General features: G+C 50.8%; 3 protein-coding genes across 4 annotated transcripts; 1 reads left to right on the top strand and 2 right to left on the bottom strand.

The window, feature by feature from the left end:
• The first annotated feature begins 13,672 nt into the window (after positions 1-13,672).
• FBXW8 (F-box and WD repeat domain containing 8) lies at positions 13,673-66,037 on the top strand. Its single transcript, XM_069030442.1, has 11 exons — positions 13,673-13,984; positions 16,859-16,963; positions 23,166-23,330; positions 23,574-23,662; positions 38,211-38,368; positions 45,997-46,193; positions 47,609-47,818; positions 57,088-57,215; positions 61,480-61,653; positions 63,666-63,782; positions 64,454-66,037. The coding sequence occupies exons 1-11, from the start codon at positions 13,697-13,699 to the stop codon at positions 64,596-64,598; spliced, it is 1,776 nt and encodes a 591-aa protein (XP_068886543.1). The 5' UTR covers positions 13,673-13,696; the 3' UTR covers positions 64,599-66,037.
• A 4,787-nt stretch (positions 66,038-70,824) lies between these two features.
• On the bottom strand, positions 70,825-77,262 carry TESC (tescalcin). 2 transcript variants are annotated; one of them, XM_069031117.1, is made up of 8 exons: positions 77,127-77,259; positions 73,590-73,659; positions 72,407-72,487; positions 72,042-72,181; positions 71,895-71,956; positions 71,717-71,824; positions 71,247-71,294; positions 70,825-71,073 (listed from the first exon to the last, which is right to left on the bottom strand). In XM_069031117.1, exons 1-8 carry the CDS (start codon positions 77,182-77,184, stop codon positions 70,996-70,998), a joined length of 645 nt encoding a protein of 214 aa, XP_068887218.1. In that variant the 5' UTR covers positions 77,185-77,259; the 3' UTR covers positions 70,825-70,995. The 2 variants fall into 2 exon arrangements, with proteins under 2 accessions (XP_068887218.1, XP_068887219.1); XM_069031118.1 differs by lacking the exon at positions 71,895-71,956 and having other exon boundaries at positions 77,127-77,262.
• Positions 77,263-80,629: 3,367 nt separating this feature from the next.
• FBXO21 (F-box protein 21) lies at positions 80,630-100,518 on the bottom strand. Its single transcript, XM_069030799.1, has 12 exons — positions 100,276-100,518; positions 97,405-97,540; positions 95,204-95,298; positions 93,440-93,561; positions 91,634-91,780; positions 91,000-91,133; positions 90,653-90,789; positions 89,993-90,169; positions 89,172-89,304; positions 86,668-86,858; positions 85,626-85,783; positions 80,630-82,295 (listed from the first exon to the last, which is right to left on the bottom strand). The coding sequence occupies exons 1-12, from the start codon at positions 100,488-100,490 to the stop codon at positions 82,117-82,119; spliced, it is 1,824 nt and encodes a 607-aa protein (XP_068886900.1). The 5' UTR covers positions 100,491-100,518; the 3' UTR covers positions 80,630-82,116.
• Between the last annotated feature and the right edge of the window lie 607 nt (positions 100,519-101,125).

Raw genomic sequence — 101,125 nt, 5'->3', positions numbered from 1 at the left:
TACAGGGGATTCTGGCTACAAAACAACTTCACCCTTGGCTCATGCGAAACATCCAGTTTGGAACTACAGAAGTGAAGCAAATCAGGAACAGAGCAGGATTTGGGGTACCAGACCTGCTCTGGTTTCCATGTGGGAAGCACCACAGATGTTCCAAGCTGGGCAGGACAAGTCTTTAACATTTTTTGCTGACTGTTTGGAGCCCCTGAGGAGAGCAATCCCCTGGGAGCTCTGAGATTTGGGAATTTTTACAGACAAGCCTGTCCATGGAGGGTTGGGACTGAGGGAGATCAGCCAATCCCTGCACTGGGGCTGATCACAGATTTGAGGGCTCTCCCGAGGTGGGGCCTCGATGGCAAGGACAGAACTTCCTTTCCTTTTCCTTGGCTGTGCTGTTCCAAGGGAATTGAAACACTGGGAGCAGCCCCCAACAGCCAGGACAGCAGGAGAGCCAAGGGCAGTGCCAGCTGTGTGCACAGGGCAAATGGAATAATGCCTATTCCAGGTGGGAAGTTTATTACATTCAGAGCTGATAGAGGTGAGGAATCTGTGGCAGAGCCTCTGAGGGATGGGACCCAGCTCCGGGCCTGTCCCAGGGCTGGGGAGGATGTGCAGGGCAGAGCTGCAGGGGGTGTCCCCCAGAGCCAAGTGTCACATCCATGGTTCCTGTTCAAGTGGGACTTGTGCGGTTCCATACACACAATTTCACTCCCACACTCCAGGGATTTCCAGAATCTGGTTTTTTTAAGGCTCTGCCCGGCACTGGCAGCACTGCTGGGATCAGCTGAGGCTCCTCCTTTTGTTAGAAGAATTTGTCCTTGTTTCTGTAGGAGACTGAGCCGGGATGGGGTTCAGGATGCTGAGGATTACTGAGCATCAGGCCAAACATGGCAGGAAAATGTTTCACTGGTCCCTGTGGCTCTGAGACCATCCCAGGGGTATGGACAGACAAACTACACGGAGCTACACCACCCCTCCCAACACTGCACATCACCTACGGCAGGGCAAGGTTCTTCCCTAGGAACAATCTGCTCTTCCAGCAGAGCCCTTGCTGCTGTTTGGGAATGGACTCGGATCAATAACACCCAGGAAAATGTGTGCAGGGGCTCCAAACGCTGCAGTGAATATTTGATAAAGGGAGAATTTAGCTTTCAGATTGCTTAGAAACATTTCTCCTGCAGCACTGGCAAATGCAGGGTCTGACTGGACACAGCGGCCACTCGGCTTCTTCCTGGGCTGGGCAAGGGGTGGGGGAAGTATTTTTAAAAGACAAGGAGCCAAATTTCCTTTAGAAATCGGGTTCTGACATTCCTTTATGCCTTTGAAAATGCCCTCCCTGCCATGGCAGGGTCGATTTTCTGGTGCAAATATCTGAAGGTAGGAAAAATGTTTCTAAAAAACTGTGCACAGTCACTGCTGCATGTGGAAGGTACCCGAAATCTGACAGGTAGTTTTGGCTGCAAGGAAAAAAGTGCTCAGTACTAGACTGAAAAAAGCCCTTTGACTTCTAAGGCCAAGTTCTCCTGTTATCCCCTGCTCTAGTGATCAGTCTGGATAAGAGTTCTCTTCCCTGGTTCACAGGATTTGGGACTGAATAAATCACCATGCAGGAGAATTCCCAGCTCTGGAGCTGTAGGAAGTGCTGCTCTAGCAGACTTTGATGTGCACACTGCAGTGGAAAGGGCTCTGTGTCCTTTCCACCTCAGTGCCTGCTGCTTCCCAAGCTCCACACTGTCAAAAGAAAAAGAACTGCTCCAAAGAAAAGGAGTTTTATAAAAGTTCTGGGGTAGATTATTTGTTTTGTCTTAGTTTCTGCAGAGATTGAAAGAAAGAAAAAAAATAGCACCTTCTCAACAAGTCTTATTTTTTTGCTATCTTGTGTATAAATATCAATAACCAAAATAGATCTTTCCTTGTCCCACGTTTCAGAACATCCTCTTGGGGAAACTGTAGCACCACAGAGAGGCAGTTTAGCCCCAGACAAATATTAAATGTAGCACCAGAGAAACTAAAGTCATAGGAAAGCTGCTCTCCCCTGGTGCCAGAGCATGAATATTTACACACACAAACTGCTGTCCGAGCTGCTCCGCACCCGCTCCCCGCCACGCCTGGGCCGTGCCCGCGCTGCAGCACGTTTGGAATTCTCAGGATTACTAATCTGGGTGTAGAGATTCCTCCTCATCCTGCTGCATAAATGGGGCAGCAGGGCAGTGGGTGGTGTCCAGCAGGGCCAGCAGCAGTGCCAAGGCTTGGCCTGCAGGAGCAGGGCTGCTCACAGCAGCGATCTACAGGGAATGTCGCTTACGCTCTCGACAAGGCATGCACGCGTCCACGTCTGCATACACAGGGTTACATTCTTCTATATATAAGCAGGTTTTGTGTCTCTGGTTTGCTGCTGGGCCCTTGAACAGCTCCTTCCGGGCAAATCCTCCTTCTCATGTCGCCCAAAGCACTTCCAGCATCTCCCACTTCTTTCTTTCTCTCCACTCTTCACAGCTGCTGCTCAGGCTCTGGATTCCCTGGAGGAAAAGGGGAAACAATTTTCTCCAAGGGCACAGGGTTTGCTCCAGCCTAAGAAAGCAAAAGAATGGGGTTGGGTGTTAATTATGTTGATGCACTGGGTACAATAAAAGCTTCTTTTAAATTTATGCTTGAACCCTCCTACTAAATTTACGGACAAGAAGAGGTGTGGAATTTATGGGGAGGATGCTTTGTGGCTCAGACAGGAGATGATGCCTTTGGCCCTGGGTACTGCAGATTTCTGGGAGTTCTCCTCCTTGCAAGGCTCCTTTTGGCTGCTCCATCTTCATTTACATCACGTTAACAAAAATGTGAACTTTTAGGGAAGCCATTAAATTTGTTCCAGGTAGGCAGTGGGGGTGCATGGAGTATCACAGGAGACTGGAAGAACTCACTCATTCCTGGCTCTGCCACTGATTAGATTTGTGGCCTTGGGCAAACCACTGCTTTCAGTTCTGCTGGAAAATGAGGGCACTAATAACTTCTTTGCCTCACAGGTGGGCTGCGAGCCTTAATTAATAAAGTGCTCAGAGAAAGGCACCCATCTAAGTGCAAATTAGCAGAAGAGGTGCCCAAGGGGCATCTGCTACCAAATTCCCATTTCCCAGCATTTAGCCCCCAGTTTGTTGACAGCAGCCCTTGCTGGGGCAGATCCCATGGATGTCTCATTGGCAGGCTGGGACAATGAGCGATCCTATAAAACCCTGCACGGAGAAATCTCCACTGGCTGCTGGGATGAGGTGACTTCACCGGCTGGGAGAGGGGAGGGGGAGCCGCTGACGGTGCAACTGCAGCAGCTATGAAGGCACAGCATAATCAGGGCTGGCAAACAGCTCTGGGGTAGATCCTGAGCTGCCTTACTCCGGAATCCCTTCCCTTCCTGCTGTTCTGGTCATGCCAGCGGGAAGGTGGCAGGAGGCAGCCTTGGAATGAGCTGAACCTCCAGGGAGAGAGGTGAATTCTGGTGCTGCCACAGACTGAGCAGAATCACAGAGTATCCCAAGTGGGAGCGTGATGATCCACAAGGATCATCAGTCCAACTCCTGACCCCAGGACACCCCAGCAATCCCACCCTGTTGCCCACATGCAGCCTTGGGGCTGTGACCTTTCCCTGTTCCAGCCACCTGGAATGTCTCTGGTTCCTCGGCAGAAGACTGAACCACGTCTGCTTTATCCCAATTCCTGCCAGCTGCACACAGGATGTGGCAATTCCAGCCTCTCCCTCCCTCATTCCTAGCCTTGCTTTCTAGTTTCAAGGAACCTGAAGCAACAGTGGGAATAGCTGGAAGGAGGAAGGCTGGGGTGAATCATCCACAGGTGAAGCACATTTCCAGTCTGGCCGTGATCAAGACTGTCAGCCAGCCCCATCCCAGCGCTGCTGCACCTCCGTGCTCCATCTCCCACATCTCACCTGCCCTCTGGAAGTACCACAGTATCCTAGAGTGGTTTAGCAGAGCTGCTTGGCTTTTTTGGCAGAAGGTAAACAGGAGAGGTGTTTGCTGTGTGAGAAGGGACAAACACAGCTACACAAAACCAGCAGCTGGGCTCAGAGTCACTGCAGAGCTGTCAGGGACAGCCCAGGGCTTGGAATGTGCCCCTGCTCAGCCTCCGGAGCTGCACGCCCGGGACGCAGCCCTTCCTGTATCCCTCACCGGCTCAGAGACAGGCACACAGCACCACGGGTTTCTCCAGACCTGGGAAACACCACGAGAAGAGGATTGAGGCACCTGCACTCCCCACACGATGCCAGAATTCCCCAGAGCAGGGCACAGCCGGGGCTGTGAGTGTGGCATTGTACAAAGCAGGAGGATGTGGCTGCCTCCACTCCAGAGGTGAGATATTTACTCAAGTTACACTGGAATAAAGAGTTCAGGAGTTGATTAAAGGATTTCCTCAGCAGCAAAACCATTTAATCCTTATTTATTATTTCTCCTGTAGCAGCACCTCCAACTGCCAAGCTCTGAACCCTTGTCCTGCTGTGCCACCCATGGCCAGCGACAGATCATCTGTGGTGTCACCGTATTTTACAAACTGTCTCTCTGTGTCACTTAACGTATAGAAAATCTATAAAAACCTGTAAAAGTTGATAAATCCTAGAACATCTTGAACTCCAAGTGATAAATCTGCTCCAGGGCAAGCAAAGAGCTCAGCACAATGTTTATGCATCTCACAAGCCCCATTCTAAGGGCTTAAATGGCTCTTAAGTTTTGCATCAGCCTCGTGCTGGCCTTCTGCAGGAAGGTGAATTTCATGGAAAGAATAAAAGAGAACCCCAGAATCCTGGCCCTGAGCCCATCTCTCAATAAACCAATTCTGAATATCCTAGGCTGTGTTAAAGCCACTTCTGGGTGCATATTGGCTGCATTGCCAGTATCTGACTCATTAATGGAATATACTTTGAGCCAATTCTGATCTCATTTACAGCACCGTAAATCCAGGGCAACCCAATTGACTCCAGTGGAGTTACTCCAAATTTCCCACAATAGGCACTCAGCAGACAGAGCAAAATTTGGTACTTTGGGTCTGTAAAAGGCTGAGGAAAGCCAAACTACATCCCATTTGTCCTGGGGTGGATAGTAAGTTGGAAAGAGAGCCAGCATATCCCTTCTGCAGAGCTGCTGAAAAATTGATTATTTTATGTGTCATTCTTAAAAGGCTGAAACTTTGGGGAAAACTGTCCACAACTATCAACATTTTAATTTACTCATAAAATAAAAGGAATTATGGCTGAGTTCCTATAAAACTGCAGTGTCTATTGGAAACATGGATGGAAGTGATAAGAAAAAATTAATTTCCTTTGAAATTTTTTCATGGGAACTGACATTCCCTTTGGTGATGTACCCCTCTCTGCCTGGGCATTTAGGGAGAGGCAGATTTTGCTCAGAATGTTGCTCTCAACCATTGCACAAACGAAGCAATAAAGTTATGAGACAACAAATCCCTTTGGTTGCTAAACCACCTCAGCCAACCTTGCCACATCCTGGTGCTTTAACACTCACAGGCAGCCTCACTTCCCAATTATCTGCAATTCTCCAGCCTTATCCCACAGCTCGCTAAGCTGGTGTTTACCAAAAAAAAACCAAGCTGCTTTCCTCATGGATGCTGAGTGGGATGGGCATGAAACGACTCAGGTAGGGGGTCCTGCTTCTCGTCTCAGCACTTCTCTGACTGATCTTTATTCAGGGAGAGAAGGAGAAGCCACCTTTGGGCAGCACCTGCACGAAGCCACAGCAGAGTTTGAGCTCCCGGCTCCAGCAGCAGCTGGAAAAAGGAGTTCTACTCACGGCTACTGTGTCAGCATGGAACTGCTCCATTTAAAGGGATTACACGGGCCACTCACTTGGCACACGTCCCACTGCTAATAAACTGAATAACAGTTATTGATATATTGAAAGGGAAAAATATATCCAGGGGCTTGCATCGCTGAGGGCACGCTGGAGGCAGGGACAAAACGAGGCACAGTCGCTTCCGTCCTCACGCAGCAGCAGCTTAATGAGGGAACAAGGGCTGGGCAAGAGCCCTGTCAAATTCCCAAGCAGCCCCATCCGTGTACACTCACACTTCATTAGCATCTCCGCGGGAGATGGAAGGGGAACTTGGAAGACCAAAAAACAATTAGGAGGGGGTTCAAGAGTACTAGGGAAGAACTGGGAAGAATGGTGTGCCTGGGAGATGTTCGCACAGAAAGACCAGGGAACCCAGACAGTAAAAAAATACATTGGGGCTCCAATCCTCCCACAGAGACTGTCCGGCTTGGCCACCGTCCACCTGTGGAATGAGCCATTTCTGGGCTGCTGTTTGCTTGTGCAAACTCTGCTGCTTGTTTATCAGGAGAGTTAACGTTGCAGGTTTATCTTTATGCAATTTAACTGTCAGGCTGGGGCGAGGGTGGTGGGGACCTTTGGCTTTTTTGAGCAGGATGCTTGCCACTGGGAAGGGCTGGCTTTTTTCTCATCCAGGAGGATAAACAACAGAGCCTGCCTCTTTGTTTGAGGGACACACACGGGGTGCACGAGGCTGGATGTTTGTCCTGGTGCAGAACCAGCTCTCTGCATCTCCACTGCCTCTGGTCCTTCGTTTGCTCTGCTCTCCTGCACAGCTCAGTGGGACACCTCCAGAAATCTTATCAACCCAGTTTTAATACAGATAATTAACTGCACTGAGACTTTGGACAGAGTGGCTCTGCATGAACCTTGCAGCAAACAGTGGGGGGAATTCCTGGCAACACAGTGGGCACGGAACCAGGCTGGTAGAGCTGGCAGGGACAAGTAGGGTTTGATTTTAATACACTGCCACTCCTGAACTAACAGAGCGCAATACAAGTGACACTGTATGCCAAACTGGCACCTGACAACTATACTTCATGCCCTGGTTGGATGTTTCAAGGTGATGTCAGATTACATATCACAAAACTGCCAGTTGCAAAGCATCCATCCCCAAATCCCAAGCACGGTCCACAGATGCAAGTTGGTCACACACAGCGGCCCTAATCCTGCTCTCACTGGCATCACCCAGGGCTGTGAGAGCAGGAGAGGTTCCCTGGAGCACAGGATTATTCCCTGAGCTGTGCTGTTGTGTGAAGCCACACGGAGCTGAGGGAACAAGCACCAACCTTCTGCCTCAGAAGCAGTACGTACACTCATGGCAGCCAGCGCCAGCACTGCTGCCTCTTGAAAAAGCAGGAGGGGAACTCGAGGAATAACCCAAGCTGAAACTGGCCTTTTCCTCTTTTCTCCATTCCTTCTGCAACCACCAGATCACGAGACAAAGGCTGACTCTGCAGGGCACTCATTAACTGTACAAGTTACTCTCCTCTTGCCAGCCCTTCCATGAAATCCCAAGATCACAACTGTTTAGAGGCTGGGCTTCCCAGCTTGTTGCAGGACAATGTTATTGTCACTGCAGAGTTCTCTGAGGATGGCAGAAAAATGCCTGTTTTGTTCAGAAATACTCTGCTGGGGTAATCAAATGCTGTCTTACCTCATCTGCAAGGCTAACCCAGCTTGCTGCACTATCACTGGGGCTCCGAGACTCTGCAGACAGTCAGAAACCTCCACTGGTGGGAGCAAATTACTACTCAGGATGAAAAGATTATTAATGGCCAGAATAACCCAGGAACTGAGGTGTAGATGACACAGTTAATTATTCTGAGCTTGCATCATATTTTCATCTGCAGCTTGGTCACTTGTGCCTCAGAAGCGTGGCAGGAGTGGGACAGGTTGCACACAGGAACAGCCAGGAGAGCGTCACCAGCCTGTTCATCCCCACACCTCGCACCTTTATCCCTGAAACTGCTTCCTATCACACACCGGGAGCTCCTCTTCAGCCTGACATTTGTATTTGTGTCCAAGAGCATCTGGAGGCAGCTCAGCACCTCCTGTCTGTGGCAGCCCTTGAAGCTGTGGGCACGAGGTGCTGCCCATGGAATTCGCCTCGGAGGCACCCGGGATAATGCTTGGCTTTTCCACAGCCTCTCATCAAAGCCATTTATAAGCAACTGGTGGGCAGAAACTGAAGTGAGGACTCCAGGATCAACAGCAGAAGAGATTGGGGAAAAGAATAGTGTCTGCCCAATAAACCTTCATAAAAATTAAGACTCCAAACAGCTTTGGCCTCGTGGGATTGCCAGGAAGCCTGGGCTGAGTGTGTGCATGGATCACCAGGGCCAGCTAACAGGCTCCCTCTGCCAGCCCTGCTCACCTGCCACCTTCTCTGCTTGGGATGGAGTCCCAGACTGGGCAGGGAGGAAACTCCCTGGCTTGGTAGAAAGGAAAGGACATTTGAGACATTAGATAAGGGAGATCACTGCAGTTCCCCCTTGGATTTCAACTCTGTCTGAGCTCAGAGAGACCAGCAAGCCAGACGGGTGGGTTTGCTTCCAAACACTGGAACCAAACTTGCCACAAACTGATGGGGAGGGAGAGATGTGTTTGCTCTGCTCCTGACCACAGTCCCACACCACTGACACCACCTCTGAGAGCTTTGCTGGACACAGCCCTGCAGGCACCATCCAGTGCCTGCTTTTATAGAAATTGAGGCTTTGATTCATCAAAACCCCACAGTTTTGCTCTGTTTTTGTTTCAAAGAAAGCTTTCCAAAGGTGACCAGAGGAACCTCCCACCAGACACAGCAGTTGTGGCTCAGATGGATGACAACAATGCCCCCCCCCCCAGTGCACAAACACACAGTGCAAACACACAGACCTGCTGGAAAACCTCATTTTTAAACTCTCCGATAACCCTACTTCCCCTCCACACTACACTATCCAAGCTGGTGGGAAACCAGTGCACACTGAAAGTTAGACATGCACTGAAATTGTTCCCTGAACACAGAGAGACACGGGAGGGGGTGTTTATGATGCAATTTAAAGCACCCAAAAGAGGAGCCCATGCTCCTTAGGTCTGTGGCGACAAATCCATGACTCGAAGAACACTCCAGAGCACCCAAAATGCCTGAGGTGACCCCATGTATCCTCAGTATCCCTGAGTGTTCCCAGGGCTGAGGATGCAGAGCTGTCGCCACAAGCCCCGGACCTGTCACCAGGATGACAACAACGAAGGTTACAGGACCAGAAAGGCCCTGGTTCCCTGCTGCTCGTTTGTTCAGTGGCTCAGGAGCACAGAACCAGCAGTAACTGGGCTTGGGGGCTTTTCCTGGCCACTGGCTTGGGACCCACCTCGGGGAGAACCCCCAGCAGTGGGCAAGGCATTATCCAAAACACAGAGCCAATGTCTCAGGCTGCCCCACTGCAAAGTCCAGTAGGGATATTCCACTACCCAGTGACTTTAGTGATGGGTGCCCCACAGCACCCGTGGGTCTAAAGCTCACCAGGGAATGGCAGGACACAGGGAAAGTTCCTCCACGCAAAAGAGGGCTGGAGGTCTGGCAGGCACGGGTGCGCGGGGCATCCTCCAGCTCTCGGGACCAGCAGCTGGGGCAGCACGGACCTGTTCGGATCCTCCCCCCGCACCGCTGCCGGGCATGCAGCTGAAACTGCCCCACGAGAGCACAAGTGGCGCGGGCGGAGGGAAGCCACAGGCGTGGAAGCCGTGAAAGTTTGGGGAAGAGGAAAGAGGGTTGTTTGGAGAGTCCTGGGGAGAGGGAAAGTGGGGATGGAGGGGATAGGGGGGAGAGGGGAGAGCGACAGGTCGGTGCGACCTAGCACGGGCAGTCCAGGGAGAGGAGGAGAGAGGGAAAGGAGATGAAGAGGGATAGGATAAGGAAGAGGGATCGGTGCGACCCGGCAGCGCCCGTACGAGCAGCCCGTGGCTCGGTGCGCTGCCGCGATCGGCCCCCGCAGCCCGGCGCGGCGCGGGTACCGCGGACAGCGCGCTCCGCCGGGCCGGACCGAGCCGAGCCCCCCGCGCCCGCTGCCGCCGCCCGTCCCGACCCCCCGCCGCACCGAGCCGAGCCCCGTCGGCCGTCCCGTCCCGCGCCCACCTGTTGCGCGTCCCGCCTGCTCCCCGCTCCGTCCAGCGCCCCTCTCCCTAGAGGCTCCTCCTGCGGATCAGCCAGGCCAGCGCGGCCGCGGGCGTGAGCGCGCAGAGCAGCCCCGCCACGGCGGCCAGGCGGCGGGCGGCCGAGGGGCCGCGGCCCCGCGCCTTGCGCCGCTGCTCCAGCTCATCGCCCAGGCGGCGCAGGCGGGCGGCGACCCGGCGGGCGGCGGCCTCGGGCCGGGCGGCGCGGCCGGGGCCGCAGGGGCTGCAGGGCGCGGGGGGGCCGCGCAGCGCGCACGGGCACATGGCTGCGTCCGCTCGCCGCCGAGCCCGCCGAGTGTGCGGCGGGCGGGACGCGGGCGGGACACGGGGGGGACGGGGGGTTACATCATCCCCCGCGGGGCGGTGCTCGGCCGCGGGCGGAGAGGGGGGAGCGAGGAGACGGCGCGGGGATGGGGGGCGGTGGGGGGGGGGACAGCGGTGGTGTGGTGGGACGTTCTGGTGTCCAGCGGTGGTGTGGGAGTTCAGTGCGACGGCAGAGGGATGGGGGGTAGGGTGGGGATGGAGGGGACAGTGTGGGGATGGAGGGACAGCACAGGGATGCAGATGACGGTGTGGGGATGGAAGGACTTGGGGGGAGTGGGGGGAACAGGGCTTGCGTGGTGCGACATTCTGGTATCCAGGGATGGGGTGGGAGTTCAGTGGGACAGCACGGGAATGGATGGATGGATGGATGGATGGATGGATGGATGGATGGATGGATGGATGGATGGATGGATGGCCAGTGTGGGGATGGAGGGGACCGCACGGGGATGCAGGGGCGCTGTGGGGATGTAATGACAGTGTGGGACAGGGAGTGGAGGGAACAGTGGTGGGACGATGTGGTGGGACATTCTGGAAGCCAGGCTGGGAGTACGATGGGACAGCATAGGAATGGGGGGATAGCATGGGGATGGAGGGGACAATATGGGATAGAGGGGACAGTGGGGAAGGTGGGACAGAGGGGACAGTGTGGGGATGGAGGGACAGTTTGAGGATAGAGAGGACAGCGTGGAATAGAGGGGACAGCATGTGGATAGAGGGACACTTTGGGGATAGAGGGGAAGTGTGAGGAAGGTGGGACAGTGTGGGATTAAGGGGAAAGCATGGGGATGGAGGGGACAGTGTGGGGATAGAGGGACAGTGTGGGGACAGAGGGGACTGAGGGACAGAGGGGACGGCGTGGGGATAGAGGGACAGTTTGAGGCTGCAGATGACTGCGGGCTGGAGGAGGGGACAGTGAGGAGATGCAGGGGGGCAGTGAGGGGATTACACAGAGCCGGAGCCGATTTCATCACCCTCAGCATTACGGATTCGGATCACATTTCGGGTGGCCGAGGCAGGAGCGCGCAGCCCCCGGCACTGACCCGGGGCACACGGGGCCTCCCCAGCTGCCAGGGCACAGGAGCAGGGCTGGCACCCCCGGGCAGGGCTCCCCGCCACACGCCAGCCCTGGGTGGACACGGGGGGCTCCCTGTGGGGCAGGAATCACCCCAAACTGGCATGTTTTCCCCCCTGCATTGCAGAGAAGCTGCTGGGAACCTCCTGGCAAATCATCCCGGTATTTCAAAGGGGTCCAGGGAGACCATCCTCTTTCTTCCCAGCCCATCCACCCTCCCTGGAGCAGCCCCACATCCCGCTGCAGGGGCAGCTCCTGCTCTGCAATCCCTCCCTTGGCAGGGCTCACCAGCATGTGCACCCCAGGGAGACCCCTCATCTAAGTCCCTCCAAGTGATTGCTTTATAGGGAAAACAAGTCATAGAGTCACAGACTGCTTTGGCCTGGAAGGGACCTTAAACATCATCCCATCCCACCCCCTGCCATGGGCAGGGACACCTTCCACTGTCCCAGGCTGCTCCAAGCCCCAGCCAGCCTGGCTTTGGGCACTGCCAGGGATCCAGGGGCAGCCACAGCTGCTCTGGGAATTCCACCCCAGCCCCTCCCCACCCTCCCAGGGAACAATTCCTTCCCAATATCCCATCCAGCCCTGCCTCTGGCACTGGGAAGCCATTCCCTGTGTCCTGTCCCTCCATGCCTTGTCCCCAGTCCCTCTCCAGCTCTCCTGGAGCCCCTTTAGGCCCTGCAAGGGGCTCTGAGCTCTCCCTGGAGCCTTCTCCTCTCCAGGAGAGCACCCCCAGCTCTCCCAGCCTGGCTCCAGAGCAGAGGGGCTCCAGCCCTCAGAGCATCTCCTCCTCTGGTCTCACTTCAGCAGCTCCACGTCCTTCTGATGTTGGGGACCCCAGGGCTGGGGCAGCTCTGCAGGTGGGGTCTCACCTGAGCGGGGCAGAGGGGCGGAATCCCCCCCTCCCCTGCTGCCCACGCTGGGAGATCAGCCCAGGACAGGGGGGTTTGGGGTCCCAGCACACACGGCCAAGACATGGCCAGCCCTCACCCACCTGTCTTTTGCAGGGTTTCTACATACAGGAGCTCCTCCCCTAAACGAGGTAGTTTGCGTTCTTCCTGGACACCTGTTCATGTTCATTAAGTTGGGTTTTATAAACAGCAGTAACAAGCTGCAGAGCAGAGAAACCAGCAAGTGGCCAGTGAGGAAGGTAGAGGTGGACACCAGGGTGGGGGTACAACTGCACAAGCTGCTGCTGAGAGCAAGGGCCATGTTTTACAGGCTGTTCTAGAAGGACTGGCTGTTTGGCTTACACCAACATATCACTCACCTGTTTTATTTCCTTGAGGGCTCCACAGGAATCATGCTGAAGACTTGAATACTCATGGCCTCCCTGCTCCCCTGGGCAACTGGACTGGCTGAAGCTGAAGAATCTCCACAGCTGTGGTTCAGCATCATTTGAAAGGCAGCCTTTGAGCACCAAGGTGTGTTGATACTGGAGATGAGTTGAGCCAACTTCATGTCCTCCCCAAAACGCCACAGAAGTGGCAGCTCTCGGCCTGTGGTGGCTGCAGGAGGTGGGTGTGATTCAAGCAGCAAAACACCTTCCCAGCAGGTGTGGTGGGCACGGCAGCGGTGGGGTCACCCCTGCCCACCAGCTCGGCTTCAGATTTGGCCAAGAGAAAGGAAAAAAGGTCTAAGCAGGGTACATCGGCCACCCAGAGCGGCCACTGCCATGGGCAACAACCCTCTCGTGGGAGCGGCTTCTCCCCGCGGGACCGGCCATGGCTGTGAGGGGGCTGAGGGCTCCCAGTGGGGCTCTGGGTGCCCAGCGGGACCCTGCCCTCACCCTGGCCACGGCTGAGGGGGCTCTGGGTGCCCAGCGGGACCCTGCCCTCACCCTGGCCACGGCTGAGGGGGCTCTGGGTGCCCAGTGGGGCTCTGGGTGCCCAGCGGGACCCTGCCCTCACCCTGGCCACGGCTGAGGGGGCTCTGGGTGCCCAGCGGGACCCTGCCCTCACCCTGGCCACGGCTGAGGGGGTCTGGGTGCCCAGCGGGACCCTGCCCTCGCCCCGGACACGCCTGAGGGGGCTGAGGGCTCCTAGCAGAGCCCAGACCCTAGACCGACCCTGCCGTCGCCGCGGCCTCGCTCGGCCGCCCGCGGCTCTCCAGAGCCAGGCCGGGCCCTTCTCGCGGTCCTCGTGTGGGGACCACGAAATGACGGCCGCGGCCCCAAGCCAGCTTCATCGCCAGCCGCGGCCCCAAGCCAGCTTCATCGCCCGGCGGCGGCGGAACCTTGTGGCGGCGGAACGCGCGGGCGCGGGGCGCGGTTTCCGTGCCGCGCCGGGCCGGCCCCGCCGCCATGGCCGCGGTGCCCGCGGAGCGGGAGTGGCCCAGCCGGCGGGAGGAGCGGGCCGGGGGGGCGAAGCGGCGGCGGCGGGAGGAGCCCCCTCAGGAGCCCCCGCAGAGGCCGGGAGAGCCCCCGCGGGAACCCCCGGCCGAGCCCGGGTACCTGGCGCTGGCCCGCGGGCTGCTGGCCGGCGGCGCTCCGGCCCGTCGCAGCCCCGCGCCCTCCCGCCCCGCCGGGGAGCCCGCGGGGGACGGAGGCAGCGATAGGGACGATCTGCTGGGGCAGCTGATCCGAGACCTGGTAGGGCTGCGCGGGGCCGGGGGCGGCTCTGGGGCTGTGCCCGGGACAGGCCGGCCCCAGGCGGGGCGGGCGGCCGCGGCGGGGCCGGTACCGGAGCACGCAGAGGGGCTCGGCTGAGGGGTCGCTGGGAGGCGGCGAGCAAAGGCGACGTTGAATTTGGGTTCCGCTGTGCTTGTTTATAACCTCAGCTTCTGAATATATATCCTCTTATAAAGTTTTAACCCTTCAAGATCTGCTGGTCCTATGTAATGGCACAGGGTTTGGGATTGTTGGGGTGTCATGTGCAGGGCCAGGAGTTGGGCTCGATGATCCTCGAGGGTCCCTTCCAACTCGAGATATTCCGTGGCTCTATGAAATAATATTTTTTTTCCTCTTTAAGATTTTTGTTGTTTACTCAGGCAGTTTGATGCAAGTGCAGTAATTAAGGATATCCTGCCTTGTGACACAGCAGCATAGTAAGAAAACAAGCTTTAATTCTTTAAATAAAGGAGTTAATTTGGAAATAGTCTTAAATACAGTTCTGAACCAGATAAAAGTTATTTTGGTAAATCCTCAATGCCATGGAGATTTTATTTACAGTATAGGAAAACTAGGGGGGAAACCCATTTTCTTATTTTTCACTAACCTCACTATGACTAATTACTCTTTGCTTAAAAAAATTAAAAGGAACAGATTAAATTTCTGTCTGCAAGGCACAAATTAATCCATTTACAGAATTAGTGCTCCATTAGCACACAGGAGCCCGAATCTGTCTCAGAGGGGCCGGTTGTATTTGAGTTTTGGATCCATTCCAGCAGACTTTTAGACAGGCTGGTGCTGACTTAACATCCCCGCTTCCTTGTGCTGAGGACAAGCTGCTGGGATTTTTGAGCTGTGGGAAGACCTGGATCTGTCCCTAATGTTAGGATTGCATTAGAATGGAATCAGTTTGAGTTTGTGCTGTGTTCTTACGTCCACTGTTTGCCTTCAGAACCTCAGGCAGATCCCAAGTCGGGATCATCCCCTGCCTCTTGGCACTTTCCTAACCTCTATTCCTTTGTTTCTTTGTAGGTCTCTTCTACAGCTACTCCTCATTTAAACCTGGACCCTTTGCAGCAAGAAAGTAGAAAAAAAAGGCAGTTCTGGGTTTATTTGAAGCAGGGTATAAACTGCTTGATCTCGCAGATCAGTTGATAATAAGCCTGCATAGCTGTTGTTTGCTCTTTTCCCCACCTTTCCTTAAAACACCGTTGGTGTTGAGTGTTGTGTCAGCACTGCTGTGTCTGCAGGCCCTCAGTCCTTCCAGTGAGACCTCTGTGTGCATCCAGACAGCCCAGGATCTGCTGCTTGGACGTGAGTCAAGTCCAATTTGGAAGGAGCACATCCACAGTGGGTCCGTGCCTGAGCTCATAAGCCTGGAGCTAATAATCCTTGCCCAATGGCTCCTCTTATTTGTTTGGGCAGCCTGTGGCTCCAGAACGGTTCCGTGGCTCCTGGATCCGAGCGGGATCACATCTGGGCAGCTTGGAGCCTGCCTGCATGTGGCCATGGAGATGTTCCCTTTGTGTTTTCCTTCGGTGTCCCCGTTGGAAATGGATGGGATTTAAAGCACACGAAAGCAAAACAGTCTTCCTGCAGATCCGCAGCGGGGAGTGGAGCCAGCGGCCCTGGCGCACAGGGGAGGGAAAAGGAGCTGTTTGTGCAGGGAAAGTGGGGGTACAGAGGGAGGGGAGCAGCAAGGTTGGCTGCAGGTCCTGCTTTAAGTAACTTTAGAACAAGTGGGAGGTTCCAGTGTGTATAAAGTGATGTTTTGTTGCTAAAAAGACCTGGTGGGAGCGTTGCCCGTATTTGTGTTGTCTAAACACTTGCCTAGTGTAGAATATCTTTTGCATTAAAAACCACACCACCACATTATGTTGTGATTTTCCTGAGTAACTCTGCTTTAAATAAACCCAGAATATCCTTTCTATTCTACTTTGGTGCTGCAAAGAGCCCAGATTTGAATGAGAAGGAGTAGTTGTAGAAGAGACCAACAAAGAAACAAGGGTATGAGGATTAGGGAAGTGCCAAGAGGCAGGAGATGATCCTGCTTTGGGATCTGCCTGAGGCTCTGAAGGCAAACAGTGGAGCTGGGTTTTAACTGAGCAGCCGATTTTGTGCATGAGGATTGATAGACAATGATCAGGAGCACCTGGGGGGGGGACAGAAACCAGAGAAAACATCAGAGAGCAAAACTGATGACATAGAAATGGTCAGAATCAGCTGATTTTACCCATTTTCTATTACATAGTATAAAAATGTTGAATGTCCAGACAGAATAAGAGAGAAGACAAATCTTCTTGTGATAACTGCAGAAAGAAGATGTAATAATTATGTAGTTAAACCAAACAAAATACATCTAGGAAAAATCTGTGTGCTGCATTTAGCTGTTAGCTTAAATTGATGGATTTGGCTTTAAATTTTTGTTTGAGATGCTCGATCAATTAAAGGAGGAACGTTTCATATTAAAAAGACATTTTTATGTTACTAATGAAAGAAACTTAACATCATCTCTGTTCAGTTTTATTTAAAATACTTGTTCATTTTTCCATCATGTGGGTTTGAAATCGTGTAAGTGAAATTCATAATGGGCATATGTCTTCAAAGTGCTTATTTATTGGGTCTTTTTGGCACTGAAACCTTCGCCAAACTGTTTTACTAGAACTGGTGTCTTGCCTTTCTCTGCCCTTTGAAGGGCCATGAAAGGGGGGAGAGGCAGAATAACTCCTGATGTTTTCATGGAGCTGTGATGGCACTGAGGACTCAGCATCCCTTCCCCACACCATGGTAACTTCTCCTGCTGTCAAACTCTGTTAAAGAAGCCTCACAAACTATTTTCTCCTTTTTCCTTTCCAGAATGAAATCAATGAGGTTCCTTTCTTCGATGTCCAGCTGCCTTATGAGCTGGCACTGAAGATATTCCGGTACCTGGGCAAGGCTGAGCTGGGAAGGTGTGCTCAGGTAAGTGCTGCTGGCAGTTTGCTGCTCTGATACTGCTTAAAATTGGCAGAAATGGTGAAAAAACAGGCACCTCGATGTAGGGCAGGGGGGTGGTAGCCCTAGGAACTCAGCTGGTTGTGCTTTCACTTACAAGAAACAGTTCCAAAGCTGAATATTGAAAAAGTAATGGTACATGAGCTGGGTTTACAGCTGCACTTGAGCAGAGTTAAATAAAACATCTGTGGCTTGGGCAGAAGCGAAGCCTTAAAATTAAAAATAAATAGTGCAAAGATATTTTGATTCAAGTGAGTGAGAAGCATTTTTGATTCAAGTGAGTGTCTTGCTGCAGTATTTAGAACTCAGCACTTGGCAGTGCTAAGGGCATGGCAAGAGCTGCTCCTCCCACTTTCCAGTGTGAGATTTGAACCACAGACACTGGAGTAGTAACTTTTTGTCTATAGTATTTTCACGTGAGGCTAAATTCTTGAATGACCCTGATTTCCTCCCCCCCAGCCCTGCAAGGGGTTTATATTTTTATTTTCTGATACTTTCAGATAATGCTCTCAGCAGTCAGTACTCAGGCATGGTCTGTAATTTAGGTGTAGTTGTAAGCTGCCTGTCTCTTCAATAGCTTTACTGAAACACTCACACTGCCTTCTGCTTGGGGTTGTTCAGCCCACACTGTTGGGCCTCTTTATTTCCTTTCTTCACACACTGAATGATGAACCCCCTCTCTGAATGAGTCTTCAAAGCAAACTTAATTGGCAAGTGCTGATTACCCTGTGAAGTCAAGCAGAATATCGTGGATATAATTCCAGCTTGTCCCGTGGCCACTATTTTGGGTTCCAGGTTGGTGTTCATTAACTCTTACAGACAAAGCACATCTTGCAACTTCACAAAAATCCAACCAAAGCCATTCTTTGTGTTACAAACAGTGTAGGGCATAGTTTGAGTGGAAGGGGAAAATGTTAATGTGTGAAAAGCGAGAAGTGACAGACAGGGTCTGTTGAGGATGGTAAACTAAACAGAAATATTCTGCAAATGGCCCAGGCTTCGAAAGGAAATTGGGCATTTAATGTTCAGTGTGAGTGTGTTGTGGTGTTAAATAGCTACAAGTGGCTATTGCTTAAAGCTTTGACTTGCTAATGCCTTTTAGGAATGGGGACTGTTAAAAGAGAATTAATTCCCCGTGCAGGGCTGCTGTTGCAGAGGAGAAAATTCTCTAGGATTATTTTTTGATGCTGTCCAGGACACACTGAAGCTTTCAGATACGCTCACATTTCTGTCCCTTGAGGTACAGATATGCCATCAGTAAAGGTCACAGCCCATGACATGGCACAGGGTTGCATTTTTGAGGTGGATTAGTTTAAATTTATTCTTTCATTCTCCTTTTCCTCCCTCTTTAGGCATGATCAGTTTACCTCATGGCATAGTGAAAAGATTGGTTGGTGGAGGGCTGCTCCTTTTCCCTGTGCTTGGGGCTGCACTGGATTTCTCTCTCCTTCACTTTGCTTTTTAGCTTGAACCTGTTCTCATAAGATGTGTTTTAACACTGAGACAATTTTCCACATTTCTCATTCTCCTCTTCCCAAGTCATTGTTCCTTTGTGGCAGCTGACAGGTAGCTGAGCAAGTGCCCGGTGTTTTACAGGGCTTTCCCAATCAGATGAATATGCAGTGCAGAGCTGGCTTCTTTTTAAGTGTTCAAATAAAAAGCAGAGCCATAAAAATAAATAGCATTTTCATTTTTCTCTTGGTGGTTTTGTTTTTGAAGGGGGGGAGCCCTCTTCTGTTCCATGGAAAACCCTGCTGCTTTATGGCGTTATCCTAGAAAGGGTTTTTTTATTAAGGTGCCTTGGGATTTCAGTGAAATTGGGCCAGTTGGTGGAATTGGCATCATGATCCATGTGAGTGCCTTTGGAGAAAACCTGTTTGCTTAGTTCTTTATGCCAAATTGGTAACCAGCTAACAGCAAAGGAGCCTGACTGCAGAGCCTCTCTGAGATTTAATCACACCACAGACTGTCTGGAGAACTTTAATTTCACCTTGATATTTCCCTCTCCCTCACTCCCCCACAGCTTTTCTTTGATTTTTGGAATTTGGCCTATTAAACACAACCTGTCTGTGTGGCACTGGAAATACAAAAGCCTGTAAATAGCAGTGTCCTCAGTGCCTGAGCTCTGGTGGGTCTGCAGTAGGGGGCTGACATTCAGTAGCACTCACCAGACCAGTCCCTGTTGATATCCCACATTTGGAATTCAAGGAGGAAAGTATCCAGGGCTTCATGTAGCACAGAACAGACCAGAGTGATGCAGAGTTTTCCCCTGTGAGCACCTCTTGATTGTGTTTGGACCACTGGCAGAAATATCTGTGCCATGAGTGACTGTCCTGTGAGCATGAGCAGGTTTGGGAACAGTCACTCCCTCCTCCTGGTCGTGATGTAGAGGGAAAGGAAAAACCATCCCTTGGGACACCACAAGTGTGACAACCTGAAGTGTCCTTGGGTTATTTGGGGCTGATGCTGTAGGTACATTAATTTTACCCATGGCCTGGGGACCTGGCCTTTATGGTGTCAGCTTTGGGATAAGGGGATGTGTCTGAATTCAGCAGCACTGAATTTTGGCAGTTTTGTTTCTGAACAGATCAGTGGGAAATTCCCATGACCTGTTAGGTTTTCATCTTAGAGAAGGTTTAGAAGTGTTTACCAACACAGGAATTGTGTATGTATCTGGGGCAAGGGAGACTGTTTCTAGGAATTTAGGAGTGAATTGTCGTGCATAAATCAAGGATTTCAGCTGCTTGCCTCCAGGGCTTCTGGGATTGTCAAACTGTTGAGGCTTTAATGTTTCTACATTTACAAAAGAAACTTGAATGTATATTTTTGAGCATGGTTTTGCATCAAGGTTGTTCATGGGTAGAAGCAGTCATCCATCCTCCTTGTGATTCACAGAGAGAGCAGAGAAATGGATGGATAAGGATATCCCTGCCTTGGGCTGATCCCCCAGCAGGGGAGATTCTGCCCCTCTCCCTCACTCAGGTGAGACCCCACCTGCAGAGCTGCCCACCTGCAGCTCTGGGATCCCCAGCACAGGAAGGACATGGAGCTGCTGGAGTGAGACCAGAGGAGGAGCTGCTCCAAGGGCTGGAGCCCCTCTGCTCTGGAGCCAGGCTGGGAGAGCTGGGAGTGCTCACCTGGAGAGGAGAAGGCTCCAGGGAGAGCTCAGAGCCCCTTGCAGGGCCTAAAGGGGCTCCAGGAGAGCTGGAGAGGGACTGGGGACAAGGCATGGAGGGCCAGGACACAGGGAATGGCTTCCCAGTGCCAGAGGGCAGGGCTGGATGGGATATTGGGAAGGAATTGTTCCCTGGGAGTGTGGGGAGGGGCTGGGATGGAATTCCCAGAGCAGCTGTGGCTGCCCCTGGATCCCTGGCAGTATCCAAGGCCAGGCTGGACATTGGGGCTGGGAACAGCCTGGGACAGTGGAAGGTGTCCCTGCCATGGCAGGGGGTGGCACTGGGTGGTCTTTAAGGTCCTTTCCAGCCCAACCCATTTTGTGCTCAGGGCTGTGAGCAGAAAGGATGAGCAGCTTCCATCAGAATGGGTTTGGATTAAACACTCCTTGGCACTGTTTGCTGTACTGAGCTCAAAGTCCAGCTAGCTCTAATTGAGGCCCCTGGTCTCAGCAAATGAGCCTTGACTCTGCCTTTGTGTGTCTGGGGAAGAAAATAAACCTAGTGAAATAAAAACCATTATCAGATGCAGAGGGATGAATAAACCTTCATTAGGATTTGAGCCAGTTGATTTAGATGGGATTAGAAGAAATTTTGAATTTGATGGAAGAGGTGGGGTTTTTTAGGGGAAAAAATATCCCCCAGGGGCAAAACCAAATAGCAAAGCCTATGTCAGCAAAAGCCTTTGAAGTCCTTCAGAACATTATTACTTGCTGAACTATAAAATATAAAACTGTCCCTGTGTGGAGCTCAGGGGAACCCAAACTTTCTTTGCTGAGAACAGTTGTAAAAAGATAATAGGAACACTGAAGACAAAATTGAAGTCAGGACTCCAGATCTATAAACAAGTCTGTAAGATGTTGTCATTGATCCTTGCTGGAGTTTCTGTGTAGTTTAGATTTGGAAAGAGTTTTAACAAGAGCTTTGCACATCTCAGCTCCTCTCCAACACCCAGCATTTGGGTGCATGTGAATAAAGCCATAACGCCCTGGCTTTGGGGGCCTCACCTGAAACTCCCAAGTCAAGCAGATCTAATAAAGCTGACTTGAAGCCAACGGCTGGTTTTAATGCTGCAGCCCACAGTGGTGCTGTAAAGTGAAATGCTTGAGACTCTTTATTAGTGATTTTGTGCAGCTGAGCCTCGCTCAGTGGGGTTTTACAAGGGGTTGGCATGCGAGTTTGGGGCTGTAAGAAAAGGCTGGGTTAGGGACCCTTTGGAAATCCAGGCTTGTAAAGCAGCAGGGTTCGCTGTAATTTGATTGAAAAAAAATCAGGATAGGATAGGATCTTTATTCCCCCTGAAAGTTGAAAAGGCAGTCGAGATTTTATGTAGCTTCCCCCCCCCCCCTTTTCTTTTGTTTTACTGTCTTTATAAAATGCTTTTAAGACCTTGAAACTTGAAAGGTCTGTGCAATATTGTCTGTTTTGGCAGACTCAAAGGTGTGTGTTTATTTTTGATTTTTATTTTGGAAAGCAAGGCAAAAGCTGGCCTGGTTTGGCTGTGCTTCCCTGTGCGTGTGCTCAGCCTGTCCCTGTCAGGAAAATGTGCTGCTGTTTGGGGAGGGGGCAGAGGTTCTGCCTGGGGAGCTCCTCTCCTGCTCCACAGCTGCTCTTTTGGTGTGTCAGCAGAAAGCTGGTTTAGGTTTCTTTTTTTATTCTTGGAGCAATAATACAGATATTTATCCTACTTTCAAATCAAATTGAGAGCAAATTCCTAATGGTTTGAATTTGGGATTGCCTCTTTTTGGTGCTTTTGATATTGCTGAGTGTGTCCCTCTAGGGACAGGAGCACTCAACACTGCTTTTGGGTGCCAGGGTGATGTGTATTGCTGGAGAAGCCTCAATGCTGGTTCTGTCATTTCAGGGCATTGTTATTGCCCTGTGCAGGTTGTTTCCTTTGTGAGAGGATGGAAGGGGATTGTCTTCTCCCTGCCAGTTTGCATCGAGGTCTCTGGGTGATTAAGAACATTCATTCTGCTGCATTTGGATGTTCCTGTTTGAGCACTGCTCTTCTCTGTAGGTCTCAAATCTTAAAAACACTTGCAGGTGACTCAGATCACCCCTTTTTTTCATCATATTAAACATTTTGTGTGTGTGTGACTATGGAAGAAATGGCAAATAAATATAAAGGCATGGTCCTGGGAGAGTTTGTGTCCGTGGGAGGCTTGGATTCTTGGCATAATCTGGGGACCGAAACAAACATTAGATGCTTAATTGTAACTTACTAAAAATGATGTCAGTCTCAGAAGGTTGTTTTAATCTTTTTAGAAACAGAGCACAATTGATTGCTGCTTTTACCAGTCATGGCTTTCATTGGTTACGTCTGTTTTTTTAAATTAAGAATTACAGAGGGAAAAAAAAAAAGCTACTTAAGTTGGCTCTTACCTCTTGAATCTTTAATTCTGAGCCCACAATTGATTGTGATGAAGCTGTTCTCTCTGGAATGGGCAGCAACTTGAGGCTGCTTGAAAAACTTAATAATTCATTCCTATTTATGCATACTGTAATACAATAGGTTATAAATCACTAATGTCATAGCCCTAATCAGGCATTGTCAGTGGGACTTCAGAGATATGGTGCTGTGATCTGAGAGGGTTTCTTAGCTACAAATATGAAAATAAATTCATCTTTTTGCTCTAAGCTCACAATTCTGTCTTAATTATTTTCTTGCTGCTTTTCCCTTCAAAATTTTCCAGTACCCTGATATTGGAGGTTGACAGTGTGGCCACTAAGCTGGTGTCCATGTTATGAGTATAAACTCAGTTACTTCCCAAAGAACCCACAGAAAACAAGCCTTTTGTTAAAGGTTTGGGGTTTTTATTCACTCAGTTGTATAAAGAGTGAACAAATATATTTGTTCAAGTAAGAATTTCGTCTCAGTGCAGGCCTGTATTGATTTATATATTTGTATTTCAGATGCTATTTAATGTTTTATATTAAATCTAATTTTTACTTATAAATTTATGAGAGATCCATATATAAACCTTGATTTCTAGGTCAGCAGGACATGGAAAATCCTTGCAGAAGACGAAGTGTTGTGGTACCGGCTGTGCCAGGAAGAGGGATACCTGTTGGATATGAGCATCTCCGACCATTCCTGCTGGAAGCTTGCCCTCAAAAACTGCAGAGCCAGAGAACACATGTTGAAAACCAACTGGAAGGTAGGAGGGAATTTCCTTAAAGGGATCCAGGTGCTGTGGAAAAATGGCAACCTGGCCCAAGCAAGTGGGAGAGGAGAGTTGGTGGTGTGTATTGAAGCTCCTTTTTGCCAGTTGAAAGGTGCTGGGGGGTTTTTGGGATAGATATGTTTTCTCTCAGCAGCAGGAACAAAGCTGGGAGTTTCCCAGCAGCAAAGTTTGGTGGGTGAAGCACTGGGAACACCAACCCCTGTGTCCTCTCTGCAGAACCGCGTGGGTGCCGTGAGCCAGCTGCGCTACGAGCCCGGCAGGGTCCTGTGCGACGTCCACTCCTGCGATGGAGTCGTCATGGCTGGGTGAGCACCGGGCTGGGCACTGCCCTCTGCACCTTCTGTGGAGTGTGTAATGCCCTCTGCACCTTCTGTAGAGTGTGTGATGCCCTCTGCACCTTCTATAGAGTGTGTGATGCCCACTGCACCTGTAACAGTGTGTAATGCCCACTGCACTGTAACAGTGTGTAATGCCCACTGCACCTTCTGTGGAGTGTGTAATGCCCACTGCACCTTCTATAGAGTGTGTAATGCCCACTGCACCTTTAATGGAGTGTGTAATGCCCACTGCACCTTCTATAGAGTGTGTAATGCCCACTGCACCTTTAACAGAGTGTAATGCTCACTGCACCTTCTGTAGAGTGTGTAATGCCCACTGCACCTTCTATAGAGTGTGTAATGCCCACTGCACCTTTAATGGAGTGTGTAATGCCCACTGCACCTTCTATAGAGTGTGTAATGCCCACTGCACCTTTAACAGAGTGTAATGCTCACTGCACCTTCTGTAGAGTGTGTAATGCCCACTGCACCTTCTGTGGAGTGTGTAATGCCCACTGCACCTTCTGTAGAGTGTGCAATGCCCACTGCACCTTCTATAGAGTGTGCAATGCCCACTGCACCTTCTATAGAGTGTGTAATGCCCACTGCACCTTTAATGGAGTGTGTAATGCCCACTGCACCTTCTGTGGAGTGTGTAATGCCCACTGCACATTTAACAGTGTGTGATGCCCACTGCACCTTCTGTGGAGTGTGTAATGCCCACTGCACCTTAACAGTGTGTAATGCCCTCTGCACCTTCTGTGGAGTGTGTAATGCCCACTGCACCTTCTGTGGAGTGTGTAATGCCCTCTGCACCTTCTGTAGAGTGTGTGATGCCCACTGCACCTGTAACAGTGTGTGATGCCCACTGCACCTTGTGTAGAGTGTGTAATGCCCACTGCACCTGTAACAGTGTGTAATGCCCACTGCACCTTCTGTAGAGTGTGTAATGCCCACTGCACCTTCTGTAGAGTGTGTAATGCCCACTGCACCTTCTATAGAGTATGTAATGCCCACTGCACCTTCTGTAGAGTGTGTAATGCCCACTGCACCTTTAATGGAGTGTGTAATGCCCACTCCATCTGCACCAGGCTGTGTAAATCCCACTTCACTGTTACTAGAGCGTGTAAAGCTTGCTCCATCCTTACCAGGCTGTGTAATGCTCCCTCCACCTTTATGAAGCTGTGTAGTGCTCACTCCACCTTTGCCAGGAGGTGTGATGCCCACTCCACCTTCACCATCTGAAATCTCAGGTGCTTCTTTTAGCAAATTCAAAAGCAACACCTGTTTGAAGCATAAGAATGGATTCACCTGCAGTTCCTGAGACAGGCTGTCCTGAAGTGACTGATAAGGATGGTTATCTACAACTTAGCTCAGCAGCTCAAATTTTTATGGAACTATTCAAAAGTGATCTCATGTACAAGTAGTCCCTGTAAAAGCTCAGGTGTTTCCTCATGAACTCCATCTATTGTTTTGCTGTGGGAGCCCCCCAGAATGTATGAAACATGTTACAAATCTACTGAAAAATGTCCCTTTTTAAATGTTTTTCCATAAAAATCTCTTAATCACAAGGATATCTTGTCACAGCACACAAAAATAACTTTAGAAGGACTGTTCCTTTTCTCCATTCTTACTTAAAAGACAACCTAGGAGGAAAATAACCCACCCAAAAATAGGTAAACGCAAACTTCTCTTTTCCTAATACAGAAGTTTTCTGGACCTTGATTTAATGTTAGCTAGTCATTTGGTTTAGGCTCTTAAATACGATTTTAAGAGCCTCACAAATTTTTGGAAGAAGTTACAGTGTCAGCCTCAATAAGTGTGAGGCTTTACTGTGTTCTGTTTGAATTTCACAGATTCAGTAATTAGCAACCCTCCAGAAATCCCATGAGTAAATAAAAATTATGATATCCTGGGGAGCTGGGACACTGTCCTTGGTGTACCAGAGTTCCGTGGTTTATGGTAGCACTTCATGTTAACGCTGTGGGATTAGAGAAAACTACTTCTACAATACTTTAACATTCACAGACTGGTTATAAGAAAGGTGCCTTGAAAACCTTCATCCATGGAAATGCTTTTGCGTGCTCTTGGACTGCTGAGAGTAGAAACCTAAACCATCAGACAGCAAACCCCACTTGTCTCCATGCTGCTGCCAAAACCTCCAGCTCTTCTTTTCCTTCATTTTCTCCATTGTATTTATATCCAAACATGCAGCAGGTAGGAGTTATGCTGATGAAACTACATTTCTTTAAATATTAATAAACAAAGGTTATTAGTCTTATATTAAACTCAAATAGTCCATGGTTTAGCTTGGTGTATTACAGAAGCTGGGTTCACATGGTTCCACACACTCTTTTCATACTGGTTGTCTGGTTCCTCCAGTATCTCCTGAGTCTCTTGGTGAATTTACATCAGGGATGTGGTAAATTAAATAATTCAGGTTCCTGAAAATAGGTGAGCAGGTAAGAGACCACTGAGGGAAAAGCTGCGTGTGTGTATCCTTTAGAAAAAGCAATGTTCACTTAAATGACTTTCCAGTGATTTCTCTGAAAAATGAATTACCTCTTTATGAAGCTGTGAGCATGTATTTGATAAAACAACATGGGGGAATCAGAATTCAGCTGTTCGAATTTAGCTGGTTAGTAAATGAAAAGTTTAGAGTATTAGAACACAAAAATTATGTTACATCCTTTGCTGTTTAGTGCTTGTCCTTCACTCTGCTTTGTCTCTTAATTAGATAAATGGTAAATATCAAACAAGGGGACTTCAAGTTGTAACTAAAACTTCCAAGGACATCAGCAAATTGTGCAGGGAAATACTTTATGTGCACTTGGGAAGTATTTAGGATATTGAGGAATTTGTTGGGGTTTTGTTGTTTGCTGTGTTTTTATTTTTTAAATCCAACCATAATCATCCCCTGTCTCTCCCAGCTTATAAAATTGTACTTAATGGCATTGTGCTTTCAAACTTGTCATAAAAGTGTAATGAATCTGGTGATCAATAGCAAACTGTTGCATTCTTTCAGTACTGAAGAAGTAATTTAATAGCTGAGGTTTACAAAGTCAATTCTCCTCTCAGTATAAATATCAATTATCTGTTATGTTTAATGATTCTCTCTCCAGTTTCACAAACACTTGTGTGCTCAGCTTTGCATGGGAATAATCAGTGATTACAGAGGGACTTGTGTGTCTGAGCTAAGCTGGGCTGTGAGTTTGCAAGGCCTGGGAAGTCAGTGGTGCTGCAAATGCTAATCCAGAATTGTGGGGCATTTCCCAAGGTTTTTCTGTGCAGTGGCTTGGGACATCACTTACCTTTCTTCTGTCTCAGTTGCTGCACTGGAGGCTCAGGGCTGCTCAGTTTTCAGCAGGTTTTTTGGTCATAACTCTCTCAGCCACTCCTGGGGCTCCAGCCCCTTCCCCAGCTCCATTCCCTTCCCTGGACACGCTCCAGCCCCTCAAGGTCCTTTTTGTCCTGAGGGGCCCAGAACTGAACAGAGGATTGGAGGTGCCCCAGGAGTGCCCAGTGCTTTGCCCTGGGACACCCAGGTGCCTTTGGCCTTCTTGCCCACCTGAGCACACCTGGGCTCGTGTCCAGCTGCTGTCACCAGCACCCCCAGGGCCTTGTCCGCCTTGTGCAGCCACTCCTCCCCAAGCCTTGAGCATTCCATGGGGTGACAGTGGCTCAGAGTAGGACCCAGCACTTTGCCTGGGTGATGTTCTGCTCCACAGCTTTCCCTGGTACTGAGCTCAGGCTGACAGGCCAGTATTGCCCTGGATCCTCCTTCCAGCCCAGCTTCTGCTGGGCATCACAGCTGGCTGCAGTCCCCTGGGTAAATGACCTCCCTGCTGGGAAAGGGTGGGAAGTGGCTGGGTGAGCTCTGCCCCGCTCCCTCAGCGCCCTGGGGCAGATCCCATCCAGCCCCATGGGACTGTGTGTGTCCTAAGTGCTGCAGCAGGATCCCAACCATTTCCCCTTGGATCATGGGGACTTCGTTTTGCTCCCTGTCCCTGTCTTCCAGCCTGGGTATCCTGAGGACAAGAAGGCCTTAATTCCCTCAGCCTTTTCCTCATCCTTTGTCGCTGTTTCTCCCTGATCCAATAAAGACGGAGATTCTCCTCAGCAGTCCTTTTGTTGCTGATGTATTTATAGAAACATCTTTAATTCTTTTTCTGGTAGTAGCCAGATTAAGTTCTAGTTGGGCTGGTTGGAGAGGGGAGTTGTAGCTGCAGGGAGCAGGAATGCTGGGGCTGGTGTGTTTTGGGAGTCTTGGACCAAGCCTGGAATCACTGATTGATTTGAACCCGTGCTCTGCTGGGCCTGATCTTGTCATCTTCACTGTCCTGCTTCAAACTCTGCTGCAAAGCACAAGAATTTTATTTTAGTTGCTGTAGAGCTTTTGAATCTTTCTGCAAGGGAATTGATACAGGTTGTGGGCAGAGTGACTTCAACCAGCAGCTCTGGGTGTGATTTATAGAGGCGCAGTTTGAATGCATTCAGGAGCAGCTCTTTATTACTCTGTGAAGGAAGCAAAGACACTACACAGAGAAATGCCCCTGTTCCATGCACTCTCCACTTTTCCCCACGCTGCTGCCCAAGCTGAAGCCAGGAGATGGCAGAGTATCAAGGATTGATTAAGTGCAACCTGAGCTGGGAGTCGAAGGTGGCTGCGAGCAGCTCCCCTTTGTGCGAGCGCCGCGCGGGTGCTGCCTGACATCAGATAATTCAATCTGGCCTGCACGCAGAGCTTCTTGTGTTTGTCATTAAAATTTCATCCCAGTGGTTACGAGGCTTGTTTTCTGGGTCAGCCCCTGAATCCCTTTTCATTTGAGCCAGTGGTGGTTGTGGTTACCTCACTCCCAATCAATGTTGTATTCGCCAGCCTTTCTACGGTTACACGTCTCGAAGGATCTTCTCTAAAGGGATGATGTTCTCCCCCTCATACTCGATTCAAATGGAGTCTCAGCCCTAAGTCAGAGCTTACTTAAAGCAATTATATAGCTGCTTGCTTGGCTTTTAGACATTCCTACTGGTGATGAGGCTCAGTGTGTCTGATGCTGTCATTTGCCGTACGGAATGCCTGGATTGCTTCACTTTCTCGTACTAAAATCTGAATTTATCTGGGGTTTTTTGAGCAAATGCATGTTCAGACAGTAAAATTGCTGCTTTTTTGCTACTTTTTTGTGTTCTTGGCAATGTGGTCAGAGGTTAGGTCCTCCTGGACAGTGAGTGATCTCAGAACATGCATCTGGTCCTTGCTTGACCTTGTCGTTCTAGAGGATCCCGAGGTGTGACACGTCCATGGCATGCTGTGAGACTATTGCTGCCTGACTGGCTCTGAAATACTCACCTGTGGCTGTTCCTGAGCCCTGTGCTGACCTTGCCTTGTGCTGGTGGTGCCTCTGTCCCCTCATGGCTCACCCCTAAAACCACACCAAGTGGGCGTGAGGGGGATGTGTTAATTTTTTAATGCTTGCAGAAAGGGCACTGTGGCTTTACTGCTGCTGCTGCTGGCTCTGAAAATAAAGAAACAGAAGAGGCCTAGAGTCAGACCACCCTTCCCAAGACCCAGAACTATATAAAATATCAGCTTTTCCTTTTTTTTCTTCAGTTTTCCCTGACTGAAGGAAGAGTGGTGGCCTGTTAGTGAAGAGCTTGGCCACGAACTGGTTTAGCAGATGCTGTGAGGAGTCCCTGCACCTCTTACAGACTGGGAAATCAGCCCTGGCTTCTCTTGAAATTTTAATTTCAGATGTTTTCCTCCTTCCCCACTATGTACTGCCAGCTTTCCTTGAGATTTGAGGAGTTAGGGCTGGTGAGATTCATCTGCTGATTGCCTTGATAAACCAGCAGTCACATTTCCTCCCTTTTCAGGGTGGAGCACACCTGGCACAGGTGGTGTTTCCCCAAGTGATGCTTGATAAAGGCAATGAGAAGCTAAGGAAGAACTTGCTGAGTATCCTTTGTGGTTAGTTAGGGGAATCTGGACGTTTATTTCTCATGCTGACATCCTAAATGCTGAAATGATTTTATACAGTTGTCTTCATTCTGGTGAGTCTTGTGGGACCACCCACAAACAATTTGGGCCTTTCAGTTTAAGTCATTTTGAGCAACATCTACACACAAGTAGCTGCTCCTTTATGGTGAGTTCCTTTGTTCTCTTCCATCACCTCCCACTCCACTTTCCTCTTGCTCAAAGGTGACCTGCAAATGACTTTTTAGAAGCTGGGTTTGCCACTCTCTTTAGTTTCATAATGATGTGTGAAACTAGCCCGAAAGGCTTGAAAATACTTCCCTGCACTTTTTAAAACTTCAGTCAACTCTCATCTAATTTGGATTTTTTGCTATAGGGCTTGTGGGTTATTCTCAAGGTATTTATTATTAGCTCTTGCATCTTAATTCAGTGTGCAGACCTGAGGAAACCAAAATATTAATTAGTAATGAAAATGAATCAAAGTTAACAAACTGAAGACTTCCAAAAGCCTGAATAAACTCCTGCCTTGTTTAATTGCTTAAATTTCACTCATATGATGGCACAACTTTCTTAGGTTTCTCCCTCCCCTCGAAGGGACTGGGAGCCAAGATGTCAAACAAAGCAGAAGGTGACAATAATTGCTTTTTTTCTTCAGCCTTCCCCAAACCTTTTGTGCTCTCTTCACTCATCCTCACCATTGTTAAGGAGCACTGTCAGGCCTCCTCTTTTCCAAGTGAGTCACCCTTGGAGGCTGGGAATGACATCATGGGTTCAGAGGGGTCAGGTGACAGACAGGACTTGGGTAAGGTTGTGTTAAGTGACAGCCAGGTTGGCTTTTCTGTCAGCTCCTGAAAAAGAGCCTTTCAGGTGAAACCAGGAGTAGAAGCCTGATGCTGACTCTTTGTGGAAGCTGCTTTTCCAGCCTGCCTGGCCACTGAGCTGTTGCTTTACCTGTGGGGTTTGCTGCTGCAGGGATGTGCTCAGTGATGCCTTCAGTGTTCTCAGTCACAGGCAGTAATTTTGAGCTTGTAAATCCTGGTTTTCTGCTAAGGCCATACAAACCCATCCTTCTTTCTACTAAGCTTCCTGAAGATTTCGTTTTTATTCTTTGGGCTGTCACCAGCAGTGCCTGGAGTTCAGGTGCTGCCTCTCCTCTCTGCTGCTTGCAGCGTGTTGCAGTTTGTGTTCCTTCCAAGGAGCAAACAGATCGATTTACAGCATCCTCAAATGGTGTTTTCTAACCTCTGTCTGCAACTGGAGCTATTGTTTTAGCTGTTGTTTGTCCTTTGTCATGTATTAGGGCTGATGGAGCTGAGCCTTCCCAAATTCCATCATAATTCCTCCTGAATTCTTGTGGAAAAGATAATTTTTTTCTCCTGTACCCACAGTAATTTGTTTCCTTGGTAGAGCAGCTGCTTTAATTAATGGGCCTGGGCTGATGCAAGCCACTGGAACCTAGATCTAAGGGATGGGAGATTTTTGGCCTTAAAAACCAAATTACTAGAAACAGTTTGGCTTTTTCTAATTTCTGCTTCTATAAACGTTCATTAAATTGTTTTCCTTACAATACAACCCTTTGGCTTGTTTCTGTTCCCTTGGTATGACATTTGCATGCACTTAATATAGAAGGTGAGGCAGAGGCAGTGAGGATGGTGAAATGTTAATTTTGTTACACATAACAGAACTACACACTGCAGCAGCTTAACCCACTTTCTCGAGTGATAATTTCCTAAATAAGGCCCTAAAAAAGAAGGTAGAAGCTCTCTGCAGCTCCATTTCTGTGAGGGCTCCACAGATGGGCGTGGGTTGGTAAATTGGAAAGTTGGGTTCTCAAGCAGAAGAGTTTGGGAACTGATCATGAGGATGCTCAGAATGGATTTCCTACATGCTAAATCTAAAAGTGCTTCCAGATCCATTTTGGGACACATTAGTCACATTTTTCATAGCAGCACTCATATATCAAGCAACCCAAAAGAACATTTGGATGAAATCAGGGAGATTAATTTTCTACTCTGCCTTCTTCTACCAGCATTAGGATTGTTTAAAACTCTGGTTTTGGTTTACCCCCATCTGTTTTCCCTTGTGTTTTATGGTGTAGCTTTCTGCTATGTAACAGAAAATATTCTCTTCCCTGTTCCATTTGTGTTTTATTTTTGGCCATTGTTCTATTTATATTCCTTTCTGCCACGTAAAGTAGTTCTTTTCTGCTACCATTTGTTTTTCCTGAATCCTTTCCTTAAGGAATCCCTCAGCCAAGCTACCTGTTGGTTATAGTTGGCAAAATACATGTATCCAAATACCTGGGAATGAGAACACAGGGAGAATTGGGAACTTTTACCTCTTCCAGTCTTTGAGGCACCTCACCCTGTGGTAGATGTTTCTAAGCAGTCCATCATTTATCCCTCGCTTCAGAGGAGTACAAAGAAGGTGCTAGAATCCCTTTAATTCCAGTATTTTTAATTGTGATTGAGGTACCTCCCAACGTGCCACGGTTCTGATGGAGAGGGGTTTTGAAATTGGACATTTGAGTTACCACTGCCTCACTTGGGCCTTGGAGAGAAGATGAAGCTCAGGAGCAATTTGAACCGACTTGAAGGCGTTTGGGCTTGGGTTTGCATGTTTAATTGGGCTTTATTCTTGATCCTGCTGAGGGGGGCACTGACTGATACCTTAATTAAACACATGAAGGACTGGAGAGTTGCTTTTGGTGGAATAAGGATGAAAGCTCTGAGGTGCTTGTTGGAGCAAGACAATGCAAAATACTCATTATTTGACTTGCTTATCAACAGGCATCCGTTTAAACAGAGACTGTTACTGGAGCAAAATTCCTACTGACTTCAATAAAATGCATTGACATTGTAAGGACTTCATAATAAGATCTTTTGAGTATTAACAGATGGTCACTGACTGCCTGAAACAAAGTTGTTGGGGTTTTTTTTTTTGGTATGTTGATCACCGCAGGTATCTGGAAACTGAACAGACTTTGCCTTCTGGAAATCAGACCTGACTGTGAAACAAAGGGGGTTCTTTCTCCTTCCTTTTCCTTGCTATAATTTCTTTAGAGAAAATATGGAAAATGTAAACTGGTTTCTGATGTGTTTTATGAGAAGTCTTTGGTGACCAGCCCAACTTGGTGCAGCCAGCCTTGCCCTGGAGGGATGTGCTTGAGGCAACACCAAAAGTGAGTGGCACCAGCACCCTGTCTGAACAGAAACCCAGCGAGGGTCTCGTTGACCCTCTGGTTCGAAGTGAAATTCTGCAGTGCCAGCAGCACCCCAGCCATGAAGGAAAGCAGTTTGTCTTTGCTGCTGCCATGGACTGAACGAGCAGAGTCTCGACTGTTTGGAAAATGTTCCTGTTAACAGTTTTTCTTTTGTGTATTTGTCAGTTTATATATTAGTTGCAGTTGTACTTTGCACAAACACTAATTAGACAGCCATCAACACTCAGGGCCAAAGGCTTACTAACAATGCAACTGTGATAGCAGTGTCTTAATTGGTTGAGTATAATTGTCATTAGGCAACCATAAAGACATCTGGGGCTCTGGAGAGAGATCAGCCTCCCCCTCCTCCTCTTCTCCAAATTTGTTCTGGCTATTGCTATCCAACACAGTGGAGCTTTTTCAGATGAGATTCTGTGTTTTGACCAGTTTCCTGATGTTTTTCTCCTTATGAAATCGTCTGCCTCTTCAGCACCACTTCATTAGAGCTGTGCCCAGCCTCCAGCTCTGCTTCCTCCCACATGTGCTCTGCACTCCACCACCTGCTTCCCAGATACTCATCGTGGGGCAGCAGCTTTTAACCCCCAGCTCCTTCTGCTTCCACTCATGTGAGAGGGCACAAGCAAAATGTTCATGTCATTACTGCCAGTCAAAAGTAGTCAGAATGCTTTTGCTTAGTCAGTAGATATTTTTATTGTCTATGAATTTAATTTTCTCCAGTTTTTCTGTGCCATGTGCATTCCACCTATTGTTGCTCCATTTCAGCAAGGTTTTGATGTGTCTCTGTAAAGCTTAAGCTGAATCTCCAGGCTAATTTTTACAGCTAGATTCATATCTGTCCAGAACCACAGAACTGGCTCGTTGAGGAGAAGTATATTTAGAAAAATACAGCTTGTCTTTTCTCCTGCTGCTGCTGCTTCTCATGTGTCTATACTGAAATATTCTGAAGAACATGGGCAAAGTGGAATGTGAGTCCATCAAAGAAGCTGAGTTACTTGGGTGGAGAGGCTCTGTTGAACATCAGAGAAGGAAAAACGTGTCTGTGAGTAGGGAGAGCTGGGAGCCAGGTGTGGTGTGGATGGAAGGAATCAGGAGAGGGGGAAATTGGCCTTGTGGTCAACAGGCTTCTTGTTGCTCCCTGTTGTGCTCAGGAGAGCAAGGCTTTGGACAGCCTTTCTAAATGAAATGAAGCAGGTGTGGTCTCTTATGGGGGTTATTTTAGGGTTTGGGGTTGCTGGGTTTGCTCAGTGCAAGTGTCTTGTATCAGGTGTTGGAGTATTTACCTGCCACTGCAATAATCAGCTCATGGCACCCATCAGGGGAGAACAGCAGCAGCTGAAAGCTCTTGGTAGCAGAGCAAATAGGATGTGTTCATTGTTGTATTAAACAGGAAGGGAGCTTTGAGGTGGTTTGGGTGTTTTTTTCACTCCAGCAGAAAGCTAAGTGGGCATTTCATTGCCATCTTGGTAGAAAAATCAGTAACTGAGGGGGTTTGGAGTGCTGTGCTTGTTCTTGGGCAGGACTTGCATCTGGGGTTATTTCATTGAGTGATCCAAATGAAGTTTTCAGGACAAAATGTAAAAGTTGTGGTGGGAAATGAATAGAGATTTTGAAATTACCTAGAAAGAGTGCAGTGTGTTCTTCTCTCCAGCCATTTCTATTGATAGGGCAGATTTGCCAATTATCTGCAATAAAGCAGCCTTTTTATTTTTTTACAGCAAGGCAGTGCTTTAATAGTTTGAAAGCCTTTTGTTGTGGTTACAAATTGAAAGTGTGGTGCTCTTTACAACAGCATTAAAAGCGGCGAGCTGAACCATTAAATTTTTTTTTTCTCCTCCTGAATTGGATTCATCTGTGTTTGAAATTCTTCCAGTTCAGTCCTGGTGCAGGCCCAGTGCACACTGGAAATGGGCAGTGGAGGAGCTGGTTTATGTCTCCCATTTCCCCAGGCTGGTTCCCTGCCCAGACCTGGAGCTCCACTTGTGTTCCCACCGTGGTCTTGTGGAACATCTCTCCCAATCCTTCAGCTTTGCTGTCTGGGACTGCACTGGGAAGGGTGGGAATGGTGGGAAATGGGGGAGGAGGGATGCAGGAAGCCTTAGGAACCCTCCTGAGGAGCTTCTCCTGTGCTGGCACTGTGGGGATTTCTGGACAGCCATGGGGGAGGTTTGGTGGGCTCTTGCAGGGCTCTCCTGGCGCATGGAGTCTCCCTGGTCTGTGTCATGACAGGGCTGCAGGGAGCACCAAGGCCAGGATGCTCTCAGGGATGGTTGGGCAGTGTCTGAGCCCACTGGGGCACAACTGGACAAGCTCTGGTGTCCTGCAGGTCCTGGCAAGGGCTGGGAGAGCACAGCGGCTTCGTGGCATAGGAGGGGGAGCTCTCCAGCATGTGCTGAGCCCTCAGGGAGGAGGAGGAGGCTGCAGGGTGGGCTGATGCAGAGCCTGCCAAACACACAGGTCCCAGCACAAACACAAGAGAATTCGAGTTAAATTGATTTCAGACTAACGGTCAGGAGTGTTTGGTGGTGCTGCTCCAGTTTGAGCTTGGCTTAGAGGTGGTTCAGGTGGCTCTTAGTGAACAAAGAACGGTTCAAACTAAATTTTGACTTGATTGAATTCTGAGATAAAATTAATTTAAGGGTTTGCTGTGGTACTGTGATGTTGGATCTCTAATTCCAGGATTGCAGTCATTGCATTGTTATTTTTGGTGGGTCCCTTGTGTTCTGTGCTGTGTAGGGAAATCAGAGCAGGGTGCCCTGAGAATTATCCAGCCCTGGGTCTCTCCTCTTCTCCTGCCATTTTGTCCATCTCTTTCTTTTTACATCTCCAGCCTGGACTATGTGAGAGCTACACTAGGAGGAGATGCTGTTCTTCCTTGTTTATTTAGAGATGAAAACAAATATTGTGTCACTGAGTTCTGTCCATTCTACCAGTGTTTTATGTCTCCCTCACTTTTCAGTGACAAGAGAATTTTGGCTTCCCTTGGGAGGAATCTGCTGCTCTTGGCAGTCAGAAGAAGCTTGAAAACACGACCCCAACCAACCCTAACATAAGGAAACAAAATTCAGCTCAAAATTGAAATGCTTCCAAAACATTGTGTGCCTCTTGTTGAAGGGGACTGCAGCAGATCTGTGCAATCACCTGTCCTGTTGTGGGTTATCTCCAGATTTTGAAGCAAAACGAGCCCTTTCCAGTTTTGCAAACTGAAGATATTTGTTGTGAGCTGATCCGCACTCCGTGTCCGATCCAACGTGAAGCATTTTGCTTTGGGGAAGTTTCTTTCATGGTCTGTTCTTCTTAAACTGTGCTGCTGTAAATTGGAAATGAAAGCAGGATTCAGAGGGGGGTTTGGGCCTCATTTGCAGAGGGAGGAAGAGGGAGAAGTGTCCCACCCTGTTCTCTCATTTCCCTGTGTGTTCCCCTGTGAAGCACAGCAGAGCAGGCAGGTGACAAGGACGTGGTTCCCTCTCTTCCTGAGCGGTGCAGGGGATTAATGTGCATCTCTCTCAGCCTGACAGATTTCCCCACCCCCTTGGGCACTTTAATCCCTTCTGTAAATTGGAGCCTTTCCACCAGGAGATGTTGGGAGTGATCTGCTCCCAGTACCTGGAGCCCTGGGCATGGCACTGCCCAGAGAGCTGGGAAACCTGCGTGCAAGTCCCACATCTGCTGAACCTTCCTTTCCTTCTTGTCCTGTGTAATTAACTGCTTTGTTTTCCTCGTAAGCACAGCCCAGCCAGATTCCCAACCACCTGACCTCTCAGGCTTGTAAGAATTGTTCTTTCATAAGACTTTGCCCCCAAAAAGCAGGATGGAACAACAAAAGTGACAGAGCAGGAAGCACCTTTGATTTTCCAAAAGAATCCAAGTGTGAGCTGTGGCAGAGGAAGACATCTGACAGTGTTAATTATCACAGTTTTGTCAAAACTGATCTTAAATAATTACTGACCTGTGGTCTTTGACCTGTTGTAGAAGCAGCTTCTTCTCTGCTTTGCCTGTGATTGTTTTTCCTTTAATAGTCTCTTGTGAGGGCATAGATGGCCCAGAGCAGTTTGTGTTGTTTGCTGTGTAACAACCTTCATTCATTCAGATATATTCACTATTACCTGGAAAGTTTAGCTCTACTTCTTTTATTTCCTCATTGACAAGCTGATGTTTAACTACAGTTTTTGTGATATTTTGGTGAGCCTGCTGCAATGAAAGAACTGCTGCCTTAATTCTAACGAGAGCACTTAGTTGAATTAATTAATTAGTCTTCAGAGATGTAGGTAGGGTGATCTGTTGATGAGACATCAAGAAATTTCTTCTGTAAAAAGAAATTTCTTTCTATAAAGAGCAATAGGTTGGATGGGTGCTTGTATGGACATAGGTAAACGCTCTGGTTCAACACAACCAGCACCACAAATCTTGAAAGACTGAAAAGAACCAGTCTCAACTTTTGCCATGAGGTAGTTTAGGCTTGTTCCTGATTACGTTTTTTCTCTTGAGCCTGGCTCTCCTTGTGTGTTAGTTGCAACACTGATAGTGGTAGCTCAGTTGTGTGGCTCACAGAATCACAGAATGAACTAGGCTGGAAAAGACCTTTTAGATCATCAAGTCCAACCTATGACCCAGCACCTCCTCACCAGCTAAACCATGGCACTGAGTGCCACATCCAGGCTTTGTTAAACACCTCCAGGGATGGGGACTCCTCCACCTCCCTGGGCAGACAATTCCAGTGCCCAATCCCTCTTCCAGTGAAGAATTTTTTCCTGATGTCCGACCTAAACTTCCCCTGGTGCAGCTCAAGGCTCTGTCCTTTTATTCTGTCAGTGGTTGCCTGGGAGCAGAGCCTGACCCCCACGTGGCTACAGCCACCTTTCAGGGAGCTGTAGAGAGTGGTGAGGTCACTCCTGAGCCTCCTTTGTTCCAGGCTGAACAACCCCAGCTCTCTCAGCCGTTCTTCACAGGGCTTGTGCTCCAGGCCCTTCACTAGCCCTGCTGCCCTTCTCTGGACATGCTCCAGCCCCTCCACGTCCTTCCTGAGCTGAGGGGCCCAGAACTGGACACAGCACTCGAGGTGCAGCCTCAGCAGTGCCCAGTACAGGGGAAGGATGACTTCTCTGGTCCTGCTGGCCACGCTGTTCCTGGTCTTGTAGCTCCAATTTCAGTTCACCTGCCTGCCTTGGTAGAGCCGGTGCCACATTCAATAAATGGGACTAAAATGGGCAAAGCTGATGGGTTTGTGCACAGAGGGCGGGGGAAGGATCAGTCTGGGAGCTGTTTTAACCCGATTTTCTTCCTCCCTTCTGCTCCAGCCATCTCTTTTCAGATGCTGTGGGGTGAGCAGTGCCCTTGTTTTGCAGGTACACCTCGGGAGAGGTGAGGCTGTGGGACACCCGCACCTGGGACTACACAGCCCCCGTGCTGGCAGCAGTGGCGGGCCCTGGAGGGGCTGGAGCCCCGCCACACGTCTCCTTTGTGAGGATAAACAGCTCCCTGGCTGTGGCAGCCTACGAGGACGGTGAGCAACCACAACTCTCCTCCCTATTACAACAACAACAACAACAACAAAAAAGGCTCTACGAAAATGAAGCAGCTGTGCTCAGCTTTTTGTGTGTCTGTAATCCTGTGTATCCACACACACGCACACACTTGCTTTTATGTGAGAAAGTTGGCCAATAACCCTAAATGCATTAGGAGGAGGCATTGGAACATAGCACCCATTAAAACTGAGCTTTAATTCCTACTGGAGCTGCTGCACAAAGCTTGAGTGCCAGGCTGTAGTCCAGCCAAGCTTTCTTAAGCAAATAACTTGTTTTGCTATAAAAATATTAAATATTCTTCCACCAGCCTTCTCCTCTGGCCAAAACTCCCTTGGGGTGCTGCAGAGCTTTGTTATGGGGATGGTGGTAAACTTGGATGTCTGATTAATCCCCGTCCCTCTCGCTCTTGGCATGGTGTGTGCATGCACTGAAGTGTTGGTTTGTAGTGCTGGGTTGTTATTGTAATACTTGGATTTAAAGAAATGAAGCTTTGACCTAATATTTAGTGAAACCCTCATAAAATCCTGGTTGTGTGCATTGTTTTAAATATCCTTAGAGGTTTTCTATAATGGACAACAAGAGCCAGAGACTAACATCTTCTGGATGTGGGAGTAGCAATTAAAAAAGCCAGGTTTGGACAGTGCTGGCTGACTGGGATCCTAAGATGAGGGGCTCAGGCAGAACTCAAGTCCCATCATCTTTCTTTAAAATGTATAATTTAACACTTAAAATGGCTCCTTGGGTACAAGTAAAGAATATTTGTACATTTAGAGAGCTCTGTTGCACATACTGTCTTTGGTCCTGGCGTTTGTACAGGTGAAAACAAAGCAGAAGGTGGATACTCCAAACAAAATCCCTGATCCACACGTTTTATTTTAAAAGTAAATTAAATGCTTTGTGTGTTTTAAGATTCTCAACATCCTTAGCTGTTTTTCTAGCTTGGATCATGCTGGGATGGTTTTCTGTGGGTAAAAATTGTGTATAGGCAACATTTTCTGACAACAGCAAATCTGGTGTTATTAATATTATTTACTTGAGTCATAGGAAATTATAACACGGCTTTAAGTGCTGGCTTTTTTTCCAGTGAGCCAAACAATGACTAGCAGAGGGTCTTTTGTTTGTTTTCTAGTTTCCCACTGACTAATCTAATAATTTGTCTGGGTTTTTTGCCTGTCATATCCCTTGCTGTCAGTGCTGTGACTGAACTAGTTTGCATAAAGCTCAGCATCTTTTATTCTTTCGGGTAGAAATTTTAATAGGCTCTCTGATATGGCAGTGACTCTGATTTGAGAAGCCTTGGTCAGAATAGATTAGTTTCTATGGGAATAGGGAAATAAAAAGACCCATTTTAGCAGTGTTTACTAACTGCAAGCCGAAAGCACATATTTACACTTTGGTGCAGAGAGTTATTTTAAATTTTGGGGAGGGAGCGGGTGGCTTTGAAGATAATGTGTTTGATTGTTCTTTGTTGTACTTTTCCAGCTCCCTTTCCTCTTTGTTTGTAAGTTTGACTAACCCAGAGAAACCATCTGCTCGTGTTGGAGGTGGTGCTGTCAGGCAGTCTAGACTTCCCTGGTGGATCCCTGGCTCGTTGCGATAGCATCGGCTCCTCCCGGTCCAGCAGGGCTCCCGCAGCGCTGCCCTTGGCACCCCATCCCAGGGAAGGGCTGACAGGCACAGCCTGCCTTGCTCTGCTCCTGCAGCTCCCTTCCCAAGGCACAGCAAGCAGAGCAAGGAGACAGGTTTGTCTTCCCGGGATGCCCCTCTCCGAAGTGGGTTGTCACTCCGCGGTGGCACTGAAGGAAAATGGGATTGTGGCTCCTGGTGAACGTTCCTGACGGTGCCAGCCTCGGAGAAACAGGCTGCAAGGAGAGGGGAAGGAGGGAGAAATGGATGGGGAGCAAATGAAGTTCCCTGTGCCTGTGCCAGCGCTCAGTGGGGGCACTGGATGTACACCTGGGGCAACGGGACTTGGCAACTCGAGCCACAGTTGTGATTTTTGAATTCCAACCCACTGGCCTCATATTTCTTCTGCCTTGTTTCCTATTGTCAGCACTGGCAGTGCTCCAGTTTGATTTTACCACTAATTGTGTTGCACGTTACCGAACTGAAATGAATCAAATCAAAATGCTTTTCCTGGAGCATTAGATAAAGCAGGCGAGGGTTCTGGGTAATGAGCAGATGCTGCTAATGCAGGGACAGGAGAGGCCTTGCCAGGACTCCATCTGCTCCATGCTTGCCTGCCTTTGGCTGGGAGCCACAGCTTTTGGGAAACAGCAGTCTCCTTTAGCCACCCCTCTCCCCCCTGCGCTCTGGAGTTTCATGGTTTGACTTGAAAACAACGTGCAGCAACAGGAGAACAGAACTTTTTCCTGATGTCCTTTAAATGCCACGGCCACCCTGGTGCAGCCACGGCAGGGGACATGGTCCTGCTGCCCTGCTTGTGCCCCCTCAGACCCACTGTGAGGAGCTGGTGGCCCTTCACAAGCTGCAGAGCCGCTCCATGGAGCAAGGGAAGGTGGTTGCTGCAGGGATCAGAAGTGCTGCTGCCTGCTGCAGGCTCCAGGAGGGGAATTCTGGCAGCGCTGCTTTTCGGGACTGGAATTCCATGTGCTTGTCCTTTCTGATGCCCCTAAAGCTGCCTGGGGGTGTTGTCCCTTCTGTACCCTCTTTGCAGAGTGGTGGGTTTGGTGCCTTCCCCTGAGTGCTCCTAGAGAGCGAGAGCATTCCAGGCTGGCTGGAGTGAAGGAAAAAGTGTTACAAGGAAACTACAGGAGCAGGGGCTCGGCTATTTATTTATTCCTGTTGGTGGCTGTGGGTGCAAACCTCTTGGTTTGGGGGAGCAGAGTGTGGTTTCCCATCCCAGTCATCCCATTCCCCATGCTGGGAATGAAATAGGGTCTGTGCCTTCTCTGAGGGACTGCCCAGGGATGGTATCACGTGGTGGAGGTAAAATCTGGGGGCGTTTGGTGGGAACCGGTGTGGTAATGGTAGGGTGAAGGCAAGGCTCTTATCACTGATCTTATCACTAATCTCTCACTGCTTTGTACCCTCAGTACCTGCTGGAAGTAAAAATTAAATGTAGACTGTTAGTTAATGAGCTTCAAGTGTATGCTAAGGTTAAATTGGCTCCTCTGACTAGAAGTGTTTTTAGGGAAAACTCAGAATTCAACAATAAGAAGTTTTGATACTCCAGGCCACTGCTCGTTTCCAGCCATGCTTTTCTTATACTGCTTGTACTTCATAGAAATACAATATAGCTGAAAATGATAAATAAATAAATTAATGTTCCTACTTTGGAGTAAAAGAAAACACCTGTAAGGAGCCATAGAATCACAGAGCAGCCTGAGTTGAAGGGACCCACAAGGCTCATCAAGTCCGAGAGTTTTCAAAAGGTAAAAAAGAGTTTTATTTTGTTCAGATCAAGGCAGAAGTGGCAAGACCACAACTCTGAAACAGGACAAACATCGTGGAGATGATGTGAGTTCAGCAGCTTCTGGCCTTCCCACGCAGTTGTGTTTAGAAGCTGAAGTGAATGAGCGTGAAAACCACGAGCACGTTTGGGTTCTGTGCTCCAGCACAGACAAAATTCTGGTTCTTTAAATTTATTTTTCAGATAATGCACGTGTAAATTGCTTTACATCTTTTCCAAAGCTGGCAGCAGCCCCCAGCTGACAGCAAATGCTGGTTTTAACACACAAGAGCTGATGCAATGGGACTTCAGGATCTGAGCTGGGATCCTCCACACCCAGATCCAGCCCTCCCATCCCAACCTCCTGGAGCAGGCAGCTCAGGTGGGCAGTGCCCTGTGCTGTGCCCAGCTCAGGAGGGGCTCAGACAGGCTCTGTGACGCTGCCAGACACAGCCAGGATAATATTTACAAATGAGATTTAACTCTGTTTGCCTCTGTGTTTGTGCTGCCTTTCCCTGTCGGAGGATTAAGGGATTTTACAGGAAGAGAGATAGTTGGTTTTGTTTTAATTTTGTAGCAAATGCAGAGAGAAACCTGAGGGAAAATAGATGTAACAGCTGCTTTTGCAGGATGCCTTTTGTGCTCCCAGCCCTGCTGATGGAGGGAGAGGAGCCTCCAGCCCCCCACCTTTGACACAGCAAGAGCTGTGCAAGGCTGGCTGGTGCTGCCGAAATTGGGCGATCAGGCAGGATCAGCACTGCACTCTCTGAGGCACAACAGGCTCATGCTCAATGTTTTCTCCAAGTACCTTCCAACCTGGAGGGAATTGCAATCAATGGACCTTTCATCAGGCCACAATTCAAAAATATATTGGGTTGGGAGTTCAAGTTTTTGTCGGATCTGGGGCAGAGTGTATAAACAAGGCTGGTGCAGTGATTGTCATGTCAAGTGTCAGCATTACAGCAGCAGCTTCTTGCCCTTGTTCTCTTGAGCCAGGATGATTTTCCAGCTTGCTCATAATTCTAAGTAATTTTGGGGAGTTACTGTTGGAGTTCAGTTGGAATAATCACGATTATGGTGCAGGTTTTAGCGTGCCATGAAAGCGCTGCTTATAATTTTGATTTAATGACCTTCTAACACTTTCAAGATTTCAGTATCCAAGATAAAAAACAGATAACGTATGGTTGCAACCTTAACTTCACCTTAGCAGAGGAATTGCTGTGGAAATGAGGCACTGGGCAGTGCTGGAGGCAGGAAGACAGACTGTGGAGAGCAGTGATCTCATCTGCACTGCTAAATCTTAGCCTGATTTTTTTTATGCTGCCACACTAATAACCTGAACTGGAAGGGTGGAGGATTTTTTACTCTTACCCAAACATGATTGACTGCTGCAAAGACTTGCACGCCCATAAATACCTTTTGCTGTTTCTACAGTGAAATGCAGAATATTCTGAGCAGCACTTTTAGCCCTCGTAGCAGCTTTACCTATTTATAAATCCAGTGGAGTGTTTGCTTTTTCTGTTTTCCTTCTGTCACAATCCTTGGGGGTCCCTTCCAACTCAGGATGTTCTTTGAACTCTCCTTGTTACTCTTTACTTTGTGCTCCTTCATTACATGTGAATTTGGGACCTTACAAGTCACTTTTTTTTTCTTATATTACCAGGAATGTGTTGCCCATATCATGTATCAGATGTTTCACGCTCTGTTTTTGCCTGGTTAAAACCTTTTATTTTGGACAGATTTTGCTCTTGAATATCTGGTTAAAAAAACAAAAAAGTACCTGTCTTGAAGCAGTTTTATTACTGCATTTTATTATTTCTCTGTCACCTCTTTGTCATGTTTGAGGTGCAGCAATAATAATAATAGTAATAATAGTAATGATAATAATAATAATTATTAGTGACTTAGTGTTGCCCAAAGTTAGAGAGCAGAACCCTGAGCTCTGGGTTTCCCAGTTTGCTCCTGTGGTCAGAGTATTTTTGTTATTTTCCAGAACTCTCATCCATTAACACACTGTCAAACCTTTGAAATGCTCAGCACAGAGATGTGTAAACAAAAGGCTTCCCTGAAAACAAATCAGTTTCCCTTTTCCCCCTTCATGAACCTGGTCTTTAACTGGGATAAACATCCTGCTGAAGAAAAATCAAAAATCCTCCTGCTTGGAGGAGCCTGGCAGCCAAATCCATGGTGTGACACAAAAGTCCAGTTCTAACACCCGTGTTCTGCTGTCACTCTGTCACCTGTGGGGTTTTTTGCCTGGTTCAATCATCTTTGCCTGGTTCAATCATCTGTCTCTTCCCCATCCCTTTGTTTTAGGGAAGAGGTGCCTCAGCTCAGCCCTGGTGTGGGGTGGAGGGGATGGAGCCTGTGCTGCCCATTTGGATTTGTTAACTGGTTTTAAGCTGAGTGTGTGCAACCAGTCTGCTTTGCAAACCCAGTTCAGCACTTATTTACCTTTCAAACAATTAACATAATTACCATTATGCTAAGAAGTAATTTTGGGAAGTTCTGCTCTGAGCCCTTACGACTCCGTCGGGACAGTTTTAGTCGGGACTTATCTTTTTGATGGAAGCCTAATTGCAGTTTTGGCTTTGTGTAAACAAACAGAGGCGGCTAATTGTTTAGGCAAATAGCAGATTAATTTAAATATTCATCCCTAATAAAACAAAAATGGTCCCCATTATGGTACTCATTCCCATGGTGAGGAATATAAATATTCAGTGGGAGTGCCATTAGACAGGGATCTTAAGGATTATCTGCATTATTTCACATGGGTAGCACTTTCCAGATACCAAATAATCTTTACAAAAGCTAACATAAATCAATTTAAACTCATTTAGCTACCATTTCACTATGTGCAGTTTCATTACCACACTCTTGCTTCACCTCCTCTGGGACTGAGGAGGAGTGTTTGCAAACTGGCAGCGGTGCCCATCCACAGCTGTCTGTCAGGGCTTTTATGTCTCCTTCTGAAGGAAGAGCTGCCATTAATCATTTCATCATTAACGTGCTCCACTGCAAGGGAGGCTTCTCCAGCCCTGCCTGTCATGTTGGAAGATTGCTTCTCCTTAATTCAGTGCAAAGGTGGCCCAGAAGGCTCCAGTTCCCTTCTGTTCCCTCCTGATTGCCTCAGGTTGCTCTTACTCCGATTATGATGCTTTTAAATGGAGAATTGAGGAGCCAGGCTGGCAAAAATGCAATTACAAATATGTTGTCTTTTGACTTACACTTCTTTATTCTTTAGGATTTGTATTCTTTAGCTTTTCTCTGTGGTCACCAGGGACAGCACCCAGGGAGCGGCTGGAGCTGTGTCAGGAGGTTTAGGTGGATTTTAGGGAAAGGTTCTTCCCCCAGAGGGTGCTGGGCACTGCCCAGGCTCCCCAGGGAATGGGCACGGCCCCGAGGCTGCCAGAGCTCCAGGAGCGTTTGGCCAGCGCTGCCAGGGATGCCCAGGGTGGAGCTGATGGGGTGTCTGGGCAGGGCCAGGAGCTGGGCTGGATGGTCCCTGTGGGTCCCTCCAGCTCGGATATTCTGTGAATTGTGCATCAAAGTGACTTAAAATTTGAGTGTGGGTTCTTCCTCACTGTTTTTTGGGGTAATTCAGGGCCTCTGTATAATAGAACAAAAGTTCAGGTGTCTGTTTACATCTGATCTCCAAACATGGAAATGTGAGAGAAGTCAAGAGTCTTCCTCAAGGTGGGTATTAATGTTACTGGAAAGTCCAAAATTAGGAATAAGTTACAGAGCAATAGAGCCTGGAATCACAGAATCACAGATGGGTTTGGGTGGGAGGGACCTTAAAGCCCATCCCATCCCACTCCCTGCCATGGCAGAGACACCTCCCACTGTCCCAGGCTGCTCCAAGCCCCAATGTCCAGCCTGGCCTTGGGCACTGCCAGGGATCCAGGGGCAGCCACAGCTGCTCTGGGCACCCTGTGCCAGGGCCTGCCCACCCTCCCAGGGAACAATTCCTTCCCAGTATCCAATCTGTACACCTCTTCCCTCAGCTTCAGGCCAGAGCACATGAATTTTCCTCAGAACCTGTTCCGTGGTCAGAGGAACCACAGCATCCTGAAGTTCAGATTTCCTGCCCTCATCTCTTCGCTGTCTATTCCCTTTGTTCCACCAGATTGATTTGCAGCTGTTTGAAAGTTGTGTCAAAGCCTGAGCTAACCCCCAGTGCCCGTTTTCCAGGGTCTGTCAGTGTTTGGAGCCTGCTGTTGGGGCGGGAGCCAATCCATCACTTCCAGCACAACCTGTGCATCCAGGCCTTAGCCCTGGCCCCGGGCGGCACCGCGGTGGCCACGGCGTCCGGCTTCGAGGTCAAGGTGGAGAGCCCCGATGACAAAGGATTCTGGCAAACCCCAGGAACATTTGAAATCCAGAAATTGGTGAGTCTCCAGGCTACTCTGCTTCGTTCCAGCAGCTCCTGCTCCTCTAATTATTTTGGTAGGGTTAAGATGGATCTTATGAAAGTCTTCCAGCCTGAACTAGATAAGGGTGTTGTCAGCTCGAAGCTCTGACTTTGGAGCTGGTTAAGGGATGAGCCTTCCATCCCTGAAGAGCAAGGGTGAAATGCTGGCTTAAAGTAGGAGTGAAAATGAGCACAAGTCCATATGGTGCAGGAGGTTGGCTGGGTTTAATTTTTTTTTCGTTTTTTTGTCAACAGTAAACTAAGTTGGCTCATTTTGTAAATCAGTTTTCTCGCATAGAATTGGAGCTGAAACTCCAGGTCTCATTCCAGATCCACACTATCTGATTAATTTTGAGGCAGGATATTGCAGGCAGCCTAATAGTGTCACTTGTGAAGCTGTAACTACTCGTGCAGCTTCTTTAGGTTGCACCTTCTGTCACTGAAGTTTTGAGAGTTGTAATTAAAACTCATTCTCTGAAGTTTTATTTTGTCTCAGAGTATCAACATTTGTTTGAAAGGGGAAGTGTGTAGGAATAATTGAGTCTTGCAGCCTCTCTCCTGTAGGAAGAAGCTGTGCAGTTAAAGGGTGTGAAGTAATTTTAAACACTCCTGATTAATCCCTCCTCCAAAGCAAAGTCAGTACTTAAAATATTGGGGGATTTTGTTAATTGAAGAGATTTTCCAGTAAAAGCACCACCCACTCCACTGTAGTTGGATCCATTTAACTTGTGTGCTGTGACAAGTCCGTTTGCCCCATGGCACAGACACTCAGGACCCCACACTCTCTTTCAAGGCTGGGTTAGAAATCAGCTGTTAAGAAGTTTAAACCCTTCCCACGGGGAAACTTTCCAGCCCTATCTTCACTGAAATGGGAAGAGCACCATCCTCGTGCTCTTGGGACAGAGGATTGGGGTCTGACATTTGGGCTTTCCTAGAGCTGTGATGCCTCTGTGTTAATTTAGGGTGTATTTACATGATTGCACAATAAACATCAGTTATATCAATGTGTTTCCTCTTCTGGAGCACCTTATTCACATTCCAGCCATGATATTTGCTTTGTGTGCTTTAACCTTGAGGCTTTCTGTCCTTCAGGATGAGGCCATTGGGTCTTGCTCCTTTCTTTGAGGTGATATTTTGGGACATTTAATTATAATGTGCTCTGATTAGTTGGGTTCTTTATGGGCTCGTTCTAAAGACTGAGAGCTGAATTTCACCCGAGGAGCTAAACTTGCAAAAGTTCAGAAATAAGCTTGGTACTTGGTCTTTGTGTGGAATTAATCCATAATTGAGGTGATTCAGGACACACGAGTAGTTGGTTCAGTTCAGCATGTGGCAGTAGTGATGCAAAAGAATTTTTGACTGTAATAAAAATAAAAAGTCTGCTCTTTTTAGGTCAACTTCCTTAATCTGGTTCCAGATGTCACGGGGAGCCCAGTGGCAGTGGCAGCTGCAGAGGACATTGTCTATCTCCTGAAAGCAGAAGATCCTGGCAAAGTTCTCCACTCTGTCTATGGTCAGCCTGTCACCTGCCTCGATGTGTCTGCTCATGAAGTGGCCTTTGGCATCAAAACCTTTGGCTGGTTATTGAATGAGCCCAACCAGGTATTGTAATTGGTTTTTGATAAGATTTTTACACCTTTGTAATTAAGGAAAAAAGAGTTTGTGCTGAGGGCTTTTTTCCCTGCTCTCCAGCTTTTGACAGGAGAGAGAAGACAATTTAATGCAATAATCTCATGCTTCTTTGTGTTCTTCTGTGGGCTGAAGTGAGGGATTCTTGTTCAGCCAGCTGAGTTCACTTTGCAACCTCTGCTCCTCAGCAAGGCCCAAGTCAGTTTATGCTGCATCAATGGCCTCAGGGGAACTCATCTCAAAGAACCCACCTAAAAACCCCAGTAAACAACCCAAAAGCCCAAAGCATCCCTCAGCCTTTCTGGTGAGGGCCTCCTGAGCAGTGTCAGGCATATGAACACCCTTAGGAGGAAGATGCTTTTTGTGTTGTGCACTCAAGTATTTGCCCAGGCTGTGAAGAGAGCTGCTTCCAGATGCCTTGGGAAGAGTTCCTGTCCCTTTCCTGCATCTTGCCTCCCTTTTCCACTCCCTTTGCATTCCCTTGTTGTGTTACACTTCAGGCCGTCAGCAGGGAGGGAAGGAGGGTGCTTCAGGCAGGTGGAGAAGGAAGCAGGAGGGCAGCACCCAGATGAAAGGAGCAGTGGTCTGCAGTGTGAAAACGCAGGATTTTCCATGGCAAGCAACTAGAAAGGGAAAGCTTCATTTAGGACTTCCTCTGTTAGGAACAAACGTGTCCAGCTCATCTCGTTCCCCTTAAAATCCCTGTTCACCATGAATACCTCGAGGGCTGAGATGCTGCAAGCTGTGCTGTCTCTATTAATTCCTTTGCTGCCCTAATCCAGCTCTTTTCCCTCCAGAGGTGGGAGGTCAGGAGGTAAAATTTCCTCATTTGTGGGCATTACCCCAGTGATCACTTCTGTGCCTCCTAAAGGAACAGAGAAACCTCCCCAGGCCCCGAGTGCCGCTCAGCAAAGCCGGACATCTTTCCTAAATTAGTCCTGAGCTGCCCTGCTCTTGCTGGCAGATTGTATTAAGCCTGGTGCATCCTAATCAGGGAGATGGGCCCAGACGGCCGGGGGGGTGTGACAAGGACACTGCCTTGGCACTGCTGCTCCAGCTGACATCACGCCGGAAATTAATTACTAATGTCTATTATGATAATTACCGGCCTCGCGCAGACGTGAAGGGACTTTGCAGCGGCTGATTACGCTGGGCACACGGTGGCAATCTGTCTTTGGGAGAGCTCTCCCTCCTAGAAATGCAATCCTGCAGGATTCCAGCCCCCTTGGCTGCTGCCTGTGTTTCTCCCCAGTTTGGGCTTTTCTTTGTTTTCCTCTGGGTTATTATTTTTCTTCTCGCAATCCCTGCCTAGTAACCTGCTTCCCGATGAAAACGCTTAGGGAAACCATCTTTTCCCACCCTCTCTCTTTTTTTAATCATTTTCTAATTTTAGCCACGTTTGACAGCAGAGCTGAGATCTGAGGCATAAATTTTGTGGGAACTTTTATGTCGGAGAGGAGGAAAACATCAAATCCGTGGCCTAGACTTGGCTCCTGTCAGATGAGAGACACCCGTGCAGGATGGAGGGGAAAACAGAAATGCTTCATCCCTGAGAAGTTCAGCTTGCACTTTAGTAGCACCAGACAACCCAAATATGTTGCTGTTTCTTGAAAGTTCTTCTGCTTTGGTGCTCCTGGAGCTCTTTTTTTAAGTCAAGCTGTGAAAGATTTCATTGTTTCAGCTCTGGTAACTCAACATGAAATACATTATTTCCCTTAAATTCCAAATTCTGAGATCTGTGTTCCCATCTAGGCTTGTCCCGGGCTAATTAAATAGCCCAGATAACGACCCACAGGGGAAATCCTTATTCCCAGGGCATCCAGGGGACATTCCTTGAGGGATGATGTCAGGCCAGTGACACATCCCCCATGTCAGGCAGTTGGGAGTCCTGTGATCACAGAGCTGCTGCAGCACCAGCACCAAGGCTGGGCAGTCACCTGTTGGAATTTTGGGGGAGATTAAATCCACAGACTGGCTTTGGTCCTCTCTGTGTCAGGATCTAACCCTCGTAAGGAGGCAGCAGGATGAATGTTAGGCTTGACTTCATCTGATTTCTGATGCAATGTGGATGTGGCTGAAGCTTTTCTCATAGCTGGTGGCTTTATAGCCTTCCCTGAATCTGCTGTCAGGTAAGTCTGGGCTCCTACTGTAGTTCAGATGAGCTTTGTGGATTATTTCTATTAAATTTAGAGGTGTTTATTCTCCTGAGATGGGAGGAAAAACCCTCAAACACAACTTTCTCCTGTATTTCAAATTCTGCTCAAAATTTTTAACCTACTCAGCAGTTCTTGGGGGGGATATAAGATAATGAACCAAGGAGGATTTGGAGGTTTTTCCACCAAAGCAGCTTCATACAGCATGCATGAGAATTTCTATTACAGCTATTATCAGGCACAGTTCAGCTGTGGGTTTGGTTGCTTTGTGGAACCTGGTTCCAGGACTGGTGGATGGGGAAGAGAGGAGGCAAGGGATGATTTAAAGCTCCAGCTCAGAGGCAGAAGGCTGTGGATGTGTTGAGATCAGCTCTCTTGGGTGCTGCTTGTCAATGCTGTCGCTTTTGCAGCTCTTTGGAGCTGCTGGTTGGCTTGTACTTGGTGAAAGGGGTTCAAGCTCACCTGGCTCCTCTCAGCAGCTGTGAAACACTGCCTGGGTTTGCTCCTGGATTTGGTGTTTCTGTGCAATTCTTCAGCTGCTTGGAAGTGTGAGCGCATCCAGTGGAATCAACCACTGTTGGGAACTGATAGCGAGTGAAAACAAATTTTAAATCATGGAATAGTCGGGCTTGGAAGGGACCTTAAAGCCCATCCAGTGCCACCCCTGCCATGGCCAGGGACACCTTCCACTGTCCCAGGCTGCTCCAAGCCCCTTCCAGCCTGGCCTTGGGCACTTCCAGGGATCCAGGGGCAGCCCCAGCTTCTCTGGGCAACAGTAAATAATCCTTTAAATTGAGTTTTATACTTTACATTCATTTTTGAATGATATATTTAGGTCATAGCTTCTTTACAGAAGCTTTAACATCTTTTTTGCACTTTATTTTAACTAAAATCCTTCTGACTGAGAAGCTGCATTGTCTTTCCTGATGTTGAATGTCTCCAGTTCTCACGGAGTTCCAGACACTTCAATTTTTTTAATCGTAGTTTTTCCTTGTTTAAAAATGTGGGGTTTTTCACTTCTGTTAACCCCTGTGACCATTGTAAATATCCCAATTTTCAACAAATTCATCTTTATGGACTCTTGTTTTCATACCAGTAGAAGGGCAGGGCTTACTGGTGCCTGAACAGATGGAACTTGCCCAAATGTCTCTCTTTGAGGAGTTGCAGGGTGTTAGCAGATCTTTGGAGGTGTTGAAAGGTGTTTTCAATACCTTTTTCTTTATAAACTCTTGGTACCACTTCAGAGAGGTAAAACTCTCTGAGGAGCTGAGCTGTGTTGGCCATTACAGGAAAAAGAAGCCAGCAGAGAGTCCAGAACTTTTCCTTGTTGAAATTTTGCATGATTTATTGATCAAAGAAATGACCAGGAATAATTTTGCAAGTTAAAATAAATAAATGAATAAAAAAACGAACTAAATCATCAATCAACAAATCCCTTTCTGTTGGCTGACATGAATGACATTCTGCTTTTTTCCCCTGTTTGTACAATAGTGGGAGTGCTTCAAAATTGGCATGGCAACCTAGGTAGGTGCCTCAGGTTTGGAAAACACAGCTGCTAGGATGTACCACGAATATTCCAGGTGATGAAACCAAGGGAATTAATTCAGTTTTTAAGGTTCAACTTGCCTCCCTTCTCCACGGGAGAAGGTTTCTCTGAGGTTAGGGAAAACCTGTCCCTGGGCTAGAGGGATTTTTTGAGTGCGTGGGTGGTTCGGTGGGTAAGCACGACATGCTCCCCATGGGCCCTGGAGCTCTTAGCCCAGGCTTCAGCCACGAGTCAAACGAGCCTGGTGACCCCATTCCAGGTCCTAGCAGACATCTGCCCACATCCCAGCCCATCCCAGGCTGGCAGAGCCCCGGGGGCTGGCAGTGCCCAGGGCTGCAGGTGCGTTGGCAGCGCCGGCACAACGCTTGGCTCCCCTACTTGCCACCAGCCTGGAGCCTCACTCTGCAACTCCAGGCACAGGGAAACTTCAAAGGGAAAAGCAAACTCCACTTGTCTGTAGCTCTGTGTGTGACTTGTGCAGCAGGTGTTGGATGGGGAGGATGGATGGAGCTGCTTTTCCTGCTGGATTTGCCGGGAGCTGTGCGGGCTCTGCTGGTTTTGGGTTTTCAGGCGGCGCCCGGCGCATGCGGCTGCCAGGGCAAAGTCACCTCTCGGATGGCATGAAAGTCAATTTTCCACATGCTCAGAGAAGTGCTTGTGTTCCCAGCTCCCCACAATGACTTATATCTGGCAAGAACTTGCAAAATAGTCTCTCTGGCTGATTGTCAAAAATTACATCATATTGGAGTAAACTGCTTTTAAATCAAACATCCATTATTCATGGATATTAACTGCTTTTTATTTATTTATTTATTTTTTTAACTGGCTGTTTCGTGTTTGATTTACTCTTTTTCTTCCTCTCTGATTGTCTGTCTGTCTCCCTCAGCTGCTCCTTTTAAATCTTAGCTCATCTTGAAATTTATGGAGCCAGAACACTTATCTGTGTGCACAAGTATCAGCGTGCTGACCTTGCATTTGTTAGCAGGCAAATTGTTTTGTTGTTGTTGCAGCGTGATGTGCCATATTTACAGTAGGCAATCCAATACATTTGCACTGGGAAACTGTGCCCCTGGGGCTTGTAAACTTTAAAAATATTCTTTTTTTTTCTTTTAGAAATAAAATCCAAACTTGCAGCAGTGTGGACCATATGTTGTCTTTAATTTGATGAGTTCCCTCACAAATGCATATTCCTGCTTTTGTAGGTACCCTCTGGATTGGATGGCTTTGACCTGAGCAGAAACCAGATCCCTTTTTATTTATGGTGGACTTGGAATTTCACGACCTTTTTTTTTTTCATTGGCAATATTTGTGTGTATTCAGGCAATGTTTTTTCCAACTGGCAGAGGGCTGGACAGAAGGAAAGGGGGAGAAACATAATCTGAAAATAAATGTAAATTCTGTTCTCAGGCTTGCTGCTTGATCCTCTGCCACTCTGAGCAACTCAGGGTGGTTTTATTTTAGTTAAAATGACAGAAACCTCAATCCTGGACAGTTCTTTCCGAAAAAGTGGTTCTTTAATGGATCCTGTGTGTTGTTCAGTGGGGAGAAGGATGTAGGGTTTGAGTGTGGTTTTACAAAATGCTTTTTGCTGATATTTATGATCCTCCCTGCAACACTGCATCTAAATAAGAACCAAACACACCCCACACACAGAGGGATTCACCCAGCTCTGAGACACAGCTCGCTCTCCGTGCTGCTCCTTTGGACAGGAGGCAGGAAGGGGATGGAAAGGGAAAGGGAAAGCAGCTCTCCCCCAGAGCAGGCGTGTGCTGGCTCCCAGCCAGGACAGTGGGATGGACACCCCAGCTCTTGTTGAAAGTACCACAGGCTCTTTGATAACAAGTGCTCAGGGATTTGTTGTTTTAATGTTCCATCCAAAAAAGACATCTCTGACACCGCAGCATCCCAGAACACCTGCTGGGGCTTTGGACACGCATGGAAGAGTTCCATCAGCAGCATTTCCTTCACTTCCTTGGTTTTTCTTGGAAGTATCTCAAGCAGAGTGCATCGACCACGCTTGACCTCACTTAGCTGCGAGATGTAACAAAGCTCACAGCTCAGCTCTTCTGGCTCCAGAGCCTTTAATTCTTTGGGAATTAATTTCAGGCATCTTTCATGAGTTCTTGGACAGCATTTAAAGAGAGTGCCCTGTACCCACTGCTCTGCAGTTCTGTGCAGAACAGTAACTTTTCCTTTCTTGCCTTGCCTGGGCTCGTGAATTTGCCGTTCCCTGCGCAGCCCTCCCAGAAGAGCGGCCCAGGTTGAGCCGTGCCCAAGTCGCCCAGTAAAGAGGGGAATTAGTCTAATGCACTGCCTTAACAAAGGGGAGGCTATGGGCATGAATAATTAATGCCCCCAGTCTGTGGCAGTGGGCTGAAATGAAGTCCCATTTGCTCAGCCTTATTAAAAGAGAGAGAGAGAGGGAGGGATGGTAAAGGTCGTTAAGGGACTTGTAACAGGGAGAGAATCGCCTCGGAGATGGATAATGTGTTTGCTAATCTCTGTGGTCTTTAACTAAACAGAATGCTGAAGGTGCTCTGGCTATTCCTGGCTTGTTGAATTATTAAGCATTCGGGGAGATTGCCTGGCTCTTGGCCAACAACTTGGACTTTTCATTTGGCCGGTGTTAATAGGTGACACTTCTTATTTGGGGCGTCGGATCCCAGTGCTGCCTGCACGGCCTCTTTAAAGCTTTTCCTCCTTGAGATCCCAGTGGGGCCAGGGCTGCTCGTTAGTGTGTTATCCCAGGGTTCTTCATTTCACACCCAAATGCTCTTGGTTCACTTCCCTCAGTTTGGTACCTATTAGGTCACTGGGCTTGGGTGTCCATTATAGGATTATAAATACCTTTAAAAGGGTAATCCCTTTGCAGTGTGCATTATAGGATTATAAACCTCCCAGAGACCTTATGCTTTATCTGCCCTTTAACACACAGGCCCTTATTTCAAGTCCCTGTTGACCAGGTATTTCCATTCTCTCTCCTTGGCCTTTGTAAGGAAAATCCTTCTTGCCTTGGGATATTGCAGGAGAGCTCATCAGAGGTGTTCCAGCAACTTCAGAATTGTCATCAGTGTGCTTTTAAAGCCCTGTCTCCAGGAAATTATTATTCAGACTTCAGCATTCTGAGTGCTTTTAGCTTCTTTACTTACCAGCTAGGGAGGATAAGGGTTTGAAATTCATTTTCAGGCCATAAAACTGCTCAAGACAGGTTGAATTTCGAGATAGGCAAAACCTGGATACTGAAGAGCACAAAGAGACTCTTCCAGTGATGGAGCTAATTGGTTAGTAAGATATTTGTGCATGATAAAATTGAAAATAAATTTTATTTTAACCACCAATCCTGTTGATTGTTAAAATAGACAATCTTTAAAAGAATAGAGACGGGCATGAGGAGAAAAGGAATTAAAGGGGGTAGGAGAAGATGATAAAAGCTCTTCTTCCATTTTTGTGGGTGTGAACCTTTATTTTTTATAGATTGTGAGATGCAAACACTTTAAATTGGTGGCCACCTACAATGTGAGGAGAAATAAGTCATTTTTCCAGCTGGTGTTACCTGTGAGCTTTGCCACAGGGCTGTGGGCAGGAGAAAATGTGGAAAACAGGGGAATCTTTCAGTGCTACGTGGAAGCAATTTTTCATTCCAGCCTTTCATGGCCATGACTGAATGTTCAAGTATGTATCCTGTGTTTATGGCATGGATGGGAGCTCTGGTCGTTTAGATAAATTAATAGTTTGTGGATGTTCACTGCAAGTATCAGCCCCAGGGGACTTTTAAGAAAGCAGCTTTTGGCCCTCTCCCCTCTGGAGTTTTAACATCCAGCTGGGAAGGGCTCAACTGGGAGCTGGAATACATCGCTCCTGACCCCATCATTTATTGTTCTTCAGCTGAATTCAGCAGTTTATTGACTTTGTCTTTTGTTCCAGACTTTCTAAGGAGAAGTTTGGGTTGCCAGGCACAGATATTAATTTCCTTTGCACTGAAAACCCTTGGAGGTGCCTTTGCCAGAACATCATTATCTGTGGGTTTGGTTACTGAGCTGTTGGGAGCTGGGCTGAAGTGAGAACAGGCTGTAAACTACTTTTTACCTCAAACACTAAAATTTCCATGCAGTTTGTAGCAACTTTTTCCTTGGGGTGGAAGTTTAAATTAATTTTTATTTCAATTTCACTTTTATGTCCTAAATTTCCCTGCAAAGGTCATCCTTGCTTTGGTTTTTTTGGGTCTTAAGGATGAAAAATGCCATGGATTTTGGGACAGCTCCACAAAGGGCTAGTTTGGAGATTATAAATCTTAGGAGCACCTAAGGAAGTTGGATGTGGATGTGCTGATCCTGATAGGGTGCTGAAATATGTCTGAATTTGCCTGGTCTTGGGAGAAATGGCAGGTGGAGGAAACCTGCAAATTCTCTGCCTCTCTTTGCCCTGTTCCTCGAGATTTTTAAAGCTTCGCTCTCCATCACCAAATGATCCTCTCCTGCTCTCTTAATTCACCTTTCAGATCTCTAAAATGGCACAGATAGGAAATAAAAGGCCAGGCAGCATCAGTGCTGCTGTTCTGGCAAATGTTGAGCTAATACATCCAGATAGTGCAATATTTATTGAGCTGCACGTGGCTGTAATCGGCAAATTAGAAGTAAAGAATATTGATGTGACGTTGACATGGCCATGCTGATGTTGCCATGGAAGCTGTAGGGTTTTTCTGATGCTTCCAATACCATTAACTCTTTTCATGGTCACAAGGTTTCTTTTAATTTAAACGAGCATCACCATGAAATTTAATCATCTTTATGAAGTTATAGAAGACCAGGTGCAGCGCTGAGCTCCACTGGGCTTTGACCAGTGCATTTTTCTGTTTCTAAAAATACTTGTTCTCCTAAATTGGAAGGCCCAAATAGACACATCTCATCTGGCCCCACAGGAAGGACAGCAATTGTGATTAAACTGATTGAGGAGAGGAGTGGGAACGGCCGGGGAACAACTCGTGCTTCACATGCAGGCTCTGGCTGAATCATCTCGGGTGCTGCCTAAAATCAGAGTTGTTTTTCTGCCTTTCCCATCTGAGCTGCCACTTCAGATGTGACATTTCCCTGTGTGTGTGAGGGCACCCAGGCTCTCAGCAGGGCCGTGGTCAGCTCTGCTCTGCAGTTCCTGCTGCCCTTGACCGGATCTGCCTCTCGCTGTCCATCTGTCCAAACCTCCCCAGGGCTGCTGCTGTTTGCTTTTACTGCTCTGTCAAATGTTAACATTGATGAGGAAACTCTTTGCTTTTCCTGTAAGCCTGAAAGATTTGTCCTGTGTGGTTTGCCTGGGAGCTGTACCTGGCCATACTACTTCTTGCTGGATCCCACTGGGCAACTCAAATTCCTTACTTCTGAGGGTGTTGTTGCCTCTCTTCATGGGGATAGCTCTGTCTCTTGGTTCTGTTTTACACACTGAGTCCTGCAGAACACCTCTGGTGGTCACAGCTCTGCTTTGTGCTGCAGCAAAACGTTGTCATGGTGCTCCTGCTCAATTTCTGAGGTGTTTTATTCTCTTCCTGCCAGATCCTTCTTTACAACCTGGAAACCAACCAGTGCGTGACCAAGGTGGGCAACTCCATAGGTGACTTCTCATGTGTCAACCTCCACAACAGTCCCCCCAACATGCTGGTGGCAGGCAACAAGGACAGAAGGTAGGTGCTCCCCTCTCCGGTCTCCCACCTCCAGCTTCCTGTCCTACCTCTGGCCCTGCTGGAATCGGTTTCTCCTCTCGTGTTTCCATGAAGCTGAGGAACAAACTATTAGGTAATAGTTGGATGTGGCTGTCAGTGTGCTTTGTCTGGGGAAGCTCCACGGGAAGAGGAGCTTTCAGAGCCATTTGGTGGACGCAGTTGGTGCACAGCCCAGCGAGACCACTTGGAATATCTTCCACTTCCCCGCCGCCACCCGCAAAATGAGTTTGGCATTTAAAAGCTCACTTTCTGATATTAAAAAAATAACCTAAGGGATGAATCACAGAGGATGAGATGGGCCCGGCTGCCAAATGATGTCAAGAGTGTATTTCGGAACACTGTGATGTCCCTCAGGTGACGGAGAAAAAAAAGAGACTTTCATATGAACAGATTCCAGCTTCTATTTAGCTGATTAGCAGCTTTCTCTTTAACTCCTTGGCTTGGGGAGTAGGATTTTCCCAGCTCAGTGTCTGGTGCCAGGAATGGCCGCGCTGGGAACAGGCAGTGCGAAAGGATTAAAGTGCTTAAAAAGACCCTTTGAGTCCAATTTTTAGATTTCCTTTTTTTGGCGAGTCGTTTGTGGGGTCTGATCCAGTGCACCGAAGGAGATGTGGGATGGCCAGGAGCCAGTCTCTAATGGCTCCTGCTTCCTTCCCTCCTCCTTTCCACACTGGGCACCAGGCTGCAGGTGGTGCTCTGCTCTGGTGCTGGGATCAGATTGGAAGGCGGGTACTTCCCTCTGCCAAATCCCAGGCCTCTGTCCCGCCAGTGCAGCAGCTTGCAAAAATGATTATTTTGTCAAACAGCTTTTTTTTTTTTCTCCTTCCCGGTGAATAGGGAGTGCGAGCAAACCTCGCACTCTCAGCAAGGAGGAGAAAGGAAATAGCTGAAGTTTGACAAGTGGAATTGAATCCCTGGGAGGTTTTTTCCCTCTAAAAGCAGATAATTGGCTTTCCAAAGCACCCCAGTAAAACTACCTCTGGTTTTGATCTCCTGCATGATGACAGGAGAGGAGCTGGAGTTGATATCCCTCCCCTTTATAGCAGTGTAGATGTCTGTGCCCTTCCCCTCCAGAAAGCTTTTGGGGCTTTCAGCTCAAGCACTGACTGAGTTCAAGGATGTCACTAGAACAGCAAGGAGTTAGGGATTAATAGTTTGGAAGACAAGTTTGGCATCCAGGAGGCAGAACCAGAGTATTTCAGAGGTCAAATCCTCGTGTGATGTGCTGGGCATCCACACGTGGAACAAGACTGGGATCTCCATGGCCGTATTATGGAGTGGGTTTATTAAACAGGGACCTTCCCATGGGAGCTCAGGCTGCTGCTGGCCAGAGGGAGCACTTATTGCTTGAATTAAATACCCAGCTTCCCTTGAATCTGCTCTTCTTTACTCAAAACCATGAATTTGAAAAGTAACGCTCATGAAGCGGTTTTGGTAGGACCTGTAAAGTCTGTCCTTCCCTCAGAAATTCCTGCTGATGCACTGCTGATTGATTTGATTCCTGAGCTGTGCTTTGCTCTGGCAAGAGGCCTCCTAGCAGGGAGCATGTGCTGATCCTGCTTTTCCTTGGTGGGAGCTGGTGAGGAGTGTTGGGACAGCAAACACATGGCAAACCCAGAAAGGTGTGGATCCAAATGTATTCCATGCTCTCCTGAAGGCAAGGCAGCTCACTCCCAAGGCAGTCTGAGAGCAGGGTCCAAGCCTGGTCATGAGAACACCTCCCTGGAGCTGGGATGAGTCCGAAGTGCTCCCACTGAGCCCAGCTGTCCAGGCAGGAGATGCTGGGCCAGGTCTGTGTTACAGCATCACGTGGGATTGGCAAAACACTGTTCCTTTTTTCCTTTAAGGCACATCTGAGCAGCATAAGTGCCTCTGGTTCTTCCAGGGCTGTGCCAGCACCGACACCTGCCTGAAAGCTGGGTGCTTGCTCATGGAATAAGCAGGGCTCAGATCTTGGCTTCCAGCTGTGCTTTCCGAACAGGAGCAGCTTTGGTTGCTGTGAGAACACACACAGGACATCAGGGAGAGCTCCAGGAGTGAGCCCTTCCAAAGGCCCTGTCCTTTCCCAGAGCACAGCCCCGGGCTGTAGCCAGAGCTCCAGGAGTGAGCCCTTCCAAAGGCCCTGTCCTTTCCCAGAGCACAGCCCCGGGCTGTAGCCAGAGCTCCAGGAGTGAGCCCTTCCAAAGGCCCTGTCCTTTCCCAGAGCACAGCCCCGGGCTGTAGCCAGAGCTCCAGGAGTGAGCCCTTCCAAAGGCCCTGTCCTTTCCCAGAGCACAGCCCCGGGCTGTAGCCAGAGCTCCAGGAGTGAGCCCTTCCAAAGGCCCTGTCCTTTCCCAGAGCACAGCCCCAGGCTGTAGCCAGAGCTCCAGGAGTGAGCCCTTCCAAAGGCCCTGTCCTTTCCCAGAGCACAGCCCCGGGCTGTAGCCAGAGCTCCTCTGTGCTGGAGCTGGGGGAAGTGAGGAATCCTTGCCCCCCTCGCGCTGTTGGGCTGGGCCGTTCCACGCGGAGCGCGTCCCTCGCCCTGCTCCAGCGTGTTTTCCTCCGTGTCAGATGGATGCTGCTCTGCTGGAGCTCTGGGCTGCTCTGCTGCCTTTTCTCTGAGCCCCTGAAATGTGTTACTTGTAAAATCATATGATGCAATCTGTGCTGGAGAAGGGGAAAGGAAGGACTTGCAGCACCATTAGGATCGTAGCAGGGGTATGGAACGAAGTACAGTTAATGTGTTGGAACAAGTGTGTTTTGGCCTTTTCTGGAATTAATGTGGACCTGATGGGTTTGTTCCTGATAGCCATCAGCTGGGAGGAACTTGCTCTGGCTTCTTCTCAAATCTGAGCTCAATGTTTCCCCTTTCCTTCTGTTTTCACTTGCTGCATTTTTTATTCATTTATGTGCTTTGCTTTAGCTCTCAGTCATGATAAATAAGGATCAAACCCCACACTCCCTTGTGATATGTGCCAGGTTTAAAACTTAACACCATTAGCTCTAACTGGTATTGTGGCCTTGTAGCAGTGGTTGGAATCCTAAACTCTTTTTCTGTAGTTCTGCTTCTGGCTGAGTGTTCAGTTAATTTCTCTTCAAAATGCTTTGTCTGAGGAGTCAGTAATATCTGAATATCAGATGTCCTAAAAGCTGCCCACAGTCAGTTGCATTTTTGAAGTCAAAACGGATCCTGGTTGCTGAGTGTTTTGTTTTAGTATTGGTGATTAAGTCAAGGGGGTATAAACTTGTAATTCCCTGTCTTTTTTGAATTGCCACACATTTAATCTCCTCTGAAATCTTGGCAAGAATCATCCTTTCCTTGATCCTGATAATACCACCCCTCCTCCACAGTGGATGTGGGTTTGTACCAGGGATGGGATGTGTTAACAGTGTGCCCAAAACAGGTGTTTATGCCTCATGGCATTGCTGATGGTTTGGGAGACACAGAGGGAGGAGCTTTTTCCAATTTCACTTTTATTTCATACTGTAGACTCATAGAATCATGGAGTGGTTTGGGAAGGACCTTAAAGCTCATCCAGTCCCCCTCCCTGCCATGGCAGGGACACCTTCCACTGTCCCAGGTTGCTCCAAGCCCCAGTGTCCAGCCTGGCCTTGGGCACTGCCAGGGATCCAGGGGCAGCCACAGCTGCTCTGGGCACCCTGTGCCAGGACCTGCCCACCCTCCCAGGGAACAATTCCTTCCCAATATCCCATCCAGCCCTGCCCTCTGGCAGTGGGAAGCCATTCCCTGTGTCCTGTCCCTCCATGCCTTGTCCCCAGCCCCTCTCCAGCTCTCCTGGAGCCCCTTTAGGCCCTGCAAGGGGCTCTGAGCTCTCCCTGGATCCTTCTCCTCTCCAGGTGAGCACCCCCAGCTCTCCCAGCCTGGCTCCAGAGCAGAGGGACTCCAGCCCTTGGAGCAGCTCCGTGGCCTCCTCTGGTCTCACTCCAGCAGCTCCAGGTCCTTCCTGTGCTAAGAGCCCAGAGCCCTCTTTAGGTCCTAGGAGCTGTAAAGACTCAGAGAGCTCCTGTGTGGTGGGAGAAATCTGCCTGGAAAAGATCTCTGATAACAGAAGTCAGGGTGAAAATCCAGCAGTGAGAAGGATGGGCCCTACTGCTCTTCCAGCCCTGGAGCAGCAGTGGCACCGCTGCTGTCCCAGATGGATTTCCATAACCCCCAGGTCCTTGTGCTCTCAGAACCCACAGGCTGCATGTCCAGAGCTGGTTTTATCCCTGTTTTTTCCTTCAGGGTGAGGGTGTTTGACGTGCGCCGTGGCGAGGCCGCGTGCTCCCTGTACGCCCACCAGCTGGGGGTGTCTGCAGTGCAGATGGACGAGTGGAAAATCGTCAGCGGAGGGGAGGAGGGCCTGGTGTGCGTGTGGGACCAGCGCATGGGCACCAAGCTCTGGGAGATGCACGCCAGGTAACTCGGGCTGGGGGGGAAGCTGGGCCGTGGGGGTTATCAGGGCTGGCAGGAGTGTGGGAATGAGAGGACTTTTTGGGAGTTCTGTGTGGTTTGGGGACAGGTTGCCTCCCCGCCTGGAGCCCTGTGTGTTTCTGTGGGGGCCCTTCAGCTGTCATGGCCTTTCTGCTCGTTAGTTGAGTGTTTCGGTCCATGTTCAATTGTTTCCCCTGGATTTTCCATGAAGTTCAGTCAGTGACTTCTCTCTGCCCCAACCTCAGTTTAGTTGTTGGACCTGGATTTTAAAGTGCTGGACTGGCTGTTTGGAGAACGGCTGGTTCTGGCTGTCTCCATCCAGTGCATCCAGCACAACCCCTGCATTTCTGTTCACCTCATCCACACAGTCCCTCAATGGTGAGGGTCGAAGCATTTACACTCATTTAAATACTGAAATACCAGTTTGTACCGAGCACAAGGAGCGCAGCACTGAAAGTACAAGCAGAGATCAGCACCCTGGAGCTGACACTTTGTACAGCTAAATGAAGATTTCCTGATCAAAGCACAATTCCCGGACTTTGTCTAGATAAAGACTCGAGGATTTAGCCCCTTGTAGGTCTGAGTGATGTCCATAAAATGAACAGATAAATCCTGATTTCTTTTTTTTTTTTTTTAATGCATCTTCCCCAAAGAGGAGCTAGATGAGGTATTTACAGGCAGGGAAGTTCAGGCTGGAGTTGTCATTGATTAATAGCAGGTATCACTTTCTGTGTTGACCCGGGGAATGATAAAGGCTGCTGTGATGTGGCTGATGCATTAAGGACAATATTCCATTGATTGTCTCCTTGGCATGCTCATTAGTGCTGCTCCAGGATGGGGCAGGCAGGGCAGGGCTGAGCTCGGGGGTGTGCTCAAAGCGAAGCCATTCGATTAAACGTGTAGAAAACACTGCTTAATCTAGAGAGGAATCAGAAGGGATCACTCCAATCGAAAGGCATTCCTAGATAAGGCATGTGCTGTTATCGCCGTGCCAGGGATGGAAAACAGGAGCAGGAGCTGAGGGAGGTGACAGGAGACACATTTGGGGTGTGGAGATGAGCCATCCTCATGTGAGGAGAGAAGTGACTCCTGCTTGAACAGAAAGTGCTGTTCTGGGGTTTGGGGTTAGTTACACACCACTGAGAGGGAAAGGAATGAAGACCTGACCTCGGTGTCCAGAGGAGGGACACGAGGATGGGGAAGGGTCTGGAGGGGCCACACAAGGAGCAGCTGAGGGCTCTTGTTCAGCTGGAGCAGAGAACACTGAGCTCAGATCCTCCCCAGGGAGCTGGAACTTCTCCCGAGGGGCAGCTCCAATCTCTGCTCCCTGGGCCAGGGACAGCACCCAGGGAATGGCTGGAGCTGGGCCAGGGCAGGCTCAGGCTGGAGAGCAGGGAAAGGTTCTTCCCCCAGAGGCTGCTGGGCACTGCCCAGGCTCCCCAGGGAATGGGCACGGCCCCGAGGCTGCCAGAGCTCCGGGAGCGTTTGGACAGCGCTGCCAGGGATGCCCAGGGTGGGGTTGTTGGGGTGTCTGGGCAGGGCCGGGAGCTGGGCTGGGTGATCCCTGTGGGTCCCTTCCCACTCCGTGGTTCTTAGCTTGTGCCTTGTGGCGCATTTCTGAACCAGCTCAGCACATGGGTGTGTGGGGTGTCCTTCCCCTTCCTTTTGGGAAGCATCCTGCCCTTCCCGGGAGCGCTGCAGTCCTTCGGGCAGCCAGCAGCCAGCGCAGCCCGCATCCGTGCCTCCCTGCCAGCTTTCCAGCGTATTTTCTGGCCTCCTCGTGTGTTCTGGGAAGAGCCCACTAGATGGGGATAGAAGATGTGGGATCTGCTCCAGGCGGGAAGAGCCAGAGGTGCAGGTTCCCAGCCTCCGGCCGGAGGGAGGATGCTGATTTCAACCACTCCGTGTTTAATCCAAAGCCGTTCCTTTCCCAGCACTCGGATTTTGGAAGTCCAGTGCAGGTGGCCCCTCACCCCGTGCTCTGGGTTGTTTTCCAGACATCCCGTCCGCCACGTGTGGTTCAATTCCCACAGTCTGATCACTGCCAACATCCCCGAGGAGAAGAACCCCCGAGGCTCCAGCATCACTGACGACGACCCCAGCGTGCACCGCAAGTGAGAACCCAGCCCTCAGCAATGTGCTTTGTTTTTAAATAGCGCCCTGAGCACCTGAGTCATCACCCAGAGCACTTACAGAGGGGGTATAGCAGCAAAAGAATAAAACTAAACAAAAGTTGAAGGGTAAGGTTTACAAAACAAGCGATGAATTGGCTCTTGATTCGCTTGAGCACAAAAAAAATGGGGTTTTTTTGCTCAGCAGGGGAACATAAAGTCCACTGAAGCCAGGCAGGGAATGCAGTCCTCTCCATGCTCGAAATATTAGTAATGCTGTCTCCTCCTAAAGGAAAACTGCTGGCATTTAAGCTGCAGGTTTTGGTATTTGCATCTCAAATGGCTGTTAGTGCTAATTGAACTATCAAATACCAGTGTATTTATCTTCCCCCGTGCTGGAGAGCCTGGAGATGTTTCAGCAGATGACAGTCACGTCTCTGCAGGGCTGGAGGGAATGATTCACCAGCCCTTCCCAGCCTTGCTGGGTCCCTGGGAGGAGACAGGAGGGAGTTTTCCTGCTTAAAAGTGCTCAGCCTCCTGCAGAAGGGATGGGGGTTTTTATCCAGCTCCTGCAGCACCACGTTTTTCAGTTCAGGTGATTTTTATGGCGATTTCTACCTCTGTTTGCTTTCCCACTGAGGTGACATGGTGTGTGCTGGTTGTTTTCCGTGCAGGTACCGAGGGATCATTTATTCCTACGAGTTCTCCGTGGACCAGCTGGCTGTGGAGAGCGTCCTCCCCATCTGCCGCTCCTCCTACGACGAGGTGACGGGTTACAACTACAACATCGGCCTGGCAGTGCCCTACGACAGCATCTAGGGGACCCCTCGGCTTCTGGGGCCAGTCAGGGTGAAGGAAAATCCATGTGGGACAAGCACCCAAAAGTTGGTGTTGGCTGCACCAGTGGGCTGGGATTTGCCAAAGGCCTGGGGATGTGATCCCAAACAGAGCGTGGCTGCCCTGGAGCATCCCTCTGGAATGTGGTGTTCTCCAGACATGTCCAGGGGTCCAGCCTGGTGGAGTGCAGAGGCTGAGGAGGGAAAGGGAGCACTGCAGGGTAAACAAAAGTACTCCTGCTGCTTGTGGGAAAGATGCTGCAGGTCCCCTCTTGGTCAGGAAGCCAGAGTGGGACACTGGAGGGGTGGGAGGCTGGGAGCTCTCTGAGGAGTTCTGGCCTACCCCAAGAGGGAAAAGAATCACCAAGGACTCAGAAAAAGCATGTGCTGAGCCACATGTTTGAAATGTCTTTCCTGGTAATGAGCTGCTCATTTTTGTTTTCCTTGGAGTGCGTTGGAATGTGCCTGGGAACAGGACAGGACCATGCACAAAAGGTTACAGTGGCTGGGAGAGGGATTGGGATGGACAGAGGGAGGGGAAGGTTCCCTAGGCCAGGCTGGATGCTTGGGAACTCAGCAGGCCACACACACATCAAAATTATTTTAGAGTAAATTATTTTTTTAATTCTTTAAAATCTTGGATTAAATGTTTTCTAATTGTATATGTACCTCTGTCTGTGGGATTTTGTTCGTGAGCCTTTTCAGGTGAACTGCCCCCTGTTCACTGGGACAAAGGGCTGGCTCAGGTTGTCAGGTGTGTTCTTTGCTGGATCGTGTCCTTCCACAGCACCTGGAGGATTTCCAGTGCTGTCCTTGCTTCCAAGCTGGGAATTGATCATGGAACAGCAGGGATGACGTGGCTGCAGTGCCCTGCCTGGGTATTGAGCCCCAAAGCTGTGGGGAAGCAGCAGGTGAAGGGCAGGAGGTGCTGTTCAGGTCGAAGTGAGGGGTGAGGCTTTGCTTTAAGCCCAGGTAGTACTGACAGGTAAAACCAGTTTGGGGAACAAGAGCTCCAGTCCTGCATGGATCTTTTTACTGATGTAAAATGATTTTATTGTGATTTGCCCTTGTAAAACTCACTGGTGCAAAGCAAAGCTGTGTCAGTTCTGTTTAAGTTGAGGTTGAGTTTTAACTCTGCACCTTTTTCCTGGCTTAGTGGAATCAGTGCAGAGTACTGGGGAGAGGTGTGGGAATGTGCCCAGACCTGCGGGAGAGGGGCTGGGCTGGCACTTCAGCCCTGTCCAGTCACTGAGGCAGCCCTGAAGAGAGCTGATTTTACAGCTCTTCCTTCCTTTCCCATGACCCCTAAGCCAAAATTTCACATTTTAGGTATTTAAGTTACCTTTTCCCATGTGAAGGATACACAGAAAGTGCAAGGGGCAAAGCTGTTCTGTCTGACCAATAAATTTGATCTCTCATAAAGCTTTGGTCTTCTTTTTTTTTATTCCCCTGCCCTTCTGGGAAGGCAGCTCCCTCCCTCCATTCCTGGAAGAGCAGGAAGTGTCACAGATACACAGTTTGGACAAGAGTTCAGCTGAAACCTGACAAATAAATAATGGTTTCTGTAGCATAAATGACTTTGGGGGTTGCTGCAACCCTGTGACTTCTGCCATGTGCTGAGCAGGGAGAGCTCCCATGTCATTGTTCTCCCTTCTCCTTATCTCGCCTCATTATCTGGGAACAGCTTTGTTCCTCCTTCATCTCCCTGCTGCAAGGAGCAGATAAGTTCGTGTGGTGCCCACGTGAGCCCCTTTTCCCGGAGTCCACCTCCGCATTCCTCCTTCTCCTTCTGCTCCTGCTCATGTGGAGGTCCTGGAGCTGCTGGGAAGGGCATTTGCAGCACCTGCATGAGCAGGTGTTTGCTTTCTGGGTACAAGTTCAGCTCCAGCAGAGGTGGAACTCTCTGTCCCCACAGCTCACAGTCTGGAGGCAGCTCTGCCAGGGCTGTGGTCCCTTGGGCCTTTTGCCTGGGTATGGAGTTAATTTAGGAAGGTTGCACCACGGCAGAGGGTGGCAGAGGGTTGTGTGCACTCCTCGTGCAGATGAGGGCACTCAGGCTGCTGGAGAGTATCCAGTGTCGGGAATTTCTGGGAAGGGATGTTGTCCCAATTCCCTGGCTGTTCATTAGTGGTGTGCTGGAGTGGAGCAACCACCAGCGAGGCCACTGAGATTTGGGGTTAGGGGGCACTGAAATGGAACCTCTTCCTTCATTTCAAGAGCAGAAATGGGGTCACCATCCAATCTTTACTGGGGATAGAAGCCACTTGGAACTTCCCAGCCCACTGGTAGGGGTCAGTGGCCAGGAGGGGCCCAGTGTTGTGTCCCACAGGTTGGAGGTGGGCACTGAGAATGGACAAATTTGCCTTGGATGGGCTCAGGGGCTGGAGTGGAGGAGCTGCAGTCAGGACACGTTGGACCAGTGTGGACTGAGCTGGCAGAGGTCAGGCTGGGGATCAGGCTGGGGGTCAGGCTGAAGGTCAGGCTCACGCTGGTGCCACCTGCCAGGCTGGTGGCCCTCCGACAGGCCGGGTGCTCGGGGACAGCTAAAGAATCCAAAGACATCAGAGTTCGGCATGAAAAGCCTCGAGACTTCTGGTGTCTGTTGTTGGTGGCAGCGATCCTCAGCTACAAAGAGATGTCTGTGTCCTCGAGAGAAGGATCCCTGCTCCAAAGAGAATGTGGGATCAAAGGGGAGCTGTGTGTGTCACACCCCCAGCTGTGCCCGGCTCCGGAGCTGCGGCCGCAGGAGCAGCTCCAGGGGCAGCTGGCACAGCCATCCTGGTGGGAAGGACACGGGTGCAGAGCCCTGCTGGAAAATCCCCAGTGCCCCTCCTCTGACCCTGGGTCAATCCACCAGCACAGGCCCCACAAAGTGCTTCTTGCCTCTGTTTTGTGTCCTCAATCACCTTGGCAGTGAGGGAAGAGCAATTCCGGGGTTTTGGGGGCTGCCATCCCTCTCCTGATCTGGGGAGTGGTGGGAGGAGGAGCAGGGGGTGCTCTTTGTACAGAGAGGGACTCTGAACTCCCTTTCTCTCCCACCTTGTGGCCTTTCCCACCCAGCCTCTGCTTTCCTGCCCTGCCCTTCTCTGTCACTCCCTGTCCCAGCTGCTGTCAGAGGGGTGAATGCAGGGGCGCAGAAATGGTGCAAGAACTTGTTCGTGTCCTCTCTGCCCCCTCTTTTCCTCCTGTGGCGTTTGCCTGCTCATTTCCACCTTCTGTGGATGGTCCTAAAACCTCCAGGTACATGGAGCTGGTGTCCTCCCAGCCCCTCCCTGTCCCCTCAGGTACCTCGGACCGGTCCCTGCTGCTGGAGGGGAAGGTGGGGCAGCAGTGACTGCAAACCCCATAAGCAGATGAAGTACTGGTGGATTATGCAAGAGAAACCAGGGGGAAAGAGCCTGTTCCAGTTCAGGATTTGTGCCACTGGCAGAGTTTTATCCAGAAATGTGGGCCTCGAGCCTCAGGGCCAAATTCCTCTTCATGGAAGAGCTGCAGGTGAGGGGTTCCTCTGTCACCCCTGCCTCGGACAGTGCCCTCAAAGGAATGAGGAGCTCCCCAAAATTCAGCTTAGAAATACCAGCTGCAAGTGGCTGCCCCGGCTCCCTGGCTGTGGGGTCTGTGCTGCCTCCTGCTCTCCTGCTCTTCCCTCCCTCCCTGGGCAGGTGTCCCCTTGTTTGGTCTCTCCTGCCATTCCCAAGCTCCAGCGTGGCTGACGGATGAGGGGGAGCAGGGGGGAGATGGGTCAAGCTGTGTCCCCTCTGTGCCAATGCCCACCTGCCCAGAGGCCCTGCCCTGCAGTCCTGGGGTCACTCGGTGTCCCTCTTCAGTGCTGGGGTCACTCAGTCCCCCTCTCCAATCCCCGGAGCTGCTGCTCTCTCCGATGCTGCTCAGCCTTGATCAGCCTCCCTGGAGTTTTCCAATAAAGCAGCTTCAATTTTCCAATTACCCTCTGCTGACCACTGCTGGGATCTGCCACGGAGCTTTGTGCCACATCCCAGGGCTCGGCATCTTGGCCCCACAGCAGAACCATTATCCTTTATGGAACACTTTACATGATTTTGCTGCAGCAGAAGCGTTGCCCTTGCCAGGTTTCCCGGGGCTCTGCCAGATTTTCCTGTGATTTCCAGGATTATTCTCCTCCTCTAGCTGGGCTTTGCTGTGTGCAACATCAACACCGTGTTGGTGCCGGCCGTGGGAGTGATGCTCCTGGCCAGCCTTGGGGCTCCTTTGCTGGGCTGAGGATCAGCCTTAACTTCCCTCTCCCTCCTGCTCTCCCCTCATCCCATTTCCCGCAGAGAATTCCCAACAAACAAAGAGAGAAGGCCGCAGCCAGTTTGTGTTGGGCCCTTCCTCTGCTTCCCAAACTCCCACACTTTCCTTGCCACTTAACAGAATATCCAGGGAACAGCTAATTAGCTCAAGGGATAATAATTATCCTCTCATCCATCCTCTTCACTCCTCCTGCCCTCTCCTTCCCTTCACTGCCGGGCACACCCAGCCCTTGCTGGTGTGGATCCTCTTGGATGGTTCCTCCAAGGAAATTGGGGGGTGGAGGGGGAGTGGGACCCTGATCTTGTGGCAACCCTTGCAGCCCCAGCTGCGAGATCTAGAGCCAGAAAAGGACCTTTCAGACACCCAGCGCTGTGACTGGGAGCACGGAGCTTGCAGCTGGATTAGGGAGTGGGATGGTCCCGCAGTGTCTGAGTGGAAATTTCAGTGGGAAAACAGGGAAAGGAGCCTGGGTTGGCTGCGGAAACCTGAGGATTTGGGGAGGAGCTGGGTGTTGTGCCCTCGTGTGCATGGGGTGGGGAGGGAGCACGGAGGGTCTGGCACGGAGAAGAGGATGGGGAGGATGAGAGATTCAGGAGCAGGAGGAGGAGGAGGTTCCCCTACCCGGGCGATGCCGATGTGGTGCCCGGGAGATGGGGATGCCCGAGGGTGCCCAGAGGAGCCCGAGGAGAGCAGGAGGGGATCCCAGAGCCCTGCAAACACAGAGCGGGCCGTGGGACAGCACCAGGAGCCCTGCAGGGCCCGAACGGCTCCTCCGGGAGAGCCGGGAGCTCCATCCCCTCCCAAACCCCGGCTCTCCCACCCAGCCCAGCTCCAGCTCCCCTTGCCAGCAACCTCAGCCCCTGAACCAACCCCAGAGGCGGCGGCAGCGCCGTCCCACGGCTCTGTGGGACATTCCCAGCTCCGTCCCCGCGGCCCCGGGCTCAGCCCCAGGCCGGCCGCGGTGCAGCCCAGCAGTGCGGGTCCCTCCAGGCCGGGCTGCATTGCAGGGAAGCGCTGTCCTTGCCCGGCTGCCGCGGCTCCGGGAGCTGCTCCACACCGAGCTCCAGCGGCTCCGAACCGACACCGGGGGCTTCGGAGGGGACAGAGCCTGGGAGGGGAGCCCTGACTGCGCCCTCGGTGTGGGGGTGCCCGAGCAGAGACCCCCAATAAGGTGGAAAAGAGGGGAAAAGTGCTGTTGCCCTGAGGCAGGGATGGAGGGAGGGGGTGACAGCAGGGCCGGGTGGCCCCGCACCCATCGCTGCCTGCAGCCCCTCCCGCTGCCGGCTGCGCTGCGGGGCTGTTCCCATCGCGTGTTCGTGTCACCGGGGGAAGCTATTTTTTGATAAAACAAATAAATCTTCCCTGCTTTTCTAAAAATAGCCATTGCCCTTTTTTCTCCCCCTCCCTCCTTCCCCAGCTCAGGCTGCCTTAGAGACAGAAACCCGCCTGGAGCCATCCAGTTATTAATACCAGTAAACAACCCCTCGTCTCCGGTGCCTTGTTCTAGCGGGAACATGTGGGGGCAGGAGCCACCTGGTTGCCAGGAGCCCACGTCCCCGCGTCCCCGCGTCGCTGCTGCCTGCTCCGGGCTCCTCCTGCCTGGCTCTGGCCGGCAGGCACAGCCCGGGGTGCTGGTTTGGGATTAAACTGGGAATATTCCTTTTGTCGCTGCCATCACTTTCACTGTAGGATGCAGAGTGGGATGTGGTTGTCCTTTTAGGGGCTGAGGGTGCTGCCTTCACCTCCTGCCCCTCAGCATCCCCATCCCTGCCTGGCCCCACGGCCTGGGATCCTGGGCAGCTCCTTCCCCAGAGCAGCGTGTGGCAGAGGCTAAAAATTCCAGATTTATGGGGAAAGCAGGATTTGTGGAGGCTTTCTGCTCAGGGAAACACTCCACCAAGGAGTGATGGATGGACTGAGTATTTCTCAGCGAGGACTAAAAAGAGAAATATATTTTATTACAGATAAAAGCCTCTGATGTTTCTAGAGAGCAAAGGGCAGCCCCAGCATGGGCAGAGCCATGGAGCTGGGAGCCAGGTGCCAGGACATGGAGCTGCTGCTGGGTCCTCTTCCTCCTCCTCATCCTCATCCTCCTCCTCCTGCCCTCCTCAGTAGCAGTGAGCGATGGTGTCCACGTTGAGGAAGCGCACGTGCATCTTGGTCTCGATGTCGATGCCCTGCCACATCTGCCAGGGGAAGGGGCTGAGCGGCTCCAGGGCCAAACCCCAGCTCTGTGTGCCCACCCAGCTCCCTGTGCCCACCCAGCTCCCTGTGCCCACCCCAGCTCCCTGTGCCCACCCAGCTCCCTGTGCCCACCCTGGTCCCTCCTCCCGGGGACACGAGTGGAGACGTCACCGACCTTCAGGAAATCCTCGAAGGTGATGCCCTCGTACACCTGGTCCGGGCCCTGTCGCGGTGAGAGAGGAAACACTGAGGCTGCCCCAGGTGATGGGGAAGGGGTGGCCCAGGGCTGTCCCCTGGGGCCAAGGGACACATCTCCCATGGGTTCCCAGTGCTGGCCCTGCCCTGTACCCCATGGCCAGCCCAGAATTGGTCCCCAGACCCCCAAGGCTGCAAGGAGCAGCCTTTTCCATGAGCAGTAAGGATGAGGTTTATGGGATACTGTTTGCTGATCCCCCTTGGGCTCTTCTCATGAGAAAACACCACCCTGGAAGCTGCTGCCTGAAAACCAATCCCTGGCCAAAGCAACTCTGGGACAGGGGAGGTGCCCTGGGAAGCAGGGACCTCTTCCAGCCCCATTCTTGACGCCCCCACAGCCCCTCAGTGCCACGGCAGAGCAGGGAAGCAGCTCCCAGCACAGGCTCCCACCATTTGTCCCACGCAGATGCTGGCTGCCTCCATCATGGCCCCGTCGGCGATGGACCGAGCTGACTCCTTCTCCAGGTGGGGGTTCCCCGACAGCAGCTCCTCCACCACCTGCAAGGCAGAGGGGTCAACGCCAGGCCTGGGAATTCGGGGGGATGGGGCAGGAGGGGCCACACGTTACATTTCTGTACTCCTGCAGCGTGATCTTCCCGTCGTGGTCCGAGTCGTACATGTGGAACAGGACTGGGAGGGACGAGAGGAGCGCAGCAGGGTCAGGGCACACCCTTCCCACCCCAGCCCCAAACCCCAGGCCCTGGGAAAGCCTCACATTTGAGTTTCTCCTTCCGGAAGCGGTCGAGCTGCTCCTCATCCATGTTCATCTCGATGGGTCTGAAGTAGGACATGATGGTCAGGAAGTCCTCGAAGTTGATCTCATCCGCCAGCCCATCCGACTCCTGCCGCAGGTTCCTGGGGGTGCCGGAGCCCACGGTGATGGGAAGCCCCCGGCCACCCACTCCCAAGCCCATCACATGCCCCCACAAAGCTTTAGGACTGGTTTGTCGCTAAGACTCAGCTTAAATGTCTGATTTTCCACCCGGTTCCACCCCAGCCTTTGGGGAGAAGATCCCTGCCCAGCCCCATCCTGCTTCCAGAGGATAAATCATCCCTCCCCGGGTGCTGGGGGGTTCTCACCGCTTGTCAAAAAAGGCGTGGACGATTTTCCCTCTGATTGGGTTGAACTCCAGGTCGGGAATGCTGTCAAAGTTCTCCTTGCTGCAAAGGAGACAGAGACAGCCCGGAGCGTGAGGGACCCGCGGAGGAGGGAGGGGCTCTGACAGCCACCGGGAGACCCCACCCCTTCCTTCCAAAGCAATCGTGGAAAAACAAAGAGGTTTTGGATAAAAACCCCTTTTTGCTGCCGTTCACACTGGGAGCAAGTCTGTGCTCAGGGATTTTGTCCCACTAAAACGGGTCTTTGGGAAGCCCTTGGGATGACGCCGGGGCCCTTTGCATGGCTCTCTCTGCCATGATTTTTAGGGTTTTCACGGGCCAAAGGCCTCAAACAGGGCTCGGCAAGGCACAGGAAGGAGCTCCTGCTGTCCAGCCTCCCCTCAGCTTCGTGCTGAGCCCGTGCTGGTCATTGCTCTCCACGATTTATAAAGCAAATGAGGCAAGAAATCACCCCCGGCAGGGGAGGAGCAGCAGCGGGGGCTCGGAGCTCTCCCGAGGTGCCCAATTCCCTGCGCAGCCACCCCGGAGAGCACAAGAGCAACTGCAAGCCCCGCTTCCTCCCTCCCCAAAACTGGTTTTAAAGCTGGGGGGTGATGAGGTGTTTGCCAGAGCTCCGAGGCCGCTGCGTCCTTGTGGTTTTCCTGGGATTATTTGCAAGGCCACGCTGCAGGAGCCGCCTCAGCACGGCCGGGGATGGCTGCGAAGGACGCTCGGAATCACAGCCCTGGACTGGCACCCTTGGGAGCCCAGGGAAGGGGGAACATGCTCTGGGTGGCCCTGGCAGTGGGGCTGGAGTTGCCGTGGGGCTGGAATTGCAGTGGGGCTGGAATTGCAGTGAGGCTGGAGTTGCCGTGGGGCTGGAATTGCAGCGGGGCTGGAATTGCAGCGGGGCTGGGATTGCCGTGGGGCTGGAGTTGCCGTGAGGCTGGAGTTGCCATGGGGCTGGGATTGTCGTGGGGCTGGGATTGTCGTGGGGCTGGGATTGTCGTGGGGCTGGAGTTGCCGTGAGGCTGGAGTTGCTGTGGGGCTGGAGTTGCAGTGGGGCTGGAGTTGCATTGGGGCTGGAATTGCCGTGGGGCTGGAGTTGCCGTGGGGCTGGAGTTGCCATGGGGCTGGAATTGCAGTGGGGCTGGAGTTGCCGTACCGGATTGTCAGCTGGTCCTGGCTCAGCTGCTTGAAGCGCCGGTGCAGGTGCTCAATCTGTTCAGAGGTGACTGCCAGGGAAAGGAGAGAGGTGACAGGGGCTGAGCCCCAGGGGACCCTCGGGACACCCCTCTGTGCCTGTCCCCACACCCCCAGCAGCGGGGCAGGGTCCTGGGCACAGCTGTGCCACCCCATTCCCCTCTGGTGGCCCCGTGCAGCCCCGCGAGGCCCGGCTGTGTCCCTGAGTGCCCTGTGCTGGCTGCAGGGTGGTGCCAAGGGCTGCTTTATCCCCTGTCCTGGTCTGCAGGAAATTCCCTGGCCCAGCATGGCATGGAATGGCACAGAGGGATCCCAGTCCCCAGGTCAGGATCCTTGGGGTCAGTCCTTGGAACTGGCTTGGCCATTTTGTTTGGGGTTGTCGGCACCATCCTGACCTGCCCCAGGACATCCACAGCCATGGCTGCTGCAGGGAATAGCTCTGGGATCAGCAATCCTGGCAGCAGGGACCTGCCCCTGGCCAGGGAAGGACATGGAGGGGCCACAGCAGCACCCCAAAATCAACACCTGGCTTTGAAATTGCTGCCACTGCTTGGGGTGAGCCACAAAGCCTCGCGGTGGGCACTGCCCCAGGGATGCACTAACCCCATCCCGGGGCAGGGGCTTGAAGGGGGGACCAGCAGCTCCCTTTGAGCCCCACGAGCGCTGGGGCTCCAGCCTGAAGCTCAGCAGCACCTCCCCGTTGCCCTAAGCCCCGGCACATGTGAGTTTATCTTCCCCAGCTGTTCCCCAGGGGCTGTAACCGAGCTCTAACCCCCCAGAGCCTGACTCTTGTGCAAATATTGACAGGGGCCATTCCCAGGAGCCAGGGAAGTGCTGTGGAGCTGGGGGAGAGTCTGTCTGGGCACCAGCTGGACCCACAGGCTCCTGCAGCCCTGGCTGGGCCGGGCACGGGGCAGGGCTGCCCTGGCTGCTGGAAATCAGCCACCCCTGGCATCATGGAGAGACAGAAAACCACATTAAAGTATCGCTGAGGGGTTGCAAAGGGTTAATTGCTGCAAGACAGCAGGGTCAGAGCTGGGCTGCGCTGCCTCCCGAGCTGCCTTTTATGATGTTTAAATAATGTCCTTTGCATTCCTGACTGCTGCTTCACAGCCTGGAAATAGCAACGGTATTGATCAGCAGGGCTGAGCCTCCACAGACCTCTGATAAGAGCCTGGAAACCCATCTGGGCCGGGTCCTGGGGCCCTGGGCCTGCCCGGATCCCCGGCAGCACCTTTGCAGGATGGGCTTCAAACGCCCTTTCTTCAACCCCCCTTAACCCCACTGACCCCCAGGTGACGATGCCCAGGCCTCACTGATTCATCCATTGGATGTTTTCTCCCCTAATCCCTCCTGGCTGCTGCTCTGCTGCACTCATGGGAACTTTTCTCGGACTTTGCTTTCCAGTTTTGGCCATGGAGCAGTGACCTTTCGCTTCCTGCCTTGACGACATCGCCGTCACCATGGGAGCAGCCTTCAGCATCTGGGACGTGGGTGCACACCAGAAAGCTTTGATCTCTCAGAAAAATGTCCCAGGCACCAAGAGGAACAAGAACTGGGGTCAGTGGCTGGATGCTCGTGGTTGGGCCAGCCCTGCAAGGCTGGGTGAGGCTTTTCCTCCCTCTTTCCCTAAGCCCAGGTCTAGCTCTCAGGTCTCCCAGGATTGCTCTGTCCTGTGAAAGGTGGCAGCGCTCGGCTACTTTCCAGGAAAAAAGGGAAAATCTGCACAAAAGGCAAAAGCTTTGCTGGAAGAAGGGCTGGCTCAAGGGCAGCAGAGGCTGCTCGTGTCCCTGAGAAGCATCCTGATGCTGCAGGCCCGTGTCCAAGCCCGGCAGTCTCCTCTAATGGGGGGAGAACAGGATTTAAACCAAAGGGAGCTGGGCCAGCTGTTCCCAGCCTTGTGTGGTTTGTGCTGCTTGAGCAGAGGGCATCCCCCGGGAAAGGGGCACTGGGGGGCTCAGCCCTCCCCGTGGCACCAGCCTGGGTGTAGGGAATGGCCACAGCATCCCGGGAAGAGCCGCTTCACCCCCGACAGACGCTGCTGCAGCTTTGGGATGGAGCACACAGAGGGAGGGAGGGAGGGGAACCGGCCCCAGTGCCCCGAGCAGCCCCTCAGGGTGCCCCTCCAGGAGGGACAAGGCAAAGGAACAGGCCATGGGCAGGTCCAGGGGGCTCTGCCCTGTCCCTGCTCCTCCCAGGGGACCGAGGGTGGCTGCAATGCCCCGCACGAGGTCGGACCGCAGCAGCAGGGCTGTAGATGCCCTGAATTCCCAGGGGGTTTGGTAGCAGCCACAGCACGGTGGGAGCTCTGTGAATCCCACTGGGAGCACAGGATGTGCACCCCAGTCGTGGCTTGGAGTCAGGGACTCCCCGTGCCCTCCCTGCTCTGGTTCCCATGAGGGTTTTGGGTGCTGCCCTCACCAACCCTTGCTGGGGCTGATTCACGGGGCACTGGGGCAGGTGCCACCTGTACTAGCGGGGCTGCTGCAGGGTCCCTGGCCCAGGGGGTACCCCAAAGACCTCCTCCCACCCTGGGCTGCCAGGCTGGCACCCTGCGGGCTCCCCAAGCTCCTGAGTCCAGCCCGGGGTGCTCAGTGGGGTGCGGGGGGCTCAGCCCTTCCTGGGGGAGAAGGAGAGGGGATGAGGGGAGATGTGACCCCAGGAGCAGCAGCAGCACTGGACCCTCTCGGCCCCCGCTTTGGCCGTGGGCAGAGCGGCCCCTCAGCCCTCGCTCCATCGCAGCCGCTCAGCACGGCCGGAGCCGGAGGATCCGGGTGGGAGCTCCCCGATCTCCGTGCCCGGAGCTCGCCACGTCCTGGAGCGGTGACGCTTCCCAGGAAGGACACGACCACCCCGCCCTACGCCCCGACCCCTGCGGGGGGCCCTGGGCCGTGTCCCTGCTCGTTCCCCTGCCGGTCCCTCGATCCCGAAGCCCCGCGCGTTGCGGCCCGGGACAGCCCCGAGGTGCCGTGGCTCCGGGGCAGAGCAGCCGTGCGGGGACATTTCCCTGCCCCGGTGGCGCGGGTGGGCAGAGCCGTGCCGGGGCTCGCACGTGTGGCCGCTCGACGTCCCGGCTCGTGGCATTGTGGCGCCGGGGACTCTCTGGTGACATTCCTACACCCTCTCCTCACATCCCCTTTCCCCGCGCCATCCCCCGGGTGTCACATCCTGCTCTCCCCCCACCCCAGGTGACACCTCTGCACCCTCCCCGAGTGACATCTCCTGCATCCTCCCCGCGGGTGACACGACATGTCCTGCATCCCCCTCCCTGCTGGAGCGCCACCTCCTGCAGCCCCCCGCCCACCCAGGTGGCATTTCCTGTACACCCCCCTCCCTCCCCGGGTGACACCTCCTGCACCCCCGCGGGTGGCGTGTCCCCTGCAGGGCCGGACACCCCGTGTCCCCTCCGGCAGCGCGGCCGGAGGCTCCGGGCTGGGGTGAGGCGGGGGGTGGCAGCGGCAGCGCCCGGCCGAGGTGCCCGCGGGTCCCCGGTACTCACAGCCCGTCCTGTCCGCCAGCTCCCGCATCTCGGCGGGCACGGAGTGCGCGGAGCCCATCCCGGGCCGTGCCGGGAGCGGCGCCGCGGGCGCTGCACCGGAGCCGCCGCCGCTTTTAAGGGCGGGCGCGGCGGGGAGGCGGCGGCGGCGCGGCGGCCCCGGGTCCCTGCGCGCCCCCGCCCAGAGGCAGCGCAGGGAGCGCCGGGGGTGGCACCTTCTGGGAGCGGGGACAGCCCCGGAGCGGCTGGTGGCACCTGGAGCCCGGCTGTGCCCCGCTCCCGGCTCTGGGGCGGTCCCCGGGAGAAGGGCACGGAGCTGCCCCCCGTATCCCAACGCGGGAATGGGGGCCGGGGGCTTCCTGTGGATCCCCTGCAGCGGCTCCCACCTGAGCCCCGCGGCTGCCCCGGCCCTGGCACTGCCCGGGCTGTGCCACCCTGGATGGGGACAGACAAAGGCGGATGCACAGAGGAGACCTAGGACCCCCAAAAGGAGGGGGGAGGGTCTTGCCCAGGAGGGAGTTTTGGCAGAGCCCCGTGCAGAGGGGGGGATTCTGTCACCATGGCCCTCCCTGCCAGACTGGCACTGGCAGGGACACGTCACCCTCCCACGGGCGCGGGGAAGAGCAAAGCCCTTCCAGGAGGGAAGGAGAGGGTTGGGAGGCAGCTCAAACAGCACAGCACACCGCGGCAGTGGGTAGCAAGTCAGTGTTGTTTATTTGTTTAAAGCCAAATACAAACAGGAAAGGAATGAAATCATTTCCAGCCTCCAGCTGTCCAGGAAAATACCTGTTTATAAATAAAAACGGAGAAAGGAGGGATGTCCCCATCTTGCAACCTCAGCTGTCAGTATCAGGAGCCCTGGGGCTCAGGGCTCCTCACTCTCCATTCCTGGGCCAGCAGTTTTCCATCCAATGTGGAATTTTGGCCAGCCCAGGCACTTCCAGCAGGAGGAGGAGGGTAGGAGGGGGGTTAGACATGCAGCACTCTGTTCCATTCCGTGGGGGAAGAGCCCCAGGGAGTGGGGCAGGGCCCTTGGAGCCGGGATATCCCTGGGGGATGCCCAGGAGTCAGGACAGTACCTGGAGCCAGCTGTGTGCAGGTGGAGGTGGCCTGGAAGGGACCTGGAGATGCCAGGGACCCTTCTCCAGCCCTTCCCTCCCCTCCCCTCATGTCCCAGCTCTCCCTGGCCCCCGGCAGGGCTGCCTGGCCTGGAGGGTCCTGGTTTTCCTGCAAAGGTTGGAGACAAACTCCCGTGGTTTGTCCCAGAGGCCTCATCCCCTGCCCTTGGCTGGCTCAGGGTGCTCTCAGTGTGTCCCTGTGTGTCGGGATAGGTCCGAAGGGGTTGGAAGCACTTCCCAAGAGGATCCAGGAGCTGTCCCTCCCTGCCCCTGTGCTGGTGGAGGGCACGAGCAGCTCCTGAGCCTGGCCTGGAGCAGCAGCACATCGAGACCTCGGCCTCCAAGGGTGGACAAACCTCCCAGGGATGCTGCTGCTCCCGGGCCTCGCTCCCTGCTGGAGGAAACCTGAGAATGGCACTGCCTGGAACATCCCTGAGTGCCAACACCCAGGGGCAAAGCTGGGAACCAGCCCTGGCTTTTCCTTCCGATCCAGTGACCACTCCTCGCTTCCTGCCCCTTCCCAGCCTCCTCTTCCCCATTCTGAATTTTTTTCCTTCACCCTCCGGATTTTAACGTGACAACACCGGGGCTGTTCTGTCCCCAGGACAGGTGGCCGGTGACACAGAAAGGGAAGGGAGAGCACGGCATTAACTGCAGGGAATTCACCCCCTGCTCCCAAGGGATGCACAGGAGGAACCTGGCCAGGCTCTGCACTCGGTGGGAGAGAAGGGAGGCAATTCCACCTTCTCCAGAAAGCCACACAACCCTTCCTGGGAGAGCTCCACAGACAGGACAGGACAGGACAGGACAAATCCCGATGGATGGCATCGGCACCATCCTTAACACGGACACCACGGATCCGGCCATTACTCACGGACACAAGGAACTGTTGGGATCCACTGCTGTCTTCTTGGGGAGAAGCTGACTGTGCCTGTGCTGCCAGGAGGGGAGGGGGCACAGGCAAACCCCAAATGTCACCCCAGCACCCCACAGAGGTGTTCCCCACCGTGCTGGACCGTGGATGTGCAGCCTGTGGGAACCCCTGTGCATTCCAAGAGGCTGCTCCAGCACGGACACAGAGGGATCCTGCGGCCTTTCCAGCTTTCCCTGGTCACCCTGGGCACTGGGCTGAGGCCTCCCACAGCAGCAGGTGCTCACAGGGGAGTTTCTGCTCACCAAAACCAAAGACTCCGCCCACGGCAAGCAGCACTGGAGGCAGCGGGGACACCCTCCCCAAACGGCAAACAAAGGGAACACACCATTCCCTTTGGGTTGGTCTCAAATCCCAAAATCTGACTTGGCTCCTGAGGCTGTGTGGAAAACAGATGGACACAGCCCAGTCTTTTCCAAATTTGGCACATCCAGGCTGTGTTGGTGCTCTGGGTGACCCCAGCACCCACAGCCCGGGCTGTGGACATGGGCAGCACCCAGAGCAGGCAGAACTGACTGAGGGCACAGTTCCTCCAGAAACTCCTGCCAGAGGGATGAGGATTTAGTTCCAGGGCTGCTGGGCTGCCAAGCCTATCCCCTTTGCACAGAACGCTCCCCTTCTGCACCCCAGGCCACACCAGCTGTGGGGAAATCTGTGGTGAGCAACAGCTCCCCACTTCCTCCTGGGCCAGGCTCTTCTCAGGGTAAGGACACGCAGTGCCCCCAAAAGAGGGACGGGAAGGGCCCTGCTGGCTGCTCTGGGACCCCTGAGGCAGCCAGCAGCTCTCCCGGTGGCTTGGTGAGCACTGGCCAGCAGCAGCAGCTCTCAGGGGAGCTCTGGGTGCTTTCCGTGGCTCCTGTGGCTCTTTCATGGCACGGCTGTGCCTGGCACTCGGGCAGCTCCTCCTCGTGCCAGGGCTCCTGCGAGCTCTGTGATTCTCTGGATGCACTGGAGAGAGACCCAGGTGTCAACAGAAGGGAGCACAAAATCCCAGGAATCTTGCTGACAGCTGGGAATGGGGAACCCAGGCTCTGCTCTGCCTGTTCTCAGCTACCTTGGGACTCACAACCCCCATTCCCAACCCTGCATCCCTGCCAGGAATCTTTTGGGATCTGCTTTCAGAACAGGTTGGAGGGCTGGGGTCTACTCCAACCCTCAAGAACAAGAGATGGATTTTCAGCTTTGTGCCTGAGGATTCCCTACCCTGCTTCACAATGGCAATTCCTCCCTCCCTCCAAGTTCATGTCAGTGCAGACCTGGGACAGTGGGAGGTGTCCCTGTCCATGGAACAAGAGGAGCTTTAAGGTCCCTTCCAGCCCAAACTATTCTGGGGTTGTGACTCTATTTAAAGACACAGCTCTGCTCGGAGCAGAGCCCCTCAGCACTGCTCACACTCTCCCCACAGGCTGCTCCTCCTGGAGCCCCCAGACCCCTGCAGACCACCACCACCACAGCGCTGGGCTCGCAGCATTTATTTCCACAGCAAACCAGTGCTCAGGGTTGCAGGAGGTGACATGCAGGGCAGGCATTGCTGGAGAGGAGGGCTGTGATTCCACGTGGAGATACCTGTAGTGCATAAGAGACTAAAGAGCATCCACCTACCTCTACAGGGCCCTAATTGTCAGCTCGGAGAGAAGAATTACCGTGTTGCAAGTGGACAGTGACAGGAGACACGAGCTGCAGCTACTCTACACACATTGCTTCAGAAACCACAAAGATATGCACAAACACTGTGTCACTCTGCACCCCACAGCCCCTGAGCCCAGAGGAAAACCTCTTCTGCAGTGGTTCTGTCTGGGCCTTTAAATCAAGGTTAAAAATTCATGTGCTTCGAGCTGCTAAAGCTCCTTCCTCGCAGGCAGCCAAGCCTGCGCTCCCTCAGAATCCCGTTTTCTTTTGGCAAGAAGGAAGAAGGCCTCAAGCTGCAGGAATTAACATCTTGCTTCCATAATGGTTTGGCTGACTCCAGGGATGGCCAGGCTCCAGTCATCATTCCACTCTATTGCATAAATACCTATTGGAGAAAAAACTTGGAGATGGCAGCGAGCACCAGCTCCGCGTCCATCGGAGTCATTCCAGCGCTGCCCTCGAGGTCCCACCAGACATTCCCTTGAGGGTCCAAATCCTCCTGGGAACACTCACAGCTGTGCCACGGATCCCACCCTGGACACACACGATGGACAGACAGGAAAGCAAGGTCAGAACACGGGCTGGGTGTGTTCAGCAGGTGTGGAAAAGGGCCAGGAGCTCCTCTTCTGCTTTCGCAGTCTCTGCCATCGGCCAAGCGGCCACCTGGCCCTCAGGGTCACCATGAGCCTCACTGCTGCTGGTTTTGTGGCTGGAACTCTCTCCCAGGCCCATAAGGATATTGCCAGGCCCAGAAGGATATTTAGGACTGGGACAGTAGCTCTAGGTAGAACAATCAGACTACAGAGGTGAAGCAATACCTGACCCAGAAATTCAGACCGGAGAAGACAACAGTGAAACGCGAGAGACTTCAAAAACTATTGCCTGCATGGGATAGACACTCAAACCAAACCAGACAGACACAGCCAAACAAGAATCCCACAATACTGCAAGGACAAGCAACTTCCTGTCAGAGGGGGGTCCTCCATATTCCACACCAGGATCTCGCTGTGCTGACCTTCTAAGGCCACCACAGAACGAGCAGAACGTGCGGATCCTTCCGAAGGACAACGCTCCTGGCATGGCTGTCCCTGCAAGAACCTCCTGCTGGGCCTCAAGTACCAAAGTGTCCCTGTGCCTTTGGGCCAGGCTGGGCAGGCAGATAACGGGAAGATGCTGTAGCACCACTTTCCAAGTTCAATGCAGTTTTCAATGCATTAAGCCAAAGGATTGTCACCAAACTTGCTTCCCACGCAAGTTCTGCAAAGAGGGTAAAGCTACACTCCAGCTGCTTCTGTCCCCAGGCTGCCTTTGGCACTCACTCCTTGCCTGAACTGTAAATTTTCTGCACCGTGGCTCGAGTGAGCTCCAAATCCTCCGGGTACCGAATTTCCAGCTCGGTATTTGCCAGGTAGTGAAGGCCGGTGAACTCGGAGAAATAGCGGCCGATGTCGGGGTGAGGGATCTCCCGAGGCTCAGAGTTGTGCTCCAGGTTCTCTGTGAGGAAAGGAAGGAATCAGTTACCACCACAGGAACAGCTGCTGCAAGGCAGCCAATCCTGGGCCTCTCCCAGGCCTTGTTTCTGTCTCTAGAAACACCAGTTCCTGGTGCTTTAAAGAAAAAAACCCTAATCCAGGAAAATGTGCAGAGCAAGTCAGTGTGAGTGCTCACACAGAGCCTCACCTCCTGGTGACCCCACTTACCAGGGATGTGGGAATTGTTTTATGCCTGAGATTGCCTGGCTTTAGGCTGGAGGAGCAGGATGCTGCTCCCACTCTGCTACTCCCAGGACTCAGTTGGGAGCACAGGGAGAAGCTGCTGCACTGAGCTCTGCTCCTCTGATCCCTTACAGCCCTTGGGGGATCAGTTTTAGGAGAGATTCCCCTCAAATGCCCCAAGGTGAGCCCCCCTGCACAAGGCTGTCCTGGCAGAGGAGCCAAGAGCTTCCTCCCTCAGCCTGTGCTTCCATCACCATGCCAAGGCCCAGCCTGGTTTTCAGCCCTGCCTCCAGCAAAATGAACTTCCCCAAGTCAAGTGCAAGTCCCTAGGAAGGACACATTGATTCCTTCCCACAGCAGCTCCTTTCCCCCTTTGTCCTACAAGATAACCTGATTAGGCACAAGGGTTAAACTCCACTAAACCCCAAAGGTGACCCCCAAACACTGAACCCCAAAGGTGACCCTGGGCAAGGGCTGCTCTGCTCCGCAGTGTCGACGCAGAGCAGGGACTGGGAGTCAATCCCACAGGCAGGAGCCCTGCAGCACTCCCCAAATGATGTCATTTTTTTTCCAGCAGTGCCAGATAAAACAGGTAGTATTAGCTAGGAAAAAAAAAAGCTGCATCAGCATCAAAGGCTGACTTTGGGCAGGGCAGGAATGAGTTGGGATGCAGAGAATGTCATTCAGGAACAATCTGTCTCTGAAATCCAGTTCATTACAGGGAGCAGAGGATTCCTGTTAATCCATGCAGGCTCTTTGAAGCTGCTGCATGTCAGGGTGTGCAGCCAGCAGCACCAGAGCTTTCCATCCCTCAGCAGCCTGCTGCAGTCCTGGAGGCTTGCAAAGGACCTTTTTGGATACTGCACCACTGCGGAAAACAATTTGCACTGCTGAGTGCTCTGCAGCAGCATGGCTGAGCTGGGAGCTGTGCTCAGGGAGCTGCAGGGATGGAGCTGCAGGGATGGAGCTGCTGGGATGGAGCTGCTGGGATGGGATGGAGCTGCAGGGATGGGATGGAGCTGCTGGGATGGGATGGAGCTGCTGGGATGGGATGGAGCTGCTGGGATGGGATGGAGCTGCAGGGATGGGATGGAGCTGCTGGGATGGGATGGAGCTGCTGGGATGGGATGGAGCTGCTGGGATGGGATGGAGCTGCAGGATGGGATGGAGCTGCAGGGATGGGATGGAGCTGCTGGGATGGGATGGAGCTGCAGGATGGGATGGAGCTGCAGGGATGGGATGGAGCTGCAGGGATGGGATGGAGCTGCTGGGATGGGATGGAGCTGCTGGGATGGGATGGAGCTGCAGGGATGGGATGGAGCTGCAGGATGGGATGGAGCTGCTGGGATGGGATGGAGCTGCAGGATGGGATGGAGCTGCAGGGATGGGATGGAGCTGCAGGGATGGGATGGAGCTGCAGGGATGGGATGGAGCTGCAGCTGGCAGGGGGGAGAGGCTGACACAGGCGAGTTCAGCACAAGGTGGGAGCCTCCCAAAGGTGCTGACGAGCAGTTTGGAGCCAGAGACCTCTGTCCTGTGCTGTCACAAATCAAACAAAACAGAGACAAGAGTGGACGGGTACCAAACTCCCTGCATGACACAGGAGTTCTGGAACCAGCTACACTCAACCCACAGATTTACAGGAAGGCCTCAAACTGAGGTACATTTAGCTATAATAAGCTTGGTGTTATTTCCGAGCTGGTTAAATTAAACTCCATGTGAAGATTTGTTTAGGATTCTCTCAGCAAAAAACTCTCACTCCCTCCCTCCCCAGAGTCAGGTCAGGAGGATATGAAATAATCCTTCCCAAATGACCTGAGGATGTGTTTTAGAGGGGATATCAATAGGCAGCAAGAACAAACTCTTCACTTTCCCCCAGCAATATCAGGACTCTTGGATGCCCCAGAGATCCAGTGATAAGAGTGTCTCCTACACAGAGATAACAGTGTCAGCCTACCCTGAAAGGCACCGTGGGACCAGCCAGGCTTCTGTTTGTTTATACATCATTAGATAAAAGATAAGTGATGACTCAGCCCCAGCAGCTCTGGGGACAATTACCTGATTAGGTAATTACCAAGATGAGTATTACAATATCAACCCATAGCACGCAAGAATTTCTGGTTTTTAAGACTCTCTGAGAGGCCAAGCCCTGCCTGATCTGAGCCATCAGGCTTTGCCACTTCATCTTTTTGGGCTGCTGAATATAAAAAAGCCACTCTCAGGACAGTGGGAAACACCTGCACTTTAAATCTACTGAGGGAGAAGTGTCCCTGCCTGTAAAACCACCTCTTGTCACACCCCTTGTCACACACAGGGGACCAGAACCTGAGGGAGCACCCAGGGGAAGGGCATTTTGGTCAGCATTTTCCCTCCAGCAGCTTCCACATCTTCCCTGAGCCAAACACACTTTGGCTGTGGAGCTGCCCTGCCTGGATGAGACCTCCCTGTCACAGGGGGAACACAAACGTGAGAAAAATGAACATTTTTACAATGTACAGAGTCACAGGCGTGCTTTTGTTTTGTAATTTTCTTTAGAACTTCAGTTCAACCCCTCTTCCTGTCTCCCAACCACACACTCTGACCATCAGACAAGAGTTTCCCGTTATGGTTTGTTGCATAAAGCACATGTGACACAGACACTTCTAAAGCTCTCTGCACTTGTGAAGAGACATTAATTTTTGTTCTGGCTAAAGGTGGCACTAAAAGCCACGTTATCTGTGTTCCCTGGGATGTGACAGTGGCCAGAACCATGTCCTGACCAGCAGCTCCTCAGTGCTCCCTTCACAAAACCCCATTTCCAGGTCCTGTCCAAGCACAGCTGTCAGGAGCTGCTGACAGACCTTCAGCCTGAATTATTTCTTTCAAAGCAGCAGTCAAGGTTCACACCATGAGAGTGTCCAAAACACTTCTGGGCAAGAGCAGATCACACCAGAGTGGGTCCTTCATGTCCATTCCCAGCAGTGCTGATTCCATGCAGAGCAAACAGAGCAGGCCACGACTCAGGATCATTTCCTTCCTACCTCCACCTTTATAACCCTTGTTAATCACACTTAATGAATCCATTAAGCATCCCTTTGTCCTGATGTGGACAGAGAGTGCTCCTGCTCACCTTGGGCAGCGTATCTGCAGGAGCCATCTTCCACCAGGACGTTGTAGAAGGGCTGGTGGGGGCCATGGGGGAGGCTGTGCACGTTCATATTCCGGATCCACTCGTGTCCCATCATGCAGGCAGGATCCCAGCCATAAATCACACAGTTATAGCCATACCTGATTCAAGAAACGGCACACAAAGGCTGTGAAAAGTCCAGAGCCAGCTCTTTCTCCTCAAGATTAACAGAGCACAAACAGGACAGGAACCTCCTGAGAGCTGACACAAGGAGGAGAGGAACAAGAGGAAAAAAAAAACCAATTCAGAAAGACTTTGCGGTTGTATTTTGAGGTGGAGGGAAATGACTATGAATGACTGGATAAACAGACAGGAATAAACAGCTGAAGACAAAGAAAACCACATGTGAGCAAGAAAAGAGAATGGGAAAGAGCCTGGAAGTCAGCAGAGAGAAGAGGAAGCAAGAAATAAGGAGGGCTCACCCACCCTGCTGGGCTGTGCAGTTACTCCAGTGCTCACCACACAGACGGGGACACCGAGAACCAAGCCACCGCTACCACAGAGTACTCTGTGATTAACTGTGAGGTGTTACAGCTGTCACTGCTGATGCCCATAAAAGATGCTCTGGATGTCTGGCCTGGCTCTCTGGCAGAGCAGTGCAGGCAGGAGCACAAAGCCTCTGTGCAGTGCAGGAGCAGGGAATGAGAGCACAGGGAAACATCCATAAACTGTCCTGGGAATATCAGAATCGATTTTGAAGCTGACTCTGTTGCAGTGCCTCATTAAGTGACTGCTGCTGTTTCCTGGAGAGCTCTGTGCTGTGGGGATGTTACCTGTGTGACACAGGGTGACTCAGACAAGCCAAGCTCTCTACATTTGCTCTCTCCAGGCACTCACAGAGCTGCTCCCATTTTCCTGCACGGGATGAACACATGCCTGGCATTTCCCACTCCTCCTGGGCACCAAAGCACGTCTCACTGCTGTCAGCACAAACCCTTCTGCTCTGCTGGTACAGAGCTGACTGCGGGGAAGGCCCCAAGCTCACCTCTTGTGTTTCATGATGAGCCCAATGGAGAAGCAAACCTCCTTGTGCTTCTCATCCGAGCGGTGCTTGACCTCGGGGCCCAGCTCCTCCTTGCGCCGCTCGATGTGCTCCAGGGTGTGCTGCACCAGGTACCCCACAGCCCCGTGCTGGGATGGGTCCAGGGCCTGGATGTGCTGCAGGATGTCCAGGACCTTCCAAACCACAGCAAAAACAGGTTCAGGACACAGCCCTGCAGCAGCACATCACCTATAGATACATCCAGATACATTGCTGGGTGTAAGCGCCCAGGCCTGAGATCTCCCTACACAGAGCTGCTTCCTGATCCCCACACACTCCCAAGGAGCTCTTCCTCACAGCCCATTTCTACTTCTTTTCTCTTTGTAAAGCTCCCAGCTTCCAAGGAAAGGCACTGGAGAGCACAGCAGCTCCTTAAAACAAAGCCCTTTGAGTTCATCATGTCCCATCTGGTGACCACAGACCATCTCTCAAGGTTTCTGGCTATGAGAATGCAGTTTCCAGTGTCCCAAAATGCTGCTGGGAAGTGATTCCAGGTGACTTCTGCTGCTCTTGAGAAGTAATATTTTAACTTAAAAGAGTTTCTCAGCATTTCTGTGAGGTGCAAAAATAGGGCAGCACAGGAGGAAAGTAACCTCCACGATGCTTTCGCAGGGAATGGTGAACAAGACAGAAAAGCTGCTTGTCTCAGGATGACTGAAGAACACAAAGCAGAGCAAGCCCTGCAGATCCCCAATTCCAGCCTCCCAACACCCTCTGGCACAGCATCAGAGTGTCTGCTGCCGAGTTTGTTAGAGGTAGGAAATGCAAACTTTAATTTTTTGGTAAAAGCCCCCCAACCTGTCGTGTAAACACGTTGGGAAAAGACACACATTTGCCTCAACAACAAATACCTCAAGTCCCAAAATCTGCCACAGTTTGGCACCTGGCAAAAGGATTGTCTCCTTAATCACAGGTTTGATCATTAAGTTCAGAGTAGCAGCAGAAGAGGAATAGAAATCTCAGGCTGTTCAGCATGAACAGCAGCCAAAAACTGAGGAAAATCAATTTAAATAAAGGACAGGTGAGTAATTTATGAGAAGAAACACAGCTCAGGCATCTTGGCCACTTTAATTCTATTAAGAACTAAGAATGATGTGAAAATCCTGAAAAATCCTAAAGGAAGGGGAAGGAAGTAACCACAGCTGCCAGAGATTCTTGGGAATTTCATTTACTGTTATTTACAAACATTTAGGGCAACATTACGTGCAGCTCTGCAGGTCTTTTAAGATTTTCTGCTCCTGTCCATAAATCTGGCAGAGCCTGTCAAAGCTGGTACATTCTGTCCTGTCAGACACAGCATTCTCTCTGGTTAACTGCAATCCTGCCTGACAGCCTGGAACGACTGGATGCAATCCCAAAAAACCCAAATTTGCTCATTTCCATTGCAGCTGGTGCAGAGAACTCAGTAATGTCCAGCCCTGGGGTTGGGTTATGTGTTCTGAGGGGCAGTAAATCCACGTCTGGTGCTCTCCAAACACATCCCTGAGTGCCAGGAAGGGGCAGGAAGATCTTCCAGTGTTCCCTGTTTATGTCCAGCAGCCATTTCAGCTCAGTGAGTCCCTCCCACACACAATTTTTTTGGTGCTGGTTTTTCTGTGGTGACCCTAAAATTTGCTGCCATAAGAAAGGAAGGCCAAGCTTAGCACGGCTTGATCTTCAAAGGGAAGGAGGCAGCTTCTCCAGCAGTCCTGTTCCAGTTGATTTGGTGGGAAAAGCTCTACTTTCTGCTCAGCTGTCCAGCTAATATTCCTGTCCCCTTCCCAAACCTCACAGGTGGAACTGGCACAGGGAATTCTGAGCAGGAACATCTCCTTGCTGCTGTGACACACTAAAGAAATTAAGATTTTTCTGAGTTACAGGCTCTGCCCCTGATTCAGTGAAAGCCCTGGATGACCCAGACAACCTGGAAATCTCAGCACCTTCTTTCCCACACTCCCAAGATAACAGGACTGGAGTTGTCACCCTGAAGGAAAAGGAATTCCAAGGTCAGGAATATCAAGCTGCTTTTTCACAGGAGCCACAGATTGCGTGGCCAAGGCTGGGAGAACAGCTTTGGTTTTATTTGTAAAAGATAACTTCCTGCAGTTTTCTGATAAGGGAATTGCTCCTTTTCCAGGAGCCCAGCAAGAGTTTCACCACAATTTAGGCACAGAGCAAACAGGATGCTCTTATAACTCACAGTCCACAGGCTTGGTGGCAAGACAAGCTGTAAATCATAAATTATGACTCAAGGCTGCCCCCAAGTCCCCCCTAGGACAAGCAGGCAAGAATCATCCACCCTTCCTGCTTCAAACTGACTCCCTGCAATGTGAGAACTCCTTCAACTGCATTTATTACAGAAACAACTCGTGGCAGACTGGAATGCAGGCTGACACAGCCCAAAATCAATAACCCAGTGTTAATAGTGCTCAGCCTACCCCAAAACATTCCCCTGAGTGCCCAGGTACCTTTTCTGGCCAGATTCCCAGGTGGAAGTATAACCTGGCCTGGAGCATGAGGTGCTGCACATTGTCTGGATACATGGCCAGGTACAGGTCCAAGGAGTCTCTCAGGAGCTGGTAGGACTGGTCAGTGCTCTCTCTGCCAGCAGAAAGGAAACTCAGCTGTGAGGCTCTGCGACCCCCATGGACAGGGGGAGTCCCCAGAATGATGCTGCAGGCACAGCATGCTCACAACAGTGATTCCAGCATGGATTGTCACTCACCACTCCAGCCTGCTACAAGGAAAAGCGATCCACAACTGATCCCTGAGCTCTGCCCTCCCACCCCACTGCTGTTCTCCTTGGTCAGATAATCCCACACGGAGAATTCACTCCCCAAGCCATTTCCTTTTGGTTCCCTGACACCTAGAGCAATCCTTTCACTCCTGTCAGTCTGTCTATGGCTGCCTGGGAAAGGGATTAGCAGGAGCATTTGAAAACAAAACATAATGTTCTACACACCAAGAGTATCTCTGAAAATGCTCACTGGAACATGGGGGTTGTGCTTACCAGAAGATAACAAAAGGCTCTGCTTTTAAGGGATGGTGGATGGTCCCTGTCAGCTTTTCACAGAGAAAATGAAACACCTTCTCTATTTTCTTGAGAGAACCAGTTTTACCAAATATTGTTGTTTCCACTCAGATGATTAAAAGCACCTAGCCAATGCCTTGTGACACATGGAATTTTCAGGATCTCCTGGGGTGAGTGACACCTTTTGCAAGCAGCAATATTGGATATGCAGACATTGTGCCCTGGGTCCTTTTTCCCCCCAGATGACCCTCAACTCACCGTTTCCCAAGGTTCAGGAGGTTCCCCACCATTCGCTGCAAGACCTCCTTGGAAGTCACCACTCCATAGAACTCCTCTGTCACGTGGTGCCCGATCAGGTACTCGCACTCCTTCACTGTCAGCTGCTTCCCCTTCCCAAAGGCATCGATGTAGGTGTAGTCAAAAATATCTGTGCTTCTGAAGAGGCAACAAAGAGGCCAAACTGTGATCAAGGGTCTCGTGGTAGAGCAGGATTTGCTGTTCCTGTTCTTCCCTGTGTCCTTCACTCCTCAGCTCCCTCCTAAACAGAGATTACCTGGTACCTTCTCTCTTTCCCATAATTCTCACATCACCTCATGGGTACTGTTACTTCAGGAAATCTGTTATTATTCAACAGCAGAGCTGAGCTCAGGAAATCCTTCCTGAAGATCTGATCTTTCCCTCTGTTTAATTTCAGATGGAAAACAATTAAACATTCTCACAGAGGTCTAGAGCAGGAAATCTGTTACCATTCGGCAGCAGCAGAGCTGAGCTCTAGGAAAACTTTTCTAGAGGTCTGATTTTTCCCTCTGTAGAGGCAGATGGAAAATAATTCAACACCCTCACACAGGTCTGGAGCTGTAAATGTGTTCTGGTTTTTGTCACTGTGGGCACAATTTCAGAGCTCAGCAGGTCACTCACCCTTCTTTCCCTTGACACCACCGCAGTAGGAAATGGCTGGGAAAGTTGACAGGCTCCAGTTTGACTCCCAGCTGCCTGGCAATTGTTAAATAAAGCACAGACAAACTGATGGGAATTCCTGTCCTGCGGATCAGAACCTGCGGGAGAAAAATGTGACAAAAACGCAGGTGGGATTTAAAAAAAACATCAATTTCAAGGGTGGATTTCACAAAAGAAAACAGAACTTGACAGAATATGCACTGAAGAATGACATATTTATTTAAGAGCTGCTCTTCATTGAGAATTATTTATCTGGCTACAAATACAGCCTTGCAGCCTCCCAGCTTTTGCCTAACACACACACACACCTGGTGAATGTAGGAATTCAGGGAGTTGTAGTAATCCAGCTCATTTCCTTTGTATTTGAGCTGCTCATACAGGACACAGTTCATGGCATCAAGCACCTGCCTCTGAAGTTCCACTTCTGGAATGAGAACCTCTCCTGGAAACACACATGCAGTGAAATAAGACTGAGAAAACAAGAGCACTCAACCCTTATGCAATGCAATTTTCACACGGACAGGCTCAGTCCCTCCTTGAAAGCCAGAAATGACACAGTTTATAAAACCAAGCAGCAAGATACTGCCTGACCTTTGGAGATGATAAACATGCACCTTCCTATTCATGATTTTCTAAGACTGGCAGGAAAGAGATTGTTTCCCAGTCCCACAGCTCTACTACAAATATCAGGACTATTAAGATTTCAGGGACAAATGGTAAAAAAAAACAATTCCCCTCCCAATTCTTTTTGCTTAGCATCAGATGGACTGAATCCTGGGCTATTGAACAGCTGTTTCTTGAATGATGGCTTAAGTAAATGTCAGAATTTTGTTTGCCAGGGGATAAAAACAACAGCTCTTTAAGCTGCCACAATTCCAGAGCTGTTTCAGCTGTGCAGAGGTGCAGGAGAGCCCTGCAGGAAAGCACGTTTCTGTACAGTACCTGCCTTGGAAGCCAAGCTGGGGTGCCTGGGGTTCTTGGTCCGCAGCACTTTGCGCACTTTGTCTGTGATATCGTCCACCTGAGCCTGGACACTCTTCAGGCAGATGTCTGACAGGGGGTTGCAGTATTGATCAATCAAAACAGCACCTGGAAAAAACAAACTACATAAGAAACAGGACTTGAGTTTTTTCTTTGCTTGGTTTTTTGCCTGCTCCATGTTCCAGGCATGCAGCGAGCGGCTGCAGCGGAACGGCACCGCTCTGTGTTTGAAACCTGCAGTCATCTCCTGCATTCATCACACAAAATGCACAGAATAAGCTGACACGATAAATCACCAGCTGAACTCAGTATTCCCCTCTCCCCCACGCTGAAAGGGAGCTGTACCTTGAGCAGGAATGCTGCTGGAACAGGCTTGACCAGCTCTGTGCTCACACTGCAGCCCCTGGCACCTTCCCACCCTACAGAGCTTTTTATTCAGAGCCTGAAACAATCCCAGCTTCACTCAAAGTGCCTCAGTTTTGATTTCTCCCTGTCACATCCTCCATATCATCCTTGTTCATCATTTCCTCATCTGCTACATCCATCTTTCTCCTCCACACCTGCTCTCCCTCTTCCTAACACAAACCAGAACAGAACAAACTTTCATGTTCCTCCTACCCAAGCCTCTGCAGGAAAAAACTTCCTTTTCACAGAACTTCTCCTTGGCACCACTGCTCTTTCCAAAGCCTCCCTATCGTTCAATCTTTGGGATCAGCTGTAAGGATTTTGCACGGATCATACCTCTTCCAGCCTCCTACAGGGCTTTGTCAGCATGTCCATGACAGGCTTGTAAATCAAGGAATTCAGCAGGGCCCTGAGCCGTGGCTCCTTTCTGTCCTCCCAAAGTGTTCCTGGTGCTCTGACCAGGTGAAAATTCCCAAAAAACTACCAGCTGGTGCTCCAAAGGCACCTCCACGGTGGACAAATTACATGTATTTGTGACACACATGACTAAGCCTCATAATTAATTTGGCTTTTTCTAGAAAAGGCCACTTCTTGCTGTCCCTTCTTGCCCTAACAGCCCATTCTTCAAAGTCTATTGCTTTGGTGTTACAGACTCTTTCCTAGGACATCTTGGAGTGTGTAGCAAGAGGAAGGGACTCTTCCACAGCCACTGGCAGCTTCAGAGCTGTTCAGAAGACTGAGAAGGAGAATAATCCACCAGACTGAGGACACAAAGAGCAGAAGAAGCAGAAGAAAGAGCTTCTTCTTTCTTCTCAGCAGGTGTAAGTGCCCTCCCACCACGTGACTGGACTTGGATCTGTTTCCCATCAAAGTCCAGCACTCAGCTCCTGAGACACTCACAGTGCTCAGGATACAGCAATTCCCTCTGCTTGCTCCCTGCTCTGCTCTGAGGAGCTCCTGGGAAAGGGGAAAGCAGGGAGCTGACTGGGAATCAGCTCAGCTGAACGCAGCCCAGGGGCCACAGCTGCAGTGTCAGTAATTAGGATGTCGAGCTACAGCTCATTTTTCTCAGCACCCTGCTCAAGATTCCAGTGGTTTACCATTTCCTGCCTCCCAGCTCAGCTGTCCATGGGTGATCCTTCACACACATACAGCAAGGACAGCACCTAATGCCATCCTGACATTTTAACCAACGTTGCCACGGGATGGCAAAGATTCCAGGCACTCCCAAAATCCAGCCTGAATTCTGAGCCATGAGCCAAGGGCTTGCTGGAATCTAAGCAAGGCAGGCTCCTTGCAAGTCAAACCATGATGGAGAGCTGTCATTAGGTGTTCTAGCTGGGCTTTCTGCCAAGGACTTACCCTCCAGAAACGACTGCCGCTCCGTGGGGCGCTGCAGATATTCCTTCAGGTTCTTTAATATATTCTGCTGCCGCAGGAAATAGAGAATTTTCTTTGCATAGTACTTCCAGGTGAGGCCTTTCCTGCACAGTTGGACACAAGAAGAAGCATTGCCCTCAATAGGTATTTGAAGGGTGAACAGTTGGTTTTCCCAGAGAACACAAGTTTACGGTTTAGATTATTGGTTTGCTCCACAAGCACTGTCACTGAAAGTCAACCCAACAGGGGAATGCTGAGAGGAATTGATCATAAAAAGCCACACAGCTTGCAAAACCTTGCTCCTATCATCTCCAATTCTCATCCTATCACCAAGATGTAAGTTTGAGAAGACACATTATCATGGGAAATAACACAGATCCTAATTAAAGGAGCTCAGGAATATCTGATTAAAATCCTATACTTTATTCATAAAACATTACCCTCTGTCTGACTGCATCTCTCCAGAGTCAACCCTAACGCATCCTCTCAGCATTAAAAATAGATGGATGAGGGACATGAATGTGAGTCCAACAGCATTCAGAAGAAAAACACAATTCCCCAGAGGAAAACCAACTCTGTAGCTCTGAAAAAGCAGGAAGAGATCAACAGTTGGTCTGTAGATGACACAATTCCACAACTTTTTATAGGAAAGCCCTGTCACTTTCTAAGGCCTCTCCATCCTCCTGGACAGCAGGGCAATCAAACCTCATAACACTTTATCTTCTTCCAATAAACTGGGATCCTCAATAGGGACAACTGCTTTACTGGGATATCTTCCAGGGAAATCATTTAGCCTAATGCTCCTGAATGGCAATGACTACAGCTTAATCAGGGTGTAATTAGCATCAATTCTGCTTTATGGGGAGGCATTTGGCCAGTGCAAAGCCTCAAAAGCTTTTGAACCAGTTGTCAAATGAGAGATGCTCAGGCCCAGCTCAAATAGAGAAGGCAATAAAATGGATGGGAAAAGGCAAAAATGAGATGATTGCCATTCCAGTTGGGTTTTTTCAAGCTCTATTAACAGTCCCTCTAATCAAGGCTATTAGACCCCATTAAGAGCAATCTATCACAGCTCTGTACCACACCAAACCCAGCGTGGTTAGGTGGCACCAGCAGAAAAACCTTCAAATAAAGCAGTGATTTACTCATCTTGCACAGTGTTAATCAAGGTGATGAGATTACCCAGGCAGATGCAAACCAGGAGTTTTATTCACCAGCTGTCTGAGTAATTTACAGAACTGCAAATTCTGCAGTGGCTGAGTTCAACTCTCTTCCTATTTGGGGACAAAAATTGTACCAACCTACTCCAGCCCTGAAATGGAAAGAAAAAGCTGGAATTTTATGGTGGTGATCCTGAAGGATTCCTGCTTCCCTCTGGTGCTCTGGCCTCACTCTGCAAATCAGTTCAGCAAATTAATCCAGGCTTAAATCAGAAAGGAACAAGAGGGAACTGCTGAGGCAGAGATGAGGGTACATGGGACATGTCCCAAGAAATGCCATGAGCTGGCAAGGAAATAAACAACAAAAAGCAACACAAAGCCAGAGGATTTTCTTCTTGTGGGACAAGGTTTCCATGTTTTTTTCTGGAAATACTCAATTTGTCCTGAAATCAGGCCTTGGCAAGCCTGGGGGTGTTGTTTAATGAGTGACCAAGGGCAGAAGCTGAGGTCAGGCATTAAGCACAGTGTTTTTCTCCTGGAGCTGGTGAAAGAGGGAAATCCCTGCCAGTTCTCACCCCCCTCTTACCTTCCTTCCATGTTAAGGATGCACATCAGCTCATCCTCAAAGAAATGGCTCGGGCAGCCCAGAGTCTCAATGTCACTGAATCCGTCGCAGGGGACCTGCCAAAGCAGACAAGGAGTTATGCACAGCACAACAGATTCTCCCAGAACTTCACTAAAAGACTCAAAACCAATTTTTTTTTTCCTTTTTTAATTTATGAAAGATCTTAAAAATGTCCTGCCCGCCACGAACTCGCAGTTCTGTACTCATGGATTTATTATTCCACTGAGAGCCCCAGGAACATCTTACACCAATTTCAGCCAAATTCTACAGCATTTAGGGCTCTGATGCTGAGTTAAGGACCAGCACAATCACATCTTATGCAGGGTGGGCACGAGCTGGAAGTGATTCTAAGGTGGAATCAACTTCTGCTTGTGGTTGACTGAACCTCTCCATACACCCGCCCTGTGCAGGAGATTAATCCTGGGTGAAGGAATGAAGAGGCAGGAACCTTTATTTTTTGCAACAACCACTTCTGCATCCATATTCAGAACAGCTATTTTCTTCCAGAACTCAGAATTACTTTTTAAACTTTGGCTGAACTGTAAAAAAAAAACCTGCCTTTCAAGCTCTTCACTATAGGATATGGGCTCATATATGGGTTGAAAGGCTCTTTCTCCCAGCTCTGAGCAGGGAATCAAGCTGCAGTTTCTGGCCCCACAGGAGATGGTTCTCATTATGAGGCCTTTGGGCACTGCTTAATGGTCTCTCCAAAGTCATTGCATATGTGATTAAAACAGGAGGAATCCAGGAGCTTCTTCTCCCAGTGAATGCTCTGCCAATTCTCCACGGACAAATGTCTGCCTGCTGCAAAACAGAACAGCCAGGAGACACCAAACATCCACCTGGCCCCACTGCCTTCCTTTTTCACACCATTTTGGCACAGGAGCCATAAAAGGGGGGCTGTCTAGTGGCTCTGGTGTGAAATTTTGAATTCAGCCAAAGTTACAGGCAGCATTTATGCTTTATCCACAGAATTCCAGGCTGACCCAGCTGCTCAGCTTGCCAAAATCCACAGGCACCTACTAAGCAAACAGCCAAGTAACTCCTGTTTCATGTGCAAGTCAGTGTGAGACACCACATTTGCACCTTTTCCCCACTGAACACAAAACTATCTTGGGGTCACGGCCGGCTGGAGAACTTCAGAAACACACTTTGCAACTGAGTGGCCCCGTTGTGCCTTGCTCCTGAATTCAAAGGGCTTGTGACAGCTCTCAGATCCCGTCCTTGCACAAGGGCTGCAGAGAAGCTCAGCAGCTGCGCTTTGTGTCAACAAACTCTGCAGCCTTCAGAATTCCCAGAGCCAGGGTTGAGCTCCCAGCAGAAAGCAAAGGGCTTTAAGGGCTGAATGCAATCCCAGAGTGTGCTGCACTCTACACACCTCTGGATTTGGAACTTTCTCCCCCCCTCTTGGGCAGCATTTTCACACAAAGTCAGGAAACACAAAAGCTCTGACTGCACGGTTCATGTGGAGAGCGGGGCAAGAGAAACTAATGAAAAGTACTGATCACAATCAAGGAAGGTGAATCTTTGAATTATTGTGGAATCATGGAATATCCTGAGCTACCACAGGGATCCTCCAGCCCAGCTCCTGGCCCTGCCCAGACATCCCAAAATCCCACCCTGGGCATCCCTGGCAGCGCTGGCCAAACGCTCCTGGAGCTCTGGCAGCCTCGGGGCCGTGCCCATTCCCTGGGGAGCCTGGGCAGTGCCCAGCAGCCTCTGGGGGAAGAAAAACCTTTTCCTACTATAAATAATAACTAAGACTAAATAAACACATTTTTAAAAAGACAAAACCCCCTGAGAAATAAACAACTTTTGAATGGTTTAGGAATTTTTAAAGAATAATATCCCCTGCTGATGTGAATGCTCTGCCAGTGTTGAAGAAACAGCCTCAAGCTGTGCCAGGGGAGCTTTAGGTTGGGTATTAGGAAAAACTGATTAATTGAAAGGGTTGTCAAGCATTGGAACAAGCTGCTTAGGGGAGTGGTGCAATCACTGTTCTTGGAAGGGTTCAGAAAATGTGAAGATGTGGTGCTTAGGGACACGGTTCAGTGGCTGGACTCGATCTTGGAGGTCTTTTCCAACCTTAATGATTCAATTAATGATTCCATTTAACAAGTGGCCAGGTTGGTGCACACACACGTATCTAGAGGGTGACTTACATGCTCTGAGAAGAACCTTTTGGAGAAGGAAGCCACAATCCTCTGGGCTTCCAGCCCCGCGTTGTGCCGCGCCTTGTACTCCTCCAGCCAGCTGACGCTGTCACTGTGGCTGTAGTACTTCAGCAGGGACGGCCACCTGCACAAACATTCACAAATTAACAGCAGCAGTAACATTTCACATCCCTGAGAACCTCCAGAATGTGAAACTTAAGTAAGCACATCACTTGAGGAGCTGAGCCAGCGCCCAGACACTGCCCAGCTTTAAAGGAATTGTATAAAATTACCTCAGACATCAAAGCGCAGCTGTGCATTAATGATTATTTAAAAGCAACCTCTCCTGAAACCTTCAGAGGCTCCCACTCCAGGATTGCAATATCTAAACATCCTAAATGCTTCAGTTTTATAATTAAAAGAGTTTACCACAAAGAAGCATCACGTGGAAGCCAACCTGGCACTGAACAGAAGGGGAGTTCTTTGTCCTGTGTTCTTCCTACCACCTCGGGGAGCTCATTAAAAGGCTGCACTAAACACAGCTCCCTCCACTGCCCTTGCTGGTGGCAACACCTACTGGAGGAAAACAGAACCCTGAAGTCAAATCGTGACAGCTGAATGCTTCTGCAGTTTGGTTTTGAGACAAGAAATAATTGTTTGAAGAAAAAAAAACCAACCCAAACCTCACAGCTTTACTGCAAAAAAAAAGCCCTCCTTTACTTAGACTCAGAAGTCCACACGTTTCACAGCTTACTCAGAATTTCAAGGTTCAGCTGGAAATCCAACTTCAGGGCATGTTCTGGGGGCTGTTAGCGGCACTTTTTTGAATAAAGTGGGTGTGTGGTGCCACAACACAGCTTTGTGCCATAAAATATGTGCCAGCACTGCAATTCCTGCTGCTGTGAAGACACCAAGATCACTTGTGTGAGAAACATGAACAAGAATCAGCACAGATGGAAATATTTTGGAAAGAAAGCTGAGAGAAAGGGGTTTTCTTTTCATTTGCTGGGGCATTCATTCCACATTTTGAAATGCTGTCCATCATTACTGGCTTATACGAAACATTTTCCTTCAGCTCCATGGGCTGTCTCAGGTTCTTTTCAGACCATATAAATATATATTGATATACGTATTTAATTTTATAAATAATTAGAAGGCCAAACGTTTATATCCCTAAATTGCCTTAGGTTCTTTTCAGGCTATATGTATATATTTAAGTTGCTAAATAGATAAAAGGCCAAATATTGAAATCACTCCTCCTGTATAAAAATTATGACCAATGCCCAAACCATACCTGGAAGATATTTCACTGCTGGTTAATAATAAAACTCCCCTGCAATTTTCCTTCCCAAAATAAAGTCAAATAACCTCACATTACGTAACAACCTCTCTCCTGACAAATCCCTGGCCTTTCAGCTACTGCTGAGATGCAGCCACCTCACAATAACCCTCACTGTCCTTCATTTTGGGGTGAGAAAGGAGAATTTCAGGGCTTGAAAGGACGGTGAGAATTTCAGGAAGACGAAGTGCCACTGCTCACGATGGAATCCAGCCAGGATGGCGAGGTCAGGGTGAAACCTCCTGCCAAAAATTCCATTACCAAGGAGAGAGGAGGAGAGCAGCATGTGCTGATCACCCACCCTACCCCATTCCAGCTGCTGGATCCCAACCAGTGTGAAACTTGCAGGAATTCCAGCCACAGAACCGGTGACAGTCAATGCCAGAGCCATGGCTTGGTGGATTGGGGAAGCTGTAATCGTTCAGCAGCTTTGTTTCCCCCCATGAAAAGGGAATAATCCCCTCATTTGGGCTGTGCTGGATTTCAGGAGCCAACTGGCAGCTGGAGAAAGCAATTCTGGTGCTTTTCCTGTGCCAAAACAGACAAAAGTAGGTAACAGATGAGCAGGTGCTATGCTGGACAGCCTCGGGGATGAGTGGAGGTGCCTCCAGGACTGCAGAAACCAGCACAGCATCAACAATATCACACCCACCCCTCATCCCCAGCCAAAATATGAACGGTTTCACAGAGCACAGCACCCTGTGGCTGCCCCTGGGGAAAACAAAACTCAACAGCAGCAAAACCCCATCCCAAGGATTTGGGTATCTGCGAGAACAGTTCTCCCCAAATCCCCACAAATAAACACCTCTCTGCTGTCCAGCACCAGTCCTGGGACCACAGAGATCTTGGCCTTTGTTTTGGAAGCTCCTGGAGGGGTCGGGGAGGCCAATGCACAACCCCAGTGCGTGGTTCCACTGCCAGAGCCCGGGCTGGGTCTGGGAATGCAGGGGACCCACGTGCCCGGGTGTGGAAGGGGCTGCAAGACGGATCTCTGGCCAAGGGGGATCCCCTGCAAGCAGGAGGCTCAGCCCGATCCCTCCTCACGGGATTTAGGAGGGAAAGCAGCCTTGCAGAAGTCCTTATAGAAGTGTGGGACACCTGCCCAGGGAAGCTGCGGCTGCCCCATCCCTGGAAGTGTTCCAGGCCAGGCTGGATAAACCTGGAGCAAGCAGAACACAGTGGAAGGTGCCCCTGCCCATGGCAGGGAGTGAAACGATGGCTTTAAAGCTCCCTTCCCACCCAAACTTCTCTGTGCCTCCACGACTCCACCCAGGCCGCCGCAGGTTCATCCAGCCCCTGAGGAGCTCACCACGGAGCCGGGAAGACACGCAGGGATCAGGAGGTGGCGGCGGCACTTCCACCACCCCAGGCACACGCGAGCCTCCCAGGCCGGGCCGAGCCGACCATCCCCGGTGCCCCCGAACGCCGAGGGTGCCCCCGAACGCCGAGGGTGCCCTGAACGCCGAGGGTGCCCCCGAACGCCGAGGGTGCCCATTCCCTCCCCTCCGAGCCCGCGCCGCGCCGGGCCGGGCGGTGCCCACCTGAGGCGGAAGCGCTCCCGCCACACCTTGCCGCGGGGCTGGCACGCCTCGCGCAGCCGGCGGCAGGTGCAGGACACGCGGCCGATGTCGGCGGCGCCCAGCACGTCGCAGCAGAGGATGAGCTCCAGCAGCTCGCCCGGCAGGTCCGTCAGGCCCGTCCCGCCGCCGCCGCCGCCGCTGCCGGGCCCCGGCGGGCCCGCGGCCTCCGCCGCCATCTTGGCTGTTTACCTGCGCTCCGGGGCCGCCCGGCGCTTCCGGGGAGGGGCGGCCCGGGGAGCGTCCGCCAAGTGCGGCCGCCGCGGCGAGCGCAGAGCGGGCTAAGGGAGCGTCTGGCAAGTGACGGGGGAGCCGCAGGGGTCTGTGGGTGGGATCGGTATCGGGAACGGCGGGGATCTGTCAGTGTGTGTGAGCATCGGAAAGGGGGGCCAAAAAGGGCCTCATCGATGTGTGTGAGCATCGGAAAGGGGGGCCAAAAAGGGCCTCATCGATGTGTGTCAATGGGTGCCAAAAAGGGCCTCGTCAATGTCTGTCAATATCAGAAATGGGGGCCCAAAAAGGGTCTGATGTGTATCAATATGAGAAATAGGGTGCCAAAAAGGGCCTCATCAATGTGTGTCAATATTGGAAATGGGTGCCAAAAAGGGCCTCATCAATGTGTGTCAGTATCGGAAAGGGGGCACAGTGGGGATCTGTCAATGTGTATCAATATCGAAAAGGGGGTGCACAGAGGGAGCGTATCTATGTGTATCAATATCTAAAGGGGTGCACAGAGGGGACCTCATCAATAGGTATAAATATCTAAAAGGAGGTGCCAGAAGGACCTCATCAATAGGTACAAGTATCTAAAGAG

The sequence above is a fragment of the Aphelocoma coerulescens genome, chromosome 15 (genome assembly GCF_041296385.1).
Source record: "Aphelocoma coerulescens isolate FSJ_1873_10779 chromosome 15, UR_Acoe_1.0, whole genome shotgun sequence".
Classification (NCBI taxonomy): Eukaryota; Metazoa; Chordata; class Aves; order Passeriformes; family Corvidae; genus Aphelocoma; species Aphelocoma coerulescens.
This window is presented reverse-complemented; position numbering and strand designations above follow the sequence as displayed.

What these genes read in the sequence shown, in the direction of transcription:
- FBXW8 (XM_069030442.1), top strand. Translation starts at nt 13,697, where the DNA reads ATGGCCGCGGTGCCCGCGGAGCGGGAGTGGCCCAGCCGGCGGGAGGAG. An exon ending in GGCAGCTGATCCGAGACCTG is followed by an intron (nt 13,985 to 16,858) that starts GTAGGGCTGCGC and finishes TTTCCTTTCCAG; the next exon opens with AATGAAATCAATGAGGTTCC. An exon ending in GCAGGCAACAAGGACAGAAG is followed by an intron (nt 57,216 to 61,479) that starts GTAGGTGCTCCC and finishes TTTTTCCTTCAG; the next exon opens with GGTGAGGGTGTTTGACGTGC.
- TESC (XM_069031117.1), bottom strand. Translation starts at nt 77,184, where the DNA reads ATGGGCTCCGCGCACTCCGTGCCCGCCGAGATGCGGGAGCTGGCGGAC. An exon ending in CACGCCTTTTTTGACAAGCG is followed by an intron (nt 72,182 to 72,406) that starts GTGAGAACCCCC and finishes CGGCACCCCCAG; the next exon opens with GAACCTGCGGCAGGAGTCGG. An exon ending in CCTTCGAGGATTTCCTGAAG is followed by an intron (nt 71,074 to 71,246) that starts GTCGGTGACGTC and finishes TTCCCCTGGCAG; the next exon opens with ATGTGGCAGGGCATCGACAT.
- FBXO21 (XM_069030799.1), bottom strand. Translation starts at nt 100,490, where the DNA reads ATGGCGGCGGAGGCCGCGGGCCCGCCGGGGCCCGGCAGCGGCGGCGGC. An exon ending in ATCCTTAACATGGAAGGAAG is followed by an intron (nt 93,562 to 95,203) that starts GTAAGAGGGGGG and finishes CCAACTGTGCAG; the next exon opens with GAAAGGCCTCACCTGGAAGT. An exon ending in CTCATCATGAAACACAAGAG is followed by an intron (nt 85,784 to 86,667) that starts GTGAGCTTGGGG and finishes TTCTTGAATCAG; the next exon opens with GTATGGCTATAACTGTGTGA.